General features: G+C 37.8%; 1 protein-coding gene and 1 pseudogene across 1 annotated transcript; one reads left to right on the top strand and one right to left on the bottom strand.

The window, feature by feature from the left end:
- Window positions 1-582: 582 nt before the first annotated feature.
- TXNDC16 (thioredoxin domain containing 16) lies at window positions 583-104,529 on the top strand. Its single transcript, XM_065871954.1, has 19 exons — window positions 583-745; window positions 1,736-1,818; window positions 7,146-7,219; window positions 8,040-8,114; window positions 24,494-24,615; window positions 29,835-29,925; window positions 33,918-34,068; window positions 50,481-50,647; window positions 51,030-51,090; window positions 55,402-55,525; window positions 59,656-59,799; window positions 60,679-60,738; window positions 70,482-70,650; window positions 71,010-71,146; window positions 90,273-90,357; window positions 91,971-92,109; window positions 96,678-96,838; window positions 99,465-99,655; window positions 104,261-104,529. Exons 1-19 carry the CDS (start codon window positions 583-585, stop codon window positions 104,527-104,529), a joined length of 2,466 nt encoding a protein of 821 aa, XP_065728026.1.
- On the bottom strand, window positions 52,031-53,150 carry LOC136118128 (adiponectin receptor protein 1 pseudogene; annotated as a pseudogene).
- Window positions 104,530-144,179: the final 39,650 nt, after the last annotated feature.

Below are 144,179 nucleotides of genomic sequence, written 5' to 3' on the forward strand. Positions count from 1 at the left end.
TAAGGAATGTTCTTAAATAGTTTTAATAGATATCTTCTAGGGGACTTAAAGTAAAAAGAATGTAAACGTAGTAGACATATATTTTGGCTCTCATTCCCACGTTAGTGGTTTTAATGGCTATTTGAGTATTAATTGTACATCTACTCTAGGTAGAGAAAGATAAAATACCCAGTTTAAAAAAATGATTGGATAATGTTTGAAAATTAATTTTAGAATCCTTAAAAATGACAGCTTAGCATCCACCATAAATATCTATTAAACTTAACATCTTAGTATTGCATTTTCCAGATATCTTTGATATCTTTTGCAAGTATCAAAAATTCATAGTATTATTAAATCAATGTCATTATATATCATCCCCTCTCATGTTTTTACTAGAAGGAAATAGTAAAGTATTAGTAAAATCAAACATGGAAGTAATGCCTTATATTATTCTTTTTGCAGATTTCACTTCATTCATTTATTTAATGAATTCATTCAGAAAAACTCTGTTGAACACCTGCTCTTGCCAGGTATTGTCCTGGGCAACAGAACACAGCGGTGAACAGAATTGACCCTCCTGCCCATATGCAGCCACAGCTGATGATGTCTTCCAGTTTCAGTGTACTTAGAGTTGGCATCTCTTTTGTCATGATGTGCGTTTTTTATATGTCAGCAGTAGACTCTCTACCAGAGCTGAGTCCTCAGAAATTCTTCAGTACATTGCAACCAGGAAAAGCTACCTTAGCTTATTTTTGTCAAGCTGGTGAGTATTTTTTATATTCTAATATGATTTTTGTGATGTTTCTATTGCTGTTTAATCAATATGCTAGGAAGAACTTATTATCAGGATTAATAATATGTGCTTTAACGCTGCAACTATAATATGCCTGCCTGGGTTTCAATCCTGACTTTGCCACTTGACCTGCTGTGTGACCTTGGTTGAGTCACTTAGCCTCTCCACGTGTCTTTTTTGTCATCCATAATGAGGAAATAGTGTGTGCTTTATAAATTTATTGTGAGGATTAAGTGACTTTACTCATGTGCTTAGTCCATAGTAAATACTAGATAAGAATTAGCTGTTAATAATGTCTGAATTTCATCATCATTTCTGAAAGTAAACTTTTGGATATTTTTCGCATGTAAATATTTTAAAAGTGTTTTCAAACTTTAAATATAGTATTAGTAATGCCTTAGTTTAATACTCTGCTTTAGCTGTACCATCAATTATACTGAATTAATTAATATAACTATTGAACATATCATTATCATGGTTCCATTTAAGTTTTTTTGTGCCTTAAAAAATACTATTCTTGGAATTAGTAAATGAAGTGAATTCATATTTTTGTTGGCTCCCTTATAATTGTGATTTGAAAATGGTATTTTAAAATCATTTTGAAAATTTTGTACGTGTGTTGTGTATATAGTATTAAACTTGGAAAAGTAATGCCAAATGTGCCATTTAAATTAAACATTTATTTATCCAATTTATGTTTAGAAAGCTTTTAAGGTCACTTACAAAGTGAAAATATGTCATGATAAAAATATTAGAAATAAGAGTAATGAGGCAATAGGAAATAAGGGTACAAAAATATGTAACTAGGTTCATTTAGTTACTTGATTATTGGTTGTTGCATACTAGTTGGGCAAACTAATATATTTCTTTTTCAGTTTGCAGCTTTGGGCTTTAATTTTAAAAATTCATCTTTCCTAAGGGGCAAGTCATAAAACATTCATAAAACATTTCTTATTTTAGATTTTCCAAGTACCTCTGTATTTCTTGAAGAACTGAATGAGGCTGATAAACCTCTCCAGGACTATGGAATTTCAGTCACAAAGGTAGAAAGATATTTATGTTAATAACTTACTAGTGGCAAACATTTTACAACTGTGTGACCTAAGACTATCTAAAAATACTACGTTGTTTCACATCTTTTTCCAAACTGGAAAAATATTTTTTCTACCTTTTTTTTTCATAAGAATAAACAGGAGTATAGATAATTCCAGATTATTGTATAAATTATAAATACAGGGGGAAAAAAGCTACTTAAAATTCTGGAGCTTAGAACTTTATTTTGTAAACCATTCTATTGGGGCTATGGTGTCATTTATTTTTTCAATCTTCTATTTAAGTTTTTTTTTTTTTTTTTTTTTTGTGGTACGCGGGCCTCTCACTGTTGTGGCCCCTCCCGTTACGGAGCACAGGCTTTGGACGTGCAGGCTCAGCAGCCATGGCTCACGGGCACAGCCGCTCCGCAGCATGTGGGATCTTCCTGGACCTGGGCACAAACCCGTGTCTCCTGCATCGGCAGGCAGACTCTCAACTACTGCGCCACCGGGGAAGCCCTTAAGTTTTTTTTTTTTGCCTGACAAATATATCATAATAAATGTCCATAATTTAGCTATTAAAATTTTTCTATTAACACAAACTGAGGTACCAAAATTGAAGTAATTCAAGTGTTTTTTTTTCTTTCCTATTCTTCTAAGTCTTTATAATTGCTTATGTTGTGGGTTCTCATATTTATTTTTAGAAAAAAGTTAAAACAACCTAATTTGGGACTTCCCTGGTGGCGCAGTGGTTGAGAGTCCGCTTGCCAACGCAGAGGACATGGGTTCATGCCTCGGTCCAGGAAGATCCCACATGCCACCGAGCGGCTGGGCCCGTGAGACATGGCCGCTGAGCCTGTGCGTCCGGAGCCTGTGCAAAACAACCTAATTTGAAATTACATACTTAATTTTTTTCTTAAAAAGTGTTTGAACTTGCCATGGAGTATTATGGAAAATTTCCACATGCATCATGGTTTAGATAGCTACAGGAGCCTTTCATTTAGTTTAAACTTAGAATTTGTACCTCAGAAAATGGAATGATTAGTAACCCAGTGATTATTAAATTCTTTCAGATTAGTGTCTCCCTGACTTTCTGTGTACATTTATTCTTTCTTAGTTCATTATCCTTCCTCCTTTGAGAGATGGCTACTGTCCCTCTTGGTCCCTGAAGCTAGAGTTCCCAGGGCAGGAAGCATAGAAAAGTTAACTGTGACTTTTAAAGGGAAACTGTTCAGTCTCACCACAGAACACTTCTGACACCAGATGTGTGTTTTTCATATGAAGCAGTTCTGACACTAACAACCCAGGGTTAGCACAGACCCCACAGGTTAAGGGCCCAGTCCTATGAGATGCCCCTCACTTCAGATGTCAGTCACAAGGAGTGAGTGGGTCCCCAGGCTCCCTACGACTTCTGTAGGACTTGGCTCCAAATGGCGGTTCTCACAACCCCCTCCTCAGGTTCCATAATTGCCCATAATGTCTCACAGAACTCAGGGAAAGACTTTACTTACTATTACTGACTTCTTATAAAGGATATGTCAGGAACAGCCAAATGGAAGAGATGTGCGGGGCAACATCTGGAAGAGTCTCAAGTGCAGGAGCTTCTATCCCTGTGTGGTTTGGGGTGTGTCATCCTCCTGTACTTGGATGTGTTCACTGGAAGCTCTCCACACCCTGTAGTTTAGGGTTTTTATGGAGGTTGTTATGTAGGCATGATTGGTCAAATCATTGGCCATTGCTGATTAACTCCATCTCCAGCCCTAAGGTGGGGAGGTGGGGCTGAAAGTTCCCACCCTCTGATCTTTCCTTTGTCTTGCTGGTAACCAGCCCCCATCTTGAAGCTGTCTAGGGGCCCCCAGCCACCAGTCATCTCATTAGCATGCAAACAGACACTCTTATCACTCCCAGAGATTCCAAGGGTTTCAGAAGCTCTTATATTTCAGGTTAAAGACCAAATATTAGAAGAAAAGATACTCCTGGCACTATCATGCAGGAAATTACAGGGTTTTAGGAGCTCTGTGTTAGGAACAAGGGGCAAAGACCAAATATATATTTCTTATATATCATATTTATATACCTCAAAAACCTCTTTTTTAATGTCATTTCTGTTTTGTATAGAGGTCTCAGTTAACTTTGAACCACTGTTTATACTCTGGAATGATAATGGCACTCATCTTTAAGGAGCTTTGAATAAAAATCAAAATTGAAATTTAGAAACAAAATGCTAGGTTGGTACGATACTCAAAAAGGATAATCAGGCTGTTATCTAGTAACTAATAAACTAGTAACTAGTAACTGTGTGTCTAGTAACTAGAGTAGAATATTAAGGTTCATGCCCAGGGGTTACCTTTATGAACTAACAGTTTGTAAAGCTTTTACAGTTGAGGACTCTTAAGCTATGTGGAAAGGAGACTGGGTGAAAGAGATAGACCTATATTGAGTACCTAGCTCAGTCCCTGGTGCATAGTAGATACTCAGTACTGTTTATGAGATTGAAACGAGCTTGCTATATTTAGTCTTTTATTGGATAGCAAAATGGCTAAGACCCCAGTCTCTTTCTTTGGAGAGTATATATCCAAAATGGGGCGATAAAACACGTTCACAGACTTTTTTCTTTTTTGGCCGCACTGCGCAGGTTGTAAGAATCTTAGTTCCCCAACCAGGGGTTGAACCTGGGCCCTTGGCAGTGAAAGTGAGGAGTCCCAACCACGGGACCGCCAGGGAATTCCCATAGACCATTTTAATAACTAGCAGAACTTGGTCATTATAATAAGAGAAACAAATAAAATGCTGTAGAGGTTTAAAAGAAAGAAATCTTACATGATCATCAAGGTGGAAGGTCGTATTATGGTATTGGGAAAGACTTCACAAAAAGTAGCATTTTGAGATTGTCTTCAAAAGTTAAGATTTCAGGAGGCAGACATAGATGAAGGAAACACTAAAATATAAATGGACTAAGTGTTCCAGTTAAGAAAAAGATTGTCAGGCTGGGAACAATAACCAAACCTAATTGTAAGCTATTTAGAAATGCATCTTAAAATAAAGGCTTTAGAAATCCTTAAAGCAAATGAAGGAAAAAATATATATATCATGCAAATAATAACCAAAAGAAAGCTGGTATGACTATATTACTGTATCAATGTAGATTTTAAAACAAAAAACCTTTGTCATCCTTTCTGTCATAACCAGTCCATCATTAAGTCCTTTAAGTTCTGCTATCAAAACTTTTCACATCTGACCACTTCCTGTACCTTCACTTTTACCCCCCTGCCCTTGTCTAAACTGTCCTCACTTCTCCTCTGGGAAACCACAAGCCTATTTGGCCTTTCTCCTTTCACTCTTGTCTCACTGAACCCTTCTCCACATGTAAGTCAGATCACATGGCTGCTCTCTCAGAAAGGCTTCCCATTACAGTTATACTAACATGGGAACTCCTCTTTGGACATTTAATTCCTCTAATCTCATTTTCTGTTCTTCTACCTTGCTCAGCTTGTTCCTGACACATGCTAGTCATCTTTCTCTTACTTGGACATTCTAGGTGTGTATTTCCGTAAGGCCTTTGCAGGTATTTTCTCCTCTGCTTAGAACTCATCTCTTCCACATATTTGTATATTTATATGCGTCACTCCATTACTTCGGTTCTTTGTGCAAATGTCATCTCCTCAGAGAAGTCTTCTTTGATGACTTACCTAAAATGTTCGGTCATGTACTATCCCTTTAATAGTGCTTTTTTCTTTATAGCCCTTAACATTGCATACTAATTAGTTTTTTTTTTTTTAATGGTCCGTCTCTACTTTTAGAATGTAAGTTCTAAAGATACACATTTTAATTTGGAACTTAACTGTACTCCTAGTGATGAGAACAGTGACTAACATATGGTAGGTGTTCAAATGTGTGTTGAGCGGATGAATGGATAAATCTGTCGTCATAATACCAACCATCCCCTATGCTCTGACTTCTAAAAATTAAAAAAAAAACTACATACACTAAAATTCACTGTTTTTGGTTATGACCATACTCTTTTAATTCGAAATTCTCTATTCCTCATATCTTTTTTGAGTATCAGTTCTCTTTTAGTAGCTTTTTTCTATAAAACAAATGTAGCTTTCCCACTTGTCACTCTGCTTCCTCAAACTCTGTTAAAATTAACTTGAACAGCAAAAACAAAAAAGCCTCATCTAAAAAAACCCAAAAAAACCCTAACTTAACAAAATCCAAAACAAAATACTAACTGTTCTTCTTCCAGACTTAGTTTTGGTAAGTTATGTCGGTGGCTACCCACTTGCCCCATCTAAAAACCTCTTCATCCTCTTTATCTCTTGCCTTCCCCCATCTATCCCATGTTGCATATTACACGCTCAGTCTTCTCCCTCATTTTACTTACTGTATTTGGGGAAAGTCGCTTGAATCTCTTCTGTCCTTTTCTGCTTTACTACAGGTCCCAGTCATCCCTGACCTGTACTGATGGGATACTCTATTAACCGGCTTCCTTGCCTTTGTGCTCTCATGTCTTCCATTGTATCTCCATGTTGCTGCCAGGATCGGCCTTATGTTTTTCACATAGAGTCCTGATTGTAAGCTATCAAGGGCTGTTGTCGCTTCTCTAATGTCATCAGGGACTCAGGTTCATTCTTTCTGTTGCACCATCCTTAGCAAAGGTTTCTTCTTTAAAGATGCCTTATGGTCCATGATGACGGCTGGTGCCTACCTATCTTGTCAGGTTTTTTTTTGTCAGGAAGAAGTGGGAAGAGCAAGAGTATCTATCACTCAACCCCCTTTTAAGATCCTTCTAGGCATCCCAAACCAGTGACTTCTCCTAACATCATTTAGCCAGCCTTAGCTGTTGGGGGAGTCTGGAAAAGTCTTTTAATGGGGCACTTGTTTTTAGTGAAATTCTGTTAGTGACGCAAAAGGGTAGGATGGATTTGGGGTTAGGAGCCAGCAGTATCTGCCATACCTGTGCTCCAGCTACTGAGATGCTTTCGTGGTCCCAACTTAGCACCACTTCTGTGCTTCCTGGCTTTTGCTCATGATTTTCTTGTCCTGCCTTAATTGTTTCCTTCCTTTCCTACCTCGTTACCTTCTACTTCCTTCATCAGATTGAATTAAATCTTAGGTATAATTAAATATAACTCTTAGGTGTAGGAACAGTTCCTTTCTCTGGGTTACCTCAAGCACTTGAATAAGTGAGCAATTATAGCATACAAATGAGAAAGAAAAGTAAAAAAGAAATTTGATCTGGAGACAAACTGTAATGTTTAATTTTCCTTTCTGTTTCCCTAACCAAGAAACTTGACCTTTTGATATGTACTCTAAACGTTAAATATAATCTTTTAAAGGTTAATTGCGTCACAGAAGAAACATCGAGATACTGTGGAAGCGAAAAGAATTTGATGAAAGCATATTTATTCAGGTAAACTATTTTTAGTTTTTTTGGCTCAGGTGGACAAACATAAAGCTATACTTCTAGAATATTCAAGTATACAAAATATCACTAGGCCAGAATAAAGGTGTATGTAGTAGGGGTCATATGAAGCTTAGCAAGAAGTCTAACTAATAGATTTGTTACCTCCACTTTGCTTCCTAATCTGTAAATTGAGGCGATTAATACCTACCTCACAGGATTGTTTTGGATATTATATGAGAATCTTATGTAAGCTCTGATGGCAAAGGCCTGGTAAGTAAGCACTTAGCAGATTTAGTGTTCTAAGTAGGTATGTCAGGTCCATATTCGACTGGGAAATAAATGTACTTTATTTTTGAGGGATCTGCAGATGTCCAGGTTACGGATTCCTCCGTTACTTGGGTCTGCTAATCGGAGTTTTCTCAAAATCCTTTCCTCACACGCTTGGGATTTGGCCTAGGAAGTGGGGAGAGATCCTGTCTCCTCAGGGACCTACTGCTGAGGACCCTTCTTTCTGTCTCCTGCTTGTCTCCTTCCCAGCCCATCTGGGGAATCTGTGTGCTGGGAGGAAGCCTGGTTGGGACTCCTGTTGCTTCCCAGTCTTTTTGCCAGGCTCAGGGCCTAAGCTTTTCAAAGTCAGTGTATCTATGCCTGTGTGTTCAGTAGATATTGGAGTGTGTATCATGGCCAGCACTCTGGTAGGTATATCGGCTAGTGGATAAGACACAGGCTCCGAGAACTGCCAGAGCTTCCAGCCTAGTGTGTTAGAGAGACAAGTGAATTGAATGCTAAGGAAATATTTCTGTAATGCTTTTTAAAACTTTTTCAGGGGTCACATATTACTCAGAGAATTCCCAACCGATACCTTGTTCAATGTGGATGCCATCGTTGCTCATGTTCTCTTGTAAGTACAGGGGATACCCATTTACTTACTCACTTGTTATTTATCTGTTGATTTCATTTTAGACAACCACAGTCCATTACAATATTTTAGGGTCTTAGCATTATACTTGTAAGCATCTGTTTCACACATATTGCTGGTCTATCTTCCCACACAGAGGATCTAAAATGTCTTGAATGGCAGAGGATACAGAAACATGGAGATATTCTGTATAAAAGTAGGAGGTGGCACAACACGGCCACCTGGCTCATACTATCGCTCTTGCCTTTGATTCTGTCTGTGGAGTGAGGATGTTACCAGGACAGAAGCTCATCTTTGCTATTCTCACGAGGGTTTTTGAAGTGTCTAGCCTCCTTTTCACCCCAGCCTGATTTTTTTTTTTTTTTTTTTTTTTTTCCGGAGTCTGTAGCTCCGTTCCTGCTCAGTACGTGCAGAAACATTTCAGGTGTTCCCAGCACGTGCTGAATGTTTATTGAGAGAGAGTGAATCTAATTTAACTTGCCTGGCATGGAATCTTTAGGCCTGGGATTCAGCCCTACCTGGGGTCCACTCCTGCAGTCTCTCCTCAAATGAAGTAGTAGTATCTTTGGTAACAGAGCTAGAAGCTACGACTTTTTCAGGACACGAGTTTACAGGGACTTTTCCAATTTAATGTTTGCTGAGACCTTTGCTGACCTTGACTATCTCTGTTTTCTGTGTGGCTCCCATCTTCCTCCTCTTCTTCTACCTGATTCTCGCAAAAATGGTGTGAAAGTTAAGTTACAGGAAACTCTAAACTTGATAGGTGACAAGTTGTGGTTATCACATGTTCCAGTACTAATAATATATTAATAACAGTCTTTAGAAATCCCGGCCAACCATGGACCCTGAGGCCTGTGGACTGAGCAGCCAGTTGTAAGGCATGAAAGATGGCCTTTTGAAGAAGGAATTCCGAAGACCTGTTGGGCTGCCTTGGAAGCCCTTTCCTGGGATAGAGAAGGGGTGGCTATCTTGAGAGTGGGGGTCATGAAAAGCTTAGAAAAAAGTCCAAGTCATAGATATATTTGTTCTCAGGAAGCTTACTCGTTTATGCTTTTTACAGTGGATACCCAATGACTGTCTTTGACCCAGAAACAAGGGTGAAGAATCAGAGAAAGAAGATTCTGTAAGGGATGGGGGAGGGGAGACTAAGGTTGTCTTTGACAAGTCTGACAGCAAATCCTGGAGCGGCAGGTCCACACTGGGCAACCTGATGACAAGGTGGTTTTGAAACAACTGGGCCTTAGATGCGGAGAGGATGTTGTTACCTGAACTGGGTATCCTGTGGGGCTTGTGTCATTCAATCCTGCCATGGTGTCCTGTTCCTTGTGCTGTACTAATGCTGATTTATAGAACACTAGTTCCACAAATAGAGTATTCCCCACGTTCCTGCTATGTGCCAGACACTTGTAAGGCACTGGAGATGCAAGACAGCGTAAGATGTGGCTCTGTTCTCTAAGAATTTCATGTTTTGTTGCAGAGACAGATATGTAAACAGAAAATATGTAGGAAGTAAAATAGTAGAAGTACGTCTGCATATGTCCACAGGGTAGTGAATAGTTCCTTGTGTCTAGAATGAGGGTGGATGTTTGTTAAGAAGCCTTCCTGAAGGAGGTGGCACTTGGGATGAGTCTTAAAGGATAAGCGGGGGTTTGCCCGGTGAAGAAATGGAAGGTGGTAGAAGCAGGGGAAACTGTGAGCCGAGGCAGGGAGGTTAGGACAGTTTGGAGAGGGTAGTTTTTACTGGAGTCTGAAATGTGAAGCAGGAGGTGAGAGCAGAGAAGTTGGCATGGGGTCAGAGGAAGGGATCTTTGTTTACCATGTGAAGAAGTTTAGGCTTTGGGGTAGCCCCTGAAGGGTGGGGAGGCCAGCTCTGGGCCAGAATCCTTGTGTGATCTTTCAGACCCAACCACAGGCAATTACAAGCTTTGCCTGGCAGGCCTCATAGGGGAAGGTGCTCTGCCACACCAGACTGGTGCACAGCCAGAGCATTGCCGTTTTCTAGAGAAAATTGAGGTCCAGGACTCAGACCCCTCCCCTTCCCAATCCCTCGGACCCCTCCCTCTCCCATCCTTCTGGCCAGACTGGCCTTTAGCCCCAGGTGTCTCCATTTGGGGCCTCATTATCAGGGACGTGGCCTGAGGCACCTTCCAGGTGCTTTGCCAAAACCTCCTTATCACAGGTCTTTGGCTAAACGCTTTCTCTGCTTTAACTCTGTACTTTTCTTCTCCTCGCCCTTCACCTGCTCAGTCCCCCCCACCATTCCACCGGTCCATAAAGAGGCAGGAGCCTTCTCTTCCGCAGCTCCTTGGAATGAGATGATTCCCACGCCCACTGGCCCTGGCCTGGAGCTGTTCAGTGGCGGGGGATGGGAACGGAACATTGTGGGGCCTGTGCCTCTCCTTTTGCCTCTTGCTTGCACTGTCGCAGTTAGTGAATAAAGGCTTGGTTGTTACTTTTAGTTTGGCTCTCTGTCCTAAGTGACCACTTCAACACCTGATTGCTCAACTGCAGGGTTGTAGGCAGATAAGTGATGTGATCAGATTAGCACTTGAGGGCTCTTTTTGGTGGGTGAGAGACAAATTTGTGGGATCCAAGCACATGTAGACACCATTGTGTGGCCATTGTGTAATCTAGAGAAGTAAAGATAGCAAAGAGGGGGTTTTCTTTTTAATGCTTAGGAGGTGAAATTAACCGGGCTTGGTAATGATTAATTTGATTAATCCCTGATCTCTTCTTTTCCTTCCTTCCCATCTCACTCTACCCCAAATCTGATCTGATCACCATCTGAAGTAGGCAAGGATGAAGAGCAAATTTACAGGAGAAAATGAGTCTACTTTAACAAGTCGGATGCCCATCTTACCTGAGTCTTGAGTAGGCATCTGTAGGAATTTGCGCCCCTGGGGAGTGTTGTCAACATGTAGGTCATCTAGGGAGCATCCTAGGATAACACCAACATATAAAGGAAGAAGAAACTGAGCAGGAAAACACAAATGTCAAGGAGGTAGAATTCCAAAGAGGCAATGCCCTCATTTTTGTTTCAAATGTAAGAAAACTGACTTGTGGAATACAGTATTTTACAAAAATTTTCAGTAATGATATTTAGAATCTTGAAGAACTGTGCTAAATAGTATGCCATATCATAGCTGTACCTTGCAAATTGCCACGAGGAAAAAAATGCCTCTCAAGCCGTCACCCTACGTCTTTGTGCTAAAATCATCAGTTTGAAATACCCAGTTCCTGGCAAGCAGTTCTTCCCTTGTACTCTTTTCAGTTGTATACTATTCCTAGGAATGGAACTGAACTGTTGCTTGATATCTTTTGCCCACTTTTCTATCATTTTTTTTTTAAAGGATGATTTTGTCCTAGAGCTGGTTATTTCTTTTATTTATTTATGGCTATGTTGGGTCTTCGTTGCTGTGTGCGGGCTTTCTCTAGTTGTGGGGAGCGGGGGCTTCTCATTGCGGTGGCTTCTCTTGTTGCAGAGCACAGACTCTAGGCACGCGGGCTTCAGTAGTTGTGGCACTTGGGCTTCAGTAGTTGTGGCTCACAGGCTCTAGAGCGCAGGCTCAGTAGTTGTGGCGCATGGGCTTAGTTGCTCCGCAGCACGTGGGATCTTCCTGGACCAGGGCTCAAACCCATGTCCCCTGCATTGGCAGGCGGATTCTTAACCACTGAGCCACGAGGGAAGTCCTCTATCATGTTTTGAACTTTTATTCTTATTAATTTCTAGGTGCTCTCCTTATATAAAGGAGACACAAATTGTACATTTTCCTGTTTGTCATTTATCTTTGGAATTTCCCTATTTTGTTCTTTTAAATATCATCAGGTCGAATTTATCTTTTCTCTTTTGACTTCTGGATTTTAAGTTGTACCAAGGTCTCCCTTATGCTCTTGTTACAAAGGAATTCACTTAAAGAAATTAAGACTGTTTTATAGAGCAGTTTTAGGATTACAGAAAATTGAACAGATAGTACAGAGAATTCCTCCTTTCTCCTCTGTACTGTTTCCTCTGTTAACATTTTGCATTGGTGTGGTACATTTGTTAAAATTGATGAATCAATACTGACACATTATTATTAACCGAAGTGCATAGTTTATGTTGGGGTTCACTCTGTGTTGTACAGTTCTATGAATTGTGACAAATGTATAATGACATGTATCCACCATTATAGTATCAAACAGAATAGTTTCACTGCCCTGAAAATACCCTGTGCTCCACCTATTCATCCTTCCCTTCCACTCCCCAACCACTGATCTTTTCACTGTCTCTATAGTTTTGCCTTTTTTGAGTGTCATATAGTTGGAATTGTAACCCAGAAAAGGAGCTCGTGTGTCAGTTTCACAGAAAGCCAAACTCTGACAGCAGGTGTTTGCAGCAAAGTAAGGGTTTACTGCAGGGTGCCAAGCAAGAGAGTGGGTGACTCAGATCCACTCCAACTTGGTCTTTGAGTTAGGGGGTTTTTAAAGGGAAAGAACAAAGGAGCTGGGATTAATCATTGTCTAGCGACATTTCTGTGACATTTCCTAATTGTAGTTTCAGGAGTCAGGATACCTCTGGTTTACTAGCATTTGGTCTGGTGGTCCATGACCCTGGGGAGGTGTGTTAGCTCATCCTGCCCTGGAGAAGCAACTTGTGTCTGTACATTAGCAATAAGTTATCAGCCACAGCAATTTTAGTACATTAATGCACTAAATGTTGTCGACAACAGCAGTTTTAGTCATCTGACTCTGGTTGATTACTGTTCAGTTAGCATAGGATTGAGGTCAGAGGGGACAAGAAAGGGAATAAAGTTTTGGAGAGAGAGCTTAATGATCACCTTGGCAGGGGGACTTGGTTTTAGTGGGGGCTCGTTTTCAGAATCATACAGCATGTAGCCTTTTCAGATTGGCTGCTGCTTCTAATTAGCAATATGTTTTTAAGGTTCCTCCATGTCTTTTCATGGTTTGATAGCTCATTTCTTTTTATTGCTGAATAATATTCCATTGTATGGATGTATCACTGTTTATCTATTCACCTATTGAAGGACATCTTGGTTGCTTCCAAGTTTTGGCAATTATGATTAAAGTTACTATAAGGTTCATGCGTAGGTTTTTTTGTATTGATGTAGTTTTTCAACTCATATGGGCAAATACTTAGGGGTGTGATTTCTGGATCATATGGTAAGACTATGTTTAGCTTTGTAAGAAACTGCTAAACTGTCTTCCAAAGTGGCTGTATCATTTTGCATTACCACCTACATTGAATGAGTTCCTGTTGCTCTACATTCTTGCCAACATTTGTTATTGTTAATTTTTTTTTAACTGTAGCTATTCTAATAGGTGTGTAGTGGTATCTTATTGTTTTAATTTACAGCTTCCTAAAGACAAAGGATATTGAGCATCTTTTAGTATGCTTATTTGCTGTTTCTATATTTTCTTTGGTGGGGTACCCGCTCAGATCTTTTGCCCATATTTTAAATGTTTTTTTTTTTTTTTTTGTCTCGTTGAGTTTAAGAGTTCTTCTATATATTTTGGATACAAGTCCTTTATCAGCTATATGTTTTGCAAATATTTTCTCCCAGTCTGTGGCTTGTTTCTTCATTCTCTTAACGGTGTCTTTTGCAGAGCAGAAGTTTTTAATAATAATAAAATCCAACTTTACAATTTTTTTTTCTTTCATGGATCATGCTTTTGGTGTTGTGTCTAAAAATTCATTGCCAAATCCAAGGTCACCAAGATTTTCTTCTATGTTTTACATTTAGGTCTATGATCCATTTTGAGTTAATTTTTATGAAAGGTGTAAAGTCAGTGTCTCGATTCGCTTATTTGCATGTGAATGTCCAGTTGTTTTTAGCCCCTATTTTGAAAAGAGGAGCCTTTCTCCAATTAAACTGCTTTTGCTCTTTTGTCAAAGATCAGACTCTATTTATGTAGGTGTATTTCTTCTCAATGTTTTAACTGTTCAATTTAACATTTAAATCTTTGCTTTGTATGGAATTTAACTAGGTAAATAGTATGAACAATATATTAGTCAGGTGGCTAAATAATTGTCCCAACACAACTGAAATTAATCTCAGTTTTCAAGGTGTGATTTTTTTATACTAAACGCTCATATATATTGGGGTCTACTTTGGACTTTCTGTTTCATTAATCTGTCTATTTTTTTTTTTTTACTAATACTGTTGCTTTAATTACTGAGGCTTTATAATGTATTGTAATATCTGAAAGGTCCAGGCCCCTTCATGTTTCTGTTTCTAGAATTGCATTTTTGTTCTGTTTACATGTGACATTTAAAATTAGCTTGTCTGGTTTCTTCCTCTCCCTGACTAAATCCTACTGGCATTAAATTTATAAGTTATTTTAGGGACACTTGATATCTTTAGAATGAATCTTCCCATCCCAGAACCAGATGTCTTTCCATTTATTCAAGTTTTCTTTTGTGTTCTCTAGTAGTGTTTTAATGCTTTCTTCATATATGCTTGGACACTGAAATTTATTACTGGGTATTTTATATCTTTTGTTTCTATTGTAAATGGGATTTTTCTTCCATTATCTTCTAATACATACACACTGATAAATTTTTATGTGATCAGTGATCCACAGTTACACTTGAACTTTGTCTTTGTAAACAGAAAAGATCAAGGTTTTAGATAATTTCTTAGTCTCAGAATATAGAAAAATTGCAATTGGGGAAGAATTAAGTTAGTAAAATCTAAGACCAGAATAACAAGTGTAAACTTAGGGTAACCCTATACTAAATATTTACGGAATTGTATATTTTTGAACCATCATGGCCAATTAAGTAGTGTATTTTTGGAGGACATTTAAAATATTCCTAAAACATCATTGATTAAAAATATTCTGACTAAATGGTCTACAAACATTTTTAACACATTGATTTTTCAGGATATATTAATGAAATAAACCAAGTGTTTAGAGCATAGCATTGTTCTGTGTGTGTAAGAAAGGGAGTATTAAGTCTAAAACTCTGAAGGGTCTTCGATGTTACCCTCCTTGCATAATACTTGCGGAAACACCAAGCCTCTGAATCAGAAATCAGACACAGCGGTAACAGCAATCACAGTAACATGGTAGTACTGGATTTGCCATACCCAGTTCTCCACAGAGCTACAAGGTGAGAGCCATACGCTTAAATCTGTACTTACAGCAAGGTTTGGAGAAGGAGAACTTAAATTATGAATCTCTGAGTTTACATAGGAGCTGGCAAATCTGCTTTTTCCTTCTGGAGATAGAGTGCTTCTCTTTTTCTCTGGAATTTAAACAAATTGCTTGGGGCAGGAGAAAAAGGTCTCTACCCCTAAATATAAGCATTTAGCTCCAGGGAAGATAAGGAAGGTTTTATTACCTTTGAATGGGACCAGGTGGCTCCAGAGAAAAGGAAACAAGATTAGAACGTGAAGAGATGTTTTCCATCTTTGTGTACTGCCAGTTTTCATCTTCAGGAGACATGGACTGTGTAGGAACACTGAGAAATCTAGGAGGGATAGTTTTCTAACAGAGACATATATAAGTATTTATTTATGGCATATATGTATTTGGTATAAATATTTCAAAGTTTCACAAGAACGTGATTGTTGGTTTACGGGAAGGGAATGCGGAAGTTGGGATGGGGGGAAGGAGTTGGAGGTGGACTTTTCACTCTTTAACTTTTTGTATACTTCTTGTGTTAGGAGTCCTACAAAAGAGTTAAAATTTGCAAAATAAATAAAATTTAAAATAAAGGTAAGATTATAGATTTATAGTCTACAAATTCTCAGCTCTGTTTTCTAAAATATACATAGTCAAAGCCGATGGGGCTTCCCTGGTGGCGCAGTGGTTGAGAGTCCACCTGCCGATGCAGGGCACACGGGTTCGTGCCCCGGTCCGGGAGGACCCCACGTGCCTCGGAACGGCTGGGCCCGTGAGCCATGGCCGCTGAGCCTGCGCATCCGGAGCCTGTGCTCCGCAACGGGAGAGGCCACAACAGTGAGAGGCCTGCGTACCACAAAAAAACCCAAAAAAAAACCCAACAAAAAACCGATGGAATTGTGTGGTTTCGTAACTGTGAGGAAAATTTCACTTCCCAGCTTCTAGATTGGGTTAAGAAGGGTAATATTTAGAAAAAGAAAGTAAAGTAACAATCTTTATTTGTTGATTGAGAATACCATATATAACCAGTCTGAGGCAAGTCAGATAGAGGTATAGAAGATTGAGGCACTATAATCTCAAATGTGCTTTGGAATGATATGTGAAGAAGTCAGGGTTTATGGAGGATTTATCCGTTGTGTGATCATAACAGTTTATGTTTTCTGATTGCTGGTTTTCCTCATCTCTTAAATGTTAAAAATTGCACTGCCATTAGAGTTTTTTGAAGATCAAATAAAGTAATACATCTGAAAATATGCTTTGTGTTTTACCCAGTGCTCTACAAATGTTAGTCGCTTTTTTCTATATAAATGCAGGAAATCTCATTTTGCAATTAAGAAAAAAAGCAATCCAAATTCAAATATCTACCTGCTGTTCTGTTGCACACACAGTACTAATAGAAGTGAGTTCATGCAAGTCCGTGCTGTGACAGTTGCTGGGAATATTTGCCGTGAGGCAGCAGTTGCAAAGAAAGGCCATTTTCCCCCCAGTCATTGTTGACTCCTGGAAATCATCAAATGATATTGATACAAAAAGGAAAGACTATGCAGTACTGTAAGAAACAATGAAATCTCAATAACTCTTTATTAAGGTGTGCTAATTGATATTCTGTGACAATATTTTGTCAAGTGGAAGATTTCTTTCCTTTTAAGTTAATGTACTACAGACGATAATATGAACCACAAATATTATGGTAATTATTTTCAACTATCCTAATTTCTGCTAATATTTTATTTTTAACACATTATTGCAGAGCCTGGTTTTTGAGCTTGGGTAGAACTTCTGGGGAAAGCTCCTCTTGGAGGTGTCTTCCTTTAAAACTCCTGAGCTGTGCTCAAGCTGGTCCCTTCCTAATAGGTTTTGAGCTATTGCTTCTTCCTTTATCTCTATCAGATTTGTTCCTACACAATATTATCAGGTGGGTTCCTGTTTGATAGTGACATACTGGGAAATTGTAATAAATTACTTGCCTTGGATTTGAATTCCTCACAGCTCTATGTTAATTGGTAGTAATGGTTATATCCCCAGACTGTGCCGCCTTATACAAAGTCCTTCTACCAGTGCATAGCATCGTGTGTGACATGTATTAGGTGTTGAAAAATATTGGATTGATGGATGAATGAATTGGGAAGCTTCACTTTTTGGTTGTTAAAAATTGGAGTAGCAGAAATCTTCTTACATTATAAGCCCATAAGATTGTTTCTGGTGTTAAGAATTTTATAAGTGGTAAGCTAGTAGGAAAATACACAGCGTATGACAAAAAGACTTAGACTGATGTTTTTGAACTTTGTTATTACTTGTACTCTCAATTCAAATTTCAGAGATGGCTTCTGTTTGTTTTTTTAACTGTATTAATTTAGAAAATGCCTAATGGAACATTTTGGGATATTTCATTTTATACATGGATCTGCCTAGAATACTATACAGTCATCCCTCAGTATCCGAGGGGGATAGGTTTCAGCACCTCCCACCCCCCCACCTTCCTCACCCTCCGTGGATACCAGAATCCCCAGATGCTCAATCCCTCATATAAAATGGTGTAGTATTAGCATATAACCTATGCATATCCTCCCGTATACTTATTTTTTATTTTTTTGCGGTACGCGGGCCTCTCACATTTGTGGCCTCTCCCGTTGCGGAGCACAGGCTCCGGACGTGCAGACTCAGCGGCAATGGCTCACGGGCCCAGCCGCTCTGTGGCATGTGGTATCTTCCTGGACCGGGGCATGAACCTGTGTCCCCTGCATTGGCAGGCGGACTCTCAACCACTGTGCCACCAGGGAAGCCCACTGTATACTTATTTTTATTTTTAACATCTTTACTGGAGTATAATTGCTTTACAGTGGTGTCTTAGTTTCTGCTTTATGACAAAGTGAATCAGCTGTACATATACATATATCCCCATATCTCCTCCCTCTTGTGTCTCCCTTCCAGCCTCCCTATCACCCCTCTAGGTGGTCACAAAGCACTGAGCTGATCTACCTGTGCTATGCACCTGCTTCCCACTAGCTATCTGTTTTACGTTTGGTAGTGTATATATGTCCATGCCACTCTCTGACTTCATCCCAGCTTACCCTTCCCCCTGCCTGTGTCTTCAAGTCCATTCTCTACATCTGCGTCTTTATTCCTCTCCTGCCCCTAGGTTCTTCAGAACCTTTTTAAATTTTTTTTGATTCCATATATATGTGTTAGCATATGGTATTTGTTTTTCTCTTTCTGACTTACTTCACTCTGTATGACAGACTCTAGGTCCATCCATCTCACTACAAATAACTCAATTTCGTTTCATTTTATGGTTGAGTAATATTCCATTGTATATATGTGCCACATCTTCTTTATCCATTCATCTGTCAGTGGACACTTAGGTTGCTTCCATGGCCTGGCTATTGTAAATAGAGCTGCAATGAACATTGTGGTACATGACTCTTTTTGAATTATGGTTTTCTCAGGGTATATGCCCAGTAGTGGGATTGCTGGGTCGTATGGTAGTTCTATTTTTCGTTTTTTAAGGAATCTCCATACTGTTCTCCATAGTGGCTGTATCAATTTACATTCCCACCAACAGTGCAAGAGGGTTCCCTTTTCTCCACACCCTCTTCAGCATTTATTGTTTGTAGATTGTTTGATGATGGCCATTCTGACCAGTGTAAGGTGATACCTCATGTAGTTTTGATTTGCATTTCTCTAATGATTAGTGATGATGAGCATTCTTTCATGTGTTTGTTGGCAATCTGTATATCTTCTTTGGAGAAATGTCTATTTAGGTCTTCTGCCCATTTCTGGATTGGGTTGATTGTTTTTCTGATATTGAGTTGCATGAGCTGCTTATAAATTTTGGAGATTAATCCTTTATCAGTTGATTCATTTGCAAATATTTTCTCCCATTCTGAGGTTTGTCTTTTCGTCTTATTTATGGTTTCCTTTGCTTTGCAAAAGCTTTTAAGTTTCATTAGGTCTCATTTGTTTATTTTTGTTTTTATTTTCTTTTCTCTAGGAGGTGGATCAAAAAGGATCTTGCTGTGATTTATGTCATAGAGTGTTCTGCCTATGTTTTCCTCTAAGAGTTTTATAGCATCTGGCCTTACATTTAGGTCTCTAATCCATTTTGAGTTTATTTTTGTGTATGGTGTTAGGGAATGTTCTAATTTCATTCTTTTACAAGTAGCTGTCCAGTTTTCCCAGCACCACTTATTGAAGAGAGTGTCTTTTCTCCATTGTATATTCTTGCCTCCTTTATCAAAAATAAGGTGACCATATGTGCGTGGGTTTATCTCTGGGCTTTCTATATTGTTCTGTTGATCTGTCTTTCTGATTTTGTGCCAGTACCATATTGTCTTGATTACTGTAGCTTTGTAGTATAGTCTGAAGTCAGGGAGTCTGATTCCTCCAGCTCTGTTTTTCTTTCTCAGGATTGCTTTGGCTATTCGCGGTCTTTTGTGTTTCCATACAAATTGTGAAATTTTTTGTTGTAGTTCTGTGAAAAATGCCATTGGTAGTTTGATAGGGATTGCACTGAATCTGTAGATTGCATTGGGTAGTATAGTCATTTTCATAATATTGATTCTTCCAATCCAAGAACATGGTATATCTCTCCATCTATTTGTATCATCTTTAATTTCTTTCATCAATGTCTTATAGTTTTCTACATACAGGTCTTTTGTCTCCTTAGGTAGGTTTATTCCTAGGTATTTTATTCTTTTTGTTGCAGTGGTAAATGGGAGTGTTTCCTTAATTTGTCTTTCAGATTTTTCATCATTAGTGTATAGGAATGCCAGAGATTTCTGTGCATTAACTTTGTATCCTGCTACTTTACCAAATTCATTGATTAGCTCTAGTAGCTCCCGTATACTTTAAATCATCTCTAGATTACTTATAATACCTAATACAATGTAAATGCTGTGTAAATAGTTGTCAGTATATGACAAATTCAAGTTTTGTTTTTTAGACTTTTCTGGAATTATTTTTTCCAAATAGTTTCCACCTGCAGTTGGCTGAACCTGCAAATGTGGAACCCATGGATACTGAGGGTCAACTGTAATTAATTTAGGTAAAAGTAATTTGTCTGTCTCCTTCTTCTCTCCCTCATCTGTCCCTCTTTCTCCTCCTCCCTCTTTGCTTCCCCCCCACCAGGAATTTTGGTAAGGCAAAACAGAAGGTAACTTTTTGTTTTTATTGGGTTTTTTAGAATTTGAATAATGGCAGAAATATGATGTAAAAGTGGTCTTTCTTTTCTGAAAAAAGGCTGAGCAACCTGCTGCTCTAAAAGTGGGGTCAGGTGGACTCCTGAGTTCTTTTTTTTTTTTTTTCTGGCACCCATTCAGTTCTTGGCCATATATCTTATCTACCTAATGATTGTGTTAGGAGGGTCTCTGGAAGAGTATGCCAAGGAAAAGGAAGGCCTTTCTGGGGCAGGAAGAGCTCCCAGGTCAGAGCAGCCTCAGGCTGTTTTATCCCACCTATAGAGCAAGAAAATCGCAAGACAGACTTTTCCTTTAACGCATTTCTCCACTTTGGAACTGGAGTGAAGGAGCACAGGCTCATGGAATGGATCCTAGAGATCCCTAGATGTCCCCATATTCTGGAAATTAACATTAAAAAATATATTAAAGTTACGAAGCCATTGGGAACAATCATGGAGATCGTGAGATTATGAATGTCATTAGTTTTGGTATTATTACCTCTTGGATAATGACTCTTTAATGAGCTTTGGGACATTAGGCAAGGTAACCTCTTTAAGGCCCATGACCTTATCTGTAAAATGGAGTTAATGATAGTACTGATCTCACATGGTTGCCATGAAAATTAAGCACAGCTGAGTGTACTGTTGGGCGTTCTTAGTTATAAGCCCCAGAATCTGGGTCTGACTGGCTTAAGCAGAAAAGGATTTAGAGCAGATGTAGGAAATCTCAGGCTCACTAGAAGGGTTGGAGAACTGGACTCAGGTTTATTTGGCTCTGAATTATTCGGCTCATAATCATGGCACGGAGCTAGTCTCCGGGGGACTGCTGCATTACTTCTGGGCATTGGACGCCACAACTTGCATTGCTAGCGCTACAGCTGTCATTAGCACTATTGTCATTCCTGCCTTCAAAGCTGACTGTTGCTGCTGCCTCTGGAAATAATTCTGCACTGCTCCTGATTCTTTACATCACTGGCTCCCAGTCTGGGATGTCAGATAAGTGATTCTGGGTCATATAGCCTAGCAGCAGGGAGCCTGGAAAAGCAATTTACAGTATTAGTAGCTTGTATGTGGGGACTTGGGCTCTGCCCACCATGAAGACTTAGAAAACTGGGAATTCCCAAAGCAGAAGAGTCAGGCAATCCCAAAACTGATAAACTGCCACTACTTATATAGTACTTAGTACTATACCTGACATGTGGGAAGTGTCCCCCCAAACATTGGCTTTTATCAATTTATATTTGCTGGTCTTTATTGAGAAAAAAGGTTAGGGTTATTTCTACTCCTAGGTTAGATTTTTGAAGCAAATGGATTAGAGCTGCTAGAGAAGTAAAGGTAAATGGATGGATGTCATTCCCAAGCCGAGAGTTTACACGGCAGTCCAATTACTTCACTAGATGGTGTCTTCCAGCAGTTTTGAAGTAACTCAAGGGTAATTCTGGTCTTGCTAGCCAAAACGTATAAGTAGCCAGTAGCCCAGATCGCCACTGAGACTCTGTGGCTATTCATTAGTTGCCTCCCTTTTTACCTGGTTTACCATGTATGAGTGGTTAGTAATAACATAGTTTAGAAAGTTACGGGCAAAGTGTCAGAAGACCTGGATTAGAATCTCAGCTCTATCAGTGACTACTGGTATGACCTGGAGCAGGTTACTTAATCCGTGAGGTTCTTTCCTCTGTGTGTATGTGTGTGTAATAAAGAATTTCCCAAGAATATCGTTGAGGATTTAAATGAAAACATGTGAAAATATCTAGCAAGTAGTGAGTACTGCCCAGTAAATATTTCTTTTAAAAACAAAACAAGAGCCCTGGGACGTATAGAAATTCAAGTTTTACATTTCTTTTAAAAAGTTGAAATCTGTAATATATAGGTAAGTATTTAAGCAGTGTAATTTAGGGCAGCCATTTCAGGGTGCTCCCAAAGTGACAATATTTTTATAATAACACTAAGATGTTTGCCTTTTTCACTTTCCTTCTTTTATGAGTGCGGTTTCTAGAGGCTACATTTTGTGTTGTGTGTGTGATGTCACAACAGAGTGAACAAAGAAGCAGATAAGAGAATCCACCTGTCTTCTATTTAGTCCAATATTAAAGAGACTTGCAAAAATGTAAAACAAGGCCACTCTTTTCACTGGATTTTTCTTTCCTTTTGGAAATTTAGTTATTTTTAATAAAAAAGTGTTATGTTAATATGCAATGGTGTTTATTTTTATTTTTTTTTTGCGGTACGTGGGCCTCTCACTGCTGCAGCCTCTCCCGTCGCGGAGCACAGGCTCCGGACACGCAGGCCCAGCGGCCATGGCCCACGGGCCCAGCCACTCCACGGCACGTGGAATCCTCCCGGACCGGGGCACGAACCCGTGTCCCCTGCATCGACAGGTGGACTCTCAACCACTGCGCCACCAGGGAAGCCCCTATTTTTATTTTTAAGGGATTAATAAATATTTTAATTGCTATTTTAATTTATATTTTGGCAACTATTAATAAATGTAACCTACATAAACAAAAGCCCTTTGAAGAACTCAATAATTTTTAAGGGTATAAAGGGATCCTGAGACCAAAAAGTCTGAGAATTGCTATATTAGTGGAAAGTGCTATGTTTTCCGTAAGAGGAAACTATGATTGACTAATTTATTGGAGTGAACTTTTGCTTACTTAAGTCTGTGGAGTTGGAACAGCTTTCAAAAATTCTTAGAGTTTAGCTTAACAAAAATACGCACACACATGCACACACACACACACAGATATACATGTGGAGATTAAGTGAAGTTAGTTGTTAGTGATAGAGAATTTATATACAAGTAGAAAATTTTTAAATGAAATTCTTTTGGATGAAGAAATATGATCAGTTATTCTGATCTATACATTAAAAAGATGATTTGGGGGACTTTTCTGATGGTCAGTGGTTAAGACTCCACGCTCCCAGTGCAGGGGACCCGAGTTTGATCCCTGATCAGGGAACTAGATCTCACATGCCACAACGAAGATCCTGTGTGCTGCAACTAAGACCCGGCACAGCCAAATAAATAAACATAAATAAATAGAGATTATATTAAAAAAAAGATGATTTGGAAGAATTGTGGTCAGGTGGAAAGATCACTAAATTAAGAGTGAGAAGACCTGTTCTATGTTCTGTTCCTGGCTCCTCAGTTCAGTATATGTGTTTTTGAGTAAGTAAGCTCTTCAGTGTTTTGATTTGATCTTCTATTTGTTCAAATGAAGAATGGCAATAAATGATTCCTGCCCTATGTTTTCTGTCATTCATTGAACAAATACTTATTGAATACTTACAATGTACCAGGTTCTATTCTAAGTTATTATGGATATAGTGATAAAATATGCATGGTCCCTGTCACAAGAAGGTAACAGTTTAATGAGAGAGGCAGGGATAAACAAGTAAAAAAATATATGTGAATAATTATAAATTTGATCCTACAAAGGATTAAATAGTGTGAAATTCAAGAGGAAAATGCTACAGACCTACTTATATAGGACCAACAAGGGAGGCTTCTCTTAAGTCAATGATGTTTAAGCTGAGACCAGATATATAAGAAGGGAACAGCTTTCAACAAAGAGAATGGTGTGTGCAAATGCCCTGGGGTGTTGCCTAAAGTAGGGTAGACATGAGGAATAGTAGTACAGAATGATGTTGGAGAAGTAGACAAGGCTTACCATTCAGGGCCCTATAGGCCATGGAAAGATGATTTCAGTATAGATGTGTGAAGGGCTGAAATGTATCCATGGCTGAGAGATTTGTAAGGGATTATTTGTCCAGAATAGGATGCTAGTAAATACAGTTTAAATGTATTGAGGTGGTTGTGATGGAGGATACGCACACTATTTCTCACAACTGTCCCTGGTTAATGTTCTCAGTGACAGACTAATGATTTAGAGGGTGATTTTAATTCAGACTTGAAATGCTTAGGTTCTTACTATTGAGAGTTTGTTCAAAAGATTAAATTTTTTTTTTGATTAGGTTCTTTAACCTACTCAAAATTGTATTAAATAACTAAGTACATGTCAGATTTTTCTACCAACTACATCTTTATTTATTTCAGTGCTCTTCTTTTTAATGAAGTAAAATATATTACCACTCTGGGAGACCTTCAGAACACAGAAAATGCTCTGAAAGGAAAAGTGAACATTGCATTCTCATATGTCAGAGCCATTGGAACACCAGGTATTTATCAACTTTTACATTAATCTTCGTCATGTCTCTATACATGTGTGTTTATGTTGAAGGACTTAACATAGTGTATTTTGACCACAATCTTAATATTTTAAAATAAATTTAAAGCGTCTTTTACTATTATATTTTCTTTCTTCAAACAGGCAACATAGTATAGTGCTTGAATGAGAACTCTGGAGCCAGAGGCCTAGGTTAGACTCCCTTTCCCACCAACTACTTACAGTATGACCTTGGACAACTTACTTCTTTAGCCTGTTTCCTGGTCACTAAGGTGGTGAAAATAATTGTGCCTACCCCTTAGTATTATTGTGAGGGCCAAGTGAATTTGAATAACTAAAAAGTTTCCTGGTGCTCTGTGTCAGCTATTACTGAATTTATTTCCTTACAGTCCTCGTGGTACCTGATATAGTAGTTCATAGTATTTGATAAATGTTGTTGACTGTCTCGGCTTCCTTCTTTACCTTGGTATTTGCTGTTCATGACATATTTTTCTTGATTTTTAAAAAATCTAATTTTGACAGCATCACCTTGTGCATTCATAGGTAATTTTGTCATAAAGAAGTTTATAAATGTTTCATGAACAACTTATAGTTATGCTTTCAAGATTTTTACTTGTTAATGGTTATAACTTGAACATGTTAATATAAAATGTTGTTAAAGACATTTAAAAAATTGTACTGTATGAAATAAAATCATTTATTGGAAATTTCAATGTTTATACACATAAAGCTTGATGGCTACACAGTATGCCATTGAACTTAATGTACTTGTAAAATAATGCTCCAGAATCAGCCTGTTTATTGTTTACTTTTCAAGGCCCCTCACGTTATTGTATTTTGTCCATGGTTTGTAATTGTAATTAACGAGAGGGATGAGCTATACAGGGAGCCAGAAATCCCTGATTTATATTTTAACAGGGTCAGTCTGACTTCTGGGTTTGGAATAGACTAGAAGGAGCAATAGTAGAATAAGGGAGAAAATCAGGAAGTTACTGCAATCATGCAGGCAAGAGACGGTGGTAGGTGGCTTGGACCAGGGTGTTAGCAGTGGTGGTGGCAATACATTTGAATTTTAGCAGTAGTTTGGATGTAAGACTAACTGAGTTTTCTGACATTGGTTGTAGAATGAGAGAGGAATAGATACCAGGGTGGCTCTGGGATTTTGGCCTGAGCTACGTGAAAGGTGAAATTGCTGATAACTAAGGTGGGGAAGAGTGGAAATAGACAGTTTGGAGAGGAAGCTCTAGAATCCACTTTTGAACATTATACGTGTGGAGTACCCATTAGACAGCCAAGTACAGATATCAAAAAGGTAGTGGGATTTTACTAGTCTGCATTTGATAGTGGGGATACAGACTAGGGATATAAATTTGTGACATAAAGTTGTGAGGCCAGAGGAGACCATGAAGGGAGTGAGGCTGGATGGAAAAGAGAAGAAGACTGAACTCATTAGATACTTCATCTTCCACAGGTCAGTAAAGGAGGCAGAAAGAATGGCCTGTGTATAAGCAAAGTGATGATAGGATTTTATTGACGAGATAGAAGCAATTGTATCAAAGGATACTGAAAGGTTAATTAGGATAAGAACTACCAGTTGACCATTATGCTTAGCAGTATGGAAGTTATCCATGCCCTTGATGCACACAATTTTTGTAGAGTGGTAGGGGTAAAATGCCTGACAGGGGTGTAAGAGAATAGGTAGAGAGCAACTGGAGACTGTGACTACAGAGACTCATTTAGGAAATTTTCCTTTTAAGGGAGGGAGAAATATGGGGCAGTGGCTGGAAGAGTATGTGGGGTCAAGTGAAGAATTTTTAAAAAAAAATTTTTATTTTTGGCTGCATTGGGTCTTTGTTGCTGCACACGGGCTTTCTCTAGTTGCAGCGAGTGGGGACTACTCTTCCTTGCGGTGTGTGGGTTTCTCATGGTGGTGGCTTCTCTTGTTGTGGAGCATGGGCTCTAGGTGCACAGGCTTCAGTAGTTGCAGCATGTGGTCTCAATAGTTGTGGCACATGGGCTGTAGGGTGTGGGCTTCAATAGTTGTGGCTCACGGGCTCAGTAGTTGTGGCTTGCTGGCTCTAGAGTGCAGGCTCAGTAGTTGTGGTGCAAGGGCTTAGTTGCTCCACAGCATGTGAGATCTTCCTGGACCAGGGCTCAAACCCATGTCCCCTGCATTGGCACGCAGATTCTTAACCACTGCACCACCAGGGAAGTCCTCAAGAATTTTTTAAGAAGCATATTTGTATGTTGACAAGAAAGTTCTTGTAGCAAAAGGAAAATGCATCGTGGAGGAAAAAGAGGGCAGAATTACTGGAGCAACATCTTTGAATAGACAAGAGGAGATGGAATCTAGTGAACAGCGGGAGGGCTGGTTCTTTACTGGGAGCACAGAAAATTTGCCTATGGTATTAGGAGGGAAGACAGAGAATACAGACATCAATTTAGTTAAGGGGGCAGATAGATATGGTGCTGGGAGCTTTTTTGGGTTTTTCTTAATTGGTTCATTTTCTCAATGAAATAGAAATAAAGTGAACACATAGTTTGAGGAAAGAAGAGATGAAACAGTTGTTTTAGAAGGCCTGAAAATAAAGAATGGTTGCTAGGCAGCAGTAATAGTTGATGCCAGTAATCTAAAGTGAAACCATTGACATGGTGATGCTAGCAGGTTCTTGTTTTCTTTCCTTTTTTTTTTTTCCCAGCCATATTCACTTTCATGGATGTAAGTACAGAATAGGCAGATTATTTGATTTAATTTGGACTGTTTTAGCTAGACAGGCAGGGGAGTGATTATAAAGACTGACCATGGAATTTAAGCTGGTTTAGGAGGGAAGAGAGGACCCAAGGTGGATAAACGACAGTGAAAATGGTAGGATTGTAGGTCCGGGAAGGTTAAAGTTATGTACTAGACAGAGTGACCTGGAGATGGAAGGGTGTGCGTGTGTGTGTGTGTGTGTGTTGGGAGGAGTGCTGGACATTTTGGAGGGATTTGCAGTGATTGGTGATTACAAAGCTTGGAGTGGGACCATGGCAGTGAGTGGGTAAGGCAGGGCTGTAGAGAGATGACTGGAGTCTCCAGAGAAAACCAAGGACTGAAAGGCTAGGATTTTGCAAGGATCATCTATGGGGATAGTAGAATCACCAAGGTTATGTTAGTAGTATTGGAGAGTGTGACAGTGTGACAGAAGCAAAATTTTTCATGGAATGAGGGGGATTAACCCTGGCTCGGGTTGTAGATGACTCCAACAAGGCAGAGCGGTGAGTGGAATAATCTGATGATATGTGATTCAAGTGGTAGAAGATTAGGTCAGGGAGGGGAAGATAACTACCTAGAAATGGCAGTGAGGAGAAAAGGGAAAATAAGATATGAAAAGGAAGGAATCTTCAAAGAAATACTTTAAGAAAATTTCCCAGAACTGAGGGATTTTGAGCTTCCAAATTGAAAGGGCCCACTGAATCGCAGCAGAGTGTTTAAATGTAGAGCCACACCAGAGCATCTCATATTGAATTTTCAGAATATTGGCAACAAACGCTATTCTAAAATCTTTAAGAAAGGAAAAAATATTGCAGTTAAAGGATCAAGAATCAGAAGGCGGGACTTCCCTGGTGGCACAGTGGTTAAGTATCCGCCTGCCAATGCAGGGGACACGGGTTCAAGCCCTGGTCCGGGAAGATCCCACACGCCGTGGAGGAACTAAGCCTGTGTGCTGCAACTACTGAGTCTACGCTCTAGAGCCCGCGAGCCACAACTGCAGAGCCCATGTGCCACAACTACTGAAGCCCGACGTGCCTAGGGCCCATGCTCCGCAACAAGAGAAGCCACTGCAATGAGAAGCCTGCGCACCACAAGGAAGAGTAGCTCCTGCTCACCGCAACTAGGGAAAGCCCGTGCGCAGCAATGAAGACCCAATGCAGCCAAAAATAAATAAATAAATTAAAAATAAATTAATTAAAAAAAGAAAAAGAATCAGAATGGCTTTGGACTTCTCAACCGCAGTCCTGGGAGCTGAAGACAGTGGACCTATGCTTTCAGAATTCTCAGGGGAAATGCTAGAATGCTACATGCCAACAACTACAGTTATGAAAGTAGAATAAAGACGCTTTGAGAAGTGTAAGGTTGCAAAATTTGTGTATTCCGTATATCCTCTCCTGGGAAGGAGCTAGAGAATGGGAGCAAGGGAACAAATCAGTCAGGAAGATGTGGGTAACAGGCCAAGGGCCCAACGTAAGAGTGAGAATCGGAGCATCCCCAGGGTGACAGTGAAGTGAGTCCCCAGGATGAAAGTTGTGCAGCGGGTTGAGCAGCAGAGTCCACATTGGAGCAGATCAGAAGGCGCTGCAAAAACGTCTGCAACAAGAGGGAATTGATAATATAACTGATGTATTTGAAGTATTCAGAGTGTTAGACAACTGTGGAAGAATTTAGGAATAAATCAGCAAGAAATCTAAACAAAAATTTTAAAAGATACCTATAACTGTAGTGAAAAAAATTTCAAAAGGAAATAGTATTTACTGAGTCCCAACAGTGTAAATCCTGACTATTGATCTAATAAAAATTAGGACTATATTGAGCACGTTGAGGGCATAGAATTGTGTATATTTGTGGAGTGGGGTTTTGGAAAGGAGAGCTAATTTATCATCTTCCATAGTGGGAAGTTGATAGAAAATACTAACACTAAAAGAAAAAAAAAATCAGGAAATAAGAGTATAAGAAGGTCATTTAGAGACTTGGAGGTAAATACCGAAAGGAAGAGTAAAAGAGTTGAAAGTAGCTGTCCCTTGGGAGTCGGAAATGGTGGCTGAGGGTGGAGGAACTGTTCATTTTCTTAATACACGTAGAATTGTCTCTTTAAACTATATATAAGAATAAGTTTGATTAAAAAAACTAAGCCAGAAATAGTGTACAATATTTGTATATAAAATATAACATGAAAGTTGTATGATGAACTCATATTCTCTTCCCTACTACTGGGAAGAAACTATCACAGATTTGTCATATATTCTCAAGTATAGCTCATTTTCTATTCCCTCTTAGTTCTTCTCTTACCTTAACTAGAACAGACATTTTATAACTTCTTTAACTGCCTGTATTTTCCCAACTGGGATCCCTACAAAGGCTTTTTATTTAAACATAATAGAGCATAAAAGGGTGTACGAAAGTATTCTGAATAGAATAACTCCTCCTCTCTCCCAACTTCTTTCTCTCTTCTTCAGAGCACAGAGCAGTCATGGAAGCTGCTTTTGTGTATGGGACCACGTACCAATTTGTCTTAACCACAGAAATTGCCCTTTTGCAAAGTATTGGGTATGTATAAGAAACATAAGTTAACAATTTTAAGTTCACTTATTTCACATTACTTATTCAGCCTTTCCATTATACTCCCACAATGTGGACTTATCTGAGGGGAATCGTAACCAGATGTGAATATATAAATGAAACCTGAAATCCTCTTCATTACTATTATCTGCTGTACTAAAATGAACTTAAATATACAGAAGGGATGTTAAATTAAGGTGAACGAAGGCAGTATGCATAAGCCACAAGATGTGATCCCTTGAGTGGCCACGTGTATTTTACGAATAGATCTGCCACAGTGATCAGATAGGTGATAAAATAACAGCTTTCATAACTAAGCTCCAGAGATTCTTCCTGAGAGTTCCATAAGTTACTATACCAGAAAAATCTTAAATATATTTGAGTACAGTTTTGAACAGAATGTTTTACATGTTTAATTTTCTTGTCTAGTTTCTAGCTTACAATTTTAGGTAGAGACCTTCTTTGGACTGCTTTTGGCTGGGCAACCTAGGGTTAAAGTTTTTCTTCTGTTTAGTACATGGGGACACAAGGAATAACCAGTGCATTTGAAGACTTCTAAGTTTGGCTTCAAAATGCTCTTCAGGAAAATGAATCCAAAGCAGGGCAAAATGGTGATTGTGTGACCTTTTTAAACCATGCAAGAGTTTTTTTGTTTGTTTGTTTGTTTTTTGCAGTATGCGGGCCTCTCACTGCTGTGGCCTCTCCCATTGCGGAGCACAGGCTCCAGACGCGCAGGCTCAGCGGCCATGGCTCACGGGCCCAGCCGCTCCGCGGCATGTGGGATCTTCCCGGACCGGGGCACAAACCCGTGTCCCCTGCATCAGCAGGCGGACTCTCAACCACTGCGCCACCAGGGAAGCCCCATGCAAGAGTTTTTAACGAGCCCTCCTGCTCACCTCTCATAGAATAGTGACTATTTGATATACCACACACAATTAATTAAATCCCAGACATTTTACAACTTTGTAAACATGGAGGTTAGTACACAGAAAACTGATAAAGTGAAACAATTTTTTTTTTTTTTTTTTTTTTTTTGCGGGGAATGGATAGACCGAGAGTGAAGTACTTGCAAAGAAAAGTTACGTTTTTATTGCTCTGTACGACATTAACCAGCATTCCTTTTTCTATCTTCTTATTGAACTGCCATTCTGCTGGTTCCCTCAGTGAGTTAAATAAAACTTTGATGCATGTTTGCTATTTGTATAAGAATTAATTTTTTTAACAATTTGAGGATCATGCTGACGGTACCCTAAAACTTTACGGTAAGTAGTCACTGAATCTCAAGATACTTACAGTGAGCAGTAGTGTAGCCAGCTACTTTGCTCCTCCCAATGTAGACTACCAATTTCCCATCTTGGAATGGGGGAACCTTGAGATTCTCAGTCCCATTAGGATTCTGTGCTAGCCCCACACTTTCTCTGAGGGTTGTTTGTATTTTCTCTTGCATTACTAGCTTCTTGATTTTTCTGTTAATGAATAATTGCAAGTAACGGTGACATGCTTAAAACATAGAGGTTTGGTTATTTATTGGCAAGGTATAAGTCCTCTCATTTGTTTTACAAATACTGTTCAGCAAGACAGACTATATATTGATATTCTTGAAGGATTTATGCTTTCCCCCATTTTAAAAATGAGAGTTTAAAAATGTACAGTTATTCTGTTTTTCATAAACTTTTGAGTACATGACGTATTGGAGAAGTTTTCATTCTCATTTATTCATGGCTACAAAATGGTGAGGAGTCATATCTGGACCTGATGTGATAGGGAAGGACTGTGGATTCAGAATAATGTAGTCCTGGGACATCACTTCTGAGTGAAGTACTTAGTGATGACTTCGAGTTGTCTCCTAATGGGGAAGAGGTGAACGTATCTTTTCTTTCATTTGTTCTTTTTATTTTTTTCTTTCCTTTGTTCATTCTTTCATTCAACAAATATTTATTGAATGCCTTCTATGTTCTAGGCACTATTCTAGTTGCTGGGGCTATAACATTGAATAATCTAGTATATTAATTGTTATATCATGTTGGGCCTGAGTATGTTTGAAATGTCGGTTAAGAAGGGTATATATGCTCTGTAATGGCCTATATGGGAAAAGAATCTAAAAAAGAGTGGATATATATATATGTATATATCTGATTCACTTTGCTATACACCTGAAACAATACAACATTGTAAATCAACTATACTCCAATAATTTTTTTTAAATGGTAAAAAAATAAAAAAAGAAGGGTGTATGTGATAGGTAGAATAAGAGGTAGCATGCTGTAGAGACACCAGTACTTTCTGCTACCTCCCCATATTCCCTTCTTAAAGAATCTGTGTATAGGCTAAGAAGGGTGTTACCCCTACCTCATACATATCACAGTCAATTAAGTTGGAGGTGGCCACCTGACCTAGAGTCATCCAATCCATGGACTTACCTGAGCAGATAAGATACCTTTTTCTAGGAACTTGGAATTGGGCATGGAGAAGCTGGACTATACAGCATTTTGGCTCTCTTGCCTGCAGGAATGTTTTGCCCATGTAGAAGTAAAGCAGAGAGAGTGGGGAGGTAAGAAGTGTTGATGGCCAAATGTCCCTGAACTCTTGCTGTTCAGATCTATATACATTTATCCTGTGATCCAGTTATTGAATTTTCCTTGTATTCTGTGAGATGCTCTTCTAAACTACCAGTAAATCCCCCTCACTCCCACCTTTTTGGTGTCTGTTACCTACAACCAAATGATCCCTGATTAAATAACTTTCCAACATTATTTTATTATTTCAGAGGTTATGATAGGTTGTCCAATCTCAGCTGGGTCCTCTTGCTCTCAACACTTTCCTTTCAGCAATATGTGACTATTTACTGTTCCTCTCAAAAAGTTATATACTTTGTTTGGGTCTTGGCTATATAGTTCCTTTTGTCTGAAATACCCATTAGTCTTATCTTCTTGGAGAAGTCATTCTCTCTTACTGTTTTCAGTCTCTATAATGATCTCCCTTCCCTTCCCTTCCCTTCCCTTCCCTTTCTTCTCTTTCCTGACTTAAGGCAGAATTAAATATTTCTTTGTTTCTCATAGCACTTTGTATATTCTAGCACTTATGAATCACATTTTCATTTTTTTTACTAAATATATGTCCTTTAGCCTAAGCCCCTCAAGGATTTGAATTATCTTATTCATCTTATTCTCTTATATTTAGCATAGGGCCTAACAGTATAGGCATTAAGTAATCTTTGAATGATCATTTCTTTAATCACTGAATCTATTAGAAATTACTTTGCAATTAAATTTGAAATCAGTGAATCTTGGAGCTCAGTTGAAGCATGTATCAAGAATTAAAATAATATTGTAAAAATAAAAATTTGCAGTATTTTGCCAAACTCTACTAATGCCATATGGAGATTTATAAAATGCTGTTTTAATTTTGGCAAACCTTACTTACTCACTATAAGTTTATCTTTGAATTCTCATATTGAAGGGAATGCCAAAACTCAAATTATAAGCCATATTTGCTGAGTTTTGTAATATTTCAGATACGAACTCACTAACTCCCATAAAGTGTCACATGGTTTCTATCTTAAGGTATGTTTTGGCTGAAGTTTATTCAAAACAGATTTGGGTTTAAATTAAACCTAGAAAATTTGTGTTACAAAGCTTTATTTATTTAGCACAGCTATAGAAAAGCTACTATACTTTAAGATAATCTCATTGTCCTCAAGGTGACAGTCTTTTATCTAAAAAAAAAAGATTGTGTAGACCTGTCTCTAATTTAGAAGCTACCATATGAAAGAATTCAGGAAAATAAATGTTTATACAGCTCAGAAATTTCTTATATCCTCTTTTTTGCTTAGGTCCATTTTATTTTGTTATACTGTTTTAGGATTTTACCAAAACAGTAATTCAAAAGCATGGACAAAGAGATTTGTTATATCTTTCTGCATGGTAGGAGGATCACACGTTGAACTTCAAGTGGGTCTGTCCCTAATTTTTAATTTACAGCACTGAAGATATAGAATACGCACATCTCTATTTTTTTCATTGTAAACCAGTCTTGGACTTGACCCAGCAATGTAGGAGAACACTAATGGAACAGTCATTGACTACACTGAACATTCATCGTTTTATTAAGACAATGGAAGCACCTCTGCTGGTATGTGTCTTATTTAAGTATATTAGATAATTCATATATAAGATTTATTGTTTTGATTCACAGATATGCATTTTACTTAGATGAGCTATATCTATTCCCCTTGGACATATTTACTTCATTTAGGCAGATTTAGGAGTAGTACCTTATTAAAGGTAGAATAGAAGATAGACTATGTATTCATAAAATGATATTTTAATGCCTTGAAGTGTTGTTGTTTTGAAAATGCCTTGAAGTGTTGTTGTTTTGAAATCCAATATAGCACTGTAATTATAATGGTAGTTGTAATGAACTGTGGAAATATTCTGTGGTAGTTATAAAGAACTATGACCATTCTAAGATCATGAAGATTAATTACATCATGGGTTAAGAAAAGACCTCTTTTGTGAATGGTTTGATCCCTGTTTTAAAAGTTCCTAAATATTGGAACTATAGCATTTCCAGTGCCCCACTTTCCTTACTGTCAGCCTGGAAGAATTTTGGAGAGACTCAGTAGGTGATCAGCAGACTTTTCTCTCTGAAAGTTCGAAGGGTTGTCCTGAGCATATGTAAAACCTTTAGTAGGCCTTCTCACTCACTATGTCCTTTTTAAATAAAAATTGTGCATATGTGCCGTAAATAATCCAAACAGGGGCTTCCCTGGTGGCGCAGTGGTTGAGAGTCCGCCTGCCGATGCAGGGGACGTGGGTTCGTGCCCCGGTCTGGGAAGATCCCACATGCCGCGGAGCGGCTGCCCCCGTGAGCCATGGCCGCTGAGCCTGTGCGTCCGGAGCCTGTTGCTCCGCAACGAGGAGGCCACAACAGTGAGAGGCCCGCATACCGCAAAAAAAATAAAAATAAAAAAAATAATCCAAACAGTGCAGCAAAGTATAAAGAATAAAAATTTTAAAAGCCACCAGTTCCCATCATTCAGAAATGAACTGTTAGATGCACACCAGTCATCTCTGCATCCATATAGATACATACAGATAGAGGGATGGATGGATTAATGGACATATATTACATGACTTACTTTATAGTAAGAAACATTATATTTAATCTTATTTGAATTTAATAGAAGAAAAAGAAACGGATGTGAAACTAGAGGAATTATGGAACTTTTGAGAAATTGTTTCTTCATCAGAGGGCTTTTTAGGAAATATTGTCTTAAGTGTTGAAGTGATTATGAAAAACATTAAGAAATGAAAATCATTATTTAAAAAACTACATATTTGTATTTTAGCTAATATTGATTTACTCCTTGCTATGAAAGATGAGAATACTAACTTCTTACATTTATTTCCATCTCAGCTCCTCTTATCCTCCAGATTTTAGTTTTGTGTTATTTTACATTGTAAAGGTTATAATATTTATATTGTGTTCTATAACCATAATTCCCACTTTAAAAAAAAGCCTTTCTTCCACATTTAAATAGATTCAGAGCTCACCAGTCCCAATTTTACTGGCTTCATTCCTGAGTTCTTTATTTTGGTCAGTTTTTATTTGGTTAGATTTTGGCTTCAAACAACTAAAAAAAAAAAAGCAGTATGTAAATCTTTTTTCCTTTCCTTTCCCTGGGGGATGAGAGGGGACATTTATCTTATTTCCATGGGGAGAATATCCTCTGAATTTGGTTTGATCTTCCATTTCACCACAAAGCCCAGGTCAGTTCCTTGTACAGTTCTTCACCATTTCTCTCCTCATTTCCTTTTCTTCCAATGTTAAGATATTAAGAATTCTCAGGATTTTATCTATTCACCAGTAGACATTATCTATAAACATTAATAAAAAATGGAAACTGGGATTCAGACTTTTGGTAAACTCTGGATGTATGATCACTGCAATTATATGCATTATTTTACTTCTAAGCATGGGAAAATAGATGCAGGTTGGAGTTTGTGTGTGTGTAGTTGTGTGTGTATATTTGTATCTATTTTAAGTAGATACAAATGTGTTTAATTATTGTAGATATAAAAGCACAACTGCGTCTTATAATCATGATAGGGGCATGTCATTTTAAGTCGTGACAAGCTGAGAATAAATCTTAAGCATAGGAATTTTAAGTGATTTCAATCTTAAGTCAATTAAGTGAGATTCTGGCAGGCATGGAGTTACCCTAGATGCCTTCTTAAGATTCCCAGCAATGAAAACAGATGGGAAAATGGTACAATTACTGTGCTGTTGGCTAATACCAAGGACATTTTGGAATGCTGATGATCTTCTCTATGATCAGTTTATTCTGATAGAAAATTTGTATCTGAATACTAGGAAGAATCTTCAAGTGCAAATACCTGATAAAATATTTTAAAATAGATAAATTATTATATAATCATTTTCCTGTAAATTTAAATTTATTTCTTGTTTGTACATCTGAGAGAGCTGTCTCAGATCCAAAACACTTGACTTAATTTAAGCCTATTCTTATATAGGTAATTAGAAGGATGCTATTATGGTTTATTCAGTTAGCTTCTATTATTTCTTGCAGGCTCATGTGGCAGTGTACAGTATTATATAACAAGGTGTTGGCTCCTGACATTATTGTCTCATATCTTTTTTTTTTCATTGTGGCAAAAAATGCAATTTACCCTCTTCACAGTTTTTACAAATATACAGTACAGTATTGTTCACTATATGCACGTTGTTGTACAACAGATCTCTATAACTTTTCCATCTTGAATGACTGAAACTCTGTATCCATTCAGAAACAACTCCCCTATTCTCTCCTCAGCCCTGGCAACCACCATTCTACTTTCTGCTTCTGTGAGTTTGGTCACTTTAGAGACCTCTTATAAATAGAATCATGCAGTATGTCTTTTTTTTTTTTTTTTTTTTTTGCGGTACGTGGGCCTCTCACTGTTGTGGCTTCTCCCGTTGCGGAGCACAGGCTCCGGACATGCAGGTCCAGCGGCCATGGCTCACGGGCCCTGCCGCTCCGCGGCATGTGGGATCTTCCCGGACCGGGGCATGAACCCGTGTCCCCTGCATCGGCAGGCGGACCCTCAACCACTGCGCCACCAGGGAAGCCCACAGTATGTCTTTTTATAATTAGCTCATTTCACTTAGCATGATGTACTCAAGGTTCATCCATGTTGTAGCATTTGTTAGGATTTCCTTCTGTTTTAAGACCAAATAATATTCCATTGTGTGTGTGTGTGTGTGTACAGATGTATATGTATCGATATCACATTTTACTGATCCATTCATCCATTGATGGATGTTCTAAGTTGCTTATACATCTTGACTATTGTGAATAATGCTACAATGAACATGGGTTTGCAAATATCTCTTTGAGATCCTGTTTTCTTTTGGATATATACCCAGAAATAAGATTGCTGGATCATATGGTAGTTCTAGTTTTGATTTGTTGAGGAATCTCTGTACTGTTTTCCATAGTAGCTACACCACGTTACATTGCTGCCAGCAGTGTGCAAGAGTTCCATTTTTCTCTACATCCTTGCTCATACTTGTTGTTTTCTGTTGTTTTTGTTATTGTTTTTTTAATATTAGCCATCCTAATGATTGAGAGGTGATATTTCATTGTTGTTTTGATTTGTGTTTCATTGATGATTAGTGATATGGAGCATCTTTTCATATGCTTTTTGGCCATTTATATTTCTTCTTTGGAGAAATATCTGTGTAAGTCCTTTGCCTGTTTTTTAATTGGTAATTTTTATTATTGTTGTTAAGTTGTAGGAGTTCTTTAAATATTCTGGATATTAACCACTTATCTGATACATGATTTGTAATATTTTCTCCCATTTCATAGGTTACTTTTCCACTCTGTTTATTGTTCCCTTGGCTGTGCAGACATTTTTAAGTTTGATGTAGTTCCATTTGTTTGTTTTTGCTTTTGTTGCCTGTGCTTGTGGTGTCATTTTCAGGAAATCATTTCCATTCCAATGTTATGAAGATTTCCCTCTATGTTTTCTTCCAGGAGTTTTATACTTTCATTTTCTACATTTAGATCTCTAATTCATTTTGAGTTAATTTTTGTATGTGGTGTAAGATGAGGCTTCCTCTTGATTCTTTTGCATGTGGATATCTAGTTTTCCCAACACCATCTGTTGAAGAGACTATCCTTTCTCCATTATATAGCCTTAGTGCCCTTGTCAAAGATCAGTTGACCATATATGCAAGGGTTTATTTCTGGGCTCTCTATTTTGTTCCATTAGTTTATATGTCTGTCTTTATGCCAGTACTACACTGTTTTGGTTACTGTAGCTTTGTAATATGTTTTGAAATCAGGAAGTGTGAGGCCCCAGCTTTGTTCTTCTTTCTCAAGATTGTTTTGGTTATTTAAGGTTCTTTGAGATTCCATATGTATTTTAGGATGGCTTTTCTATTTCTGCAAAAAATGCCATTGGGATTTTGAGAGGGATTGAATTGAATCTCTAGATGACTGGGTAGTATTTTAATAATGTTATATCCAATCCAAGAACATGAACATGAATGGGATGTCCTTCCATTTATTTTTGTCTTCTTTTCTTTCTTTCAGCAATATTTTGTAGTTTTCAATGTATGTCTTTCACTTCCTTGGTTAAGCTTATTCCTAAGTATTTAATTCTTTTTGATGCTCTTATAAATGGGATTATTTTCTTAGTTTTCTTTTCATATTGTTCATTGTTAGTGTAAGAAACACAACTGATTTCTTTTTTTTTTTTTTTTTTTTGCGGTACGCGGGTCTCTCACTGCTGTGGCCTCTCCCGTTGCGGAGCACAGGCTCCGGACGCGCAGGCTCAGCAGCCATGGCTCACGGGCCTAGCCGCTCCGCGGCATGTGGGATCTTCCCAGACCAGGGCACGAACCCGTGTCCCCTGCATCGACAGGTGGACTCTCAACCGCTGCGCCACCAGGGAAGCCCCACAACTGATTTTTGAGGGTTGATTTTGTATCCTGCAACTTTGCTGAATTTATTCATTAGTTCTAATAGTATTTTTGTGGAATCTTTAGGGTTTTCTACATATAAGACCATGTCATCTGTGAACAAAGATAATTTTATTTCTACCTTTCCCATTCAGATGCTTATTTCTTTTTCTTGCCTAGTTGCTCTGGGTAGGACTTCCAGTACTATGTTGAATAGAAGTGGCAAGAGTGGACATCCTTGCCTTGTTCCTGATCTTAGAGGAAAAACATTCAGTTTTTCACCATTGAGTATGTTAGCTGTACACTTTTCATATATCACATTTATTATGTTGAGGTTCTCTTCCTAGTTTTTTAATGTTTTTATCATGAAAGAGTGTTGAATTATGTCAAATGCTTTTTCGGCATCAATTGAGATGATTATGTGATTTTTGACCATTGTTAATGAGGTGTGTTACATTTATGATTTTCATATTTTTTATTACATGTGTACATAATTATTTTACTGTGGTAAAAATATAATATGAAAATAGGGCAAAGATGCTATATACACCCACATAGAAAATTAGCTATTGATGGAAAATGTTTACATTTGAATAGCAATCAAAACTAAAATTTAGTTTTTTCCTCTATTTTCAATTTCTTTAAGAGGTTTCTTTTTTTGTTTTTTGGAATTTTCTTTTATTTATTTTTTTATACAGCATGTTCTTATTAGTCATCCATTTTATACACATCGGTGTATACGTGTCAATCCCAATCTCTCAATTCATCACACCACTACCACCACCAACCCCACCCCCCCACCGTTTTCCCCCGTTGGTGTCCATAAATTTGTTCTCTACATCCGTGTCTCTATTTCTGTCTTGCAAACCAGTGCATCTGTACCATTTTTCTAGGTTCCACATATATGTGTTAACATACGATATTTGTTTTTCTCTTTCTGACTTACTTCACTCTGTACGACAGTCTGTAGGTCCATCCATGTCTCTACAAATGAACCAATTTCATTCCTTTTTATGGCTGAGTAATATTCCATTCTATATATGTATCACATCTTCTTTATCCATTCCTCTGTCAGTGGGCATTTAGGTAGCTTTCATGACCTGGCTATTGTAAATAATGCTGCAATGAACATTGGGGTGCATGTGTCTTTTTGAATTATGGTTTTCTCAGGGTATATGCCCAGTAGTGGGATTGCTGGGTCATATGGTAATTCTATTTGTAGTTTTTTAAGGAACCTCCATACTGTTCTCCATAGTGGCTGTATCAATTTACCTTCCCACCAACAGTGCAAGAGGGTTCCCTTTTCACCACACCCCCTTCAGCATTTGTCGTTTGTAGATATTCTGATGATGCGCATTCTAACTGGTGTGAGGTGATACCTCATTGTAGTTTTGATTTGCATTTCTCTAATAATTAGTGATGTTGAGCAGCTTTTCATGTGCTTCTTGGCCATCTGTATGTCCTCTTTGGAGAAACATCTATTTAGGTCTTCTGCCCAGTTTTGGATTGGGTTTTTTTTTTTTTTAATATTGAGCTGCATGAGCTGTTTATATATTTTGGAGATTAATCCTTTGTCCACTGATTCGCTTGCAAATATTTTTTCCCATTTTGAGGGTTGTCTTTTCGTCTTGTTTGTAGTTTCTTTTGCTTTGCAAAAGCTTTTAAATTTCATTAGGTCCCATTTGTTTATTTTTGTTTTTATTTCCATTACTCTAGGAGGTGGATTAAAGAAGATCTTGCTGTGATTTATGTCAAAGAATGTTCCTCCTATGTTTTCGTCTAAAAGTTTTATAGTGTCCGGTCTTACATTTACATCTCTAATCTATTTTGAGTTTATTTTTGTGTATGGTGTTATGGAGTGTTCTAATTTCATTCTTTTTCATGTAGCTGTCCAGTTTTCCCAGCACCACTTATTGAAGAGGCTGTCTTTTCTCCATTGTATATCCTTGCCTCCTTTGTCATAGATTAGTTGACCGTAGGAGCATGGGTTTATCTTTGGGCTTTCTATCCTGTTCCATTGATCTATATTTCTGTTTTTGTGGCAGTTCCATATTACGTTTAATACTGTAGCTTTGTAGTATAGTCTGAAGTCAGGGAGTCTGATTCCTCCAGCTCCGTTTTTTTCCCCTCAAAACTGCTTCGGCTATTCGGGGTCTTTTGTGTCTCCATACAAATTTTAAGATTGTTTGTTCTAGTTCTGTAAAAAAAAAAAGAAGGCCATTGGTAATTTGATAGGGATTGCATTGAATCTGTAGATTGCTTTGGGTAGTATAGTCATTTTCATAATATTGATTCTTCCAATCCAAGAATATGGTATATCTCTCCATCTGTTGGTATCATCTTTAATTTCTTTCAACAGTGTCTTATAGTTTTCTACATACAGGTCTTTTGTCTCCCTAGATAGGTTTATTCCTAGGTATTTTATTCTTTTTGTTGGAATAGTAAATGGGAGTGTTTCCTTAATTTCTCTTTCAGATTTTTCATTAGTATATAGGAATGCCAGAGGTTTCTGTGCAATAATTTTGTATCCTGCAACTCTACCAAATTCATTGATTAGCTCTAGTAGTTTTCTGGTGGCATCTTTAGGAATCTCTATGTATACGGTTCTCTATGTATAGTATTATGTCATCTGCAAACATTGACAGTTTTACTTCTTCTTTTACAATTTATATTCCTTTTATTTCTTTTTCTTCTCTGATTGCTGTGGCTAGGACTTCCATAACTATGTTGAGTAATAGTGGCAAGAGTGGACATCCTTCTCTTGTTCCTGATCTTAGAGGAAATGCTTTCAGTTTTTCACCATTGAGAATGATGTTTGCTGTGGGTTTGTCATATATGGCCTTCATTATGTTGAGGTAGGTTCCCTCTATGCCCACTTTCTGGAGAATTTTTATGATAAATGGGTGTTGAATTTTGTCAAAGGCTTTTCCTGCATCTATTGAGATGATCTTATGGTTTTTATTCTTCAATTTGTTAATATGATGTATCACATTGATTGGTTTGCATGTATTGAAGAATGCTTGCATCCCTGGGGTAAATCCCACTTGATCATGGTGTATGATCCTTTTAATGTGTTGTTGGATTCTGTTTTCTAGTATTTCATTGAGGATTTTTGCATCTATATTCATCAGTGATATTGGTCTGTAATTTTCATTTTTGGTAGTATCTTTGGTTTTCATATCAGGGTGATGGTGGCCTTGTAGAATGAGTTTGGGAGTGTTCCTTCCTCTGCAGTTTTTTGGAAGATCTTCAGAAAGATGGGTGTTAGCTCTTCTCTAAATGTTTGATAGAATTCACCTGTGAAACCATCTGGTCCTGGGCTTTTGTTTGTTGGAAGATTTTTAATCACAGTTTCAATTTCATTACTTGTGATTGGTCTGTTCATATTTTCTATTTCTTCCTTGTTCAATCTTGGAAGATTATACCTTTCTAAGAATTTGTCCATTTCTTCTAGGTTGTCCATTTTGTTGGCATATAGTTGCTTGTAGTAGTCTCTTAGGATGCTTGTATTTCTGCAGTGTTTGTTGTAACTTCTCTTTTTTCATTTCCAATTTTGTTGATTTGAGTCCTCTCCCTCTTTTTCTTGATGAGTCTGGCTAATGGTTTATCAATGTTTATCTTCTCAAAGAACCAGCTTTTAGTTTTATTGATCTTTGCTATTGTTTTCTTTGTTTCTATTTCATTTATTTCTGCTCTGATCTCTACGATTTCCTTCCTTCTGCTAACTTTGGGTTTTGTTTGTTCTTCTTCCTCTAGGTCCTTTAGGTATAAGGATAGATTGTTTATGTGAGATTTTTCTTGTTTCTTGAGGTAGGCTTGTATAGCTATAAACTTCCCTCTTAGAACTGCTTTTGCTGCATCCCATAGGTTTTGGATTGTCGTGTTTTCATTATCATTTGTCTGTAGGTAGTTTTTGATTTCCTCTTTGATTTCTTCAGTGGTCTGTTGGATATTTAGTAACGTATTGTTTAGCCTCCATGTGTTTGTGTTTTTTACGTTTTCTTCCCTGTAATTGATTTCTAATCTCATAGTGTTGTGGTCAGAAAAGATGCTTGATATGATTTCAATTTTCTTAAATTTCCTGAGGCTTGATTTGTGACCCAAGATGTGATCTGTCCTGGAGAATGTTCCATGCACACTCGAGAATAAAGTGTAATCTGCTGTTTTGGGATGGAATTTCCTATATATATCAATTAAATCTATTTGGTCTCTTGTGTCATTTAAAGCTTGTGTTTCCTTATTAATTTTCTGTTTGGATGATCTGTCCATTGGTGTAATTCAGGTGTTAAAGTCCCCCACTATTATTGTGTTACTGTCGATTTCCTCTTTTATAGCTGTTAGCAGTTGCCTTATGCATTGAGGTGCTCCTATGTTGGGTGCATATATATTTACAATTGTCATATCTTCTTCTTGGATTGATCCCTTGATCATTATGTAGTGTTCTTCTTTGTCTCTTGTAACATTCTTTATTTTAAAGTCTATTTTATCTGATATGAGTATTGCTACTCCAGCTTTCTTTTGATTTCCATTTGCATGGAATATCTTTTTCCATCACCTCACTTTCAGTCTGAATGTGTCCCTAGGTCTGACGTGGGTCTGTTGTAGACAGCATAAATATGGGTCTTGTTTTTGTGTCCATTCAGCAATCCTGTGTCTTTTGGTTGGAGCATTTAATCCCTTCACGTTTAAAGTAATTATTGATATGTATGTTCCTATGACCATTTCCTTAATTGTTTTGGGTTTGTTTTTGTAGGTCCTTTTCTTCTCTTGTGTTTCCCACTTAGAGGAGTCCCTTTAGCATTTGTTGTGGAACTGGTTTGGTGGTGCTGAATTCTCTTAGCTTTTGATTGTCTGTAAAGCTTTTGATTTCTCCATCGAATCTGAATGAGATCCTTGCCAGGTAGAGTAATCTTGGCTCTAGGTTCTTGCCTTTCATCACTTTAAGTATATCGTTCCACTCCCTTCTGGCTTGTAGAGTTTCTGCTGAGAAATCAGTTGTTAACCTTATGGGAGTTCCCTTGTATGGTATTTGTCATTTTTCCCTTGTTGCTTTCTATAATTTTTCTTTGTCTTTAATTTTTGCCAATTTGATTCCTATGTGTCGCGTCGTGTTTCTCCTTGGGTTTATCCGGTATGGGACTCTCTGTGCTTCCTGGACTTGGGTGGTTATTTCCTTTCCCATGTTAGGGAAGTTTTTGAATGTAACCCCTTCAAATATTTTCTCAGGTCCTTTCTCTCTCTCTTCCCCTTCTGGGATCTCTGTAATGTGAATGTTGTTGCGTTTAATGTTTTCCCAGAAGTCTCTTAGGCTGTCTTCATTTCTTTTCATTCTTTTTTTTTATTCTGTTCGGCAGCAGTGAATTCCACCATTTTATCTTCCAGGTCACTTATCCTTTCTTCTGCCTCATTTATTCTGCTATTGATTCCTTCTAGTGTAGTTTTCATTTCAGTTATTGTGTTGTTCATCTCTGTTTGTTTGTTCTTTAATTCTTCTAGGTCTTTTTTAAACATTTCTTGCATCTTCTTGATTTTGCCTCCATTCTTTTTCCGAGGTCCTGGATCATGTTCACTATCATTCTGAATTCTTTTTCTGGAAGGTTGACTATATCCACTTCATTTAGTTGTTTTCCTGGGGTTTTATCTTGTTCCTTCATCTGGTACATAGCCCTCTGCCTTTTCATCTTGTCTATCTTTCTGTGAATGTGGTTTTTGTTCCACAGGCTGCAGGCTTGTAGTTCTTCTTGCTTCTGCTGTCTGCCCTCTGGTGGATGAGGCTATCTAAGAGGCTTGTGCAAGTTTCCTGATGGGAGGGACTGGTGGTGGGTAGAGCTGGCTGTTGCTTTGGTGGGCAGAGCTTAGTAAAACTTAATCCACTTGTCTGCTCATGGGTGGGGCTGGGTTCCCTCTTTGTGGTTGTTTGGCCTGAGGCGACCCAGGCTCTTTGCGGGGGGGGGGGGGCGGGGGAGGGGGGGGCTCATGGTGGGAGTTCTCATGCCAAGGAGTAATTCCCAGAACTTCTGCTGCCAGTGTCCTTGTCCTCACGGTGAGACACAGCCACCCCCGCCTCTGCAAGAGACCCTCCAACACTAGCAGGTAGATCTTATTCAGTCTCCTATGGGGTCACTGCTCCTTTCCCTGAGTCCTGATGCACACACTAGTTTGTGTGTGCCCACCAAGAGTAGAGTTTCTGTTTCCCCCAGTCCTGTCAAAGTCCTGCAATCAAATCCCGTTAGCCTTCAAAGTCTGATTCTCTAGGAATTCCTCCTTTCGTTGCTGGACCCCCAGATTGGGAAGCCTGACGTGGGGCTCAGAACCTTCACTCCAGTGGGTGGCCTTCTGTGGTATAAGTGTTCTCCAGTTTGTGAGTCACCCACGCAGCAGTTACAGGATTTGATTTTATTGTGTTTGCGCCCCTCCAGCCGTCTCATTGTGGCTTCTCCTTTGTCTTTGGAGGTGGGGTATCTTTTCTGGTGAGTTCCAGTGTCTTCCTGTCGATGATTGTTCAGCAGTTAGTTGTGATTCTGGTGTTTTTGCAAGAGGGAGTGAGAGCATGTCCTTCTACTCCGCCATCTTGAACCAATCCTGATTTTCATATGTTGAACCATCCCTGCATCCCAGGAATCAGTCCCTCTTGGTCATGGTGTTTAATCCTTTTAAAGTTTTGTTGAATTCATTTTATTAGTATTTTATTGAGGATATTTGCATGAGTTTTCATCAGGGATATTGGTCTGTAGTCTTCTTATAGTATCTTTGTCTGGTTTTGGTATGAGAAAAATGTTGGCCTCATACAATAAGTTTGGAAGTGTTCCCTCCTCTTTATTTTTTTGGAAGAGTTTGAGAAGGATTGGCATTAATTCTTTTGAAATGTGTGATAGAATTCTACAGTGAAGTCACCTCTGCCTGCAGTTTACTATGTTAGGAGATTTTTGATTGCTGATTCAGTCTCTCCTTACTAGTTATATGTTCAGAGTTTCTATTTCTTCTTTATTCAGTCTTTTTTTTTGGCCATGCTGTGTGGCATATGGGATCTTAGTTCCCCAACCAGGGGTCAAACCTGTGCCCCCTGCAGTGGGAGCATGGAGTCTTAACCACTGCATCACCAGGGAAGTCCTTGATTCAGTCTTGGTAGGTGTATATGTCTAGGAGTTTATCAGTTTCTTCTAGTTTATCTAATTTGTTGGTATATAATAGTTCATAGCGGTCTCTTATAGTCCTTCATTTTCTTATATCGTTTTTTGAAAGTTTCTAAGTTGTATTTCTCACCCCTGGTGCAAGAGTGCTTCTGTCACTTTTGTATATTTTATACTAATTTATAATTTTAAAAATATACATATTTTTATAGATATATAAAATTATTAGTAATTTTTATGGTACTATTAGCAATCTTCTTGGTACTACTCTATTACTTTTTCTGTCTATCAAGGACATTTGTAATTTTGTCTTTTGTCTAATGGAATGGATTATAACTTTATAATTAAGGAACCACAGGGTTTTAGAAGAAGTATACCAGCTTGTATGGAAAGGGACAGAAACAGCACAAAATGAAAAGAAGTCTTTAGACTCCCCATATTCTATGGACAGGAAATGACTGAGAAATCTGCTCAGCTGCAGACACAGGCTCCCTTTTTTTGTATGCAAGAAAGGATGAGTTGGAGGGCAGGTCAAGAGCCCAAATATGTAACCCAGAGCCTCAGAGAACAAACCCTTAGGGAGTAGGACTGAGCCCTAATCAAGGAACTGGCCCATATGCCTGAATGGGCTTCAGAATCCCTACACACTAATGACCATTTTATGCTTCTGCTTTCTCCCCTTTCAAACAGTAATGTATATAGTGGTTATCTTTTGCCTGTTCCATCATTGTCTATTGAGAATGAGGAAAAATAATTCATTCATTTCTTCACATTGAGAGGAATAGTTCTCAAGGAGCTATATCCAAGAGACCACACTAGACCTGAATGTAGACGATGAGATCTTAGAGTTTGCATTGGTCTCAAAGTCTGATGGGATGAGGCTTGGAAATCTTGGAGAGAAGTGTTATTTGCATGTGATACGGGTGGAAATTGTAGCCAGAGAGTAGACCATTGACTACAACAATTCATATCTGTCCCACTTGCAAAATATACTCACTTCTCTCTCCAAGCCCCCCAAAGCCTCATCCTACCAGACTTTGATTAAATTTTCCAAAGATGGCAATAACAACTCTCCCATCTCATAAACTCTCCTTATCGTGTGACATTATGAATGTGCCTGTCCAGTGGTAGAGTCTATGTCTTCTCTCCTTGAACACGATTGAGCCTTTGTGACTGCCTTGACCAGTAGAATAAGGCTGAAATGATGATATGTGGCTTCTGTGTCATAGAATGCCATGTGCTTCTGCCTTGCTCTCTTTGATTGCTCATTCTTAAAACCCAGCTACTTTTCCGTGAAATTAAGCCTGAGGAGAAGTCATGTGAAGAGGAACTGAGGTCCGCAGCCCACGGTTCTGGCTGAGCTCATAATAGTCAGCAACAGCTTGCTAGCCAGTGAATGAGCCATCTTTAAAGTGGAACCTTCACCTTCCAGTCGAAATGCCCCACTAATGCAATGTGGACCAGAGATGAGCTTGCAGACATATGGACAAAATAAATGATTCTTGTTACTTTAAGCCATCAGGTGTTGGCGTGCTTTGCTACATACACAGTGATAGATGCTTGGAACACACCCTCATCTGTTTCTATGGCATTAACTACACTGATTCTCAGATTTGAATTTTCAGGTCCGACGTTTCTTCAGAGTTCCTGTCCCATATATTTAACTACTAACTAGATGTCTTTCTCCGAAGCTCTACATGTCCGGCATTAATGTGTTATCCTTTACCATCTGTTCTTGCTCCATTATCTTGGTTAATTTATTGTCCGGTCATTCATGGCAGAAACCTGGAAAGCCATTCTCAACTCCTACATCTCTCTGCATCTAATTTTAGATCTTAAATATCTTTTGAATTCTTCATCCTAACAGCCAGCGCTTTAAGGATCTTTAATCCTCTCTCTCGTGTACTATTTTAGCAATAAAAACTGATCTGGTCTATACTGTATTCCTGTACTTCACTCTCTTTAAGTTTATGCTCTCTGTTGCTTGCAGAGTGATATCATTTATTTTATTTATTTATTTATAAAACATCTTTGTTGAGATATAGTTCACATATCATTGAATTCACCCATTTAAATTGTAGGATTCATTGGTTTTTAGTATATGTTTTTTTGTTTCTGTTCTTTGGTTTTTTTGGCCACATGGCATGTGGGATCTTCGTTCCCCAGAGTCTTAACCACTGGACCACCAGGGAAGTCCCTTTTTTCTTTTTTTTTTTAAACAGAGTGATATATTTTAAATACACATATATGATCTTGTTACCATAATTTTTGCAGTTCCAAACTGGCTTCCAATTATTTACAGAATAAAGCCCTACCTTCTTAGGAGGATATATATAGTTTTTAATGATTTGTCCCCTTGCCAGATCTCCAGTCTTACTGTCTTTTCCCCCTTTTTACTTTTTTAATACTAAATTTCTTATAGTTCTCCAAATACACAAAGAAAAAACCAGGCTTTTCTACTCCTTCAGGCTGTTACACGCATTCAGGTTTTGGCATAATTGAGCTCTGTGTTGTTGTAGCACTGAGGTTCCCACCTTCTCGCTGGCTGTTTCCCGGTGTTGCTCTTACCTCCTACAGGCTGTTCTCAGATCCTGACCATGTGGCCCCCTCAAAAAATTGCAGTTTTCTCCATCAAAGCCAGCAGACAAATCTCACTCCTTTGTGCTATGACAGTCTTACATGGTGTGACCTAATCCAGGGAGTGACTCTGCTATAAGTATCACCCACACTCAAGGAATTAGGATTATACAAAATATAGGTGTACACCAGGAATCTTGGGGACCATCTTAGAATTCTGCTTACCATAGGTAAATATAGATTCCTCTGTGAAAACTTTTATGATTAAAAAACACCTCAATAATTAGAAATTTTACAAGAATGCATCTTCCCGTGTATCTGCTTTTATCCACTCTGCTGGTTACTCAGTGGGCTCTTTCAATCTGGCAGCTCATGCTTCTTCAGTTGTGGGAAACTTTTGTGTGTATTTCAGTGATGATTTCTTCCCTTCTGTTTTCTCCCTTCTCTCTTTCTGGGACTCCTATTTGAACGTTGGGCCCCTTGAACTAGTCCCTCAATTTTATCTCTTCTATTATCCATCTGTCTTTTGCTATACTTTCTGGCAGATTTATTCAACTTTATTTTTCATTTCTTTATGGATAATCTATCTTCCCATCCTTTTGAGCTTCTCTTTGGTGGTTTTCTGAACCTTCTTCTGAATAGTCTGTTTCCTCCACGTTACTTGTTTTTCTGTTTGTTCTGGTCTCTGTCTTTCATGTTAGAGGCTGTCCTTAGATGCTTGTTACTCTTTGTTCATGATTTAGAATCTGAAACTAAAAAAGCTGATTGGAAATTCTGAGGCTGTCGATCGCACTTGTTAACTCTGAGCTCCATAGGGTGATTGGATCTGGGCTGCTTTCTGGTGAACCTCAATGTCAGTAGCATTAAACTTTTTCTTGTGGTTACTCAAGGTCCCCAGAAAAGGAACTTCCAGTTTTCTGCTGGTGTACAGAAGTCTGGCTGCTAGCATACTGGAAACTGAGTGGGAAAGGGCTAAAAGGAGTCTCAGCATTTGGGTACTCAATCCCCCTGCTTTGGGTATGGTATTCCCACTCTCAGCTGTTCCTGCAGTCCGGCCAGATTTCTTCTGGTGTAGGGAGGGACCTAAGTTCATGGAGTTGGGGAGGGGAATCTAGGGATCTAATGCTTCCTCAAAAGTTTTACCTGTTCCTCCTTATTTTGGAGCCTTCCTGCCATTCCCCTTCCAATATTTCTCTCCCAGTTCCAGAGACGCCAGGCAGTGACAGTTCCTGAGCAATTTTAGGATTCTGCAGTTAAAGTGAAATTGTCTCTTAGCTTTTCCTCTCTCATGGCTTTAGGGTTTTGTTCTCCAGCTTCCAAAATTTTGCTGCCTTTTCTCTTTTCCTTTCTTCACATATGTATGTTTATCTCTTTTGAAAAATCCTACTGCTGTAGTTTGTGCTGGGATTTCTGGAGGGGGTGAAATTAGATGTGTATATTCAAGCTGATGTCAACTCAGATGTTCCTCATTGTTCTGTAATATGTCATTATATGTTAAATTCTTATGTGGAAGTATTTGTTCCTTAGTTATCTGTTCTTTTTGTTTCGAATATCTCTTTATTTATCAGTACCACAGTTTTTTATTGTTTTTTTTGTTTCTTTATAATATCCTTATTCTTTATGGTTGTAAATTTCTGTTTAACTCCTTGTAAAATTTGTTAGTTTCATAATGCTTAAACTATACGGGTACACTGGGAGCATTAAACTTAGAAAATCATGAGACCATTTCTGTTAATGTTAATGGATTTATTTCACAGACTTGTTTTTTCACTCGTCTTTATTGATAAGAATTAGCAGGGTTTAAATCCAAATGTTGGAACATTATTATCACACAGTAAAGACGTTTTGTTCTTTTTCTAAATGAAGACTGAAGTTGCTGAAGATCCTCAACAAGTTTCAACTGTTCATCTTCAACTAGGATTACCACTGGTTTTTATTGTCAGTCAACAAGCTACATATGAAGCTGATAGAACAACTGCAGAATGGGTTGCTTGGCGTCTTCTGGGAAAAGCAGGAGTTCTGCTCCTGTTAAGGTATTTTGAACATAAAGTAGTCACTATACTGTATTTAGCAGAACACTAATATTTTTCTTATACGGCAATCTGTTCACTTATAAATAAAATCAGATCTCTAATGGACTCTAATGTAGTTAAAACCAGTTGCTGAGCTAAAGTCTTTAATTATCAGCTTGATTAATATTTAGACCTTTAAACTTTGCTAAGTGAAGCTGTAGATTGAGACAGAGGGTAGAAAATCTGATCTGTATTTATGTGTAAAATTTCTCAGACTCACTAAATTGTAATCTTTCTTCATAAACATTTTTTAGAACTTACAGCTCTATTTTAGATTGACATCCTGGATGACTATTATTCTTGAGATTAACAACATAAAACATTTATTTCCATTTTGAAAAAGGGACTCTTTGGAAGTGGACTTTCCTAAGAATGCTAATGTGGTCTTCAAAAGAGCAGAAGAGGTTAGTCATTTTATATATTGGTCTACAGTGTCTGCTTATTTAATACATGCGGTCCTAAAGTAACATACACTTATTATAGGAAAATTCTGTGAATTGCCACTATTCAAAGATAATTGCTGTTAACATTTTGGTGTGTTTTTTTTCATCTGTTACTCTGTCTCTCCGTGTGTGTATGTTTATTTAAATATATATGTATTCTTTATTAATTTTTTTTGAATGCCAAGTGTCTTCCGTACTCTTTTATTATCATCATAGTCTTTGCATCAAGATACATAGCAATGATAGCAGGTTTCTTTTTAAAGCTTAGTATTAAATATTAAATATCTTTCCCCACTTTAATTTTACATTACTCTGCCAAGAAAAAATTAAAACTCAAGTTATCTGAAGCCTGGACACACTTCCATGATTAGCCGGGCTGTGTAAAAGTTGGTGGCTTTGTTCTTGCTGCTGTGTGAGCAGGTCCAGGCCCTAAAAAGATGGACGAGGTTATCATTGTTTTTCAAAAATGTGCTACAAAAACGGATGGCCTGTTATAAGCCAGGTTACAAAGTCAAGACGGGGGGGAGGGAGGGACAGTTTCTTCTGGAAACAGAATTTCTGAAGAGTCCCAGTCCATCATTTTTCCCCAGAATGGTTGGAGGGGGCGTAAAATCTCAACATGAGTTTCAAAGCCCCATCTCTGTGAGGGGACAGTAGTTGCCTTACTGAGGAGGGCGCGGCTCAGTGGTGAGGCGGCCACGTCTGCCCATCCCCACTGCTCTCAGCGAGGGAAAGGAGAGTTTAATGCCCAGGAGTGTGAAGTGGGCTGAAGGTCAGTTGGTACTGAATTCTCTATGAGGTTTCTTCTAGAAACAGACAACTCAGACCCTTGCTGTCACTTCAGCAAAGAAGTTATTTTAAAAGCACTTGGGAAGTTCCTCCTGTGCCCTTGCAGGGCGGCTCAGAGGAGGGAGTCATCAGTACAGCCCCCCTTCCAGGCCATGTCGGAACTCCTGAAAGTTGGAGACCCCGTAGAAGTGGATGAAGGCGGCTGCTACCACCAGGACGTGGAAGATCTGATGAGACTAGAACCATATGTTGGATTTTCCAGGGAAGAAGTGCTCGGGAATCCGTGCAGCATAAAGGCCAGCTCTGGTGATGTACATCACAGCTATGAGGAAGAACCAGCCCATCTGGCCCACCGTGGTGGCCTTGACGAAGCCCTCCACGATTGTAAAGTGCATGGTGGGCACGATGCCGCTCAAGCCAAGCCCCAGGAACACCCCTGCTCTTGTCTGCCGGTGCTTAGGAGTGGCAAACCAGTGCCACTGCACCACAGTGATGGCAGAGGTGCCCACGCTGGAGAGGTAGATGAGCCGTGGCTGTGGGGAGCAGTAGAAGGAGTAACAGAGCCAGGGGACAAAGCTCCCCGTAATCAGCAGGGCAATCCCTGAATAATCCAGTTGGGAAAAGGTCTGAGAGACCTTCTCTGAGTGATAATAGACAGTGTGAAAGAGCCAGGAGAAGCTGAGGCAGAGCACCGTGCCTGGGAAGAACATCCCGAACACCACCTTCTCCTGAAGGGGGGTCATGAAGTACATGTTGGTCTGAGCATGGTCAGGATTCCCAGAAAGAGAAACAGCACAAAACCAAGCAGGTGGGTCCAGATGTTGCCTGTCTCCGTGTGGATGTGGAAGATGCTCTTGAAGCAGGCCCGGAAGGAGGGCATGGGCGGCCTGTGGCCGTGCAGCAGGTAGTCGTTGTCCTTCAGCCAGTCGGGGAGCACTGTCGTGCGGGATGACCCTCCAGCACCCCTCCCAGACCTTATGCACAAACTCCTCCATCTTCTCCACGGCATGGTGGGCTTGCAAGGGAAGTGTCGGCACGCAGCCCTCCTCCTCATCTTCCTGAGGCACTGGGCGTGCCTGCTCTTCTTTAGCTTTGCTTGGGCTGGCGATGCCCTGCTTGCTTAGCTCCTCTAGCAGGGGGCCCAGCTCAGCCAGCTCCGCTGTGTCAGCCTCCCTGTTCCCGGCAGGAGCCCCATTGCCCTGGGCCACCACAGGTCCTTTGTGAGAAGACATCTGGCTGGCACCTCAATGCCCTGTGGCTTCAGCTTGGGGAAAGGGTGGGGTCTCTAGGGCCCAGGGAGCAAAGAGTTCCCTGTGATGGAAGACAGGCGGGCGGCGGGCTCTGCTCGGGGCCGTGGACCCCGCGCTACATCCCGCGGCACTGGAGGCGGCCTGTGGCCAAACGGTGCGAATCTTCTGCCTATATATATACTGTAAAGAAATTTAGGATCATGCTATATATCCTGCTTTTCATGTACAGTTATATTTCATTACTTGCTATTGTGCTGTGATGCCTGCCTTTGTACACTGTTTTGGACGTCACTGATTCTTTTGCTAAATTTCTGGAAGTACGTTTTATTAAAGGAAATGGGAATTTTTAAGACTTTTAAAATGCATTGTCAAATTTCCCTCCAGAAGGGTTATACTTTTACCAGCAGGGTTTGGAATTTCTTGTTTCTCATACATCTTTGCCAATACTGAATGGTAACCTTAAAAAAAAAATCATTTCTATACACAAAAAAAGTTTCAGTATTAATTTGCATGTCTTTGATAACTTTGACTAGTTAGGTCATTTGTATTTACTCTGTAAATTTCTGTTAATGTCCCTTTTTCCTTAAATTGTTCTTAATTAAGAACTCTTTAGTTCTGAACATCTTGTAAATATTATATACATGTGCTAAAAAATTGTTGATATGTTTATGAACTGCCAGACAGTTTAAACTTAAATTCCCTTGCATAAGTCTATGATAGGAATACTGGGCTAAAGAGTCAGAAGACTTGGATTCTGTTCCTGCTAGTTCTGGGTCCAGATAACTGAATTAACTTCTTCAAGCTCAGATTTCTCATTTGTGAAATAGTCGTAAAACCTCCCCTTCTAACTTACAAGAAGTTTTATAAGACCCAATAGGAAAATACTTTGAGAACTGTAGTATTGTTCAAATGTGTACACTGTGGGGCTAGTATGCTTTGCTTTTTGACCAGGTAATGGAAAGAATACTTACTGAAGCTATTTTTTTTACTATTAGGTAAAGACCCCTAAGTAAGAAATTACTTAATTTGTTATTGGGAAATAGGTTTTGTAGAAGAATTAAAGTTCATGCTGTTGTCCCAGTGCATATAAAAGTTATATATATACTATACTGTAGTCTAGTAAGTGTGCCATAGCATTATGTCTAAAAAAACAATGTATATGCCTTAATTTAAAAATTCCTAATTGCTAAAAAAATGCTAACCATCATCTGAGCCTTCATTGAGTTGTAATCTTTTTGCTTGTGGAGGGTCCCGCCTTGATGTTGACGAGGTTGCTGACCGACCAGGGCAGTAGCTGCGGCAGTTTCTTAAGATCAGACGACAGTGAAGTTTGCCCCATTGATCGACTCTTCCTTTCATGAAAGATTTCTCTGTAGTATGCTACAGAGCAATGCTGCTGGTAGAATTTTACCCAGAGTAGAACGTCTTTCACAATTGGAATCAATCCTCTCAGACCCTGCTGCTGCTTTATCAACTTAGTTTTTGTAATATTCTCAATCCTTTGTTGTCGTTTCAACAGTCTTCACAGCATCTTCACCAGCAGTGAATTCCATCTCAAGAAACCACGTTCTTTGCTCATCCATAAGAAGCAACTCCTCATCCCTTCAAGTTTTATCATGAGGTTGCAGCAGGGATAATTTACTAAAATAATCCAGTGGCCTAAAATTTCATGTTTTAAAAATGTTTTGGTTGAGGCTTAGTGAAAGAAATTTTAATGGAACAATTTCAATGGAATAGAATTTGGTATTCTTAAAATACCTAGGGGCAGATAGTATTTTTATGTTTATGGCTAAACAGGCAATTAAACTTTTTAGTGGAATTTTTTTAGATGAAGTATTATTTTGAATATTTCTGTAGAATACAAAATAATATTGTCTCTGTTTGCAATAAAATTGTAGATATTTTTATACCTCAGTTGTATTGAGGTGGGACTTACTGTTATATGTAAAATGCTTCAGATGTCAGTGTAATGTAATTGTGACAAGAAGCAAGCGAGACTTTCAGTTCTTTTTTGCCCTCTTTTTCAGTAGCACACACTATCTTTCTATAACGTATACTTTGGATGCTTTTAATAGTGATCGTGGAGTTAATTTACCTTTTTAAAAAAATATATTAAAATTGAAGTTCAGAGGTTTAGTTTCATTTCATTTTAGTATCAAACAAGTAAAACATTTTTATATTAAAATGCTTTGTTATATTTTAGTCATATCTTTTAAAATTAATGTATTCCTAGGGAGTGCCAGTGGAATTTTTGGTGTTAAGTAATATTGATTTAATCGTATCCCGTGTGGAAAGTAATATGCACATTGAGGAAATGCACGAAGATGAAGACAATGACATTGAAGGTCCAGATATGGGTAATATGTTTTTTTGATGATCATGCTGCCCTTCCATTTATGCCCAGCATCCTTAAGGTCAGGGAAATTTCAGTGAATTAACTGTCACATTCAAGAATGTGAAGAGGCCTGAAGAAATTAATTTTGAATTTCATTTTAGCCACTTGATGAGGTGTAAAGATATAAGGATGCTCTATTTTGTTTAGTGCGATACCTTTCACTGTTACATGTCAGGCTTCTAGCTTTCCACAAGTGTGCCTTTATCCTCCACATCAGTTCTTTCAGCCCTACTGGTCTACTCCGTGTTTAAAAAGGACCCAGGAGCCACAGTATGGTATTTTATTTTTATTATTCCTATTAGGTTATGAAATTCTGATAAATATAGTTGTATTTGTCAATGAATCCAATTGTTAGCAGTATAGGGAGTAGATTTTGATAACATTTTAATAATTCTTTTTAATATGTTATTTCTGCTTTTCTTTTTATTGCTCATATTGCTTACATTTTTGAAGTATTCTGTAGTTTTCAAGGCTATTTCCCACTCATTATTTACTTTGATAGCTGTCCTCTGAGTTAGCTGAGGTCACCTTCGTTTTGTAGAGGAAAAAAATCTTTGTTTTAGCTCAGTTAAGTGATCTGCCCAGTGTCACACAAACGGCATGTGGAGCATTCTGACTTGAAATCTTACTTATGATCATTATCATTCCTAGTACTTCTTTTATAACATCAGTCCTATTCTGAAATTGCTTATTTACTTTTCTCTCTTCTCTATTGGTCTACAAAATTTCTAAGGCAGGGATTATGTCTTGTACATTCTAGTATCCCATTTAGTAAATACTTGAATTTTTATATAGTACTATTATCATGAGTCCCATTTAGTAAATACTTTTTTTTTAAATTAATTAATTAATTAATTTTTGGCTGTGTTGGGTCTTTGTTGCTGTGTGTGGGCTTTCTCTAGTTGCGGCGAGCGAGAGCTACTCTTCGTTGCAGTGCACGGGTTTCTCATTGTGGTGACTTCTCTTGTTGTGGACCATGGGTTCTAGGTGTGCAGGCTCAGTAGTAGTGGCTCACAGGCTCTAGAGCATAGGCTCAGTAGTTGTGGCACACGGGCTTAGCTGCTCCGTGGCGTGTGGGATCTTCCCGGACCAGGGCTCAAACCCTTGTCCCCTGCATTGGCTGGTGGATTCTTAACCACTGTGCCACCAGGGAAGTCCCGTAAATACTTTTTATATAGTCCTATTATCGTGATTCCCGAGATGGAAGTAATTTACATATTGTTTTCATGAGGTCTCTTTATTATGAGGATCAACATCTATATTATAAATTTAATAAGGGCTCTGAGCTTTAACTGTTACTGGTGACCAGCTTCTTGGTTTGAGCACTGCTCTAGTATTTTTCTGATATACAGAAGTTAGAATTGCTTGTGATTTAAGCCAGAGTTCTTCTCCATAGCATCGTCATTGTATAGGCAGATCTGTGTTTTGCTCTCTTGCTCCCTGCTTTATTCCTATCATGGTTCATATATTCTTCAGAGTCAGAGGAATCATCTGTAAATTTAATAAGATTCCTGTCCTCAGTGGCTAGTTGCCTGTTTCAAAATTTCATTGTTGCCATGTCTCCTGTTGTACTTCCTGATTCTCTGGCTTTAGTTTGCCCGCTGGTGCTGCCTTCTCTTTTTTTCTAACTCTCCCCTATCTTCTCTCCTCAGCCCAGTTCTCATGTTTCTTAAACAGCTTTCTTTTTTTGCTTTGTAGTGGAATTTTTTGTTTTGTTTTGTTTTTTGGGGTTTTTTTTTTTTGGTCTTAACTTCCTATGTTTGTAATCCATACTGACCCATAATATAGTTTGATGTCATGCCCATATACACAGTTTCCTTCTCATTTTCATTTCATTCCCATTTATATGAGACATGGATTAGGGTTTGGAAAGAGTTTGTTACCATATAAGAGCGGAATATAAAGAAAAATGCCCTTCAAAGGAAATGGGCACAAGATGAATCAGAATTAAATGGACTGAGGTCTCCAAAAGGAGAGTATGAAAAAAAATAACAAACGTGTGGCTAAAGAGAGTATGTGTGTGTATATATATATATATATATATATATATATATATATATATATATGCACTATATATATATATATGAATTGGTGAAAGTTTGAGCTGAGGAATAAATAAATTTATAAATTATAAATTTATAAATGAGGGTGGCTTATTAAGAGAATGGGGAAGCAAGAAGGAGGTGTTTGGACAAGATAAGAGAAGAAAGGATGGATTGGGAAATAAGAATGGACTGGCAGGAAAATGAAAATACATGAATAATAAGAAAAAAACACAGTAAATGAGAAAATTGGCCTTTATTAATTTTGGTATTGAGGGCATAACTTTTAGTGTCATAGAATGTGGTATTTAAAAGTACCTTAAAATTAATAGTCGAACTCTTATGTTTCACAGGTTTGAATATTGAGACACAGAGTTATATAACTGACTAGAGTTACACAGCTAAAAATTGCCAATATGGTACTGAAATCCAGACCTAGTATTTTATTTTATAGTATTAGCAATCATATGGAAAATAATAATTTAGTTTTCTGAATGCATTGCCTTTCTCACTTCCTCCCTTCCTTTCTTTTTAATATCTTGTTACAGAGAATTATAAACTTACCATAAAGTAGACAGCATAATAGAACAAATCTCCAGGTACCCATTACCTGGCCTCGCCCAGCCACCATCAGTTTATGGCTAATCCTATTCCAATCACTGCCCTCCCTTTATTATTTTGCAGCAAATTCCAAACATACAAATTCATCCATAAATATTTCCCTGTGTATTTGAGAAATGTAAGGATTCTCCTTTTAAAATTAACATAATTAATGCTATTACTACATCTACAAAGTTAACAATAATTCTTAATATCAGAGTCAGTGTTCAGATTTCAACTTCATCATGATTTTTCATGCCACTGTTGCTTTGTACATGCTGTTCCTTTTACTCCATATGCCTCTGCTGCCTGCCTAAGTTTTATTTTTCTTTTAATGTTCAGCTTGTGTCAATTCTTCTAGGAAGCTTGTCTCTCTTATCAAGTTAGATGTCCCTCCAGTGTTATACAATCTATATAAATTCCAGTAGGATATTTGTGAGTTCATAATGTGTTTTTTATTTTTTTACCACATACTTTGATGGATGGATGAATGGCTGGGTGGATGGATCTATCTGTCTATCTTAAAGTTTTGTTTTTTTTTTTTAAGATTTAATTGACATGTAACATGTTAGTTTTAGTTGTACACCATAATGATTCAATATTTCTATATATTGTGGTTAATGAAAGTTTTTTACATATTCAGAATCCACCCTTAACTCAATACACTTAGAATAAAATCCAAAATTCTTGGCTTATATGGCCTCTTATAATCCAGCTACTGTCTAGCCTAGAGTTTTCTCATGTTATTTCTTCAGGCCATCTTGTTTTAGTCAAATTTGCCTTCCCTCAGTACCTAGAATATGCTTAGCTCTTATTTCTCAGAGCTTTGCATGTGTTTTCCCTTTGCCTAAAACATCCTTTTATTGATTCTTTATCTGGTGGACTTTGGATCTCCCAATCTAAATCTCCCTGTTAATATCTCTCACTGTGTATTTAACCTTTCCTCTTAAACTGATCACATTTATAGTTATATATTTATTTTGTGATCAGTTTATTGACTGACTTTTCCATAGATTGAGGCTCTGTGTGGTCAGGGACTATGTCTGCTTTGTTTACTACTTTCCTTAATGTCTGTCACAGTGCTTGGCATGTAGTAGAAGCTAAAGAAACACTGTCAAATATGTATGGTAGGACTTTTTTGGCTTATAAATTAATATGTTGATTAGAAATAAAAGAGCAATATTTATATTATTTCTTGACAAGTTTAACGCCTTTTGGAATTGACTAAAACTTGACACTTTCTGGGTCAGGAAGCATCTGAGAGTCATTTAAGATAGGAAGCCAGACAACTGGAAAGTTTTCTTAATATCATGCATTTTAAATATTAAGATTGTATGAATTCAAAAGTTTTTATAAAATACCAAATTTTCACATGCTTGCCTGGGAGAAGAGCTTAAATTTTTTAAATTATACATTTATATTTATATTAATTTCTCTTCAAACATTTTAGATATTCAAGATGATGAAGTGGCAGAAACTGTTTACAGAGACAGGAAGAGACAGTTACCTTTGGAGCTCACAGTGGAACTAACAGAAGAGACATTTAATGCGACAGTAACAGCTTCTGACAGCATAGTGCTTTTCTATGCTGGTTGTGAGTATGAGTCTTTAGAGGTGACTACTATATTGCATATTAGGGCATTTAAAGTAGGCAGATTTTATTTTTGCATTCTGTTACTGCACATTGTAAAGTGACATAATTTTCATATGTTCCACACTTTGAAATATTTACTTCTAGCTGATTCTGGGGTTGTAAAACTGATTATATATATCTGACTTACAAATTGAAGGTTAATGATTAAACTAGATGTTAAGCTTACTAATTTAGAAAAATTATTGTTATTCAAGCTAACGACTGATTAACAGTTATTATAGATTTATAGGCACTATATTGCTTTTATCCTCAAACAATAGCTGTTCAAGTATACTCCTTGCAGTATGAACGCAGAAACCCTCTTAAATGTTTGAACAATATTGACTACTGCATACTAGGATATTTCTTATTAATAAATAACAATTTGGGGAAACCCCATAAATCTATATGTTCATTATATATAAGTATGGATGCTTTAGAGCAGGGGTCCCCAACCCCCGGGCCATGGACCGGTACTGGTCTGTGGCCTGTTAGGAACCGGGCCACACGGCAGGAGGTGAGCAGCAGGCAAGCTGGCGAAGCTTCATCTGTATTTATAGCCACTCTCCATTGCTCGCATTACTGCCTGAGCTCTGCCTCCTGTCAGCATTGTGGTGAGTTGTATAATTATTTCATTATATATTACAATGTAATAATAAGGGAAATAAAATGCACAATAAATGTAATGTGCTTGAATCATCCCGAAACTATCCCCTCACCCTCTAGTCCGTGGAAAAATTGTCTTCCACGAAACCAGTTCCTGGCGCCAAAAAGGTTGGGGACCACTGCTTTAGAGATATGTACATTGTAATATCTGTTTAATTTTTTATTTTAATGTAGGGCAGGCAGTATCCATGGCATTTCTGCAGTCCTACATCGATGTGGCAATTAAGTTGAAAGGTATACTGTGGTATGCATGCTTATTTTCCTGATTTTGAGCCATAGCTATTTGTATAACTGTGTCATGCTAAAGATGTAGAGTTTCAGAGTTTCAGAACTCTCAGAAGCATTCACTTTGATTGTCTTCATAAAACTGTCTTGTAGCTACATAGTTAATCCAGTAATCTTTTTGGCTGAATTCAGTCATTCAGCAAACATTTATTGAGTGCCTACTCTGTGCCAGTTACTGTTAAATATTATTAAATATATACTAAATACTATATATACTAAATACTTTTAAATAAAAATTTGATAGATAAGACCACATCCTAATGAAGGAACTAAGATACCAGTGTTCTTGAAGCTATACGGTTAGGATATTTTTTAATAGCCAGGATCTTTTTATTTTAACTATTCTATGAAACCTGATTCAGTGGTAGACAAATAAGAATCCAAGGAATGAACTCAAAATGTCTATGCCACCATCCCAGCAAAGAAAAAAGGAGGAGTAGGGAGGCCTCTTAGCATTAGTAAGAGACAGATAGTGTTGGCTTAGGTAAGTATAATGTTTTGTAATCACTTGAATAAGACAGAATATATCATGCTTTGTTTCTTTAATATGATTTCCTCCTACTCTGTTTTTCTTGTTAATAAAAGCTATTATGGCTAAATAGGCTTTTTCTTGGCTACTCCAGGAATGCATCCACCATTTAGTTTTGAGGCACTAGCTTACAGGCTCTTTCATTATTTAGTAAGTTCCTTATGGGTGGAGACTGTGTCTTATACTTGGCTCACTGGACTTGGTGCATTGCATTACATTACAGAATATCTGGTGTTTAATAGTTGTTGAGTAAATGATTAAGCAAATGTAGTAGAGTTTCATAAATTTTGTTTTATTTAGTGGAAAATGTGTACTGATATACAACTTATATATTGGGGACTTTTGTGAACTCAAGAAATTGATTCCAGAAAGTCAATCCTAAACGCAACATGTTCTACAGTAATAAAAACATCAGAGGTATAAAAAATCATTTTTGAACCATTTCTCTTCCATTCATTTCCCAACCACATTTGATCCAACTTTTGATTATTTCATTCCCCAAGTGAAGAGATGATTAAGTCTATAGATACTGTGATCCCTAACTTTTTTTTTTTTTTTGCGGTACGCGGGCCTCTCACTGTTGTGGCCTCTCCTGTTGCGGAGCACAGACTCCGGACGCGCAGGCTCAGTGGCCATGGCTCACGGGCCCAGCTGCTCCGTGGCATGTGGGATCCTCCCGAAACGGGGCACGAACCCGTGTCCCCTGCATTGGCAGGCGGACTCTCAACCACTGCGCCACCAGGGAAGCCCCTTAACTTTTTTTTTTTAAAGCAATCTTGTCATTCTCTTTTAGATTCTCCTTTATGGTGGCAATTTATAGACAGATTTAAGTTTCTTCTCTTAGGTTTTCCAGCCTTATTGGTAAATAATTAGAAGAAAGAAAAAGGGGGAAAATATAAACCACAATGAAATAGTAATTGGATAATGTCCCTGAATAATAGAATTATTCCCCCCTCCCCAGCCCATTTGGTTAGATACCAAATGAAAATGGAAAAAGATTCTCTTACTTTCTTCTCTGTTAATGACCAAATAAAGATGTGACCCCTCAATGCAAGGACTCTTAGTTGTATGTGTTTGTAGAATAAAAAAGCAGATAACCAACCCAAGGGCTTGATTCCTTTTTTGATTAGTATGTTCTTTATGAATAACAATCCTGTTAGTAATTAGATATCAGATAAATGGATTGTTTTGGAAGTTCATGAGGCTTAATATAGAAATGCATACTATATGTAACAATAGTGTTTTGTGTCTATGGTGAAGCCTATACTGTAATTTTGTAAATTGGGAAAATATTGTAATACTTTGGTCCTTTAGTCCTGTAATCTCTCATATTGACTTGGGAAAAAGCCACTTTTTATCTCTTAGTACAAGAGGATGGAGAATATTTTATACTCAGTCACAAGGTGGCAGCAAATGTCAAGTTTTTATAATTACATAGTATCTGTAGCTAAGAGAGTCTGTTTTGTTTTGTTTTTCTTTTAAATTAAGACCCCTATTTGGAATTGCTGCATTGATAAAGTATGTGGAATGTAATACTACAGTCATCTTAGAATATTAGACTATTTCCATTTGAAACATGATTAAGTGTTGAAACCATTTTACAGGAAAGAAAATAAAAATGTGATAACTTCAGTATAAGTAGCCTTATAACTTTTAATGATATGTATCAATATTCTTTTTCCAGTTTTAAAGATAACATCAAAGTTTTCAACTTGGACAAAGGAATAATAACATTTTTAGCAGTAGACCCATTGAGGATGCTTATTGAAGGGAAAGAACTACATTTGTAATAACACCATGTTCCATCCTTGGGTGGCAGTACATAATATGATATTGTCTGAACAAGCACCAGTACAAGCACCACTAGATATTTATTGACTAAATGATTAAAATAAAGGGTAAGAGAACCTTATAGAGTAGATCCAGCTTTACAAGGAATAAGAATTTATTTTTGTCTATATGCACATATAATATTTAGGTATTAATATACTTTAGTGTAAACATTGAAAATTTGTTCACGAAGAAATATCAGGGCACATTTCACAAATTTTTTATTGGGCACATAATAGGTAACAGACATTGTACTAGGCAGCAGGTTTATAGTGGTGAATAAGACAGACTAGACCCTGCCTATATTATCAAACAGATTGCTAACACTAAATCTAAGGTAGTAAGTTATTGCATCTATGAGATATAATCTAGGATCATTTAAAATGTAAGAAAGAAGTTTCAGTATTAAAACTTTTGGCAATAAGATATTAAAATACTGCATTTCACAATTTTAGTCATAAGGGTAGATAACATCTTAAAGTAGAATATAACCTATATTGATACACAAAGATTCCTTCTTTGATCTAATATTATATTAAAGTTTCCTTTTATTAGAATTTATTCTTTCACTAGCTGAGTTGTGTGGTGCTTTGTCATTTGTTTTTTGATATCTCTTCACCTAATTAGTTACACATTTTGGAGGGCCTTCCATACACAGTTGACTTAAACAACACAAGGATTAGGGATGTTGACCCTCTGTGCAGTAGAAAATCCAAGAATAACAGATTTGGCCCTCTGTATACATGGTTGCACCATATCTGAGGTTCCATATCCATGGATTCATCCAACCATGGAATGTGTAGTACTGTAATATTTACTATTGAGAAAAACCCACATATAAGTGGACCTGCACAGTTGAAACCTGTGTTATTCAAGGGTCAACTGTATTAGTATAGAACAAGTAGAAATTTCTCTTTGGAATTCCACTATGATGTGTTTTCTTGGGCTGAGAAGAGATTATAATATTTTAAATAAGTAAATAAGAAATTATAATATTTAGACAGGATGGGTATGTGAAGCCCTAAATGAATTCCATGTGTTAGTTTATTCACACACATATTTAAGGTGTTTCATGTTCAAGGACCACTCTGGGTGCTGGAAAACCAGTGACAAGGAAAACAGACACAGTCCCTACTCTCAGGGAGCTCTAATCGTACAACAACACAGATGAGTACATAATTACATGATGAGATAGGGAAAAGAGCTTGGTCCTCTAAGAGCATAGGAATCTGATGCAGATCAGGGTGTCAGAGGAGGCTTCCTTGAAGTGGTCACACGTGCAGAGATCTGAAGGGGTGAAAAGACCTGACTGCAGAAACTGGTGGGTGTGGGCTGGTAGCAAAGTAGATTTGAGTTTTGAAAAGATATCTCTAGCTTCAGTGTAGAGACATATCGAATTCAGGGAGATAAATTAGGAGAAATGATAAATGGTGGCAGTGAAGAGAGAGGGACAGATATAAGAGGTATTTAAAATTCAGGTGGTAAAATTGAAGGGCATGCTGATTGATGTGATTAGACCTGTGGAGTTTAGGAATGGGGAGGCGCAAGAAATGGTACTTTGTTTTCCGAGTTATACAAAGATGGCAACATTCACTACTATTCAGAGGAAAGAAACCATATTTGTTTTAGACATCTTGAGTTTGAGGATGTTTCCGTTCAAAGGGAACTAGAGAAGGCAGTAAGAATACATTGGTCTGGAACTTTAAAGGATGAGCCTGGGCCAAAGCTATAAATTTAGGATTCATTAGATTGTCGATGATTATTGAGATTGTCTAGAAGAGAGGGTAGAACAAGAAGAGAAAGCAGCTTAAACTGAGCCTTGGGGGAACTCCTGACTCCACTGGCAGAAGAGCCTGCAAGAGGGACCAAAATGGAGCAGCTAGAGAGTCAGGTGTGGGGATGGGAGCCAATAGAGGAAGGTGCTGCAGAAAATCAAGGGAAGAGAGTGTTTCAGCTGGAGTGTTTCATGCTGCTGAGAAGTTGTAATAAGAATGGGATATAGAGGTGGGGTCAAGATGGTGAGGTGGGAAGATGCAGAGATAGTGTCTCCCCACAACTAGGGCGCCTGCCAGCTGCTGGTGGGGGACTCTGATCCCCAAGGAGATGGAAGGAACCCCAAAGTGAACCGGCAGCTTGCAGGATCCTGGTTCACAAGCCCGGGGTCTGGCCGTAGCTCCTGCAGTGGGAGCTCTGAGTCCAAACCACTGGACTAACAGAGAACCTCAGATCCCAGGGAATATTCATCAGAGTGAGGTCTCAAGGAGGTCCCCATCTCAGCACCAATTTATAGTAATGATATAAAGATGATCCAGAATGTCAGAAATAGAATGGAGGCATGGATTGAGAAAATACAGGAAATGTTTAACAAAGATCTGGAAGAAGTAAAGAACAAACAACAGAGATGAACAACACAAGAAAAATACACTAGAAGGAATCAATAACAGAATAACGGAGGCAGAAGAACGAATAAGTGAGCTGGAAGACAACATGGTGGAAATAACTGCTGAGGAGTAGAAAAAAGAAAAAAGAATGAAAAGAATTGAAGACAACCTCAGAGACCTCTGGGACAACACGAGACGCACCAACATTCGAATTACTGGGGTCCCAGAAGAAGAAGAGAAAAAGAAAGGGTCTGAGAAAATATTTGAAGAGATTATAGTTGAAAAGTTCCCTAACATGGGAAAGGAAATAGTCAATCAAGTCCAGGAAGCACAGAGAATCCCATACAGGATAAACTCTAGGAAAAACACACCAATACATATATTAAACCAACAAAAATTCAAAGAAAAAAGTAGCATCAAGGGTAAAACAAAAAATAACATACAAAGGAATCCCCATAAGGTTACCAGCTGATTTTTCAGCAGAAACTCTGCAGGCCAGAAGGGAATGGCAGGATATACTTAAAAGTAATGAAAGAGAAAAACCTACCAACAAGATTACTCTACCTAGCAAGGATCTCATTCAGATTTGATGGAGAAGTCAAAAGCTTTTCAGATAAGCAAAAGGTAAGAGAATTCAGTATCACCAAACCAGCTTTACAATAAATGCGAAAGAAACTTCTCTAAGTGGGAAACACAAGAGAAGAAAAAGACCCACAAAAAGAAACCCAAAACAATTAAGAAAATGGTAATAGGAACATACATATCGATAGTAGCCTTGAATGTAAATGGATTAACTGCCAACCAAAAGACACAGACTGGTTGAATGGATACAAAAACAAGACCCATATATATGCTGTCTACAGGAGACCCACTTCAGACCTAGAGACACATACAGACTGAAAGTGAAGGGATGGAAAAAGATATTCCATGCAAATGGAAATCAAAAGAAAGCTGGAGTAGCAATACTCATATCAGATAAAATAGACTTTAAAATGAAGACTGTTATAAGAGATAAGGAGGGACACTTCATAATGATCAAAGGATCAATCCAAGAAGAAGATATAACAGTTATAAAAATTTATGTACCCAACATAGGAGCACCTCAATACATAAGGAAAATGCTAACAACCATGAAAGGAGAAATCAACAGTAACACAATAATAGTAGGGGATTTTAACACCCTACTTACACCAATGGATAGATCATCCAGACAGAAAATAAATAATGAAACACAAGCTTTAAATGACACAATAGACCAGATAGATCTAATTGATACTTATAGATCATTTCACCCAAAAGTGTCAGAATACACTTCTTCTCAAGTGCACATGGAACATTCTCCAGGATAGATCACATCTTGGGTCACAAATCAAGCCTTGGAAAATTTAAGAAAATCGAAATTGTATTATGCAACTTTTCTGACCACAACGCTATGAGATTGGAAATCAATTACAGGAAAAAAACCTGTAAAAAACACAAATACATGGAGGCTAAACAGTGCACTACTAAATAACCAAGAAATCACTGAAGAAATCAAAGAAGAAATAAAAAAAATACATAGAAACAAATGTTGATGAAATCACAATGACCCCAAACCTATGAGATGCAGTAAAAGCAGTTCTAAGAGGGAAGTTTATAGCAATACAATCTCACCTCAAGACACAAGAAAATTGTCAAATAAACAATCTAACCCTACACTTAAAACAACTAGAGAAAGAAGAACAAAGAAAACCCAAAGTCAGTAGAAGGAAAGAAATCATAAAGATCAGAGCAGAAATAAATGAAACAGAAACAAAGACAACAATAGCAAAGATCAATAAAACTAAAAGCTTGTTCTTTGAGAAGATAACAAAATTGATAAACCCTTAGCCAGACTCATCAAGAAAAAAAGGAAGAGGGCTCAAATCAATAAAATTAAAAATGTAAAAGGAGAAATCACAACTGACATTGCAGAAATACAAAGGATTTAAGAGACTACTAAAAACAACTATACTCGAATAAAATGGACAACCACAAAGAAATGGACAAATTCTTGGACAAATGGACAAAACTTTCCAAGATGGAACCAGGAAGAATTAAAAGTATAAACAGACCTATCACAAGTAATGAAATTGAAACCAGAATTTAAAATCTTCCAACAAACAGAAGTCCAGGACCAGATGGCTTCACAGGAGAATTCTATCAAACATTTAGAGAAGAGCTAACACTCATCCTTTTCAAACTCTTCCAAAAAATCGCAGAGGAAGAAACACTCCCAAATTCATTCTACAAAGCACATCACCCTGATACCAAAGCCAGAAAAAGATATCACAAAAAAAGGAAAATTAAAGACCAATATCACTGATGAACATAGATGCAAAAATCCTGAACAAAATACTAGCAAACAGAATCCAACAGCACATTAAAAGGATTGTACACCATGATCAAGTGGGATTTATCCCAGGGATGCAAGGATTCTTCAGTATATGCAAATCAATCAATGTGATACACCACGTTAACAAATTCAGGAATAAAAACCATATGATTATCTCAATAGATGCAGGAGAAGCTTTTGACAAAATTCAACATCGATTTATGATAAAACTCTCCAGAAAATGGGCATAGAGGGAACCTACCTCAACATAATAAAGACCATATATGACAAACCCACAGCAAGCATCATACTCAATGGTAGAAAACTGAAAGCATTTCCACTAAGATCAGGAAAAAGACAAGGATGTCCACTCTTGCCACTATTATTCAACATAGTTTTGGAAGTCCTTGCCACAGCAATCAGAGAAGAAAAAAGAAATAAAAGGAATACAAATTGGAAAAGAAGAAGTAAAACCATCACTGTTTGCCAATGACATGATAATATTCATAGAAGATCCTAAAGATGCCACCAGAAAACTACTAGAACTAATCAATGAACTTGGTAAGGTTGCAGGACACAAAATTAATGCACAGGAAACTCTGGCATTCCTATACACCAACAATGAAAAATCAGAGAAATTAAGGAAACACTCCCATTTACCACTGCGACAAAAAGAATAAAATACCTAGGAATAGACCTGCCTAAGGAGGCAAAAGACTTGTACTTAGAAACTATAAAACAATGCTGAAAGAAATCAAAGATGACATAAACAGATGGAGAAATATACCATGTTCTTAGATTAGAAGATTCAATATTGTGAAAATGACTATACTACTCAAAGCAATCTACAAATTCAGTGCAATCCCTATCAAACTACCAATGGAATCCTTCACAGAATTAGAACAAAAAATTTTACAATTCATATGGAAACACAAAAGATCCCGAATAGCCAAAGCAATCTTGAGAAACAAAAATGGAGTTGGAGGAATCAGGCTATCTGACTTCAGACTATACCACAAAGCTACAGTAATAAAGACAGTATGGTGCTGGCACAAAAACAGAAATATAGATCAATGATACAGGATAGAATGCCCAGAGATAAACCCAGGCACATATGGGCACTTAATTTACGACAAAGGAGGCAAGAACATACAATGGAGAAAAGACAAACTCTTCAATAAGTGCTGGGAAAACTGGACAGCTACACGTAAAAGAATGAAATTAGAACACTACTTAACACCATACACAAAAATAAACTCCAAATGGATTAAAGACTCAAATGTAAGACCAGACACTATAAAACTCTTAGAGGAAAAACACTCTTTGACATAAGATCTTTTTTCTCCCACCTCCTAGAGTAACAGAAATAAAAATAAATAAATAAATAGGACTTAATTAAACTTAAAAGCTTTTGCACAGCCAAGGAAACCATACACAGGACAAAAAACACCACCCTCAGAGAGAAAATATTTGCAAATGAAACAACAAAGGATCATCTCCAAAATATACAAACAGCTCATGGAGCTCAATATCAAAAAAAACAATCCAGTTAAAAAATGGGCAGAAGACCTAAATTGACACTTCACCAAGGAAGGCATACAGATGGCCAAGAGGCACATGAAAAGATGCTCAACATACTAATTAGTAGTGAAATGCAAATCAGAACTACAAAGAGGTATCACCTCATGCCGGTCAGAATGGTTGTTATCAAAAAATCTAGAAACAATAAATGCTGGAAAGGGCGTGGTGAAAAGGGAACCCTTCTGCACTGTTGGTGGGAATGTAAATTAATACAACCACTATGGAAAACAGTATGGAGATTCCTTAAAAAACTAAACATAGAACTACCATACAACCCAGCAATCCCACTACTGGGCATATACCCTGAGAAAACCATAATTCAAAAAGAGTCATGTACCACAGTGTTCATCACAGCTCTATTTACAATAGCCAGGCCATGGAAGCAACCTAAGTGTCCATCGGCAGATGAATGGATAAAGAAGATGTGACACATATGTACAATGGAATATTACTCGGCCATAAAAAGGAACAAAATTGAGTTATTTGTAGTGAGGTGGATGGACCTAGAGTCTGTCATACAGAGTGAAGTAAGAAGGAGAAAAACAAACACCCTATGCTAACGCGTATATATGGAATCCCCCTCCCCCCCCCAAAAATGGTACTGATGAACCTAGTTACAGGGCAGGAATAAAGAGGTAGACATAGAAAATGGACTTGTGGACATGGAATGGGAGGGCGAAGCTGGGGCAAAGTGAGAGTAACATCGACATATATACACTACCGGATATAAAATAGTTGGCTGCTGGGAAGCAGCAACATAGCACAGGGAGATCAGCTCGGTGCTTTGCGATGACATAGAGGGGTGCGAGGGAGGCTCAAGAGGGAGGAGATATGGGGACATGTGTATGCATATGGCTGATTGCCTTTGTTGTGCAACAGAAATTGACACTGTAGTGTGAAGCCATTATACTCCAATAAGCATTAAATAAAAGAGTGGGATATAAAAAATATTGTCAGTTCTCAACAAATGAGTTTTCTACATTAACATTTGTAAAATGTGCATTTTCCTTTTATTTAGGCACCTCTACTATGCTGCTTACTAGAGTAAACTGTGCAGATTGGTCTCATGTATGTGCCAAGCAAAATGTTACTGAATTTCCTGTTGTCAAGATGTACAAGGAAGGCGAGAACCCAGTATCTTATGCTGGTATGCTAGGAACTGAAGATCTCCTAAAATTTATCCAGCTGTAAGTATTCAGCTTCACCCTAAGATTTTTAAAATGTTAGGTCTATAAAACTTCTAATTCCCATACTTCGTTGACACACTTTGGATAGGTTAAGGAGGTATGAATTGCGATCACAGGGGAAACACTAATGAGCAGAGCCTATCTACTACATTCCATCACCTTTAGGGAGATAGAAATTTTGTTTAAGAGATAGAAATTTTGTTTAATGAGGCTGATTTTTTCTTTAGAATAGTATTTAATTGTCTTTATTTTGTCAGTGCTTGTCCTGTGGAATATGCTACGTTCAGTATATTTTATTTTTTACAAGCTGAAAAGTATCTTTAAAAATTAATTTTGAATATAGTTAAATATTCATCCAGCAACAGGATTTCATGCCCAGTGAATATTACGTCTGTCCAAGAAGCAGAAGAATATTTAAGTGGGAAATTACATAAAGACCTGGTCTCCTATTCTAGCGTGTCAGTACTGGGGCTGTTTAGTCCAACCATGACAACAGGTAAGTGGAATTGAACATTTAAATTATGTAATATATAGCTAACGAACTCGTTTACTAGGGTTTTTTTTGAAAGAATTAATATCTTTTTAAATTATAGAGAATTCAATTAGAGAATTTTGAAAATACAGAGAAGTTGGAAGAAAAAAATAAAAATCTGTAATTATTTAGAGTTGTTGAACTTTAATGTAATTCCTTCACTGTTTTTCTGTGTACCGATATATTGCATATTTATGTACATTTTAGTGTAATTGGGCTAGTACTATGTATTTAGGTTAGTATCTGCTGTTTTTATTTAACATTAAGTGGGTGCCTTTTTTCAGGTGATTAATATTCTTCAAAAACATCATAGCTGTATAATATTTGATTGGATGAATATACCATAATTTATTTAACTATTGCCAACAAATAATATTTTTGTTTCCCTTTTTTCTTTTTGCTATATGTAAAGAATATTTTCATTTATGAGTCTTTGTATAGATTTTAGGATTCTCTATGTATAGTATCATGTCATCTGCAAACAGTGACAGCTTTACTTCTTTTCCGATTTGGATTCCTTTTATTTCTTTTTCTTCTCTGATTGCTGTGGCTAAAACTTCCAACACTATGTTGAATAATAGTGGTGAGAGTGGACAACCTTGTCTTGTTCCTGATCTTAGAGGAAATGGTTTCAGTTTTTCACCATTGAGAACGATGTTGGCTGTGGGTTTGTCATATATGGCCTTTATTATGTTGAGGTAAGTTTCCTCTATGCCTACTTTCTGGAGGGTTTTTATCATAAATAGGTGTTGAATTTTCTCAAAAGCTTTTTCTGCATCTATTGAGATAATCATATGGTTTTTCTGCTTCAATTTGTTAATATGGTGTATCACATTAATTGATTTGTGTATATTGAAGAATCCTTGGATTCCTGGGATTAACCACACTTGATCATGGTGTATGATCCTTTTAACGTGCTGTTGGATTCTGTTTGCTAGTACTTGGTTGAAGATTTTTTTCATTTATGTTCATCAGTGGTATTGGCCTGTAGTTTTCTTTCTTTTTGACATCTTTGTCTGGTTTGGTGGTGATGGTGGCCTCATAGAATGAGTTTGGGAGTGTTCCTCCCTCTGCTATATTTTGGAAGAGTTTGAGAAGTATAGGTGTTAACTTTTCTCTAAATGTTTGATAGAATTCACCTGTGAAGCCATCTGGTCCTGGGCTTTTGTTTGTTGGAAGATTTTTAATCACAGTCTCAATTTCAGTGCTTGTGATTCGTCTGTTTATATTTTCTATTTCTTACTGGTTCGGTCTCGGAAGGTTGTGCTTTTTCTAAGAATTTGTCCATTTCTTCCAGATTGTCCATTTTATTGGCATATAGTTGCTTGTAGTAATCTCTCATGATCCTTTGTATTTCTGCAGTGTCAGTTGTTACTTCTCCGTTTTCACTTCTAATTCTATTGATTTGAGTCTTCTCCCTTTTTTTCTTCATGAGTCTGGCGAATGGTTTATCAATTTTGTTTATCTTCTCAGAGAACTAGCTTTTACTTTTATTGATCTTAGCTATTGTTTCCTTCATTTTTTTGGTTTATTTCTGATCTGATCTTTATTATTTCTTTCCTTTTGCTAGCTTTGAGGTTTTTTTGTTCTTCTTTCTCTGATTGCTTTAGGTATAAGGTTAGGTTGTTTATTTGAGTTGTTTCTTGAGGTACAACTGTATTGCTTTATACTTTCCTCTTATAGAATTGATTTTGCTGCATCCCATAGGTTTTGGGTCATCGTTTTTTCACAGGCATTTGTTCCTAGGTATTTTTTTATTTCCTCTTTGATTTCTTCAGTAATCTCTTGGTTATTTAGTGTATTGTTTAGCCTCCATGTGTTTGTAATGTTTACAGGTTTTTTCCTGTAATTGATATCTAGTCTCATAGCGTTGTGGTTGGAAAAGATACCTGATATGATTTCAGTTTTCTTAAGTTTACCAAAGCTTGATTTCCGACCCAAGGTATGATCTATCCTGGAGAATGTTCCATGAGCACTTGAGAAGAAAGTGTATTCTGTTGTTTTTGGATGGAATGTTCTATAAATATCAATTAAGCCCATCTTGTTTAATGTATCATTTAAAGCTTGTGTTTCCTTATTTATTTTCATATTGGATGATCTGTCCATTGGTGAAAGTGGGCTGTTAAAGTCCCCTACTATGATTGTGTTAATGTCGCTTTCCCCTATTATGGCTGTTAGCGTTTGCCTTATGTATTGAGGTGCTCCTATGTTGGGTGCATAAATATTTACAATTGTTATATCTTCTTCTTGGATTGATCCCTTGATCGTTATGTAGTGTCCTTCTTTGTTTCTTGTAATAGTCTTTATTTTAAAGTCTATTTTGTCTGATATGAGAATTGCTACTCCAGCTTTCATTTGGTATCCATTTGCATGGAATAGCTTTTTCCATCCTCTCACTTTCAGTCTGTATGTATCCCTAGGTCTGAAGTGGGTCTCTTGTAGACAGCATATATACGGGTCTTGTTTTTGTATCCATTCAGCCCGTCTACGTCTTTTGGTTGGAGCATTTAATCCATTTACACTTAAGGTAATTATTGATATGTATGTTTCTATTCCCATTTTCTTCATTGTTTTGGGTTTGTTATTGTAGGTGTTTTCCTTCTCTTGTGTTTCCTGCCTAAAGAAGTTCCTTTAGCATTTGTTGTAAAGCTGGTTTGGTGGTGCTGAATTCTGTTAGCTTTTGCTCGTCTGTAAATTTTTTAATTTCTCTGTCGAATCTGAATGAGATCCTTTCTGGGTAGAGTAATCGTGGTTGTAAGTTTTTCCCTTTCATCACTTTGAATTTGTCCTGCCATTCCCTTCTGGCTTGCAGAGTTTCTGCTGAAGGATCAGCCATTAACCTTATGGGGATTCCCTTGTATGTTAGTTGTTGTTTTTCCCTCGCTGATTTTAATATTTTTTCTTTGTATTTAGTTTTTGATAATTTGATTGATATGTGTCTTGGCGTGTTTCTCCTTGGTTTTATCTTGTATGGGACTCTCTGCACTTCCTGGACTTGACTATTTCCTTTCCCATATTAAGGAAGTTTTCAGCTATAATCTCTTCAAATATTTTCTCAGTCTGTTTCTTTTTCTCTTCTTCTTCTTGCACCCCTATAATTCGAATGTTGGTGCATTTAAAATTGTCCCAGAGGTCTCTGAGACTGTCCTCAATTCTTTTCATTCTTTATTGTGCTTTGCAGTAATTATTTCCACTATTTTATCTTCCAGGTCACTTATCTGTTCTTCTGCCTCAGTTATTCTGTTGTTGATTCCTTCTAGTGAATTTTAAATTTCATTTATTGTGTTGTTCATCATTGTTTGCTCTTTAGTTCTTCTAGGTCCTTGTTCAACGTTTCTTGTATTTTTTCCATTCTATTTCCAAGACTTTGGATCACCTTTACTATCATTATTCTGAATTGTTTTTCAGGTAGACTGCCTATTTCCTCTTCATTTGTTTGCCCTGGTGGGTTTTTACCTTGCTCCTTCATCTGCTCTGTGTTTCTCTGTCTTCTCATTTTGCTTAACTTACTGTGTTTGGAGTCTCCTTTTCACAGGCTGCAGATTTGTAGATCCCATTGTTTTTGGTGTCTACCCCTAGTGACTAAGGTTGGTTCAGTGGGTTGTGTAGGCTTCCTGGTGGAGGGGACTAGTGCATGCGTTTTGGTGGATGAGGCTGGATCTTGTCTTTCTGGTGGGCAGGTCCACGTCTGGTGGTGTGTTTTGGGGTGTCTGTGACCTTATTATGATTTTAAGCAGCCTCTCTGCTAATGGGTGGGATTGTGTTCCTGTCTTGCTAGTTGTTTGGCATAGGGTGTCCAGCACTACAGCTTGCTGGTCGTTGAGTGGAGCTGGGTGTTAGCATTGAGATGGAGATCTCTGGGAGAGCTTTTGCCATTTGATATTACGTGGAGCCAGGGGGTCTCTGATGGAACAGTGGTCTCTTGCCTCTTAGACTTTTCCCCAGACTCCCTTCGGGCTAGCTGTGGTGCAGTAGCCCCCTTCAGGCTGTGTTCATGAAGCCAACCCCAGTCCTCCTACTGGGATCTGAACTCTGAAGCCTAAGCCTCTGCTTCTAGCCCCCACCCACCTTGGCGGATGAGCAGACAAGCCTTTCAGGCTGGTGAGTGCTGGTAGGCCCGATCCTCTGTGTGTAAGTCCCTCCACTTTGCCCTCTGCACTTGTATTGCTGTGCTCTCCTCCATGGCCCTGAAGCTTCCCACCAGCCCACCACTCGTCTCTGCCTGTGAAGGGGCTTCCTAGTGTGTGGAAACTTTTCCTCCTTCACAGCTCCCTCCCAGAGGTGCAGGTCCTGTCCCTATTTTTTTGTCTCTGTGTTTTCTGTTTTTCTTTTGCCCTGCCCAGGTACATGGGGAGTTTCTTGCCTTTTGGGAAGTCTGAGGTCTTCTACCAGCATTCAGTATGTGTTCTGTAGGAGTTGTTCACATGTAGATGTATTTGTGATGTATTTGTGGGGAGGAAGGTGATCTCCATGTCTTACTCCTCTGCCATCTTGAAGGTCTCTCCCAAAACAATCTTGAGAAATAAAAACAGAGCTGGAGGAATCAGGCTCCCTGACTTCAAACTATACTACAAAGCTACAGTAATCAAGACAGTATGGTACTGGCACAAAAACAGAAATGTAGATCAATGGAACAGGATAGAAAGCCCTGAGATAAACCAATGCACATATGGTTACCTTATTTTTGATAAAGGAGGCAAGAGTGTACAATGGAGAAAAGACAGCCTCTTCAATAAGTAGTGCTGGGAAAACTGGACAGCTACCTGTAAAAAATGAAATTAGAACACTCCCTAACACCATACACAAAAATAAACTCAAAATGGATTAAAAACCTAAATGTAAGGCTAGACACTCTAAAACTCTTAGAGGAAAACATAGGCAGAACACTCTATGACATAAATCACAGCAAGATCCTTTTTGACCCACCTCCTAGAGAAATGGAAATAAAAACAAACATAAACAAGTGGCACCTAATGAAACTTAAAAGCTTCTGCACAGCAAAGGAAACAAAAAAGATGAAAAGACAACCCTTATAATGGGAGAAGATATTTGCAAATGAAGCAACTGACACAGGATTAATCTCCAAAATATACACGCAACTCATGCAGCTCAATATCAAAAAAACAAACAACCCAATCCAAAAATGGGCAGCGGACCTAAACAGACATTTCTCCAAAGAAGATATACAGATTGCCAATGAACAGATGAAAGGATGCTCAACATCACTAACCATTAGAGAAATGCAAATCAAAACTACAATGAGGTATCACCTCACAACACTCAGAGTGGACATCATCAAAAAAATCTACAAACAGTAAATGCTGGAGAGGGTGTGGAGAAAAGGGAACCCTCTTGAAGTGTTGGTGGGAATGTAAATTGATGCAGCCACTATGGAGAACAGTATGGAGGTTCCTTAAAAAACTAAAAATAGAACTACCATATGACCCAGCAATCCCACTTCTTGGCATATACCAAGAAAACCATAATTCAAATAGTCATGTACCACAGTGTTCATTGCAGCACTATTTACAATAGCCAGGACGTGGAAGCAACCTAAGTGTTTGTTGACAGATGAATGGATAAAGAAGATGTGGCACATATATACAGTGGAATATTACTCAGCCATAAAAAGAAACGAAATTGAGTTATTTGTAGTGAGGTGGATGGTTCCAGAGTCTGTCATACAGAGTGAAGTAAGTCAGAAAGAGAGAAGCAAATACTGTATGCTACACATACATATATATGGAATGTAAGAAAAAAAATGGTTCTGATGAACCTAGGGGCCGGACAGGAATAAGGACACAGCTGTAGAGAATGGTCTTGAGGACACGGGGAGGGGGAAGTGTAAACTGGGACAAAGTTAAGAGAGTAGCATTGACTACATACACTACCAAATGTAAAATAGCTAGTGGGAAGCAGCTGCATTGCACAGGGAGGTCATCTCAGTGATTTGTGACCACCTAGAGGGGTGGGATAAGGAGGGTGGGAGGGAGATGCAAGAGTGAAGCAATATGGGGATATACATATGCATATAGCTGATTCACTTTGTTATACAGCAGAGACCAACACAACATTGTAAAGCAATTATATTCCAATAAAGATGTTAAAAATTATTTTATTGAAGTATAGTTGATTTACAATATTGTGTTAATTTCAGCTGTACAGCAAAGTGACTCAGTAATACATATATATTCTTTTTCATATTCTTTTCCATTATGGTTTATCACAGGATATTGAATATAGTTCCCTGTGCTATACACTAGGACCTTATTGTTTATCCATCCTATATATAATAGTTTGTTCCTGTTAATCCCAAACTCCAAATCCTTCCCTCCCACACACTCCTCCCCCACTTGGCAACCACAAGTCTGTTTTCCATGTCTGTGAGTCTGTTTCTGTTTCGTAGATATGTTCATTTTTGTTGGATTTTAGGTTCCATATATAAGTGATATCATATGGTATTTATCTTTCACCTTCTGACTGACTTTGCTTAGTATGATAATCTCTAGGTCCATCCATGTTGCTACAAATGCATTTTTCATTCTTTTTTATGGCTGAGTAGTATTCCAGTGTGTGTGTGTGTGTGTGTGTGAGTGAGTGTATCTATCTCACTCCTTCTTCCTCCATTCATCCTTCATAGGACATTTAGGTTGTTTCCATGTCTTGGCTATTGTGAATAGTGCTGCTATGAACATAGGGGTGCTTGTGTCTTTTCGAATTATAGTTATGTCTGGGTATATGCCCAGGAGTAGGATTGCTGGATCATATTGCAACTCTATTTTTAGTTTCTTGAGCAACCTCCATACTGTTTTCCATAATGGCTGCACCAATTTACATTCCCACCAACAGTCTAAGAGGGTTCCCTTTTCTCAACACCCTCTCCAACGTTTATTATTTTTAGACTTTTTAATGATGGCCATTCTGACTGGTGTGGGGTGTTACCTGACTGTAGTTTTGATTTGCATTTCTCTAATAATTAGCGACGATGAGCATCTTTTCATGTCCCTATTGGCCATCTGTATGTCTTCTTTGGAGAACTGTCTATTTAGGTCTTCCGCCCATTTTTTGATTGGGTTTTTTGCTTTTTTTCTTATTGAGTTGTGTGAGCTGTTTGTATATTTTTGAAATTAATTTCAAAAATTAATATTTTTGAAATTAAATATTTGCAAATATTTTCTCCCAGTCTGTAGGTTGTCTTTTTTGTTTTGTTTATGGTTTCCTTTGCTGTATAGAAGCTTGTAAGTTTGATTAGGTCCCATTTGTTTATTTTTGCTTTCATTTCCATTGCCTTTGGAGACTGAACTAAGAAAATGAATGCATCTTATATTTAATTTCAAATTAATGCTTTTGCTTTCAGCTTTGATACAGCGCTTACAGCAATTAGTTTTACTTTTTTTTCATAGTATCATTGGCTATAGTGTTCTTTTAATATTACAGTTTCTCTATTCTTAAACTCCTACTCTTTATATATATTTTTTCTGTCCTTCATAGGACTGTGTCTTTCAGTTAGTTTTAAAGAAAGAGTACACAGGGCATTTTTTCTGACCAGTGGTATTACTTAGAATGTTATTATCTTGGCTTTGGAGATGGATGGCCTCTCCAAAACCTGGGTAGCAAAACCCTTAGTGTTTTCCTCATCATGTCGACTGAAAAAAAGTGCATAACATGAGAGTTGTGAGTTAAGCTTTATTTGAGGCAAAATGAGGACTATCGCCTGGGAGACAGCATCTCAGATAGCTCTGAGGAACTGCTCCAAAGAGGTAGGGGGTAGTCAGTATATACGTAACTGTGGTGAAGGGGATACATGCAGTCAAGCACATATTTTGGCAGAAGATTGCTGCTAGTCACAAGAAGGTTGTTGCTAGTCACGAGGAGCAGATGTCTCTGTTAATGATTTTAGTGCTGCTTTTCTAGATATGAGAAGATGTAAGAAACTGGGCCCATAAAATCTCCTGAAAATAGCTGGCTATCTGAAGGCCTGTTCTGCCAGGTTTTCCCAGAGCACAGTGTTTCATTACTGATCTCACCCTGAACTCCTTTCAGGGTGTGTTGAAGGTTGGTGACTGCAGTGGCTAGTGACCTCATCCTTGCAGAGACAGATGGCAAGTAACAATTTTTAGTTGGCAATCTCATACTAACTCTTTCCATTTATGTAGCAAACTTCCCTCCTTCTTATTTTTCTTTTATTTAAGATGAATTTCAAATTCTGAATGAAATATCTTAAGGATATTTGTATGGGAAGAAGATCCCCAAAGTCTAGCATTATAATTGCATTTAGTAGATACTATTAAGTACTTATTAAATTTTGCTTTCTACAAATTGCTGTCTAGTAATTTTCCCCTTCTACTTTGTCTTCAGAATTTTTAAAAATAAAAGCCAAAAGAACTCACTAGAAAGAAATAAAAGGAATGTTAATGTGTGCAATGTGGCTTACCATCTTAGAAGGCAAAATCCAGAGGGCATAACTTTTAAATTTGTATTCTATCTATGAAAAATCATGAAGTAAATGACTCTGTGTTTTACTCCGTCTTTCCCTTTCTCATGTTTTTGCACCCACAGTTGACTTTGTTTTCTACCTACCTCAAGTGCCTAGTGTCCTGAAGTTCTTGCTTATTATTTACACTGGGCTTCCTTCCAAAAAGAATTAGTCTTCAGATAATAAAAAGCACAAATACAATAAAATCATTAAAACAAGTTAAGAGTTAAGCAATAAAAGTAGGGGATAATTATGTAGAATACCTAGAAACACTGCAGTTAATCCTAAAACTTAACCCTGAGCAATCTGGTAGCAAATAGAAACAGAAAGATGAAAATTTTGCCAATTTATAATCATTATACAATAAATGGAAAACTAGAAGTTAGGGTGCTGAGTCACCCATAGAGAAACTATTTCTCTGATTATACATGCTTAGAGGAATTTTTCACATATGTATATATACGTGTATATTTTATTTAGAGATCAACATAAGGAACAGTGTACTTGATCATATTGCTGTACAAATGATGATAAAATTTACATGTAGTTATCTCTCAAAAGCATAATGTTAAGGTATATAAAGGTGGTCTGGTGTGCCAGAATGATGTCATCTGGATATGATGCTTTTTAATTATTTTACTGGATTGATTGTTTCTAAACCTTTTAAGTCAGGTATTAGTTCCTCTTCCTTTTTGTTTTTGGTTTTTGCAGACATTCATATGATAGTTGCTGGGTTTTCAACACTATTTTGAAAATCATTTTCAATTGTCATATAAAATATTATTTTCAACATAATTTTCAACATATTTAATGAGAAAACATATAACAATAAAAGGCTCTTATAATCCATTAACATTTTTATGTACATTTGGATTTTATTCATAAATGCTAACTATTAACATTTGCTGATCACTTATTTTGTATCAGATATTAATTTGTTGTTCATATAGATTCTAATGGTTTGAAGACTAATATGAGTTCTATGAGGGGTGAAATGTCTCTTTTATCCACTCGTGTTATCTTTCAGGCCCCTCTACTAGAAAGTTACTACTTTTTGCTTTTTAGTTAATAAATATCTTGTAGGGATATAGTTTAAAACTCTGTAAATGTCCTGTTCCTCATTTTACTTTTGCACAGCAGTTTTAAAATTCACTGCCTGCAACAGGTATTACTATGATAGTTGCCAGGTGGGAGATTTCTAACTCCATTATTCCTTCTACCTTTATTAGTTGGCATACTACTCATTTGTTTGTTTATCAGTATGGATGGCTGAGTTGTTATTTTATTCAGTGGATTATAATCAGTTACTGTCATTAGATTGCTCAGGTTACCCTAGATAGATTTGGTCAGTGGGAGCCTTTCACTCTATCATGTCCTTTTTTTTTTTCCATCCTGGGTACCTATGACCTTTTGACATGTCTCCATTATTTTCTGAAAACGTCCTTTTGTCACAAGATGTTCCCAGCCCCATTCCTAGAATCAGCCAGTTCTCCAAGGAGTCCAATTTCCTTTTAATGGGACAATGAATTTAGAAACCAAGATCTAGGGGTTAGGAATATTTTAGTAATGGCGGTGTCCTTGTCTCTCGACTCTTTTGCTGACAGAGCTAAAATATAGATGTATCTGTATGTGTATAAATATAACTGTGTAATAAAATGTGACAGTAGAAAAAAGCAGTATTGCTAAATTAATGTATTTATTTATTTTTAACATCTTTATTGGAGTATAATTGCTTTACAATGGTGTGTTAGTTTCTGCTTTATAAAAAAGTGAATCAGCTATACATATACATATATCCCCATGTCTCTTCCCTCTTGTGTCTCCCTCCCTCTGACCCTTCCTATCCCACCCCTCTGGGTGGTCACAAAGCACCGAGCTGATCTCCCTGTGCTATGCGGCTGCTTCCCACCAGCTATCAGTTGTACATTTGGTAGTGTATATATGTCCATGCCCCTCGCTCACTTGGTCCTAGCTTACCCTTCCCCCTCCCCACGTCCTCAAGTCCATTCTCTAGTAGGTCTGCATCTTTATTCCCATCTTGCCCCTAGGTTCTTCGTGACCACTTTTTTTTTTTCTAGATTCCATATGTATGTGTTAGCATATGGTATTTGTTTTTCTCTTTCTGACTTACTTCACTCTGTATGACAGACTCTAGGTCCATCCACCTCACTACAAATAACTCAATTTCGTTTCTTTTTATGGCTGAGTAATATTCCATTGTATGTATGTGCCATCTGTTGATGGACACTTAGGTTGCTCCCATGTCCTGGCTATTGTAAATAGAGCTGCAATGAAAATTGTGGTACATGACTCTTTTTGAATTATGGTTTTCTCAGGGTATAAACCCAGATGTGGGATTGCTGGGTTGAATGGTAGTTATATTTTTAGTTTTTTAAGGAACCCCCATACTGTTCTCCATAGAGGCTGTATCAATTTACATTCCCACCAACAGTGCAAGAGGGTTCCCTTTTCTCCACACCCTCACCAGCATTTATTGTTTGTAGATTTTTTGATGATGGCCATTCTGACTGGTGTGAGATGATATCTCATTGTAGTTTTAATTTGCATTTCTCTAATGATTAATGATGTTGAGCATTCTTTCATGTGTTTGTTGGCAATCTGTATATCTTCTTTGGAGAAATGTCTATTTAGGTCTTCTGCCCATTTTTGGATTGGGTTGTTTGTTTTTTTTAATATTGAGCTGCATGAGCTGCTTGTAAATTTTGGAGATGAATCCTCTGTCAGTTGCTTCATTTGCAAATGTTTTCTCCCATTCTGAGGGTTTTCTTTTCATTTTGTTTATGGTTTCCTTTGCTGTGCAAAAGCTTTTAATTTTCATTAGGTCCCATTTGTTTATTTTTGTTTTTATTTCCATTTCTCTAGGAGGTGGGTCAAAAAAGATCTTGCTGTGATTTATGTCACAGAGTGTTCTGCCTATGTTTTCCTCTAAGAGTTTTATAGTGTCTGCCCTTACATTTAGGTCTTTAATCCATTTTGAGTTTATTTTTGTGTATGGTGTTAGGGAATGTTCTAATTTCATTCTTTTACATGTAGCTGTCCAGTTTTCCCAGCACCATTTATTGAAGAGGCTGTCTTTTCTCCATTGTATATTCTTGCCTTCTTTATCAAAAATAAGGTAACCATATGTGCGTGGGTTTATCTCTAGGCCTTCTATCAGTTCCCTTAATCTATATTTCTGTTTTTGTGCAAGTACCATACTGCCTTGATTACTGTAGCTTTGTAGTATAGTCTGAAGTCAGGGAGCCTGATTCCTACAGCTCCGTTTTCTTTCTCAATATAGCTTTGGCTATTTGGGGTCTTTTGTGTTTCCATACAAATTGTGAAATTTTTTATTCTTTTTCTGTGAAAAATGCCAGTGGTAGTTTGATAGGGATTGCATTGAACCTGTAGATTGCTTTGTATGGTATAGTCATTTTCACAACGTTCGTTCTTCCAATCCAAGAACATGCTATATCTCTCCATCTGTTTGTATCATCTTTAATGTCTTTCATCAGTGTCTTATAGTTTTCTGCCTACAGGTCTTTTGTCTCCTTAGGTAGGTTTATTCTTAGGTATTTTATTCTTTCTGTTGCAGTGGTAAATGGGAGTGTTTCCTTAATTTCACTTTCAGATTTTTTTATGATTAGTGTATAGGAATGCCAGAGACTTCTGTGCATTAATTTTGTATCCTGCTACATTACCAAATTTGTTGACTAGCTCTAGTCGTTTTCTGGTAGCATCTTCAGGATTCTTTATGTGTAGTATCATGTCATCTGCAAACAGAGACAGCTTCACTTGTTCTTTTCTGATTTGGATTCCTTTTATTTCTTTTTCTTCTCTGATTGCTGTAGCTAAAACTTCCAAAACAATGTTGAATAATAGTGGTGACAGTGGGCAACCTTGTCTTGTTCCTGATCTTACTGGAAATGTTTTCAGTTTTTCACCATTGAAGACGATGTTGGCTGTGGGTTTGTCATATATGGCCTTTATTATGTTGAGGTAAGTTCCCTCTATGCCTACTTTCTGGAGGATTTTTATCATAAATGGGTGTTGAATTTTGTTGAAAGCTTTTTCTGCATCTATTGAGATGATCATATGGTTTTTATTCTTCAATTTGTTAATATGGTGTATCACATTGATTGATTTGCGTATATTGAAAATCCTTTCATTCCTGGGATAAACCCCACTTGATCATGGTGTATGATCATCTTAATGTGCTGTTGGATTCTGTTTGCTAGTATTTTGTTGAGGATTTTTTCATCTGTGTTCATCAGTGATATTGACCTGTAGTTTTCTTTCGTTGTGACATCCTTGTTTATTTTTGGGATCAGGGTGATGGTGGCCTCGTAGAATGAGTTTGGGAGTGTTCCTCCCTCTGCTATATTTTGGAAGAGTTTGAGAAGTATAGGTGTTAACTTTTCTCTAAATGTTTGATAGAATTCACGTGTGAAGCCATCGGGTCCTGGGCTTTTGTTTGTTGGAAGATTTTTAATCACAGTTTCAACTTCAGTGCTTGTGATTGTTCTGTTTATATTTTCTATTTCTTACTGGCTCATTCTCGGAAGGTTGTGCTTTTCTAAGAATTTGTCCATTTCTTCCAGTTTGTCCATTTTATTGGCATATAGTTGCTTGTAGTAATCTCTCATGATTCTTTGTATTTCTGCAGTGTCAGTTGTTACTTCTCCTTTTTCATTTCTAATTATATTGCTTTGAGTCCTCTCCCTCTTTTTCTTGATGAGTTTGGCTAATGGTTTATCAATTTTGTTTATCTTCTCAACAAACCAGCTTTTAGTTTTATTGATCACTACCATTGTTTTCTTTGTTTTTATTTCATTTATTTCTGCTCTGATCTTTATGATTTCTTTCCTGCTGCTAACTGGGTTTTGTTTGTTCTTCTTTCTCTAGTTTCTTTAGGTGTAAGGTTAGATTGTTTATTTGAGATTTTTCTTGTTTCTTGAGGTAGGCTTGTATAACTATAAACTTCCCTCTTATAGCTGCTTTTGCTGCATTCCATAGGTTTTGGGTCATCGTGTTTTCATTGTCATTTGTTTCTAGGTATTTTTTTGATTACCTCTTTGATTTCTTCAGTGATCTCTAGGTTATTTAGTAGTGTATTGTTCAGCCTCCATGTGTTTGTATTTTTTACAGATTTTTTCCTCTAATTGATATCTAGTTTCATAGCGTTGTGATCGGAAAAGATACTTGATATAATTTCAATTTTCTTAAATTTACCAAGGCTTGGTTTGTGACCCAAGATATGATCTATCCTGCAGAATGTTCCATAAGCACTTGAGAAGAAAGTGTATTCTGTTGTTTTTGGATGGAATGTTCTATAAATATCAATTAAGCCCATCTTGTTTAATGTATCATTTAAAGCTTGTGTTTCCTTATTTATTTTCATATTGGATGATCTGTCCATTGGTGAAAGTGGGCTGTTAAAGTCCCCTACTATGATTGTGTTAATGTCGCTTTCCCCTTTTATGGCTGTTAGCATTTGCCTTATGTATTGAGGTGCTCCTATGTTGGGTGAATAAATATTTACAATTGTTATATCTTCTTCTTGGATTGATCCCTTGATTGTTATGTAGTGTCCTTCTTTGTCTCTTGTAATAGTCTTTATTTTAAAGTCTATTTTGTCTGAAATGAGAATTGCTACTCCAGCTTTCCTTTGGTATCCATTTGCATGGAATGTCTTTTTCCATCCCCTCACTTTCAGTCTGTATGTGTCCCTAGGTCTGAAGTGGGTCTTTTGGAGACAACATATATATGGGTCTTTTTTTTTTATACATTCAGCCCGTCTATGTCATTTGGTTGGAGCATTTAATCCATTTACATTTAAGGTAATTATCGATATGTCTGTTCCTGTTACCATTTTCTTCATTGTTTTGGGTTTGTTTTTGTAAGTGTTTTCCTTCTCTTGTGTTTCCTGCCTAAACAAGTTCCTTTAGCATTTATTGTAAAGCTGGTTTGGTGGTGGTGAATTCTCTTAGCTTTTGCTAGTCTGTAACGGTTTGAATTTCTCTGTCGAATGTGAATGAGATCCCTGCTGGGTAGAGTAATCTTGGTTGTAGGTTTTTCCCTTTCATCACTTTGAATATGTCCTGCCATTCCCTTCTGGCTTGCAGAGTTTCTGCTGAAGGATCAGCTATTAACCTTATGGGGATTCCCTTGTATGTTAGTTGTTGTTTTTCCCTTGCTGCTTTTAATATTTTTTCTTTGTATTTAGTTATTGATAATTTGATTGATATGTGTCTTGGCATGTTTCTCCTTGGATTTATCTTGTATGGGACTCTCTGCACTTCCTGGACTTGATTAACTATTTCCTTTCCCATATTAGGGAAGTTTTCAAGTATAATCTCTTCAAATATTTTCTCAGTCCCTTTCTTTTTCTCTTCTGCCTCTTCTGGCACCCCTATAATTCGAATGTTGGTGCATTTAATATTGTCCCAGAGGTCTCTGAGACTGTCCTCAACTCTTATCATTCTTTATTGTGCTTTGCAGTAATTATTTCCACTATTTTATCTTCCAGGTCACTTATCTGTTTTTCTGCTTCAGTTATTCTTCTGTTGATTCCTTCTAGAGAATTTTAAATTTCATTTATTGTGTTGTTCATCATTGTTTGTTTGCACTTTAGTTCTTCTAGGTCCTTGTTAAACGTTTCTTATGTTTTCTCCATTCTATTTCCAGGATTTTGGATCATCTTTACTATCATTATTCTGCATTCTTTTTCAGGTAGACTGCCTATTTCCTCTTCATTTGTTTGGCCTGGTGGGTTTTTACCTTGTTCCTTCATCTGCTGTGTATTTCTCTGTCTTTTCATTTTGCGTAACTTACTGTGTTTGGGGTCTCCTTTTTGCAGGCTGCAGCTTCGTAGATCCTGTTGTTTTTGGTGTCTGCTCCCAGTGACTAAGGTTGGTTCAGTGGGTTGTGTAGGCTTCCTGTTGGAGGGGACTAGTGCCTGTGTTCTGGTGGATGAGGCTGGGTCTTGTCTTTCTGGTGGGCAGGTCCACGTCTGGTGGTGTGTTTTGGGGTGTCTGTGACCTTATTATGATTTTAGGCAGCCTGTCTGCTAATGGATGGGGTTGTGTTCCTGTCTTGCTAGTTGTTTGGCATAGGGTGTCCAGCACTGGAGCTTGCTGGTCATTGAGTGGAGCTGGGTCTTGGCATTGAGATGGAGATCTCTGGTAGATTTTCGCTGTTTGATATTACGTGGAGCTGGGAGGTCTCTGGTGGACCAGTGTCCTCACCTCGCTTCCCCTCCTCAGAGGCACAGGCCTGACGTCTGGTCGGAGCACCAAGAGCGTGTCATCCTCACGAAAAAGAGAAAAAGGGAAAAATATATATATGTCGTTGCTCCCAAAGTCCACCTCCTCAGTTTGGGATGATTCGTTGTCTATTCAGGTATTCCACAGATGCAGGGTACATCAAGTTGATTGTGGAGATTAAATCCTCTGCTCCTGAGGCTGCTGGGAGAGATTTCCCTTTCTCTTCTTTGTTCGCACAGGTCCTGTGGTTCAGCTTTGGATTTGGCCCCGCCTCTGCATCTAGGTCATCTGCGGGCGTCTGTTCTTCGCTCAGACAGGACCGGGTTAAAGGAGCAGCTGATTCAGGGGCTCTGGCTCACTCAGGCCAGGGGGAGGGAGGGGAGCGGATGCGAGGCGAGCCTGTGGCGGCAGAGGCCAGTGTGACGTTGCCCCAGCCTGAGGCGCGCCATGTGTTCTCCCGGGGAAGTTGTCCCTGGATCACGGGACCGTGGCAGTGGCGGGCTTCACAGGCTCCCAGGAGGGGAGGTGTGCATAGTGACCTGTGCTTGCACACAGGCTTCTTGGTGGCGGCGGCAGCAGCTTTAGCATCTCATGCCTGTCTCTGGGGTCCACACTGATAGCTGCGGCTCGCGCCCATCTCTGGAGCTCATTTAGGTGGCACTCTTAATCTCCTCACCTCGCGCACCATGAAACAAAGAGGCAAGAAAAAGTCTCTTGCCTCTTCGGCAGGTCCAGACCTTTTCCCGGACTCCCTCCCAGCTAACTGTGGCGCACTAGCCCCCTTCAGGCTGTGTTCACGCAGCCAACCCCAGTCCTCTCCCTGGGGTCTAAGCTCTGTAGCCCGCCCGAGCCTTAGCTCCCAGCCCCTGCCTGCCCCAGCAGGTGAGCAGACGAGCCTCTCGGGCTGGTGAGTGCCAGTAGGCACCGATCCTCTGTGCGGGAATCTCTCTGCTTTGCCCTCAGCACCCCTGTTGCTGTGCTCTCCTCCACGACCCAGAAGCTCCCCCGCCTCCGCCACCTGCAGTCTCCGCCCACAAAGGGGCTTCTAGTGTGTGGAAACCTTTCCTCCTTCACGGCTCCCTCCCACTGGTGCACGTCCCGTCCCTATCCTTTTGTCTCTGTTTATTCTTTTTTCTTTTGCCCTACCCAGGTACGTGGGGAGTTTCTTGACTTTTGGGACGCCTGAGGTCTTCTGCCAGCATTCAGTGGGTGTTCTGTAGGGGTTGTTCCATATATAGATATATTTCTGATGTATTTGTGGGGAGGAAGGTGATCTCTGCATCTTACTCTTGTGCCATCTTGCAGCTCCTAATGTATTTATCTTATGCAATTAAAATATGTTTAAAGTTAAAACAACTAAATATTGTAAGTCACCGTTAATATTACACCTCAAGTATATTTATAGTGGTTAAAAAAACTTTTTATTTAGATAACTGATTATTTCCTTATATTTGGGTTGCCATATATTCTGACATATATGCAGTTTTCACCAAGGAGGAGAATGTGCCTGGTTTCAAATATTCAAAGGAGAATTTACACTTTGATTTAGTGAGAATGGATATGTAACTGAGGTCTACAGTCTTAAATGCTACCATTCCCCAAGGAACTTAGGATTTATGTACAAGTGGTTTCATGCAGAGGCTTGCAAGAAACATTCATGAGTTTAGAGTCTTCTTCATGAGGAAATTATATGGGACTATTAGTGTAATTTTCTTATCAAAAAAGAAGCTAAAACAGATTCCATTATGTCATTGCTTTAGATAACAATCATCAATTATTGATCAGAATTTAGAGAAATTTCTCTTAGAAATGAAAGTACAGCACTCAGTTCTTTCTAGTTGCCTAGTTTTCTTATGAATCTTTTCTACTTTGGTATAGCACAGGCTAAAGAAAATATTTTCATGGGTTACTCATTTCTCATTAAATTTATGATTATAAATGAGCTCTCAGTGCTGCCTGCTGGTGGATTTTGCCACTTTAGTAAGCTGGCTCTCCTACAGTGTTTCTCAGTCTTGTGGAAAGTATGCATCGTTTTTAAAGAAAACAATCTTGTGGTTACCCAAGGTTAACAGGGTTGATGTTCACATCACGAATATAGTGCTGACTACTAAGGTACAGATCTTTTGGGTTCAGCATACCCAGACCTCTAGGTGCTTTATGATTCAATTCTTCCATCATAGTTTTTCTATTTCAACTGCTATGAACCTTTTGTGCAGCGAGCCGAGCTATCATCTGGCCTTCAATTGTCAGGAATACATCATTTATATCAGTCTACCTTTGCTCTTTTCTCATTAGTCTACAACTGTTTAATTCAGACTTGCTTCTTGGTTATAAGGTCCAGAATATGCTATTATTTATAAAAATGTATTCAGAAACCTACAGAGATAATAGTTCTTATTTTGAATATGTATATCATAACAAATGGGAAAAGACTGATACACAAATTAATCAAAGTTTAAAAGTAACAAAAACACATTACAGAAAATACAGGAAATAAGAGAAGAAGATACAAATCCCTCATAATTATAGAACCCTAACAGAGACACTGTTAGAGGACTAGAATTTCCAGTCTTCTATTTTTTCTATGCATATGAGCACTTTTAGATTTTCTGGTTATAATGTGTGTATCATTTCACATACCTGCTTTTCTTTCCAGGCTACATATAGGACAGCTGTCTCCATTTACCTTGCCTTAGGAGTAGATTAAAAAGCAATCAATATTTATTTACTTAATCTGTATGATTAGAATCCTGTAAATCTTATAAATTACAGTTGACCCTTGAAAACGAGGGGGTTAGGGGTGCTGACCCCCTGCACAGTTGAAAATCCCCAGTCTGCTGTCTCTGCCTCAAAAATAAAGGAATTGATAAATGACCCACCCAAGGGCAGGAAGCTCAGTTTGGATAGAATTAGGACTCAAACTCTACTTCTTTTGATTCCACGTATTGTGATCTCTTGAACACAGTTGAACACATACTTTTCCCCACACTTAGTTAGTTTAAAGGTCTGTTAAATGAAAATACAAGTACTATATTTATTGAAAAAATTCATGTATAAAGTGGACCCATGCAGGTCAAACTCGTGTTGTTCAAGGGTCATCTGTACATTTGGAGTACATTTATTTACAGAACCATAGTTGTATTACATCAATGTACATTTCTGTAGTTATCAAATGTTATAAAAAGAACACAGATATATTTTAGAACCAATAAGGTATATAAGGTCTGCACTTAAACATCTTTATAATTAATTAATAATTAAGCACTATCACCTGTAAACATGTTCGTCAGTTGAATAGCATACATAACTTGAAAGGTTTCAGATTTTTAACTTGTTTGTGTATCTATAGCAAAAGAAGAGTTCACTGAAGCAGGAAACTACCTAAAAGGATGTGTTATCACAGGAATTTATTCTGAAGAAGATGTTTTGACACTGTAAGTCTGTTGGTCTTCTAATTTTAGGGAGGAGGAAGTTTGCAAAATAATTTATTGTTTGTCTTTACACAGTTGATGAAGGAAAATAGGGCAGCAACATAACTAAATTTTTAATTTCCTTCTGGGAAGATCTGGGAAGTACTACCTGGCTATTCAGAATTTTTAGATATTCAAAATTCTTCTTTAGGCTAGATGCCCTCATGGGGCAACATGGGATTCATACTACTTCATCTTCCTATAAAAGTTTTCCTCTTTGGATTCTATTACCTGTGGTAAATTCTTTTCAGTTATCATAGTTTTATGAGGAATTTTATTTCTTGAGTGTCTGGGTTTTGATTTGCCACCAAGGTCTACATAAAATCAGTTTTTCTATATTTCTCGCAGAGTTTTAGGTGACGAACGGATACTTCTACTTAATTTTGTTATTGCAGACATACACTTAAGCAGTGCTTTTTTTAGCCACTTAAGTTGCTTTATTTGTAGAATTCGGGGCTCCTGTGAACTATCAAATATTTCAGTTGCTGCGGAATGAAGGACTGAACTGAAAATTTGGAAATTATGAATACATAGCATGTTCTACACTTATGACTCATCTTCAGATGCACGTGGAGTTAATAAGCCCCAGTTTGTGTTTATTATCCTCTGACTATATTATTCCTCATTGTCATTTCTGAGCTTAAATCTTTCATCCTGAATACTGGTGACACATGCTTTTGATGATCGAGCTCCATGAAATCAGTGATTTTTTAAAAGTGAATACAGAACTCCAGATCTTTAGGGAATATGAGACCCGTTCACCTGACACATGGACAGTCACCCACTCTCTTCTAGACCAGTAGTTTTCAGAGTATGTTTCGTTTATAACCAACTGGTTATATTACCAACAGGTAATCTGAAAACTGGGCTTTCTACTAATGTTTATAATATTATAATGTCTATAATTTTGTTTTAGCATGAATTAAGCTTTTACGTGATATAAATGTGACTACATCACTGGTAATTTCACACAAGACTTTTTTTGCTATTTAGTGATTTTCTTTTAAGTTTAGTTAGCAAAAGTAGTGATAGGAGGGAGCAGATATGGGCTCTGTTTCAGTGGAGAGAGCACAGACTGTATCTGGAATAGCTCAGTGTGAATTCTGTCTCTGCTGTTTACTGCTCTTTCATCATCAGTAAACAGAGGGTTATAGGGATGTTCTGACGGTTAAAGACTTAACTAGAAGCACCTGGTATAGTGCCTGGCCAATAACAGGCCCATTCTCATAAATGCCTGTCTCCTTGGCTCAGCAGTTTGGTGAGCAGCCCAAAAAGTGGAGAACCATTCAGTGTGTTCCGAATCCTATTTGGACATTTTCTTGATGGATAAGTTGTCTAGAAATACAAATCTGGCTAGATTACTATCTGTTGCTTTCTTCTAATCTAGATTATCAAGGTTCTTGAACTTGCTCAGATAGCCTCACATAGAAGATAAGTTTGTCTGGAAATCGAGTTCTTTTTTCCTTAGTATGACTTCCCATTTGCTGCCTCCATTGTGACTTCTTGGCCTAACTGTTCATATTTTTGATGATTTGCTATATTTGGGCTGGAAATTTTAATACTACATTTCTCCATAGGTCAAATAAATATGCTGTAACTCTTCCAGCCCTGCTGCTTGCCAGACACAAAGAAGGCAAAATCGAGAGCATTTCATTAGCTAATGTCCATGCTCAAGAAATAGTTCAAATAATAACAAATGCATCATTGGAAGTATTTGTGAGTATATTTTATAATAAGGATGTTATTTGAAATAAGAAAATCTAGACCAGTTAAAGACAGTGTGTTTTTAATACGTGATTTTCCAGCTTTTGTTGGCACAGGGCATGATGTGTTGTGATGTCAAGATTCATTGAGTTACTCTGTTTTATTATTCACCTGTTATGCATACAGCTTCTTTAGTCCACTGCCAAAAGTTTTCCTGTCCTTGGATTATTTTTATTGCTGAGATGCTTGTGGCTGATGGCCAGGTGAAGTACTCAATCTAGGCTGAAACTTGGCATAAAGCACCTAGATTCCAGAGAGCAGACTTCTGGGCTTCAGGTCCTTGCTTGTCTCCCTACTGGCTGTATGTAAGCATCTCTGTGCCTCAGTTTCCACATGTGTAAAATGTAGGTGATAGTAGCCCCTGCTGCAGAGCGTTATTGTAAGGACTAAACGAGATGGGTGTTCAGTGCTCTGTGTACAGTGTTTGGCCCCTGGTAAACACTCAACAAATGTTAGCTGGTATTATTACTTATACCATTTTAGAGCAAAATACTGTCTTACGAAAGTCCTTTTCCGATGCTTACTTTGTGTAATAATGGATTCAGGGGCCCAGCAGATGTAACCTGCATTTCTTGATTTTGGTTGTTTTGCATTAATATTAACTGTAGCTAGAATATTATAAATTTATGCTTTTCTACCTTTCTAAAGTGCCATAGGGGCACTATTATCAACTGTAAATACTGAACGAATATCCTCCTGTTACTGTTTTTTGTCATGCTGACCTAAATGATACTACATTTTAGGCTCAAAGAAATGAATGTATTCTTTAAGTTTTTTGTGACCTCAGTTCTGTTGCCTCCCCTCCCCCAATTAAAGTTACAGTTTATAATCAATCAAATCAATATTTTCAGGATGTGGTTTTCTAAATTATTTATAAAGTAACACTTTTGTCTTTAATGACATTATTAAATGACTTTCTTTAGCATATACATAGTGTAATATTTTTGGAATTATTATAAGACTTCAGCTTTTTTTTCCGAGATAATACAGGAAACTATAAAGAAGAAAATCAGAATAAACCATAACTTCTTTCACCAAGTTTAAATTTGGGGATATATTTTCCCGAACTTAAAAAAAAATTCCATGTGTATATATGTGTTTATCTTTTTATATTAAGGGATATTTCCGCCAAGAAATAAATATTTGCATATTAGTTTTTAAATATTGGCATAATATTCTGTTGTACTAATAAACCACAATTTATCTAATTTCCTGTTGGTTAATATTTAAGATGTCTTTGTTTTGTTTTGTTTTATTCTGGGACCATCCTTGTAGATAATCTTTGGGTGTTGCTATGACTATATACTTATGGTAAGTTCATAGAATTTGAATTGCTAGTCCAAAGGATAGGCACATTTTGAAGGCTTCTGACATTTATTCCTGTCTCGCCCAACGGAAGATTTGTATCATTTTACTCTTTAATCTTTGCCTAACTGCTAGATAAAAATAGGTATCTAATTGTTTTCTTTAAGATTATATTCTTTAAGGCTGAGAAACTGTGGGCAAGCTTAACAATTATCAATGTTTATAGTTAAGGCAAATTTACAACGTTTTTGTTTGCAGTGTTCAACTAAATAATGAACAGCTGTAATAATATTTATTTTGCTTTTAGTTACGATCTTTTCATAAATTCTAAAACCTTCAAGTGGTTATTAAATTTCTCAGTGCTGCTTTGTGTTGGAGCTTTAAGTCTAGAGCATCAGTGACTGTGTACAGTAGCCAGCTAGCAGTAATCTGTCTCCTGGCCTACACCTAGTTACCAGAAGGACTTTGGATCCTTCCTCTGGATAGGAAAGAGGAGTGGATGGCCGGATGGCTAACATTTTTTACATAACATCGAACTTTTATTTTAATGAACCTGATGACAAATTAGTCCAGGTAAATAGTGCCCAAATCTGAAATACATGATAATTTGCTATGTAAATATCATAAGTAAGCAATGATATATCCAAGGCTGTCACACTTAGAACTATTTGTTAGGTAATATGTTTAGCACTTTTCTCAGATACATGGAGTTCCTTTTTATGTTCTTATTATGAATAAGTTAAGAATATCAGAACCCACACAATTATAGTCTCTTACATACTCAAATAGCCAAAGGTCACCTTCCAGGGACCACATTTGATGACCTTTTCTGTTTCTTCTTAACCTCTGAATAGCAATCAAAACTCTTGATTGTGCTTTTCCTTCTTAAAATTCTCTCTTCCTTTGGCTTTTGCAATTCAATCCTCTCTAGGTACACTTTCAACCCTCTGGCCACTCTAGAATTACATCTTCAACGCTTTTTTCTTTTTTTGCTATGTTTTTCTTTGGGAGACTTTATCTATACCCATAACTTCTACTGTCATACCAGCTGATGATTCCTAACTCTGTTTCTAATCATAACCTCTAAACTCACACAACTCTTAGTCTTTCTTTCCTGACATAGGAAAGAGCAGTGCCTGTCACTAGCTTGTCTTTCCACAAATTCATATTCCAGTTAGTCATCTGAAACAGGCCTAACCATGTCACTCATTTGATACAAAATCTCAGTATTCCTGAGAGCTAGAAAGCCTGTGGAGTCATTTTCCCATCTGGTTTGACAGCCACATTTGCCTCTTGCCTGCCTAAGTCTGGTATGCTCCACTCTCACTGTTCCCCAGATACTCTGCATGCCTTAACACCTGTCTGCACCCTCATGATGCTCCCTGTATCTGGAATCCCTGCTCTAAGCACACACCTCTATCTAGCAAGGTCTTATTCCTTATGCAAGGCCCAGATCAAATACCACTTCCTAAAATCACCCATGAGCTCCCCTAACTTGTTTTTTAGTTTTAATTTAGAACCAATAGGTTTCCTTAGTGTCACACATTAATTTTTTTCTTGGATCACAGCAATTTGTATACTTCTTTCCTTCTCTAAACTATGAACTCTTTGAGGGCAGGCTTAGCATCTTACTTCTTTTTGATTCAGTACCCAGCATAAGATCTTGAAGTTCTCAATAAATTTTTGAATTGAGCAGTGATGGCTCCATTGCACCAGATTCGTCAGATCCATTCTGCTGGCTTGATGAGATCTGTCAATGTTAGGAAGGGGACGTAACTCATGTAGAAGAGAGAAGATGATAGTTAATACAAGAATACAACACAGGGGAGTTTGGAGAAGAAGGGATCTAAGATTTAAATCATGAAAGAGGAAGGTGTGAAAAGAGGATTTTTAGTGTGAAAGAGAAAGAAGAAAAATGAGAATTGGCAGAGGAAAATGGTTTTGAGAAATAAGTACGGAAAAGTATGTGCCAGAGTTTGGTGTTTGGGGATGAATCGGAGGTGGTTGGCACCGTGAAAAAAATTGTTCATTTGGATTTCTAGTGTGACCCAATGAAATGGCAAGCTGGTGAACAGGATGCCTGAGCGCTAGTTTCATTCAACTCTTCCTTCTACTTAGCTGTGTGACTTCAGCAAGTCAGCTTCTCGTCTTTGGTTTCCTTATCTGTCAGCAGGGGATTAGTTTTATGATATAGGAAGATTTAATCCAGCTCAAAAGTACATCCAGAAGATGAATTAATAGATGTGGTACTAAAAATGGAAAATGGTAGAAGCCTTTAATATTCTAAGTCACTGCTAATTTCTTTTTTAAATTTTTATTGGAGTATAGTTAATTTACAATGTTGTGTTAGTTTCAGGTATACAGCAAAGTGAATCAGTTATACATATACATATATCCACTTTTTAGATTCTTTTCCCATATAGGCCATTACAGAGTATTGAGTAGAGTTCCCTGTGCTATACAGTAGGTCCTTATTAGTTATCTATTTTATATATAGTGTCACTGCTATTTTTAATCCTGAATATGTTAACTTTGTTTGTTACTCTTTCAATTCTTATTAATAACAGCCTAGACAAGTTGTCTTCTACAAATATATAAAAACGTTCTCTTTTAACTAATAAAAAGAATAAAAGGGTAAGATTTCTTATTTCTTACTAAATTTTTTCATTGTTATTTTAAACCCCAAAGAAATAAGAGACTTTTAAAATTTGTTTTAGCATATTATTGAATTACTTTAATTATGCTAAAAACTCATAATTTTGAAACAAAGTAAGATTTTATTAATTTTTAAGTAATCATAGATGTTAAAAGATTATATCTTTAACGCTCAGCTTATGTTTTTTTTCAAAAATTTTATAAAGATATAACAAGAATTTTATTTGTCATGTGTACGTTGGCTAGTCTGATCCAGATTTTAGCATAAGAAATTATTAGAAGTGCTACATCCTTGTAAAACAGGGAGCTCCTTTAATTTGTTTTCAAATTCTATTAGTAGTTTTATTTTGAAAATAACTCATTCTTAAGGCAAAATGGGTTTAAATTAAAAAAACTCTTGAGATTCATAGTTATTCATCAGTATAGCAAAATCTCCACTTAAATGAAAATGTTTGAAATACATTTTACAAACTAAAATTGCAAGAGTGATTTGAACATTATTTTCTACTTTATACACTATAATTCTCCGTTTTTCTTGGTTTGTTTTTTGTTTTAAACAGCCAGAAATCACTGTGGAAAATCTTCCCACTTATTTAAGACTTCAGAAACCATTACTCATTTTATTCAGTGATGGCAGCATAAATCCTCAGCATAAAAAAGCAATATTGATGCTGCTAAAAGAGAAACACTTGGATTCACTTACCCCTTGCTGGTTAAATCTGTAAGTATATATTTTTTTATTTTTTAATACGTAAAAGGTAAAGAAAGTATAATTATTATTAAATTTTCATTAGGGAATGAAACTCTACTTGTGGAGTTATATATTATGGGACCAATGTGTATGTTATCATGATATTTTAGTAACTAAACTCCCTCAGATTGTCTAAGATGACATTGTTTTAGACTGAATTCTGTTTTACAGTAAATTCTTTTTTTTTTTTGCTGTGTGATTTTTTTTCCAGCTTTATTGAGGTATAAATGACAAATAAAATTGTAAGATATTTAAAATATACATTGTGATAATTTGATATATGTATACATTGTGAAAAGATTCTTCCATCTAATTATTTAACACATCCATCACCTCACATATTTATTTTATATATATAAACTTTTGGGGGGTGGTGAGAACATTTAAGTTCTACTCTCTTAGCAAATTTCAATGATACAGTACAGTATTATCAACTATAGTCATCATGTTATACATTAAATCCTCAGACCTTATTCATCTTGCAACTGAAAGGTCTGTATTCTTTTACCAATCTCTCCATATTTCCCCCACCCTGTAGTCCCTGACAACTTGTCTACTCTGTTTTTATGAATTTGACTTTTTTTTAAGATTCCACATATAAGTGATACTACTATGTAGTATTTGTCTTTCTCTTTCTGGCTTATTTCACTTAGTATAATGCCCTCAAATTCCATCCATGTTGTAGCAAATAGCAGGATTTCATTCTTTCTCATGGCTGAATAATATTCCATTCTCTAAGTCTGTTTCTGTTTTATAAATAAGTTCATTTGTATCATTTTTTTTAGATTCTGCATATAAGTGATATCATATGATATGATATTTGTCTTTCTCTGACTTCTTCCCTTACTTTGATAATCTCCAGGTCCATACAAGTTGCTGCAAATGGCATTATTTCATTTTTTTAATGGCTGAGTAATATTCCATTGTATATATGTGCCTCATCTTCTTTATCCACTCCTCTGTTGACGGACATTTAGGTTGCTTCAATGTCTTGGCTATTGTAAACTGTGCTGCAGTGAACATTGGGAGTGCATGTATCTTTTTGAACCATGTTTTTCTCCAGATATAATATGCCCGGGAGTGGGATTGCTGGATCATATAGTAGCTTTATTTTTAGTTTTTTAAGGAACCTCCATACTCTTCTCCATACTGGCTGCACCAATTTACATTCCCACCAACAGTGCACAAGGGTTCCAGTTTTTCCACATCCTCCCTAGTGCTTGTTATTTGTGGTCTTTTGTTGGTAGCCATTCTGACAGGTGTAAGGTGATATCTCATTGTGGTTTTTATTTGCATTTCCCTGATGATTAGTGATGTTAAGCATCTTTTTATGTACCTTTTGGTCATTTGTATGTTTTCTTTGCAAAAATGTTTATTCAGTTATGTCCATTATTTAATTGAATTGTTGTTTTGTGATTGAGTTGTGTGAGTTCTTTAGTTATTTTGGATATTAATCCCCTATCAGATATATGATTTGCAAATATTTTCTCCCCTTCTGAATGTTGCCTTTTCATTTTGTTGGTTTCCTTTGCTGTGCAGAAGTTTTTTAGTTTGATGTAGTCCCACTTGTTTATTTTTGCTTTTGTTGCCTTTGTTTTTGGTGTCATACAATAAATTTTTAAAGATAATTTTTCTGATTTTAAAAGTAATGGATGTTCATTGAGGGAAATTAGGCAAATACAGAAAAATAAACATTGTGTTATTTTGGCATTTTTCTTTAATTCCTTTTTCTGTATTTCTGTATTTTAAAAATGCAGCCTAAAACTTTACAGAAAATTATCAGTGCATTTACCAACAATATTTCCTGGTATATTTTCTAGATGTGTGGCTTGTGTTATTACATTTAATGTCTCTGAACACAGTTCACATATTTAGATACACTATCCATTGTTCAAAGTCATCAGATGAAAGACATTTCATTTTTAACTCATTGGAAAAAATGGGGCAGTGTACACTTTTGTTGTGAAAGTACTGTACTGTACTTTACTAACAGTACAGCCTATTACTTGAAACACAGTTTTCCCAGGTAATTATCCTTGTAGCTATCTCAGAGTGAAATAGTTCTTTCCATAATGTGGAATGTGCTGTATTAGGAAAAATAGGTGTCTTAAACTTGTGGTTTCCTTGTATGAATACTTTAAAAAATCTTTTTAATTTGAAATTAATCCTGAGGAAAGAGACAATTTTATTTGGAAAAGGGGTATTTATTATGAGTATCTTGTTATTTTATAGTTTTGTAGCCATTTAATTTTTGAGCTGACATGTGATCAGATACTTGACTAAACTTTGGAAGGAATGTATTGATTGTATTGAGACAAAATTGACAAGCCTTTGGACTACGTTTTTCATTGAAACTCATTGGTTGCCTTTTTTCTCCTAAGAGAAATACAGTAAGTACCCTATGTTAAACTTTTTATGACTCTGGTTACTATTAACATAGTTACAGACCTCTTGATTTTTAGGACATATTTTCATAAAATAAACTTCCTGGCATGATACTATGTTTAAAGGTTAATATGTTTTACAAACTGTTGTTCTTGTTATTTTGTTATAGAAAGAAATATTAATTAACGTGTTCAGTTGCTCCCTTTTATAGGAAGAATACTCCCGTGGGGAGAGGAATCTTGCAGGCGTATTTTGATACCCTACCTCCCCTTCCTCTTCTTGCTGTGGTAAATCTGCATTCAGGCGGCCAAGTATTTGCATTTCCTTCAGACCAGGCTATCACTGAAAGGAACCTTTTATTGTGGCTGAAAAAATTAGAAGCAGGACTAGAAAGTCATATCAGTAAGTTTCCTGTTTTAATGTGCACAATTTTATATTTTGTTTCATGGATTTTTTTTAAACTTGAATTATCGTTCATGGATGCTAGAATGAGTTGAATTGTAATGTTTGTAAGTTTTCTAAATATTAATACGCTGATAGCATTGTCCATGGGACAGTCTCCTATATGGTAGGTATTATTACCCACAGAAAATAAGAGTCATATGAAATTTAATAATAATAGCTAACATTTATTGAATGCTCAGTAGATGTCTGGCTCAAAGCTACGTGATTCACATGCATTATCTCATTTATTCTCACAAGAGTCATGGGAACTATCATTACCTGTAGAAGAGTTAAGTAACTAGTTCAAAGTCATATAATTAACCAGTAAATGAGGAAGCTTGGATTTCAACATGGCTCTATTGTACTCCAGAGCCAGAATTTTGAACCACAAGAAAATAGATCTTGACCCAGAATTTATAATGCTGGCTTATGACATGCCATACTCCCTATTTTTCTAAAACCTATGTGGATTTATACCTGTGGTATAGATGAGTATGTTAGTTTATATACAATTGTGACAACAGGCCTGTTGATATAATTTAAATTAGTTAACATGTAATCATCTAGATCATTAGTCTGTTGAGGAAATAGTGTGAAATTTGATGTAATGAAAAGTTTCCTAAGGTACTTCTGAGGATTTTGTTATTGGAAACCAAATGAACTATATTATAATAACATTTTGACACTGTTCATGACCGAGTTCTGGAATAAGGGTGTGTGTGTGAATATATATGTATACACACTGTGAATATATATATATATATATATATATATATTTATATACACACAGTTTTATATATTTATATACACACAGTTCTGGTATATAAACTCCAATTCAGTGTTACACTGTCTCTCAGCCAGCATGCATTGTGTGAGTTGTCATTATGTATATTTATATTTAATCAGATTCTTGAATTTATTTGTTTTAAGTGCCAATCATTGCAGCACACCTGTTCTTCCCAGGAGGTCTATCTACTTCATTTCTGTTAAGTTAGGCAGTTTTAACTAAATTACTGTGTTTAAATAGTCTATAAAAGGTATTTGTATATTGAAATGTAATTCACATACCGTAAAATGCACGCTTTTAAAGGATACAGTTTGATGGTTTTTTTGTATATTCACGAGGCTGTGCAACCATTACCACTACTGAATTTTAAAACATTTTCATCACTGCAAAAAGAAACCCTATACCTATTAGCACTCACTCCCCATTCTCCCCTCCCTTCATTCCCTGACAACCACTCATGTACCTTCTGTCTTTATGGATTTGCCTAATCTGGACATTTCGTATAAATGGAATCATACAACATGAGGCCTTTTGGGTCTGGCTTCTTTCCCTTAGCATAGGCTTTCAAGGACCATCCATGTTATAGCATGAATCAGTAGTTCATTCCTTTCTATGGATGAATAATATTCTATTGGATGGATATACCCCATTTTGTTTCTCCATTCAGCAGTTGATGGACATGTACATTGTCTCCACTTTTTGCTATTATGAATAATGCTGCTATGAACATTCATGTACATGTTTTTCTATCACGTACACAGATAGCATATGGCAGTTGCCCCACTCTCTTGAATACAGCATCTTTGTAACAGGTTTTAAATTAGGAAATTTACATCCTCCAACTCTGTTCTTCATGTGCAGGATTATTTTGGCTTTTCTGGGTCCTTTTAGATGTATATATTTTTAAGTCTTAATTTTCTGAGATAATTTATTAGTTTTAACATTTTCCTAGGATATGTAAAAAAGTAATTAAATTGACTATTTTGTCTTCCATAATCTGAAAGAAGCCTTTCTATGGTTGTTATCACTCAATGTTGGCTTCTTCATTCTAGCCACACAACATAGGGGTCCTTTCGGTTGTAGCTCTTGAGCTCTTCAGATAGTCTACGTTCTCTTCTCTATCTGCATTGCTATTTTATAGAAGCAGTTGAGTGTTGTCATTTTGCAGTTGCTGTGACACAGAGGCCTCGGGGACTCTAAGTCAGATAGGATTATATGTAAGTCAGGCCAGAATACCTCTCCAACTGAATTGCTTTAAAAAAGGTCGTGTGATGTTCAAAGACACAGAAACCTGAGCTTCTGACCCAGCCTCCTTGATTACTAACTGTGGTTTTAGGCAAGTTTTTTCTTTGTTCCTTCCTTTACAACTATAAAAGGAGATTAATAGTTCCTACTCTGACTACATCACAGTTATTTTAAAAATCAAAATTAAGTATGCAAAGGCATACATTTAAAAATGTAAAACCTAAAGTGTTATTATTCTTCATGTAAAGATCCTTTCCTACAAGCAACATCCTTGGGGGCTTTGATTCCTCAACTCAAACCATTACTAGAATTCTTCTGAGTTTCCTGAGAGACTGGTATTTCTTCCATTGCAATTATGTTAATACCTCTGGTTTCCATTACTTCTTTTTATCACTGCTCCTGATCTTAATTTATTCCTGCAGCCTCTGGGAATAGGGAAGAAGCAAAAGTCCAAGCAGGACTTTTCTGTATTGGGGCTTGTCTTCTGTGCTGCCAGGACCTGCTCTCACCACACCTTGGGAGACAGATCTGAGACAGGGATGTTGCAGCCACTCTTAGAATAGCCTGAATCTGTAACATGGTGCCACCAGTCCCTGCCTCACCTTGCTTGCTGCACATCTTAATTTCTGTGAAACTGTCACCACTGGCTATTCTTACTTGAGACTTACACTTCATTTTGTTCAAGTTCTCTGACCTTTCTAGGCCTTGGTTTTCTCACCTATAAAATTGGGATAATAATTGTACTTTCCTCGTAGGGTTGTAAGGATTAAATACATAATGCCTGATATATAGTAAAGCCTCAATCAATGTTGGCGATTATTATTATCATTACTAATTTGATAATAATGTCTTTATTGCCCATATGTGATGAGAGTACAGTTTTATTTGTAACTGAAAACATTAAGATCTTTATAGAGCTCCTTCAGGAAATAATTAGCAGAATTAGGATGTCCAGTTTCAGGCATATTGTCATCATCTCAGACCACTAGGCTGCAGTGTTTACCTTAAAAAATAAATACTGCAGGGGCTTCCCTGGTGGCGCAGTGGTTGGGAGTCCGCCTGCCGATGCAGGGGACACGGGTTCGTGCCCCGGTCTGGGAGGATCCCACATGCCGCGGAGCGGCTGGGCCCGTGAGCCATGGCTGCTGGGCCTGCGTGTCCGGAGCCTGTGCTCCACGGCGGGAGAGGCCACAACAGTGAGAGGCCCGCGTACCGCAAAAAATAAATAAATAAATAAATAAATACTGCTAAATCTTTGCTGTGCTTTAAATTGGACTTAAAGATGCTTTATCTGCATGTTGCAAAGTATAGTTATTCTTACTTCTTACCTAGTCATTATATTCAAGAAACTATTTTATCTGTTTGTCACTTTTGAGTCTGCTAACCTGGCAACACTGTAATTTGAAACATCAATTACAAGGGTAGCCTAAAGTTAATACCCTGCTGATGTACCATGGATTTCATATAACTGAGTCTGAGTGAAGAAATCATATATCAATAAGTAGAGTATAGATATACATATATATTGATGCAGATTTTCGTTTGTGCTTTAATCTACTCTAGGAAATTAAAGTTTCTTAAAATGTCCTAAGCTTTTATTTGATTTATGAGAGATGCTAAAGTTTTTATTTTTGAGCATTACTTTCTTTTCATGTACCAGTGCATAGATTCTTTCACTGGAATTTATTTTTTAACTGTTTACTTTGCACATTTCCTTATATATAGTTTATTTCTCAAATAGTATTTCAAATAGGCAACTAAACTCTGAAATTGTGTGAAATCTGTTTTCTAAATGGAGAAAAGCTAGTTTATCTCATGTATATGTTGTCAGCGTAAATTCATTTTCTTTTTTTAATGACCAATGTTTTAAAATAATGTTAAGATTCACTGCCATGATTCCAATCACTGTCTGTTAATAGTACAGTTGATTCCATAGCAATTTTAAATGATTTCTTGCCTATAATTATTTTTATAAAATGTACTTTTTTTTTCATCAAGTATGTGCAAAGGATGTTAATCAAATCTTCCAAAACAGAAAATGCTTTAAAATGTAAGGAGATACTTGTCTAAATAATAAATCTCTATGTATGTTCCAAATTTTTTTTCTGAAATGTTTCATAGTTATAGTTCTTTGGGATAAAGACAGGGATAGGGAGGGAAGCAAGAGACTTCTTCATTTTAACTTGTCCCTGGCTGTGTGTAATCTCATTACACATATTGCTATTTTTTAAAACCTCAACAAGGATTAACAGGCAGTGAGATTATGGGCCTTTTGTGTTTTTCCTATTAATACTTATCTTTATTTAAAATAGAATAGCTTGTAAATGTAATATATGAAAAATGTCTAATAGTGACAAATGTATCAAGCTTCTTAGATGATGATAATAAAATATAGCTTTGCTCAGATAAGGAAAACTGATAAGACCTTTACTCCTACAAATATATTTTGCAAAATAAAACATTTTCTAGTATATTCATGTGATGAGATTTTATATGTTCATCTTTAATCCTTGATTCTATCTTTCTTCCAGAAATTTTACCTGCTCAGAAATGGAAACCTCCTCTGCCTGCTTATGATTTTCTAAGTATGATGGATGCTACAACATCACAGCATCCTACTAGGAAAGTTCCTGAGTGTATAAAAGAAACTGATGTGCAGGAAAATGATAAAGAACAGCCTGAAGATAAATCAGCAATCAGAAATGAACCTACTGGAACACTGAGAACAAAGCATTGGAATAGAAGTAATTGGTTTGAAGAAGCCAAAAAACAATTCAGGCATGATAATAAAGAATTATGATGCTCAAAAGTCAACTAATTTCATAGGGCTGTGGAAAGCTTTCTGAAGTCTTTTTGGCTTATTTGATAGACTTAAGAATTTATTTCATTAAAAAGTAATACTATCTCACCACTATTATTCAACATAGTTTTGGAACTTTTAGCCACAGCAATCAGAGAAGAAAAAGAAATAAAAGGAATCCAAATCAGAAAAGAAGAAGTAAAGCTGTCACTGTTTGCAGATGACATGATACTGTACATAGAGAATCCTAAAGATGCTACCAGAAAACTACTAGAGCTAATCAACAAATTTGGTAAAGTAGCAGGATACAAAATTAATGCACAGAAATCTCTTGCATTCCTATACACTAATGATGAAAGATCTGAAAGTGAAATTAAGAAAACACTCCCATTTACTACTGCAACAAAAAGAATAAAATATCTAGAAATAAACCTATCTACGGAGACAAAAGACCTGTATGCAGAAAATTATAAGACACTGATGAAAGAAATTAAAGATGATACAAATAGATGGAGAGATATACCATGTTCTTGGATTGGAAGAATCAACATTGTGAAAATGACTCTACTACCCAAAGCAATCTACAGATTCAATGCAATCCCTATCAAACTACCACTGGCATTTTTCACAGGACTAGAAAAAGAAATTTCACAATTTGTATGGAAACAAAAAAGACCCTGAATAAGCGAAGCAATCTTAAAAAGAAAAATGGAGCTGGAGGAATCAGGTTCCCTGACTGCAGACTATTCTACAAAGCTACAGTAATCAAGACAGTATGGTACTGGCACAAAAACAGAAATGTAGACTAATGGAACTGATAGAAAGCCCAGAGATAAACCCACACACGTATGGTTACCTTATTTCTGATAAAGAAGGCAAGAATATACAATGGAGAAAAGACAGCCTCTTCGATAAGTGGTGCTGGGAAAACTGGACAGCTACATGTAAAAGAATGAAATTAGAACACTCCCTAACACCATACACAAAAAATAAACTCAAAGTAGATTAAAGACCTAAATGTAAGGCCAGACACTATAAAACTCTTAGAGGAAAACATAGGCAGAACACTCTATGACATAAATCACAGCACGATCCCTTTTGACCCACCTCCTAGAGAAATGGAAATAAAAACAAAAATAAATGGGACCTAATGAAACTTCAAAGCTTTTGCACAGCAACGGAAACCATAAACAAGATGAAAAGACAACCCTCAGAATGGGAGAAAATAGTTGCAAATGAAGCAACTGACAAAGGATTGATCTCCAAAATTTACAAGCAGCTCAATATCAAAAAAACGACCCAATCCAAAAATGGGCATAAGACCTAAATAGACATTTCTCCAAAGAAGGTATACAGATTGCCAAGAAACACATGAAAGAATGCTCAACATCACTAATCATTAGAGAAATGCAAATCAAAACTACAATGAGATATCATCTCACACCGGTCAGAATGGCCCTCATCAAAAAATCTAGAAACAGTAAATGCTGGAGAGGATGTGGAGAAAAGGGAACACTCTTGCACTGTTGGTGGGAATGTAAATTGATGCAGCCACTATGGAGAACAGTATGAAGGTTCCTTAAAAAACTAAAAATAGAACTACCATACAACCCAGGAATCCCACTACTGGGCATATACCCTGAGAAAACCATGATTCAAACAGAGTCATGTACCAAAATGTTCATTGCAGCTCTATTTACAATAGTCAGGACGCGGAAGCAACCTAAGTGTCCATCGACAGTTGAATGGATAAAGAAGATGTGACACATATACAATGGAATATTACCCAGCCATAAAAAGAAACGAAATTGTTATTTGTAGTGAGGTGGATGGACCTAGAGTCTGTTATACAGAGTGAAGTAAGTCAGAAAGAGAAAAACAAATATCGTATGCTAACACATATATATGGAATCTAAAATTTAAAAAAAAGGTCATGAAGAACCTAGGGGAAGATGGGAATAAAGACACAGACCTACTAGAGAATGGACTTGAGGATACGGGGAGAGGGAAGGGTAAGCTGGGACAAAGTGAGTGAGGGGCATGGACATATATACACTACCAAACGTAAAATAGATAGCTAGTGGGAAGCAGCTGCATAGCACAGGGAAATCAGCTCGGTGGTTTGTGACCCCCTAGAGGGGTGGGATAGAGAGGGTGGGAGGGAGGGAGATGCAAGAGGGAAGAGATATGGGAACATATGCATTTGTATAACTGATTCACTTTGTTATTAAGCAGAAACTAACACCATTGTAAAGCAATTATACTCCAATAAAGTTAAAAAAAAGATACAAATTACTAATATCAAAAATGAAAGAGGAAACATCACTACAGATCCTATGGATTATAATAGTATATTAAAGGAACACTATGAACAGCTCTGTGTCCACAAATTTGATTACCTAGATGAAATGGACCAATTCCTTTAAAGACAGTCTGCCAAAACTCACACAAGAAGAAGTAGACCATCTGAATAGGCCTACAGCTATTAAAGAAGTTGAATCAATCATTAATAACCTTTTAAAACAGAAAGCACCATGCCCAAATGTGTTCACTGGGGAATTTTATCCAACATTTAAAGAACAAATTATACCAATTCTTTGCAATTTATTCCAAAAGATAGAAGCCAATAAAATACTTCTAAACTCATTCTATGAGGCCAGCATTACTCTAATATCAAAACCAGTCAAAGTACAAGAAAACTGTAGATCAACAATGGGCCATGAACATAGATGCAAAAATAGTCAACAAATTGAATCCAACAATATACAAAAAAAATTATGTACCATGACCAAGTGGGATTTATCCTTTGTAGGCAAGGATGCATCAACATTTGAAAATCAATTAATGTAACACATCACATCAACCGTCTAAAAGAGAAAAATCATGAACATGTGAATAGATGCAGGAAAAATATTTCACAAAATTCAGCACCAATTCATGATTAAAAACTCAGTGTCAGAGACTGGACATGTGGAAGGCAAGGATTATATGGGAACTCTCTGTACTTTCTGCTCAGTTTTGCTTAAATCTAAACTTGCTCTAAAAAATAAAGTTTGTTAATAATTAAATAATTTTTAAAAAACAAGTAATACTAAATCATTTCAAGTTTCTAGACCAGTGAGGTCCAATAGAAATATAATGCACCATTTCATGTAATTTAGAATTTTCTGTAGCCCCATTAAAAAAGTAGAACTGAGCAGGTGAAATTAATTTTAATATATTTCACCCAGTAAGTATATCCAAAATTGTTCAGTTAACATAAAAATGATAATTATTTTACATTCTTTTTTTCATATCAAGTCTTCAAAGTCCAGTGCATATTTTACAATTACTACACATCTCACTTCAGGGTAGCTACATTTCAAGAGCTTTTTAGCCACATGTGGCTGGTGACTATGGTATTAGCTCAGCTCTAAACAATAACTGACATAATTTACTTAGTTCTAGCCACAATACCTTTTAAACTAAAAGATGAATGTAACTCTAGTTTAATCACAATTGATTCCACAATGGAATCATAGAGCTGGCAGTTGTATTTGTCTTATCGTAGTCATGATGTTAAAAACCAGTGTTTCTTAATCAGGGAAAAATTTTGCCCCCTCCCCTCCCCCCCAGAGGACATTTGGCAATGTCAAGAGACATTTTAAAATTTATTTTAACATCTTTATTGGAGTATAACTGCTGTACAATGGTATGTTCATTTCTGCTGTATAACAAAGTGAATCAGCTATACATATACATATATCCCATATCTCCTCCCTCTCGCATCTCTCTCCCACCCTCCTTATCCCACCCCTCTAGGTGACACAAAGCACTAAGCTGATCTCCCTGTGCTATGCGGCTGCTTCCCACTAGCTATCTATTTTCCATTTGGTAGTGTGTATATGTCCATGCCACTCTCTCACTTCGTCCCAGCTTACCCTTCCCCCTCCCCAGGTCCTCAAGTCCATTCTCAAGAGACATTTTTGATTGGCATTATAGGGGTGTTACTGGCATATAATGGGGTTATTAGAGGCCAGAGATGCTAGTAAGCACCCTACAATGCATTGGACAGTTCCCCTGCCCCCCCAACAAAGAATTATCCTGTGCAAATATCAATAGTGCCAAGGTTGAATAACCCTGTGTTAAACTAGTCCATGGCAAAATGGTAAATTTACTTTTATAATATTTTTAAAAAGTAATGAAATAACCCTAAAAAGGATGCAGAGTAAGATATATATATATATATATATATATATATATATATAATATATACTGTTATATGTTATATAATGATTCCCTTATATATAATAATATAATTCTTATATATATATATATAGTTGCCCCTTGAAAATAGGTTTGAACTGTGTGGTTCTACTTATATGTAGATTTCTTTCACTACGTTCTATAGTACTGCAGGATCTGTGGTTGGTTGAATCTAGATGTGGAACTGTGGTTATGGAGGGCTAATTGTAAAGTTGTTTGACTGTTCAGGGGTTGGCTCCCCTAAACCCCGCATTGTTCAAGGGTCGACTGTATATTTCATTGTAACATAGATTATTGCACCTCCCAGCACCCCTTCCTAGATGTTTTTCTTAGAACATGTAATGTGTATTATTTCAGTTCTCATTTGTTTTTATTTCTTACTTGGGAGATATGAGAGTGATAGTTCTTAGTAATAAAACATCATCAGCCTAACCATTAACTACAAGCATGTAAAAACATGAAATCAATTAGTCATCGTACCATAGCCATTAATTTTGACAGTTATTAATATGTGTTCTTTTAATAACTTTAAATAAAGTATCTGGATTTCAGGCTACCTTTAAAAGCTTCTTTTGGCCTCTATCATGCCCTCTATTGGACCACTTTCCCTGTATCAGTTGAAGTTCTTTGGTTGCAAGCAACAGAAATTCAACTTTGGTTAACTTAAGCAAAATGAGAATATTGGGTAATTCACAGAGTGAAGCTATGCTTTGAAAAGCTAGGAACCAAAGCTGTTTTGGGATCTATGTAGCAGGAACTAACAGTTCAGTAATGGATCAGTTCCAGCTGTTTTTCTGTCTTTCATGACTCAGGGAGTCCTGGGAATGTTGGCTAGGTGAACACTAGGCACTTTAAATGTCAGCCCTAAGCAGACTTTCACAATACAGAAGAGGTGAACCTCACAAGAGAAATCTAGATGCTGTTTATTAGGAAAAGGGAGAGTGAATGTAGAGAGGGAAAAAAACAACAAAGAAATAGAAAATCTATGAATCCTCAAGACTCCACTTTCTGTTCTTCTACCTAGCCTTTGTTTCCTTTTCAGGTGTTTCTACCACATCCTCCTGTCCATTTTTAAGACCTTCAAAAGCCCTCTCTCTACCCCTAAGTGGTTGTAATTTTCCTATATATCTCCCTGATTCTCTATAAGAGTTGGTGGCCTGTGCATATGTACATTCTGTATAACATCTCATTCATCATGAGTCAGATTCTTTTACCCCCTCCTGACTCACCTATGCTGGAACGTAAACATCCTTGGTCCATTGTTTCCAGCCCTTGTGATGAAATATTCCATGAGCCATTTTTCAGAATTCCTAGAGTTCATTACCCAAGCTTATGCTTCTTTTAAAAACTAAGCATGTATAAGCAGAACATTAAATTCAAAGATCAATAAGTATCTATCTTTGGTAATAGAATGTAATTAAATAGGTATACCTTGGGAGTTGTGCTTCCATTTAAGATATAGAAAGCTGCAAGAAAATGTTCCTCCCATCCTAAGAAGAAAAAAAAAATCATAACTTTTCTATTACACATAAGAGAAGGCAGCCAAAGGAACTGAATTTCAGAGTGACAAGCCCCTGAGACAGAATACATGGACTGTTTCACCTTTGGCAGAGAATAGGAGGCTGCCAGTAAAGAAGAAATGTGGAAAGTTCTAAGATTTCACTCAATCTGCAAGTTATAAGTTAGCTTGCCACAGTTTCTTATATCAGAGACAAGGGACTTTATTACTTGCCCAAACAGTATCAATCTGAGTTTCAGTATCTGTGCTGGTTCCCTGATCCCCAATCCTATAGGGCAATGAGTAGAGGCCAGGTAACACCTATACATGCAGTGGGTTGCATTTCAGGAAGGTACCCTGAGCTCAAGGAACCTAAATATTTTATAATGGGTATTAAGCATGCCTCCCCTTGTCTCTGGAGGGAGACATCTTCATTATAGTAGACAGTAATCAAAAGTGTCTCTCTTCCAGAGGGAAATGCTATCTCTGTTTTCCCAGGCTGAGAAGGTAGTCCAGACAGAACAAAGGCAGTCAGTGCCTCTTCACAGATCATGCACAAACATGAGATACCCATGAAGAAGTGTCTCCCAACAGAAATCAGCTAAAATTTTAAATAATTCTTTAAGGGCCAAGTATGGACTAAAGTATTAGCTTAGAGGAAGTAGGAGCCTTGACATGACAGTAGTTTACATTCACCTGGGAGCTCCTTTCCACCAGCCTCCACTGGATGCTAATGAGAACGACTGGGACAGGAGCCTGGTGAGAAAACATCCCTCAGTGACACAGGCATGCAGATAGTGGTTGATCTAATCTTGGGTAACAGACATGAAACACTGCCTACTTCCTCAGACCTTTCTCTTGTATGAGTAAAAAAAACATTAACCACTGCTGGAGAGACAGCATACCTTCCTGCCTTCAGATCCCAGGCAAAGATACACTGCCTCTGAGGGAGAGGTAAATGCAAAAAACCTTTGGCCCAATCCACCAAAGGGCAGACAGTGGAAGCAAGAAGAGCTACAATCTGCAGCTTGCAGAACAAAAACCACAATCACAGAAAGACAGCCAAAATGAAAAGGCAGAGGACTATGTCCAAGATGAAGGAACAAGATAAAACCCCATAAAAACAACTAAGTGAAGTGGAGCTAGGCAACCTTCCAGAAAAAGAACTCAGAATAATGATAGTGAAGACGATCCAGGACCTCACAAAAAGAATGGAGGCAAGGATCAAGAAGATGCAAGAAATGTTTTACAAAGACCTGGAAGAATTAAAGAACAAACAAACAAAAATGAACAATACAATAACTGAAATGAAAAATACACCAGAAGGAATCAATAGCAGAATAACTCTGGCAGAAGAACGGATAAATGACCTGGAAGACAGAATGGTGGAAATCACTGCTGCAGAACAGAATAAAGAAAACAGAAAGAAAAGGAATTTGGATAGCCTAAGAGACCTCTGGGGCAACATTAAACACATCAACATTCACATTATAGAGGATCCAGAAGGAGAAGAGAGAGAGAGAAAGGACCCGAGAAAATATTTGAAGAGATTATAGTAGAAAACTTCCCTAACATGGGAAAGGAAATAGCCACCCAATCCAGGAAGTCCAGAGAGTCCCAGGCAGGATAAACCCAAGGAGGAACATGACGAGATACACAGTAATCTAACTGACAAAAATTAAAGGCAAAAATTATTAAAAGCAACAAGGGGAAAATAACATACAAGGGAATCCCCATAAGGTTAACAGCTGATTTATTAGCAGAAACTCTGCAAGCCAGAAGGGAGTGGCACTGTATATTTAAAGTGATGAAAGGGAAGAACCTACAACAAAGAATACTCTACCCAGCAAGGATCTCATTCACATTTGATGGAGAAACTAAAACCTTTACAGACAAGCAAAAGCTAAGAGAATTCAGCACCACCAAACCAGCTCTATGACAAATGCTAAAGGAACTTCTCTAAGTGGGAAACACAAGAGAAGAAAAGGACCTACAAAAACAAACCCAAAACAATTAAGAAAATGGTCATAGGGACATACATATTGATTATTACCTTAAATGCGAATGGATTAAATGCTCCAAACAAAAGACTGCCTGAATGGATACAAAAACAAGACCCATATATATGCTGTCTACAAGAGACCCACTTCAGACCTAAGGACACATACAGACTGAAAGTGAGGGGATGGAAAATTACACTCCATGCAAATGGAAATCAAAAGAAAGCTGGAGTAGCAATACTCATATCAGATAAAATAGACGTTAAAAAAAAGAATGTTACAAGAGTCAAGGAAGGACACTACATAATGATCAAGGGATCAATCCAAAAAGAAGATACAACAATTATAATTATATATGCACCCAACATAGGAGCACCTCAATATATAAGGCAAATGCTAACAGCTATAAAAGGAAGTTGACAGCAACACAATAATAGTGTGGGATATTAACACCTCACATACACCAATGGACAGAGCATCCAGACAGAAAATTAATACGGAAAAACAAGCTTTAAATGACACAACAGACCAGATAGATTTAACTGATATTTACAGGACATCCCAACTGAAAACAGCAGATTACAGTTTCTTCTCAAGTGCACATGGAACATTCTCCAGGACAGATCACATCTTGGGTCACAAATGAAGCCTCAGTAAATTTAAGAAAATTGAAATCATATCAAGCATCTTTTCTGACCACAATGCATTGAGATTAGAAATAAATTACAGGAAAAAAACCATAAAGAACACAAACACATGGAGGTTAAACAATACGCTACTAAAGAAACAAGAGATCACTGAAGAAATCAAAGATGAAATCAAAATATACCTACAGAGAAATGACAACAAAAACAAAACTATCCCAACCCTATGGGATGCAGCAAAAGCAGTTCGAAGAGGGAAGTTTATAGCAATACAATCCTACCTCAAGAAACAAGAAAAATCTCAAATAAACAATCTAACCTTACACCTAAAGGAACTAGAGAAAGAAGAACAAACAAAACCCAAAGTTAGTAGAAGGAAAGAAATCATAAATATCAGAGCAGAAATAAATGAAATAGAAACAAAGGAAACAATAAGAAAGATCAACAAAACTAAAAATTGCTTCTTTGAGCAGATAAACAAAATTGATAAACCTTTAGCCAAACTCACCAAGAACAGGAGGAAGAGTACTGAAATCATAAAATTAGAAATGAAAAAGAGGTTACAATGGACACCACAGAAATACAGAGCATCATAAAAGACTATTACAAGCAAATATATGGCAATAAAACAGACAACCTAGAAGAAATGGACAAATTCTTAGAAAGGTATAACTTTCCAAGACTGAACCAGGAAAAATGGAAAATATGAACAGACCAATCACAAGCAATGAAATGGAAACTGATTAAAAATCTTCCAACAAACAAAAGTCAAGGACCAGATGGCTTCACGGGTGAATTATATCAAACATTTAGAGAAGAGCTAACACCCATCCTTCTCAAACTCTTCCAAAAACTTGCAGAGGAAGGAATACCCCCAAACTCATTCTATGAGACCACCATCACCCTGATACCAAAACCAGACAAAGATACTACAAGAAAGAAAATTACAGACCTGTATCACTGATGAATATAGATGCAAAAATCCTCAACAAAATACTAGCAAATAGAATCCAACAAAACATTAAAAGGATCATACACCATGATCAAGTGGGATTTATCCCAGGGATTAAAGAAATCTTCAATATATGCAAATCAATCAATGTAACACACCATATTAACAAATGGAAGGATAAAAACCATATGATAATCTCAACAGACGTAGAAAAAGCTTTTGACAATATTCAACACCCATTTATGATAAAAACTCTCCAGAAAGTGAGCATAGAGGGAACCTACCTCAACATAATAAAGGCCATGTATGAAAAACCTACAGCAAACATCATTCTCAATGGTGAAAAATTGAAAGCATTTCCTCTAAGATCAGGAACAAGACAAGGATGTCCACTCTCGCCACTATTATTCAACATAGTTTTGAAAGTCCTAGCCATGGCAATCAGAGAAGAAAAAGAAATAAAAGGAATACAAATAGGAAAAGAAGAAGTAAAACTGTCACTGTTCGCAAATGACATGATACTATACATAGAGAATTGTAAAGATGCCACCAAAAAACTACTAGAGCTAATCAATGAATTTGGTAAAGTAGCAGGATACAAAATTAATGCACAGAAATCACTTGTATTGCTATACGCTAACAACAAAAATCAGAAAGAGAATTTAAGGAAACAACCCCATTCTCCATTGCAACAAAAAGAATAAAATGCCTAGGAATAAACCTACCTAAGGAGGTAAAAGACCTCTACTCAGAAAACTATAAGACACTGATGAAAGAAATCAAAGATGATACAAAGAGATGGAGAGATATACCATGTTCTTGGATTGGAAGAATCAACATTATGAAAATGACTATACTACCCAAAGCAATCTACAGATTCAATGCAATCCCTATCAAACTACCAATGGCATTTTTCATAGAACTAGAATAAAAAATCTTAAAATCTGTATGTAGACACAAAAGACCCCAAATAGCCAAAGCAATCTTGAGGGAAAAAAACGGAGGAGCTGGAGGAATCAGGCTCCCTGACTTCAGACTATACTACAAAGCTACAGTCATCAAGACAATATGGTACTGGCACAAAATCAGAAAGACAGATCAACGGAACAAGATAGAAAGCCCAGAGATAAACCCACGCATATATGGTCACCTTATCTTTGATAAAGGAGGCAAGAATATACAGTGGAGAAAAGCCCTCTTCAATAAGTGGTGCTGGGAAAACTGGACAGCTACACTCCCTAACACCATACATAAAAATAACCAAAATGGATTAAAAACATAAATGTAAGACCAGACACTATAAAACTCTTAGAGGAAAACGTAGGCAGAACTCTTTGACATATACCACAGCAAGATCTTTTTTGACCCACCTCCTAGAGAAATAGAAATAAAAACTAAAATAAACAAATGGGACCTAATGAAACGTAAAACGTTTTGCACAGCAGATGAAACCGTAAACAAGACAAAAAGACAACCCTCAGAATGGGAGAAAATATTTGCAAACAAATCAACAAAGGTTTAATCTCCAAAATATATAAACAGCTCATGCAGCTGAGTATCAAAAAAACAAAAACCCAATCCAAAAATAGGCGGAAGAGCTAAATAGACATTTCAACAAAGAAGACATACAGATAGCCAACAAACACATGAAAAGATGCTCAACATCACTAATTATTAGAGAAATGCAAATCGAAACTACAGTGAAGTATCACCTCATACCAGTCAGAATGGCATTATCAGAAAATCTACAAACAATAAATGCTGGAGAGGGTGTGGAGAAAATGGAACCCTCTTGCACTGTTGGTGGGAATGTAAATTGCTACAGCCACTATGGAGAACAGTATGGAGGTTCCTTAAAAAACTAAAAATAGAATTACCATATGACCCAGGAATCTCACTACTGGGCATATACCGAGAGAAAACCATAATTCAAAAAGACACATGCACCCCAGTGTTCATTGCAGCACTATTTACAATAGCCAGGTCATGGAAGCAACCTAAGTGTCCATCAACAGACACATGGACAAAGAAGATGTGGTACATATATACAATGGTATATTAGCCATAAAAAGGAACGAAATTGAGTCATTTGTAGAGATGTGGATGGACCTAGAGATTGTCGTACAGAATGAAGTAAGTCAAAAAGAGAAAAATATTGTATATTAACACATATATGTGGAACCTAGAAAAATGGTACAGATGCACTGGTTTGCAAGGCAGAAACAAGGACACCAAGGGGGGAAAGTGGGGTTGGGGGTGGGATGAACTGGGAGACTGGGATTGACATATATACATATAAAGTAGATAACTATATATGTATAATGTAGATAACTAATAACTTGTTGTATAGCACAGGGAACTCCACTTCGCTGTACAGTAGAAACTAACACAACATTGTAAAACAACTATACCCCAATTAAAAAAAGAAAAACACCTTTGGTCCCTGGGGAGAGGTAGAAAACCTCTTGGGCCCAGGATCCTGTGCCAATACCAAGCAGAGATCTGCTATCAGTGTGAGAAGAGCAGTTTACCACTTTGGGAGGCATAAGTTTGTCAGGTGACATAGGTAAGCAGGACTTGCTCAAAGCTGAGGGTGGAGCAGGGAAACATCCTCTGGCACCCAGGTCTAACTCAAGTACAAGCTGAGTGTAGCCCATCCCTGGAGGAACATGCAGACTGTAGTACACCAAAGGTAAAATGATAAAATCCAAACCCGTTTTGACTGACTTGATTCACTCAGCCCCCCACACTAATGACCACGTGTAAATATTTATCTCTCTCAACTATTCTCCACAAGATGTGTGGCATTCGGTCAAAAATTCTAAGGCCTAAAAAAGAAAATAAGAGAAAAAATCCATTGACAAGAGATGAAACAAATGACAGAACTAAACTCAGAGATGACCCAGATATTGCAGTTGTGAGACAGAGACTTTAACTATGATGAACGTGTTAAAGGATTTACTGGAAAAATAAAAGGCAAGTTTGAACATATCTGGAGAAAACAGGCAACTATAAAAGTCACCAGAACTGATTTGAAGGAGAACCAAATAGAACATTTAGAAATAAAAATACAATATCTATGGTTAAAAATTCGGGCTTCCCTGGTGGCGCAGTGGTTGAGAGTCCGCCTGCCGATGCAGGGGACACGGGTTTGTGCCCCGGTCCGGGAAGATCCCACATGCCACTGAGCGGCTAGGCCCATGAGCCATGGCCGCTGAGCCTGCGCGTCCGGAGCCTGTGCTCTGCAACGAGAGAGGCCACAACAGTGAGAGACCCGTGTACCGCAAAAAATAAATAAATAAGACAGCTGAATAAAGAGTAGTAACTAGAAGACAGATGATAAAAATTATTCAGTATATACCACAGAGAGACAAAAAGATGAAATATATAGAAGAGAGATTAAAAGTCCAGGGTGATGGAATGAGAAAGATTAACATCTGTTAAAGATTAATAGGAGTTCCAGAAGGAGAGGACAGAGAGAATGGGGGCAGAGATGCCAAATAAGAAGATAATTACTGAGGATTTTCCAGGATGATGAAAGATAACAATTCACAAATTCAGAAGCTTATAAATCCCTAAGTGGATTAAATAAAAAGAAACCACCACACAGTGAAACTACAGGACATCAGAGGCAAAGAAAATCTTAAAAGATGTCAGAGGAAAAGACAGATTATCTCCACAGCATTGGTGGTTAGACAACAACTGAACCAAGGACTGGCATGATATTTTCAAAAGGCTGAAGGAAAAATAATTGCTAATCCAGAATTTTATATCCAGTGAAAATATTTTTTGAAAGAAAGGAGTAAGTTAAAGACATTTCAGAATAGCAGAGACAGAGTGACCATCAGGAAAAATAGGGAGATTCAGGATATTTACTTCGTGTGGAAGGAAAGGGATCCCAGATGGGAGGGCAGAGAAGCAAAAAGGCATGAGGAACAAAGTGATAAATTCATGGGTGAATCTAAATGAGCACTCAGAGTATAAAACACTCATAAATGCGAAACTTAAAAGAGCAAACTTGATGGAATTAACATATTAACCAACAATATATGAGTAGGGAAAGTAGTCAATAGAGTTAATGTATCCTAAGTTCCCTGGGAAATGGATAAAGTTACTGATTAATTTTAGCTTATAACAGACAGTAAGTATGCATTTTGTAATTTTTAGAGTATCCACTAAAAGGATAGAAAACTTTCGCACTATGAGAGGGGAAAAATGTAGCTATCAAAAATAATTAAAAGAAAGCAAGAAAGGAAAATAAATGAAACATAGAACAGGTGGGATAAATAGCACAAAGTAAGACAGCAATTTAAACTGAAATTCTAGTAAACAAAATGCAAATGGACCAAATATTCCGATTAAAAGATTGTCAGGCAGGATCAAAAAGTCAATGATACGAAGTTTATAAGAGATACAGATACACGTTAAACTTAAATATACAGAAAAGTTAAAGGTAAAAGGACAGAAAAAGATATACTATTCAATTCTAGGTAAAAGGAAGTTGGTCAGATAAGATAGCCTTAATATCAGATAGGAAAGACATTAAGGTAAAAAGCATTACTGAAGATAAAGGGTCAATTCATAATGATAAAATGTTCAATTTGCCAGTAAGTTATAACAATTGTAAATCTGTAATCACCTAATAACAGTTTCAAATTATATGACACAAAGCTAATAAAAGTTCACATATTTGCCATCATATGAGATTTTTGAGCACCTAATTAATTAATAGAGCCAGCAGAAGAAAATTTATCAGCGATTTAAACTGTCATTTAATAAACTTAATCTAACTTTACCTGACTGCCGAATATACATTCTTTTCAAGCACACATGGAACGTTTATAAAAACATGTGCTGAGCTATAAAGCAAGTCTCAATAATTGCTAAAAGGCTAAAATGATACAGAATATTCTCTCTGACCACAGTACAATTAATCTAGGGGGGAAAATGACCAAATGATAGCTAGATATGTAGAGTTAAGGAGCTGGGTGTGCAAGTCTGAGCTTTAGATAAAAGTCTGGGAGTCATATAGTTTATTAATGGCAAAACTTGGAATTAAACCTGAGTCTCTTTCACATTCATTTAGTGGGATGATGCCGTGTAAAGGCTTTTCTGTCCATAATATTTCTTTTTGTATTGAAAATTAAATATATACAATATGTAAAAATAATACTAAAATGACCTATTACTGGATCATTGAATAAGCAGTGAATTCAAGCCTATCTCCCACTTAGAGTTGATTCACGTTCTAACACTTTATGGTTGTAATTTCATAGTCTTTTTAAATGTACCTTATTCTTTTTTTACTAAGATACATTAATGGAAGTTTATCCAAGGTTTAGTTTGGATAACCCCAGGGTCAAGTTCTTATATAGGCCTCAAGAGCTATAAAAAAAAGATGCAGAATCTGGAGTCTTGTGAAATATTCCAGACAGACCTTCTGACTTACAGTAGGCGATATTTCATGCCAGCCTTTTATTCAAATAAAGCATTTATTTCCTCTGACATTAGGTACAGTCTGAATTTTCTGTTTCTTACGTTGATACTTTATATAGTTATGAAGCCTATTTTTGTTGAGAATTTTTGTTTTAGATAATGCCATCTTAAGTAGTATACTACAAACACTTTATGCTTTTAAGTGTTTGTAGCTCTCAGGATCTGTGATACATGTTATAGAGCATTTTGTAAAATGTATTTTTTCAAGGCTATAAAGGACTTCTAGAAGTTTATTTTGATATTTTTAATCATTGATAGTCTCTACAATAGATTGTTGTTTTCCCCTCCAATAAAGCTCCTTTTTGTAGACTTGTCACAAATTTATCCCAGTCATTAGTTCATGTTATCCAGGTTTCCTCAGAAACTATGTCTCCTTTCCATTTCTTTTCCAAAGGCCTTTCCAAGTGCTAAGACTCAAGATAGTCCTCTCATGCCTCTTATGTCTTACATAAATCTGAGTTTTGGCTTCAGGAAAACATTAAAGACACAATTAGCACCTAAAACTTCTTCAGTGTGAGGGTTCTGATACATCCTAAATCACTTTCCACAGTCCGTGGAAGGAATTTCTGATTGAGCCCTGCTCTCTGCTTCAGAAACTTTCTAACCATAAGTTGTTTTTCCTAAGAGAAAGTAATCTTGTATATTATGAGCAGGAACCCAAGAATTCACAATGGTCATTTTCTTATAGAAACACAGGAAATGATTTGTCTTTCTAAAAGTAAATGCAAAAACCTATAATTGTTCTTTCCCAAGCCTCTAGAAATCATCTCAAATGCAATTATTATAAACATTTCAGATATAGTATTTAACACTGAGAACATAAAATTTTTAAAATATATATTTTTTCATAATGGAAGGCAGAAACAAAACAATACTTATAATATAGAAATTTCTTTGTTTTTCTCTTCCTTCTCATAACTATTAACAGACAGACACTGTATAAAGAATTTAAGTTCAGTGGGAAAGAATTCTGGAGTTATTTCTAGTAATTCCCTTATTCCCTTAATGGTATCAGAATTTAAAAAAATATGTAGCTGACTTTATTTTGTTAACACTTGCTCTAATCTTAACTTCATAAAATGGAGGTTTTTCATCTCCACTAATAGAGCAGGAAATCTGAGAGTTCAGGCTCTGTCCGTGGCTGTTGTTCTCCCTGAGAATGGTCTTTAGCTTTTCACCTACTAGAGAAAATAATGATTTTTATGGTTTTCAAGTGTCTTTTTAAAATAGGGCTTCTTTTTACTTTGATGACATATTTCAACTCACAGTGTATATATTCTGAATGGCTAATCCTGTGGGTAGATGCCCTTTCATACATACATATGATAGGCAGTTGAACAGACAAAACTTCAGTTAAAGAAACCATTTTGTAACTTAAAAAACATTAAGAATTGCATTCTAAATGAAAACTCATAAATTCTGGGTATGTTCATATAATTTTAGAGCTTGGCAATATATGCCTATATATGTGTATGTGTATATATATGTGCCTGTGTGTGTGTGTTTCTGGTATAAACTGATTGAAGAAACTATTTTAAGATAAAAAAATACCCTTAATTAGCTCACTTATATTTTACTTTTATTGTGTGAAGTTTAGCACACTGAGTGGTTTGTGCTGTTTCTGTGTTTTAATTTGTTTTGCTTGTCATTTCTGCTTTCTAATAGTTACCAAAAATAATATTTGTAAGTATTTGTAACATCAGGCATCTTCTTTCATCTTTGGTTTAACGATCTAAAATTCTTTGATCTTGAATACAAAGAGAAATCCCAGAATATTTCATAGTGTTGAGGGAAAGGTATTGAAAAGTAATTTGAACCCAAGACCACATCCTACATAGGCATGTACTCAATACATGGTATGCTACAAATTGACTGCTGAACTGCGGCAGTGGTGACTGTGGTAGAGTGTATGTATTTGCTTCTGTGGACCTCCTTTCTGTAAATATTGTATATCAAAAGAGGGGTTCTTTACTTGGGGTCCATGATACACGTAGGCAAAATGGAGTGTATATGTGCACATAGGCCTTTTTCTGAGGGTTAGATTGATAGCTTTCATTAAACTGTCAAAGGGTTTCATAACGTGAAAAAGGAAAAAAAACTAATGAACTAAAAATTTAGAAGATGACTGTGTGCAATGAGCTATATATTTCAGATTTTCTAAACATCACTTATGTGTCAGGGTTCTCCAGAGAAACAGAACCAATATGATCTATCTATCTATCTATCTATCTATCTACCTACCTACCTACCTACCTGCCTACCTGCCTACCTACCTATCTATATATCTGTTGGGTTGGCCAAAAAGTCCTCTGTAACATCTTATGGAAAAACCTGAACGAACTTTTTGGCTAGCCCAATACCTATCTATTGAAGAGTAGATTTGTTACAGAAATTGGTTCAAGCAGTTATGGAGGCCAAGAAGTTCCTTGATCTGTGGTCTATAGGCTGGAGAATCAGGACAGCTGTCCAAGTACAAAGGTCTGAGGATAGAGGTGCTGATGGTATAAGTCCCAATCTGAGTCCAAAAGCTTGAGAACCAGGAATGCCAATGTCCGAGGCCAGCAGAAGATGAAAGTCTCCACTCAAGCACAGTGTGTGTCCTTCCTCCTCCTTTTTGTTCTATTCAGGCCCTCAACAAATTGGATGATGTCCACCCACACTGGGGAGGACCACTTGCTTTACTCAGTTCACCAATTCAACAACTAATCTCTTCTGGAAACACTCTCACGGACACATCCAAATAAAATGTTTTACCAGCTGTCTGGGCATCCCTTAGCCCAGTCAAATTGGCGTACAAAGTTAACCATTGCAACTTAGTAGCCTGACACCTAAATTCATCATGACTTTCTCTTCTGCCTCTTAAGACTGAGATGCCAGCCAAGAAACTAAAGAAACTTTATTGACATGGACGGTACAGGCATATGTCCAGAACAGAGAAAGTGCAGTACACTTTCATTTTATGAGTGATGTGTTCCTGAAGACTTGGCAGAATTCAAAACTTGCATATTTCATGTCTCATTGCTCCCATAGGACTGACAAACAATGTTTACTAGTGAAAGTGGCCAAGACATAAGCCAGTAACATAAACACAGTTGGTAATTCATTCATCCGTCCTCCAACTTACAATTATAATTCTTCAAGATTAAAAAATAGATTTACATTATTTCTAATTTTGTGCTGAAAGTGAAACTTTATTGATAATTTAAGTTCAGCCTTTTCAAGTTAGCACAACTCTAATTTGCACAAGGTATGTTACACTGTGTGTGGTAAATTAAAAATTCATTCTAATTTTTAGAAGGCTCAAAATTTTAACTCAATTTTATCTCTTGTAAGATACCATTCACAAATAATTTTGCACAATAAATAGTGTCACTAACACTACTATTGGTACAATTACTGTAATTAGTGGTCCAATTAATCTATAAATGGAAATAAATTTCTCTCCATTCTCTAGTAGTTGTCTATGTTTTGTTGCTTTTATATCCTGTTGTAGTCTGACAACTAAGGAAATCCAACTAGAAGGAGAGGTTGAGTCAAATAAAATATCAATTAGAAGCAGGTGTGAAAATTATATATCTACTTCTGGTTTTTATAAAGTGCATGTGTGTGTATATAAGTGTTTAATTTTAATTCTGAGTCAGTGTTCTGTGGATAATTTTAATTAACACTTGAAGATGGTTTGAGGTATAGAAATTAAGCCATTCATTTTGATTCTTGGACTTCATGGTTTCCCTAATTGGAAAGGAGGAGAGTATAAATTACCCTTGGTTTGTCTACTATACATCAGTCACAGTAGCATAAGTAAAATCTTTCAGGCTTTATAATAAAAATTAAATGGGCTTCCCTGGTGGTGCAGTGGTCAAGAATCCACCTGCCAATGCAGGGGACACGGGTTCGAGCCCTGGTCTGGAAAGATCCCACATGTCGCGGAGCAACTAAGCCCGTGTGCCACAACTACTGAGCCTGTGAGCCACAACTACTGAGCCCACGGGCCACAACTACTGAAGCCCGTGTGCCTAGAGCCCGTGCTCCTCAATGAGAAGCCACCGCATTGAGAAGCTGGCACACTGCAACAAAGAGTAGCCCCTGCTCGCTGCAACTAGAGAAAAGTCCACGCACAGCAATGAAGACCCAATGCAGCCAAAAATAAATTAATTTTAAAAAATGATACTTGTTTAAAAAAAATGGAGTATGTCTTTTTTGCATTTAAGAAATTTGAATTTTAAGGACACTATGATTTATCATGAACCAAACCTCTGGCTTTTATGTTGTTTTGGCCTCAACTTGTAAAGCTTCTTTATACAACAAGTAATTAACCAAAAGTGGCATGTTTGGTTTTCAGGTTACAAGTAACACTGACTCTTGATTGTCTCAAATAAGGGGGCCTTGCTTTAAATACACATGGAAAAAGAGTAAGGAAAAGAGGTGTCTCGGGCCTTATGGGAACCAATAATAGCAATGGAACCAGAAGTCATGTAAAGACAGCCACGGACACGTATCTCAGCTATATGGCAAGCACAGTGTAATTTAAGAACTAGAAGATTTCTATTCTTCAAGGTCCAGTTCTAGCTTTAGGGACCCATCATGTCACCCCCTCAGTAGCAGAAGTTCAAGAAGCCCTATTGCAGTGCTCTGCCATTATTACCCCTCAGATAATGGTATGGTCTCCTCCAGAAAGCCATCCTTAGTCACCTAAGTACCACTTCTCTATGTTCCCTTAGTGTCCCATGTGCCTTGCTATTGCAGTGTTTCTCATATTGTATTATATTTCTCTTTTTCTTGTCAGACACCTCTACTAGATTGTAAAATCATATCTGTGCCTTGGTCATCTCTGTATTCCTATCCCCTGGCTTGTCTGTGTGAGTTTCAGTCTTTGCTCCCCTTACCAGCTGCTTTTAACTGACTTTCTTTTTAGGACTCAATACTTTCTCAAAGGGAGAACTAGGCTTGTCATTTAGTCACCATCTTGTCTGTGGGGTAGAGCGTTTGTGCCATATTACCTCCTAGCTGTAGATATAAAAATGGCTGTCCTGATCCAACAGCTATGGCCAAATTGATGAGGGTGGTACCAGCATAATAATTTATGTAGTCTAGCTTGGCAATGGGGTGGGGGCGGGGCGGCACTTTGAGACCTGAGATATGCAGTGCAAGAGATCACACCTTTTTTTGATCCCAAAACTTGAGTGAGTAAATACATGAATAGCCTATATTGGTTATCATCCAGCCACTCCCTTCTGAACTATTTTCTTTTAGATTGAAGAACTAATATTCCTTTGGGGAAGAAGCATGATCTCAGTTTTCAAAAGGCAAAAATTTCATTTCCTTCATTAACATCCCTGGTAACAAGAACCAGTTGCTGAGAAATAGGTCACAGTTACGCACGAAACTCCAATCTGCTGGTGTAATAACCTCAAATGTCAATAGATCTTTAATGAAAAGTTTTCAGTTTTCGGCAGAGTTTTGGTGACTAATTTCTACTCTATAATTTGTATTTGGGATAAACCAAATTCCTCAAAATTAGGTCTGCTTTTCCCTGCCTTTCCCGATACGGTCCTTGCTAGACCCCTGGTTACATTATTCATTTCAAAGAACCATTTTTTTTTACCCCATTGGTACTTCAAGATGTTTGCTTTTCATCTCTGGTTACCCAGCTCTTTAGAACCTTTCTTACTACTATAGTATCTAGGAAAATCAGCACAATCTGTTTCAGCTACTGTCATGGTTAATGTATTTATCACATTGGCTAGGTTATGGTACCCAGTGGTTTGGTCAAACACCAGTCTAGATATTACTGTGAAGGTATTTGTTAGATGTGATTAACATTTAAATCAGTAGACATTGAGTAAAGCAGACTGTCCTCCATCACGTGAGTAGGCTTCATACAATCAATTGAAGGCCTTACAAGCAAAGACTAAAGTCCCTGGAGGAAGAAGGAAGATGTCCTCCTTCCAGACTTCCTTAAGACTCCAGACTGCAAAATCTGGAATTTCTAGCCTGCTGGCCTACTCTGCAAGTTTCAGACTGCCAGCCCTCTGCAATCACATGGGGCAATTCCTTAAAATAAATCTCACTCCCTCTCTTTCTCTCTCTGTATGTATTGTATATTACACACACACACACACACACACACACACACACACACACACACACACTAGGTGAATTAAGATACAGACACATAAACATCCTATTGGCTCTATTTCTCTGGAGAATTCTGGCTAATATAGCTACTATCAGCCTTATTATTATTATTTTTTGCGGTACGCGGGCCTCTCACGTTGCGGCCTCTCCCATTGTGGAGCACAGGCTCCGGACGCGCAGGCTCAGTGGCCATGGCTCACGGGCCTAGCCGCTCTACAGCACGTGGAGCGGGGCACGAATCCGTGTCCCCTGCATCGGCAGGCAGACTCTCAACCACTGCGCTACCAGGGAAGCCCTATCAGCCTTATTAATGAAGTGGGATTATTCACACCTACTGGGAATAAATTAGATCAATGGTTCTAAATCAGTGGGCCCATGGAGGGGTCTCAGAGACTAGCGAAGGGGACAGGTGAAGTGCTGAGAGGAGGTGCTCTCTGTTCTTCCCTTTCTGAGCTTCAACCTGAATGGTTTAACTTTTATCTTATATATTGGAAGATGGTGCAAAGAGTGCTTAGAAAATATCCCACTGCTAAAAATAAAACTTGAAAATTACAGGGTTACAGTTAGGATGAACCAACTTCTCAAAGTTTACATAAATCTTGTATCTGAATGAGATTTTTTAGTAAATTTTTCAGTGTAATTTTTGACTGATGATGGGGGACTATCCCAAAATGTGCCAAATATATATTTTTTTAGCCTGTAAAGATATTACCTCTATGATAAGGATTTTTCAGGACCCATCTTTCCTAGTAGCTTGATTCTATCCAGCTCTATAGTTTTATACCTATCTAAGAAGATATAGATGACTTTGCTTCTCAAATGCAAGTCCATCTTCTTGAGTAGCCTTTCATTAGAGCAATAATCTCTAAAAATCATGAAAGGCAAGGAAATGGGTATTTGAGATCATATTCCTAATTTGGTTTTTACAGGATCAGTGAAAAGGTTAAATCAAGATGGGGCCACAGGATCAGGGAATGGTGGATTCTCTCTTGGTTGCCGCCTGCAGGAACTTGGGAAGGAAGGAAAACCTGGACTGATGTTCACCAAGTTCTGCAGAATTGGTGGCAGGTGTGAGGGGGATAAAAACCTGTGAAGTTGTGGGGTGACATGTTGACAGCATTGTGGTTGCAGAACTCAGTGGTGGGCCTAAAGGAATCTGATCTTCCAGCTAGAACCAGCTAGAAATGGTGTCAGAATCCTCTCCATTTAGTCGCATTGTTTGGGTAGGAATAATAGGAGAAGATGCACCTTGGAACAGAAGTGGGCTTCCAGAAATGTCTGATGAGCTGGGACCCTGCTATCCAATGTTGCATGGCCCAGCAAACCATGAAGTCTTAAGATTTCTCTGAGCTAGAAGGTCATCATATTGGTTTTGCTATTGAAGGGGATGGGGATTTTGAGGACAAGTAGGAACCTGAGCAGAGACTTAAAATGCATCTGTGTAACCAAAATAATATGGTTCTGGCACAAAAACAGAAATACAGATCAATGGAACAGGATAGAAAGCCCAGAGATAAACCACACACCTATGGTCACCTAATCTATGACAAAGGAGGCCAAAATAAACAATGGAGAAAAGACAGTCTCTTCAATAAGTGGTGATGGGAAAACTGGACAGCTCCATGTAAAAGAATGGAATTAGAATACTCCCTAACACCATACACAAAAATAAATTCAAAATGGTTTAAAGACCTAAATGTAAGGCCGTATACCATAAAACTCTTAGAGGAAAACATAGGCAGAACACTCTTTGACATAAATCGCAGCAATCTTTTAGGATCCACCTCCTAGAGTAATGAAAATAAAAACAAAAATAAGCAAATGGGACCTAATTAAACTTAAAAGCTTTTGCACAGCAAAGGACACCATAAACAAAAAGAAAAGACAACCCACAGAGAGAAAATATTTGTAAATGATGCGACTGACAAGGGATTAATCACCAAAATATACAAACAGCTCATGCAGCTCAATATCAAAGAAACAACCCCATCCAAAAATGGGAAGAAGACCTAAATAGACATTTCTCCAGAGAAGACATACAGATAGCCAAGAGGCACACGATAACATGTTCAACATCACTAATTATTAGAGAAACGCAAATCAAAACTACAACGAGATATCACCTCACAACAGTCAGAATGGCCATCATCAAAAAGTCTACAAACAATAAATGCCGGAGAGGGTGTGGAGAAAAGGGAACCCTCCTACACTGCTGGTGGAAATGTAAATTGGTACAGGCGCTATGGAAAACAGAATGGAGATTCCTTAAAAAAGTAAAAATAGAGCTACCATATGATCCAGCAACCCCACTCCTAGGCATATATCTGGAGAAAACCATAAGTCAAAAAGATGCATGCACCCCAATGTTCATTGCAGCACTATTTACAATAGGCAAGACATGGAAGCAACCTAAATGTCTATCGACAGATGAATGGATAAAGAAGATGTGGTACATATATACAACAGAATACTACTCAGCCATAAAAAAGAATGAAATAATGCCATTTGTAGCAACATGGATGGACTTAGAGATTATCGTGCTAAGTGAAGTAAGTCAGACAGAGAAAGATGAGTATCATATGATATTGCTTATATGTGGAGTCTAAAAAAATGGTACAAATGAACTTATTTACAAAACAGAAACAGACTCAAAGACTTAGAAAACAAATTCATGGTTACCAAAGGGGAAAGGTGAGGGTGAGGGATAAATTAGAAGTTTGGGATTAACATATACACAGTACTATATTTAAAATAGATAACTAACAAGGACCTACTGTATAACGCGGGGAACTCTTACTCAATAGTCTATAATAACCTAAATGGAAAAAGAATTTGAAAAAGAATAGATATACACATATGTATAACTGAATCACTTTGCTGTACACCTGAAACTAACACAGTATTGTAAATCAACTATACGTCAATATAATATTTTTTAAAATATTTAAAAACTGCATCTGTACATCTCACTCTTCTTAACAGTCTTAAAAGTTCTGTTACTACTATAGGTTAAAGTCTAGGTGAGTGTTTTTCAAAATGTAGTGTACACCAGAATCACCTGTGGGAACATGAATTGCTGGACCCACCTCCAGAGTTCCTAGTTCGGTAGGTTCAGAATAGGACCTGAGAATTTACATGTGGAATAAATTCCCAGGTGATGTTGATACTGCTGGCTCATGGACCACACTGAGAAGCACTAGTCTAGGCTACTTAGCATCACACAAATGGACCTTCTTACTTCAGGCCACGCCAAGCTCTTTTGTCTGTCTTCCCACATTCTGGCCTGCACTTTGTGAGTCTGCAACATGGAGCTGCTTATAGCGCATTTGGTAGTTACTGTGCTGTTTCCTGCTGCCTCGTTTCATGTTCTTCCCTCTGCTTGGAATGCCCACTCCTCCCTACTCCATTTATTGACCTGACTAATTCCTATTAAGCTTTTATGAGTCCGTACCCACCATCCCTCAATAATCTTCTTTATCATTTATGTTGCCTCCCACCTCTCCCACTCCTGCTCTGGGCTAGACAAGCCTCCTCTAAGGCTGCCATCCTCTGAACACCTTTCTGCACTGCACTTATTTCCTTGTGCTAAATTGTCAATTTATGTGTCTGTTTCTTCTATAACACTGTCAATTCCTTGAAACCTGAGTTGCATCTTATTCTTTGAATACACAGTGCACTTACAATGGAGGTGCTAGATAAATTGGGGGAAGGGAGTAGAAGGGAGCAGGAGGGAGGGGGAAGTGAAACGTGTGCACTTGATTACTGGGGCCTCTATGTAATACCCAGAGAGCCTCTGAGACCTCTATCTAATACACAGAGGCTGTGGACCTGGCTTAGAGTAAAGCTTCAGGTGGCTGTCAGGCAGTAAAAGGATTCTTTTAATTCCATCTGTTCTTGATCCTGTAATCTATAGAATTTTAGTGCAAATCAAATAAACAACACACTGGGGTTATATAGCAGGCTATTTTCTATCTCATTTGGCTGTGACCACCTTCCACAGCATGGAGGCCTATGATGAGGGACATGGGTTTAGTGTGGCAATGTCTGGCAGGTGTCACCTTTAACTTCCCCTCAGTTGAATGAGGTACACCCTTATTAAAATTTAGGGCAATTTTAGTAATTTACAGTTAGAATACATTGTTATTGCCTTGTTTTATGTAGCACCCAAGGACCATTACTTGCACAGTGAAGCATAAAGAGGTACTTTGGTTCACAGACTACTTTAAATAGTCAGTGTTTAGGCTTTTCGGTTTTCCCATTCCTCTGTCTGTCCTCATGATTTATTATTGTTTTCCACCCATGGCTCCACTGAGGATGTAACACTTTAGCCCATTTTAGCCCAGAAAGAGCATGAAGAGCATTCCATGTAACCCTCTCATTTTACCGATGCTGAGCATACGTGGTTTGTCCAGTCCCAGAGCTGGTCCGCGACCGGAACCAGGCTCCTGCGCTCACCACTGCACGATGCTGCCCTTTATCATCTGTTTAAGAAGTCCCATTTCACATTTTCAAATTCTACTATTCCCAAAGCAGCAGCATAATTCCAAAACAAGCTCAGCCCCTAAAATAGGGCAGAGTAAAGTTGAAGGTAAAATCCAAGAGACACATTGCAAAGGAAGGTATGGTTTATTACTGCCAACCATATAATCACAGGTAACCTTTACTGAGGGTTTGCTATGTTGTGGGCACCACTCAAGTTCTTTGCATGCAGTATCTCATTAGATCCTCGCAACTACCCTGTGAGCAGGTCCATTATCATTCCCAGTTTACAGATTGGAAACTGAGGCTTAAAGGTGAAATAACAGCCCTCAAATCTACGCTGGTAAAACCAAAATTCGATCTCTGTCTCAGAGCTCATGCCCTTCATCACTACACGAACAAAGTAAAACCAGATAGAAATTCCAGTCTGGTTGCAATAGTGACTGAAGCAAAACAATTGCTACCAAAGTTAAACAGTGAGACAACAAGGCGCCCAGGGGCATCTCCTACCTTGCCTTGTGTTTGTAAAAATAGGGACATTGAAATGGGCTGGTGTCATTCTAATTTACCTTCTTGTCTTAATAATTTGTAAATAAATTACATAAACTTAGGTTTGGAAGATACCACGGAGTTCATCTAGTCCAGCGTGACCAGATGAACACAGCCGCCCTTCTTCAGGGTCCCTGGGGAAGAGTGTGAAGTCTTCGTTGAAGACCAGCCTGTGACAAAGGTTTGCCATGGGAGAGTCCGCTCTGTGGTTGTTGGTTCTTTCTCATCCTGAGCTAGAGCCTACCTCACCTGCCCCCTTTCCCTCCTGGCCGTAGTCTCTCAAGTACAGGGAGGAAGCCTGCAGTTTCTGCTCTGTGGCGGCCTGGAAGAAATAAAGACCACGCCTCCCTGCAGTCTCGGCCCTCATCAGGGTACACATCCCAGAACCCCTTCCAACCTCAGTGTTTTCCAGCTCCCCTACATTTGCTCACTTCTTCCAGGACATAGTAAAGTTTTTTCCTACATCTTTCTCCAGAGTATAACACAAAATATTATCTCCTCAGTGCTGAGTGATGTGGGATCTCTTACTACTTGAGTTCTGGGTATTATACTCCTATTTATACCCAAAGCTAAGTTACTGAAAGGCAACCACTTTTCCCCAAATAATTTTGTACTTATAATTAACTATATACTCAGACCTGTTGAACAAGAATTGCTTAAAGGATGAACTGAACAGTTAACATTTGTTTAAACTGATTATTATTTTAAACGTTTCTGTACAATACTCTAGGCCTACCTGTTGAACAAGAATTGCTTAAAGGATGAACTGAACAGTTAACATTTGTTTAAACTGATTATTATTTTAAACGTTTCTGTACAATACTCTAGGCCTGTCAGGATCATTTTGAATCTGTTGTTTCTGCTAATCAATTATATGTAATGTTCTCACGTATTACTAAGAGAAAACGTTGCACCTGACGGGAGCAAGGACAGAGACTGCCTTGTGGTGTGTAGTTAAGTGAACTCTTTTCAGAGCCGGTAATCGATATTTTCAATGTATTATTCAATCAGCTGCACCTCCACCCAAGCAGTAATGTTAGCTTTCATTATTCTATTCATTAAAAATACCGTAAGAAACCTTGCCAAAAGTTTTGTAAAAGTCAAGACAGTATATTGAAGATATTCCATCCATTTGCAAATTGTTTTAAATTATGTTTTCGAACGTAGAGTCATTTGTAACCAATCATATTTCCAGTTCTAAGAGTGATGATGAGTTTTAGGGTATGCCGACTCCCAAGGATCTCCTTTCAAGGAGAATGAGCGTTCTCTCACCATTAGATTTGTCCTTGCAGTAGCCAGGTGAAGTAGGAAGGGTTTGCCAAGGTTGACAATGAAAGCCTATGAATGTGAGAGAGAGAAAATATGAAGGCCTGTTTTTTGATGTGGAAACTGAAACTTTCTTAAAGTCACCTGGCAAGTATATAACCAGGATTCACATCCAGCTCTTGTCCTCCAAATTCATCCTTTACATTGAACTCAACATTCTCTCGATCTGAATCCCCTCCATGCAATTCCTGTGATGAGTTCTAGCTCTCTTAGGGTCATGAGCCAATTTCAAAGTAGGGTAAACAGAGTCACAGGGAAAAAATGTTGCACTTTTATAAAATATCACTTTTTGTTTGAAGATGGAGGGCATTCTTTTTTATTGGTATGAAACCCAAAGTAATTTGGAAAGTAATGTAAAATTCACATTAAATTTAAAGATGAAATGGGAGATTTTAAAGATATCTTATGCAAGTTTTGGCCCTCTCTGAACTCTCAGTTTACCACTGAGTTATATTTATTTTTCTTTGCCATTAGAGCTATTTCAGTGGAAAAATTTGAGATATTTATTATTTGGGACTTTATGAGTTGCAAGTGACAGAAAGCCCAACTCAAACTGGCACAAATAAAAATGGTTAACATAAATGAAATTTTGAAGGATAGGATTTAAGAGTCGTTGGACCCAAGAGCCCAAACTCTAACACGTAGACTTGAACTCTCACCTTGGTGCTCCTCTGCTTTCTTCTGAGTTCTGATTCCTCATCAAGGCTTTCTGCTAGTGGTGGTGAGATGTATACTAACCAGGCATCCTTTGCTCTCAGCAAGCCAGCAGGAAAGAGAATGATTCTCAACTGTGCCAGCAGACATTTGATGGGTCCTAAATGCATCATCGTCAGACAGAGCAATGTGGCCAGGAGTTGTGATACTCTGAGTCACATGCCCAGCCCTAGGGCTGGAGTCAACTCCTCTGGAATGTCATGGCCTGACATGCCTGAGGGCTGGCCCCCAAAGGAAGACAGGGCAGCCAGGCTCTTAACAGAAGAAGGGGAAGGAAATGCAAGTAGGCACAAAGCAGACGTCCATGAAAGCCTCATTTATACTTGGATGTCCAACAGACATCTCAAATTTTATAAGTCCAAAATGCAACTCTTTATTTTCACTCTTCCAGTCTTTTAACTTAGAAAATGACAAAACCTTACTCAGTTGCTCAGATCAAAAACTTTGGAGTAATCCATCATTCTTCTTTTCCTCTTTCCATAGCAAGTTTTCTTGGTTCTAATTTTAAAATATATCTTCCTTCAGACTACCTCTTACCACTTTTATCACCAGCAGCTTTTAAAAGAAATCTCTCATTTGGATTACTGCAATTTCCTTCCAACAAGCCTCTGAACTACTGCTCTTGGTGCTTTACTCTCTGTTCTCTGTATTATAGTCAGTTATGTTTTAGAAATAGAAATGAAATTTTGTATAACTCTGGTCAAAACCCTACAGTGATGGATCAGAGACCAAACATAAAATCTAAAACAATAAACTTTTAAAATATAGGAGAAAATCTTTGTAACCATGGGTTGAACAAAGATTTCTCAGGATGTAAAAAGCATGAACCATAAAATAAAGATTGATAAATTGGATTTCACCAAAATTAAAACCTTACTCTTTTTAAAAGACATTGTTAAGAAAATGAAAAGACAAGCCACAGACTGGAAGAATATATTTGCAAAATACATCTTGGATAAAAGTCTTACATCTAGATCATGAGGCGCTCTTATAACCCAATAATAAGACAAACAACCCATTAACAAAATGGGCAGAAGATTTGAACAGATTCTCTTTCATATAAGAGATATGGATGGTAAATAAGCACTTGAAAATATGCTCAACCTCATTAACCATTAGGGATATGCAAACTCAAGTCACAATGAATGCCACTATCTAACTACTAAAACAAACAACAAAATTTCACAATACCAAGGGCTGGCAAAGATATGCAGCAATTGGAACTCTCAAACACTGCTGGTCGTATGTAAAATGGCACAGACATGTTAGAAGACAATTTGGTAGTTTCTTATAAAATTAAACATATACTTACCGTAAGACCTAGCAGTCCCACTCCTAGATATTTCCTCAAGAGAAATGAAACATCTGTCTACACAAAGAGCTGCAGGTGAATGTTTATAATAGCTCTATCCCTGATGGCGAAAAGCTAGAAACAACCTAAATGTCTGGATAGAAAACTCGTGGTACATCCACAGTGGAGTACCTCTCAGGAATGAAAAGTAAACTATGCACTGAGACATGTAAAGACAGGGAAGAATCTCAGATGCATTATACTAAGTGAAAGAAGGTAGACACAAAAGTCTAGACACTGTCTGATTCCATTCATATGCCATTCCGGAAAAGGCAAGATTATATGATCAAAAATCATATCAGTGGTTAACAGGGTCTGAGAGTGAGGGAGGGGATAACTACAAAGGGGCACAAGGAAAGGTTTTAGAGAGATGGAAGTGTGCTGTATCTCAGCTGCGGTTGTGGTTGTGCGCTCAGAACACGTTAAAACTCATTGAATGGCACACCTAAGAAGGGTACATTTTCTTGTACGTAAATTACACCTCAATATATATTTGACTTAAAAAAGAAAAATTAAAAAAAACAAAAAGGAAAAATTATCTTTCAGGGGCTTTCAGGGGTTTCCCATCACCCATAGAATAAATCCTGCTCTTTGTTTGACTAACCAAATTATATATATATATAAATTATATATATAATGGATATATATATGTATATGCTCTTTTAAAGTACCAGGACTATGACTATATGTGATATTATTTTGTATCCTTCAAAATAAATACATTTTTGTTGAATAATTAATTACATTCTTATATTAGGTCATGTGATCATAAACAAGATCCCTCTATCTCTTGCCTGTGGCAGCATCTAATTATAAGAAAGTCATCTTAGAAGAGGAAAAGAGCCTTCTGGCTCCAGAAGGTGCCACCTCAAATTCACAAACTTCCGGCAAAAATCACAGTGGGATTTGTCCCAGTGGTGTTAAGTAAGTTTATGATAAATGCTTTACAACAAATATCACAGTTTGCATATAATACTCTCCAACAAAGGCTTTTCTCCATCTCCCTTTATGTAAGCAACTACTCATATAACTTTCAAGACTAAAATAATCATAACAATAGCTAATGTTTCACGAATGCTTAATTTGTGCCATGCTCAGTGCCAAACGCTCCACACAGATGATCTCATTTTTTATCCCCTCATAACCCTATGAGGCATGAGTATACCTCTGAAATCCTCTTCTAACAGAGTAGGGACCGACCCTCCAAGGTTGTGTAGCTTGACAGAAGTTGCGCAGCCTGTGAAGACTCAGAGTCAAAATTTGACGCCATGTCTGTCTCTTGAGGGCACATGTGTGGTCAGTTAGTACAGTCATGCCTCCCTATCTGTGGGTGGTTGGCTTCAAGGACCCACACAGATAACCAAAATCTGAGGATGCTCCAGTCTCAAATAAAATGGCAGTAGTACAGGTGGGCCCTGCGGCTGACTATACTGTCTTGTAAAATCTCTGGTCCTGATGTGTTGCAGCCTCTTTGCATATTTTGCCTTGGTTTTCCAACCAGACTGTAACCTATATAAAATCAGGTATTGTGACTCATTCATCATGCTATTTTCAAAAGCACCTAGCATGCTGTAGCCTCAAAATAAAAATTTACTGATTGAACGGTAATCCCTCAGACTTACATACCCCACATCTCTGTCCTCTTTGGGGGGATTGGATATATGTTGCCTTAATGAAGGGTGGAAGAAGGATGAAGGTGTTTCTTATTTTGCAGATATTATGCAAAGGAGTAGGTTACTTTCTGACTAATGATTTCAACACAGCCTTATTTGAGGTTAAACATATCAACATTGTTTCATTTACCTGCTACTACATTTTAGCTCATCTTCAAATACCTATTTGAGAGGAATTAGTATTTGCTATTCATAATCTGAAGCATTTATATCCTATGTTTATTTCTTATTGGGGATTTCCTATAAATCACATATGGCCCCAAAACTTCTCTTTAGCACCTCCAGTTTTGGGGAAAAATATGTGATGCTGTGTGCTGGTCTGTTCTGTTCTAAATATACATTTCCTTTCTCTGAATCTGCACCATGTGGTTTTACAACAAGTGAAGAAAAAAACGTCAAAAGAAGCTAACTGGTACAAAAAGTCATTAGGTCAAAAAAACATCAAGTTTGTCATAACATGAAATTTTAAAATGCATAGTCGATTTAATATATAGATAAGCACAATCAATGGAATAAAAAAGGATATTATAAAATGTAAATTCAACTGGCTATGATTTTTTATTGATTTAAATTCAAATTCACTACTTAGGTAGTTGTAGCACCCTTGGATAATGATATGGGGAGTATCAGTACCATTTTAAACATTACTGTGTACGTTCAGTATTTATTCAATGTTCAACAGATATTTATTCAGCACCTACTATGTGTCAGACATAGTGCTCTGAAGTTACACTGGTAACCAAAGACAGTTTCTGCCCTTATGCAACTTACTTTCTAGAAAGCCCCCCACTCCAAATAAAGAAACACTCCAAATAAAGAAACCCTCGTGCAGGTCACAACCTGTCCGTGGTTTGGGGTTGCTATCTGTCTCATAAAGCAAAGTAGAGGGTTTGTCTTCTGGGAAGACAAAAGTCATCTTCCGCTCTGAAAAACCTCTTATATAGTTAGAGGGGGGAAAAAAAGAAACCCCAAACAAGTAACCAAAGTGACAAAGAACTGCAAGTTGTAATAAGTCCTAAAAGGAAACACATGGGGGCTGGGATAGAGTATCAGGTTGGAGAGGGATTGAGGGGCAGAGTAAAAGTGCTTTAGATAGCATGGTAGGTGTTGGCCTTTCTGAGGAGGAAGGAGTTAAGCTGAAAATTGAAGAACGAGTAATAGACGAAAGGCGTGTGTGGTGTGTGTGTGTGTGCGTGTGCGTGAGTGTGTGTATGCGTATGTATGCACATGCACCCCACCAACAGGAAGCCACAGATGTAAAGACCATGAGGCAGGAAAGAACTTCAAGGGTTGAGCAGCTGAGAGAATCCCCTTGTGAATGGAAAAAGGTGAATGATCGAGGGGCAGTGGTAGCAGGCGAGATGGGCACCAGCTGGATTGGGCAGGGCTTCACCAGTCATTGCAAAGGAGTTGGGATCTTATTCTAAGTCCAGTGGAAGCCATTTAAGGGTGTTAAGCTAGGACATGACAAGATCTGACTTACTGCCTAAGAAGGACACTCTCATTGTGGTGAGGAAAATAGATCCACGGAGGAATAAGGTTAGAAGCAGAGGCTGAAGGGAAGTGATTATGATGCTGGGGTGAAAAATGATGGTAGCTTGGATGAGGTTGGTGGTAGTGAAGGCAAAGTAGTGAAGGCTTGCTGGTGGGATGAATACGGAGGTTGAGGGAAAGAGAAATGAAGCTTGACTCATCGGTATGCGGGCCTCTCGCTGTTGTGGCCTCTCCCGTTGCAGAGCACAGGCTCCGGACGCGCAGGCTCAGCGGCCATAGCTCACGGGCCCAGCCGCTGCGCGGCATGTGGGATTTTCCTGGACCGGGGCACGAACCTGCATCCCCTGCAGTGGCAGGTGGACTCTCAACCACTGCGCTACCAGGGAAGCCCGTTGACCCATGTTTTTGACTTAAGCCAAATGTAACTGAATGTGGCGGGCGGGGAACTGGTTTTGTGGGAGGTATTGATTCTGTTTTGAACATGTTGGGTTTGAAATGTTTGTATGCTATCCTACGCCCCCAAATGATGTCGAATGGAGAGATGACAAGCTTACAAGTGTAAAGCTTAGAGGAGGGGTCTCAATTAGGAATATTACTTAGGGAGGAATCAGGTTATAGAAAGTATTTAAAACTCTGGGATTAGATGAGATCACCTAGGAAAAAGAATTCAAAAATAAAGAGAAAGAACATTTAGGAGAAATTCTTGACAAATACTACCATTTGGAGATCGGATAGGAGTAAAGGAATTCCTCCTGCAAAGAGCCTGAGGAAAAAGTGGCCAGAGGGGTAGGAGAAAAACCAGGAAACTCCCAAGAAAGATCAAGGGTAAGTAGTCAAAATTTGGACAAGTAACCAAAATTTGGACAAGTAACCCAATACTTCTGTGCCTCTCTTGTCTCATCACTAAAATAAATGCATACATTTTTATTAAATAAGAAATTTAGAATAGCATATTAATTTTCTATTGCTACTGTAACAAAGTACCATAAATTTAGTGGCTTAAAGAAACAAAAACGTATCACCTTACATTTCTGGAGATCGGAAGTCCAAAATAGGTCTTTTACACTGGACTAATGTCAGTATGTCAGCAGGCCTGGTTCCTTCTGGAGGTACTAAGGGAAAATCTGTTTCTTTGCTTTTTCTAGCTTCTTGAGGCTGCCAGCATTCCTTCCACTGTCTCACCTCCTTTCAACTCTGCCTCCCAGCCTCTCTTCAACTTAATTGAAAGGCCCTTGTGATTACACTGGGCTCACCTGGGGAATCAGGCTACTCTCCCCACCTCATTGTCAGTTGATTAGCAACCTTAATTCTATCTCCTGCTTAACTCTCCTTTATTGTATAACATATTCACAGGTTCAGGGGATTAGGAAGTAGGCACCTGTGGGGTTGCTATTTTTCTACCTACCACAGATAGGCCTCAGAAGACTGTTCGGGCGGAGGTAATAAAGGATGAGTCAATACACAAAGTGCACTTGCCTGGCATACAATGAATATTCAATACACATGGGCTATTACTATGATTACTTGATTTCATTTCTACCTCAGCCACTAGATAGTGGGTTTCTCAGGCAAGTATTCTGTTATATTCATCTATATAATATAGGTTATAGATGTTCATAAAATATTTGTTGAGTGACTATATGGCACAAAGAATGCTCAAGAATGCTTAGTGAATAAATGAATGCAGACACGTATACTTCAGATAGAGCTACAGAAGTGCTGTACTCACCACATTTGACTTGACCTTTGCCGGAACATTGCGGGGTAGACTGGCATTCCTCCAAACCAGTTTGTTTTCTTGACTTCTCCATTTAAGTTCACAGACCCACCACTTACTCATGTGCGAAGCCTCCAAGTTCTTTCGTGGTATGTATTGAATTATTTATACCTAGTCTACTTCCTCTCCCATCTTTGGTTCTTTTTGACACTTTCTCCCCTTTATTCATTCAACAAATGCGTCTTTAAAGTCTTATTGTCAGATATCAGGCTAGACATCCCCCAAACAACGCTGATTTAACCCAGTCTTAAAGGGTAGGCAAATTCTCGACATTCTTCCTCAGTCCTATCTCCTACTTTCTCTTGCTCCAACTATTAGCTGGTTAGGACCCTCACTACCTCTCTCGGCTTCTGTGGAGTCTGTGTCTCCAGCCTCTGCCATGCTTCTTTACTAAAGCACAGTAGGGCCAGTCTCCAAATGTGCCTGATATTTCATGCTCTTGTTCACACTCCTTTCCTCCACCTAGAGTGTCTTCACTCCCTGCCCGGTAAAATAGACGCCCTCACATTTTCAGCCCCATTTCCCACCCCACTCTTCTCAGAAGCCTCTCTGACCCTGGCAACCAGGTCTTCTCTCTCCCTCAACATTCTTGTCTTCTTGATTTTCTGCAGAGACACCTGGGTTGTAAACATGTCTGCATGCACTCAATTTTTCCCCACTAGGCTCTCAGCTTGTTCAGGGCGGTGACTGCATTTTATTGCAGCCACACCGACTCTAGATTCCAAGTTTGAATCTTGCCTCTGTCACTTTCAAGCTCTGTGGCTTTGGGCAAGTTATTAACCTCTCTGCTTCAGGATCCTTATCTGCTAAATGGGGTTAATGATATTCCTGGGTCAATAGCGTTACAATGAGAACTGATTGAATAAAACACAGGGGCTTGGGACTTCCCTGGCAGTCCAGTGGTTAAGGCTTTGCTTTCCAGTGCAGGGGGTGCAGGTTCGATCCCTGGTTGGGGAGCTAAGATCCCACATGCCTCGTGGCCAAAAAACCAAAACATGAAACAGAAGCAATATTGAAACAAATTTAAGTAAGAATTTAAAAATGGTCCACATCAAAAAAATCTTAAGAAAAACCAAAAAACACAGGGGCTAGCACATGTTAGGCACTCAACAAGCATTTGTTGAACTTCTACACATCTAGGTGATTGAGAATTTGATATCACCACTTATTTGGGGGGAGAACAGAGATTTTAAGAGTTAAATAACCCAAATCAGGAAAGAACTAGGTTTAGAAGTTACATCACTTCAGCTCCACTTCCCAAATACCTCCCACTTCTGAGTTGGAAGGAATATATTTATTTTATTTAAGAGTGTTTTGTCTTTTTCTTAAATAGAAGGCTGGAGTCAAGCTACCTAACTTTACATACTCTGGTTTTAACCTATGGGAGATGATTTGGGCAAACTTCTCAGTCTGTAAGCATTTTCACATTCTGTATCATATCTGGCCAAGCCCCAAGGCTCCGTTGTAAGCTCCTTGACCCTAAGCCCCCGAGCTACTTGAGAGCAGGCTAGCAATTCCTCTCCATTACGTGACATTCCCATAGTATCTGGAGGGCCCCAGCTGCTCCAGGAGGGTCCATGACATTGTTCCCAGTTACATTGCTTTTTACTTTGGGTTTTGCTGGGCACAGGATGGGGGGCGGGCGGGGCAAAGGCTCGAATGAAAATCTCCAAAGTGCCATAGATGATACAACTACCTGTTTTAAGATTTAAGGGAAAAATAAAATTACTCCAAGGCTGTGGCTGGCTGGGAGTTGTCAGAATGTACATTGGGGCTTCAAGGTTTTATTCAACGGTCATCCTCTTGGGGCAGACACCAAAATGTCAGTGGATTGACGGCCCTTCTCTGCTTCAGGAAAACCACAAATTGCAAATCTTGTGGTAGCACCACTTGTAGAAGTAGGGCAGAAAAACTCTCGCTGCTCAAGAAGAGGCCAGATACTTGCATACCCCATTTGAAATCCGCACTGGTCTGTTTTAATACAGAAAGACGGTCACATCTTTCTCTGGTTCAAACATTTTGAATGGCTCTCTATTGCTGACGAGATTAATCTAGATCCTCTGGCCTAGCCCATAAGGTCTGCCACCACCCAGCCTCAATTTACCTTTCTGGCTCTAAGACTGACTTTCCCAGCCCTGCCAGTCGCCACACTCCCCTTTCTAGTTGGTCTCTAAACAAAGACACAGGTGCTCTAGTCTTGCTAAGGCAATGCTATAATGTAATTTTAAAGGGGGGAAAGAGTAATATCTCACTTCTAATCTCACGGGCTATGTGATAGTAATAATAAAGACTATGTAACATGCATTGTACAAAAAAGCCCTGCATACACATTAACTTATTTTAATCTTCATAACCTAATCACCATCACATTTTTATCCATAAGGAAACTCAGGTATTAAGAAAATTGCCCAGGGACCTATAGTTAGAAAATGATGGAGCCAGGATTCCAAGTGACAGTCTGGCTTTTTAACCACTGCGACCTCCCAGAAACACTTGTTCTCTGGGGAGGGATGGTTCTGTTGACATCTGAACCTTCAGGAACTTTTACCGCCTCTGCCGGCTTCTGCCAACTTGGCTGGTTAACGTGGAGCCTTGCAAAGGAGAAAGTGGACAAAATCTCCTTTAAAGCCCGTGTACTTCCTAGAGTCACAGGATGCACGATAATTTGATAATTGTCTGTTTTTTTCTAAAAAGGACCAAAGTAAACTAGGTTCTCTGCATCCTCTCCCTTGCTGAGAAGTCTTATTGAATTACAAGTTCATAAGAGAAATGTTTACGTGAGTTGTATCATCTAACCAAACTTTCCATGAGAACGCTCGGAGTTAATGGCTAACAGCTGCGGGGAGCATAAAAACAACTTGGCCATACCTGGAGTGCCTCAGAGTTGGAGAAACTGGCCTGCAGTGGCTCTCCTTCTGTGCTACACAGTAGAATCACAAGAGAAGCAGAGCTTTTGAGAAAGACCTGGTCACTGGGCCCCTCCCCAGACCAATTAAATTGTATTCTGGTGCCTTGGTAAGTAGGGGGTTGGGGGGTAGGGGTGGGCAGGCCCTGGGAGTTTTGGAAAGCACCCCAGGTGGTACTAATGTGCAGCTATAGGGGCTAGAAATACCGGGCTAGAGAAAAAAAGATGTGTGTTTGTGTATTTGTTTTTAGTGATCTGCAACCCTTCACAGTGATCCCCATCCCTAATTCACTTAAAAGTTGAACAATATGGGCCTTTTCCAGCTGATCAAAATGTATTTTAGAAAATGGGAACAAATGGCACTACTCTGAATGCTTACATGAGTTAATGAAACAAAAAAATTCAGATCTGGGTTGTCCTTGTAGCCTTGATACTCAAAGTGTGGTTTGAGGTTGGGCACCATTAGCCTGACCTGGGCGCTGGTTAGAGGCAGAATGTCAGGCCCGCCCCGAGACCTGCACACGTTGACAAAATCCATACATGAAAGCGTGAGAAGCACTGCCTTGGAGATCGTCTTTTCCAGCTTCCTCATTTGACAAATAGGGGAAAAGGAAACAGGGTACGAATGAGTTGATGGAACTCCCACCCAGAGACTAGACTCCTATACTGGGAGCCAAGAGACCACGTTGACTGACTCCTGGACTTGTGACTTTTCCACTACGTTACGCTGATACGCCATAAAAAAATTACTGTGGGTGTCTTTCCCTGAGTGGATCCAGATTCTTATCTTCCCTCTATATCAAGGATGTTTCCAGGATGGGGCTTTTAATGATCGACTCACGTTTGAAAAAGGGAGAAATACTCCTATGATAAAATGTATACATGAAAAGTAGAATTGATCTGTAAAATCTAATTTTACCTTGGCCTTAGAGAAAACCATAGTAGAACTGCTGTAAAATCTTTTTTTCTTAAGAAAGGAAAACATGCTTTAAGTATTAAGCCGTAAAATGGAATTATTTTCTTTAAACTTTGGTGGATAAAAACAAATCTTAAATAACAAAGGTTGGGTGTCACTCCAGTAAAAGTTTCCACTTCAGCTCTGCTGAAAGTTATTTGTTGGTATAAATTTTTACCAGGGTACAAATTTTTGATGTGAGGAGATGTAATTGTTTATGTCTGTTCATAACTGAAATGACTTCGCTCTGCAGCGCTCAATTCTGCCAAAGATGGGAAGACTGAGTACTATCAAATCAGGGTCACTTGATCAAGCAGCCTCTTTGGATTAAATGCTGAGGCAAGCGTCTGAGTGTGCTCCCACACGTGAAGGATGAGGATGGGGCAAGGGTGCTTCTGTAACATCTGGCACTGGGGCAGGGTACAGGCACCACATGTCACCCCTTGTCGAGCTGAAGGGCATCACCTGGTCTGGTCCCATCAACATACCTGGCGTCTGTTGCCCACGTCTGTAGCTTTGCCTGCTGCCCTCGGGGCCATGTTACCTGCACCTGCTTTGTCTCAACTGTCCTTTCTGCTCCGGGAATCTCCCAAACTTACCTGTAGTTCCCCCTGTTCTCCCTACCCTGTTCCTGGCTGGGCCCAGAGAGGCAGAGTGCAAGGCACTGGCATTTCTCAGAGACCTACTGCAGCTGAGCCTGGAGTCTCATAGTTTAGGAATCTCTCTTGCCTTCCTGGACGTGGAATGCCTCTCTTTTCGGTGGAAACTGCTCTTACATAATTACACATTTTTTCTACTCCATGGTTCACGGTAAAAATTCCATGCTCTAATTTGGACAGGTTGTGGCTCTTAATATTTAAAAGGAATGCGTGTGTGTGTGTGTGTGTGTGTGTGTGTGTGTGTGTGTGTGTAAGATTTCAAAAACTCCTTTTTCCTTCAGTGCCAGTCTTGTAGCTAAGTGGTGTCTCCCCGGGTGATCAAAAGCCAGGTGCTGAAAAGGGTCTTCCTCTTTCCAGCCATGTCACCCACACCCTCAGAGCAGTGCGCAAAGAAAGCCCTCAGTATAGGCAGTGGGAACAGAGCGAAGAACAAGGGCAAAAACCTTGACAATACATTTTTAAACCAAAACATCATCCTGCCGGACTCCTGTAGACCAAACCATATTTTAAGTCCAGTAGGCTATCTTTCAATTTCTTAGGCTTCTATCTATCAGAGGCAGAGAATTCACTTGTATAAACATTTTTCAAGTACTCTGTGCAAGACACTTCATAAGGTCCTACACAGGATGCATATATAGTCCCTGTCCTCAGGTGTATATCAGGTACCTCTTGCCACTGTAACAGACTACAACAAATTCAGAAGCTTAAAGCAACACAATTGGATCATCTTAACAGTTCTGGCGGTCAGAAGTTCAAGCCTGGTTTCACTGGGCTAAAATCAAGGTGTTGGTAAGC

This window comes from Phocoena phocoena, chromosome 2, assembly GCF_963924675.1.
Source record: "Phocoena phocoena chromosome 2, mPhoPho1.1, whole genome shotgun sequence".
NCBI lineage: Eukaryota > Metazoa > Chordata > Mammalia > Artiodactyla > Phocoenidae > Phocoena > Phocoena phocoena.

What these genes read in the sequence shown, in the direction of transcription:
- TXNDC16 (XM_065871954.1), top strand. Translation starts at nt 583, where the DNA reads ATGATGTCTTCCAGTTTCAGTGTACTTAGAGTTGGCATCTCTTTTGTC. An exon ending in GCCCTTTTGCAAAGTATTGG is followed by an intron (nt 29,926 to 33,917) that starts GTATGTATAAGA and finishes TTTAATTTACAG; the next exon opens with CACTGAAGATATAGAATACG. An exon ending in TAGTCCAACCATGACAACAG is followed by an intron (nt 71,147 to 90,272) that starts GTAAGTGGAATT and finishes GTGTATCTATAG; the next exon opens with CAAAAGAAGAGTTCACTGAA.